This window comes from Miscanthus floridulus, chromosome 19, assembly GCF_019320115.1.
Source record: "Miscanthus floridulus cultivar M001 chromosome 19, ASM1932011v1, whole genome shotgun sequence".
Taxonomy (NCBI): domain Eukaryota; kingdom Viridiplantae; phylum Streptophyta; class Magnoliopsida; order Poales; family Poaceae; genus Miscanthus; species Miscanthus floridulus.
The window spans coordinates 9,018,432-9,161,604 of record NC_089598.1 but is presented as its reverse complement, the minus strand read 5'-3'; the positions used below and the strand labels follow the sequence as shown (position 1 = coordinate 9,161,604).

The 143,173-nt window shown below is 47.0% G+C and overlaps 4 protein-coding genes, 1 long non-coding RNA gene, 1 other non-coding gene and 1 pseudogene across 12 annotated transcripts; 6 read left to right on the top strand and 1 right to left on the bottom strand.

Annotated features, from left to right (window-relative positions):
• Nucleotides 1-47,713: 47,713 nt before the first annotated feature.
• LOC136525255 (uncharacterized) lies at nt 47,714-49,186 on the top strand. The gene is made up of 3 exons (XR_010776459.1): nt 47,714-47,976; nt 48,379-48,830; nt 48,930-49,186. It is a non-coding gene; the product is annotated as an uncharacterized lncRNA (long non-coding RNA).
• A 3,662-nt stretch (nt 49,187-52,848) lies between these two features.
• TRNAD-GUC (transfer RNA aspartic acid (anticodon GUC)) lies at nt 52,849-52,920 on the top strand. Its single transcript has one exon. It is a non-coding gene; the product is annotated as a tRNA-Asp (tRNA).
• Nucleotides 52,921-53,152: 232 nt separating this feature from the next.
• Nucleotides 53,153-58,348, top strand: LOC136526931 (ruBisCO large subunit-binding protein subunit beta, chloroplastic-like). Its single transcript, XM_066519502.1, has 14 exons — nt 53,153-53,277; nt 54,151-54,305; nt 54,406-54,531; nt 54,871-55,008; nt 55,090-55,428; nt 55,529-55,763; nt 55,841-56,010; nt 56,093-56,170; nt 56,287-56,358; nt 56,755-56,859; nt 56,971-57,063; nt 57,150-57,242; nt 57,638-57,761; nt 57,946-58,348. The coding sequence occupies exons 2-14, from the start codon at nt 54,153-54,155 to the stop codon at nt 57,957-57,959; spliced, it is 1,740 nt and encodes a 579-aa protein (XP_066375599.1). The 5' UTR covers nt 53,153-53,277; nt 54,151-54,152; the 3' UTR covers nt 57,960-58,348.
• Nucleotides 58,349-71,678: 13,330 nt separating this feature from the next.
• On the top strand, nt 71,679-79,287 carry LOC136527370 (ASI1-immunoprecipitated protein 2-like). The gene is made up of 13 exons (XM_066520076.1): nt 71,679-71,836; nt 72,945-73,020; nt 73,119-73,660; nt 73,870-73,932; nt 74,079-74,164; nt 74,445-74,926; nt 75,059-75,493; nt 75,591-76,314; nt 76,609-76,839; nt 76,931-77,055; nt 77,140-77,345; nt 77,756-77,882; nt 77,976-79,287. The coding sequence occupies exons 2-13, from the start codon at nt 73,014-73,016 to the stop codon at nt 78,569-78,571; spliced, it is 3,624 nt and encodes a 1,207-aa protein (XP_066376173.1). The 5' UTR covers nt 71,679-71,836; nt 72,945-73,013; the 3' UTR covers nt 78,572-79,287.
• Nucleotides 79,288-91,379: 12,092 nt separating this feature from the next.
• LOC136528157 (putative disease resistance protein RGA4) lies at nt 91,380-96,164 on the top strand. 2 transcript variants are annotated; one of them, XM_066521075.1, is made up of 3 exons: nt 91,380-95,335; nt 95,748-95,824; nt 95,912-96,164. In XM_066521075.1, exons 1-2 carry the CDS (start codon nt 91,534-91,536, stop codon nt 95,804-95,806), a joined length of 3,861 nt encoding a protein of 1,286 aa, XP_066377172.1. In that variant the 5' UTR covers nt 91,380-91,533; the 3' UTR covers nt 95,807-95,824; nt 95,912-96,164. The 2 variants fall into 2 exon arrangements, with proteins under 2 accessions (XP_066377172.1, XP_066377171.1); XM_066521074.1 differs by having other exon boundaries at nt 95,900-96,164.
• An 807-nt stretch (nt 96,165-96,971) lies between these two features.
• On the bottom strand, nt 96,972-102,737 carry LOC136525506 (uncharacterized; annotated as a pseudogene).
• Nucleotides 102,547-109,833, top strand: LOC136527605 (putative disease resistance protein RGA4). 6 transcript variants are annotated; one of them, XR_010776861.1, is made up of 5 exons: nt 102,547-106,419; nt 106,955-107,365; nt 107,903-108,844; nt 109,270-109,386; nt 109,474-109,833. XR_010776861.1 is itself a non-coding variant. In XM_066520389.1 (5 exons), exons 1-4 carry the CDS (start codon nt 102,855-102,857, stop codon nt 109,366-109,368), a joined length of 4,878 nt encoding a protein of 1,625 aa, XP_066376486.1. In that variant the 5' UTR covers nt 102,547-102,854; the 3' UTR covers nt 109,369-109,386; nt 109,462-109,833. The 6 variants fall into 6 exon arrangements, 4 of the variants coding, with proteins under 4 accessions (XP_066376486.1, XP_066376487.1, XP_066376485.1 ...); XR_010776860.1 differs by having other exon boundaries at nt 109,462-109,833; XM_066520389.1 differs by having other exon boundaries at nt 108,026-108,844; nt 109,286-109,386; nt 109,462-109,833.
• The last annotated feature ends 33,340 nt before the right edge of the window (nt 109,834-143,173 follow it).

The following is a 143,173-nucleotide window of genomic DNA, read 5'->3' as shown; positions in this document are numbered from 1 at the left end:
AAAGCAGCGCAGATTCGCTGACTTGATTTGCAGAGAGCGGGTGGGCGGTAGCACGCAGCCAGCGGCGTCGCATGGGCGTCGCCTAGGCAGCCATAGCCGGCCTCCTTCCCTCGCCCCTCTCTGTTTCTTGCACCGACCGAGCAGAGCAGCACAAGCCTGCGTGGCAGCGCCGCCACCCGCGCCCTATAAAACTGCCATGCCCAGGCCCCGGCTCCCCACCGTGTTGCCACGCCATTGCCCACCACCCGCGGCACTCTGCAGTCTGCACACGTCGCCGCCCTCCCTCACGCAGCATCGAGAGCGGAAAACAAAAGGCATCCACCGAGAGCAGGGTTAAAAGTTTAAAGGACTGTACGGACAACCCCTCCGTGCTCCCCGGTCCGTTCCTCTGCTGATCAAAAGTCTGTGTTCAGTGCGTACACAGCAGCTACTTGTCCATGGCCACGAGCTCTCGCCGCCGTCGCCGCCGGCCGCCGTGCGGCCGGGCATGATGGGCTAGCCGTTCTCTCCTACGTCTCCTGTTGCAGGTAACAAGGCACCTCTGCTCTCGGGATGGCTGGATCTATTCATTCTAGGTTGGCGATCCATGGAGGCGTCTCGATTAGCCCACAGACTCTGTTTTCTGTTTTCGCCTAGGATCTTGCTTGCGCCTTTGCAACTTTTCTTGCCAGTGGCAGGCAGCACCTAGTTCATACTGTCACCAGTGATAGACATGTCGGCGTCGATCTTTTGCAGGCGCGGAGGAGCAGTGCAGAGCTTCTCCCACAGCACTGCCGAGTGGGAGCGGGAGGGCCAGGGGAACCGCTCCACGACCATGGTCGCGGCCGACGCGGCCGAAGCACTGCGCGGCGTGGGCGACAGCGACGCCGCCGGCGCCGAGGACGCGTGGGTGCTCGACCAGGAGACAGGCGTCTTCGTCCTTGCCGACGAGACGTCCGGCGACGACGACGGGAAGAACGGGATTAACGGAGCCGACGGCGGGGGTGCGCGCGGGCAGGCCGGGCCGTCGGTGCTGGACCAGGCGGTGTCCGTCCGCGAGGACATGGAGGAGAGTAGTTGTCGGCTAAACAAGCTTTCTAGCTTCCTGAATCCTGATGGATGGAATAAATTAAATTTCGAGGCTTCTCTTTGTGCAAGTGCAGAGCTTCGTGAATTTGTATCACAGCGCACAGGCAGTGTTTTTTTAAACGCTACACGGTAAAGAGTCGGTCACTTACCGTTTAATCATTATTCGGACAAAACGTCCTATTAAACAGACTAAACGGCCAATTAAATAGGATAAACGGGTAATTAAACGGAAACGGCGCACCACCATGTAGCGTTTACACGGTGTTTAAACGGTTGTTTTAGACAAACAGTGCGCAGGGCATCTCTATCTACAGTGTCAAAGCACGCAGCAGTATGTCGGGCAGGGCAGCCGACATAGTCTTGTCGGTCTCTAACGGCCGACAGGGCTCATTTCCGCAACCTAGGGACAGGGTTTATGGACGGGGTTTTGGAAGAGCTTGTCGGCTCGCGAGAGGCCGACAGCGCCTACACGTTTCGGCCAAGTACATCATCGCCGGTCTAGCTGCTTCCTTCGCGATCGCGTATGCTTCCGATGTCCTGGTGGCACAGATCGGTCATCCAAGCTGTACCTCCCATTTTGATGCAGACATGCAGTACACTTTTTTTTTTTCAAAGCTGCCAGCTTGTATAGATAGAGGTGATATGAAAAAGTTTTTTTTTCAAAACTGCCGGTAGAAAAAACTCAAGTTATAAAAGATACTCCCTCCATACATAAAAAAAGTCGTTTATGACATGATTGTATTTACCAAAGAGTGATTAATTAGGGTAGAGTTATGATAGAGTTTTCCCTATTTATCCCTAATAAATACGCCTGTGGCTGCATTCCATAGGAGAAAGTTCCTGAGTTTTACTGGCTAGCGCAGCTAGTCCCGAGTCCGGTGGTGCTGTGTTCGAAACCCCGCGGACTCGAACTTTTTTGCCTATGGCTGCTGCTGCCGAATCTTTTTTGCATGGCACTGTTGGCTCGCGCGCTGCTCGCTGTGGAGTGCTGCTGCTGCATGGCGCGCGCTTGCATGGCATTGTTGGCTCGCGCGCTGCTCGCTGTGGAGTGCTGCTGCTGCATGGCGCGCGCTTGCATGGCACTGTTGGCTCGCGTGCTGCTCGCTGTGGAGTGCTGCTGCTGCATGGCGCGCGCTGCATGCGTTCGTTGCAAAAAAATTTTGAAGCGCGCGCAGTTCGTTTCCAAATTTTTGTTCTTTGCTGTGAAACGTTCGCGTGGCGCGTTTTTTTTGCCGGCGCGCACGACCCGGTTTCATCGCTGCGAAACGTTTGGACTACCTGTCTGCGCCATCTATTTAAAGGCAAGAAACGTTGCTTTCCTTCTTAGCTTCACGTTACCACTGTCCGATGTTCTTCTTAGCTTCTGTTTCCATCTATCAAATGAAATGGCTGATCCAAGGAATGTTGCCTTTGATCTCAACGTCCGCATAGAAGAAGGTGACGGCAATGCTGGTATTGTGCCTGTTGTTACTCAATTTGGATTTTCCTTTTATGATGTTCGTAGCATGCAAATTTCTCATTTTGTTGTTTCCTTATCTTTAGGATTTGATTTGAACCTTCCATTGGATGAATTTGGCGCTGTTGACTTAGGTTACGTTGCAAATGTTGCTGGTAATGCTCTCGGGTTGTTTTTCCTTTCGTTATGCTCTCGGCTAAGTAGATGAATGTTATTCATTTTTTTTTGTTTTACTAGAACATGTTGTTGAGGTACCAATTGAAGGACATGGCCGAACAACAAACAAAACAAGTGTACCAAGCATTGTTAGCTAGGAGTAAAAATGGGAAACTTAGCAAGAAAGATACAAGCATTGTTGCTGATCGTTTTGGACTCCACATTCGAACTGTACAGCGCTTATGGAAGCGAGGTAAAGACCAACTTGCCAATGACATTCCGGTTGTGGTTGCTAGTCAAAAGAGGGGTAGATGTGGTCGCAAGGCAATCCCTCTAGACTTGGAACAATTGCGTAGCATTCCACTCAAACAAAGAATGACCGTAGAAGATGTGTCTAGCAAACTTGGTATAAGCAAGTCTAGGATTCAAAGGTATTTAAAAAAAGGGTTGCTTAGGCGCCACTCTAGTAGCATCAAACCGTACCTCACTGATACAAACAATATGACTAGGTTGAAGTGGTGTGTTGATATGGTTGAGCAAGGTTTGGTTGGTGATCCAAGGTTTAAGGATTTTTTTTGACTACGTGATCATTGATGAAAAATGGTTCTACTTATCTCAAAAACCCGAGAAATATTATTTGCTACCCGAGGAAGATGACCCTCATCGCACTTGTAAGAACAAGAACTACATCCCTAGGCTCATGTTCTTGTGTGTTTGTGCTCGGCCAAGGTTTAGGAATGGAGAGTGTGTTTTTGATGGCAAAATAGGTTGTTTTTCCTTGGTAACTTATGAACCGGCTGTTAGAAGAAGTCAAAACCGTCTTCGTGGAGAACTAATGATCAAGCCAATTACTTCAATCACAAGAGATGTGATTAGGGATTTCATGTTAAACAAAGTGCTGCCCGCCATTAGAGCCAAATGGCCTAGAGAAGATGTGAGCAAACCGATATTCATTCAACAAGATAATGCCCCTTCACATTTAAAATTGGATGATCCTGAGTTTTGTGAGGCTGCTAAGCAAGAAGGCTATGACATAAGACTCATTTGTCAACCACCCAATTCTCCAGATTTTAACATTTTGGACTTGGGTTTTTTCGGGCTATTCAAGCAATTCAATACAAGAAAGATGCAAAAACAATAGAAGATCTAGTTCCAGCCGTCCAACAGGTAAAAAGATCAATTGTTCACATGTTACAATGTTTATTTAACATCAAAATGTACTCATTCATTGATTTTCTTCAACACATGTTACATAGGCATTCATGGAGTACTCCCCATGGAAAGCAAACATGATATTTGTAACACTTCAAAGTGTTTTGAAGGAAGCCATGAAGGTTAAAGGGTGCAACAAATTCAAGATACCTCACATGCACAAGGACAAACTAGAGAGGGAAGATAGGCTGCCACTACAAATTGGATGTGAACTTTCATTGTGTCGGTGTTTCGGACCGGGGGGTCCTCAACCAACCAGTGAATTTGAACTGCGTGCCCCTAATCACGGATGGTGATGCAAAGAGACACAAGGTTTATACTGGTTCAGGCAATCGATGCCCTACGTCCAGTCTGAGAGATCAATCTTGTATTCCTTGCACCGAAGTGCTTGTAGTAGGGGGTTATAAGCTAGGGGAGAGAGGGAGCTAGTCCCAGGTCTCGGCAAGGTGTCATGTGGGCCGCTTGAGACGTTGCTCTCAGGCGGCTGGGATGTGTGCGTGTGTGTGTTACAAGGTGTTCTTCTCTTCTAGTCCTTTTCTAAGTGGCCCAAGTCCTCTCCTTTTATAGTTGAAGGGAGGACAAGGACAGTACATGTGTTAACTATACGGCATCGTGCCAACAGGGGCGGTGTGTCTAAGCCCTGTGGCCTGTTCCTGTGGCGGCGTGGTCGTCGGAGTGGTCCAGTGTGGGCGCTGATCGTGGGCACAGTGTCAGAACATAGTGGCCGGTAATCCCTGTCGTGCCCTATCCCAGCCGGTATGGCGCTGATGCGACCTCGGGTCCCGTCGACCATTCTGTGGCATCGAGCCATCGTCCGGCTGAAATTGTGGGAGTGGTTGAAGTATTAATGAGACATGACGCGCTGTCGGGAGGGTCGGTCGAGGCAGGGTGCGACGGGCTGCGGACGAACCGGCCTCGAGCGACACGGAGGATGAGGCCTCGCGCGAGACGGAGAATGAGGCCTCACGCGAGATGGAGATCGGACTCCTTGCCGAGGCCTTCTGCGAGAGGCTCGCATGAGGCGGAGATTGCGTCAGGACGCCGCGACCTCCTGTGCGAGGTTCGAGGCGAAGCGAAGAGCCTGGCGGGCTCGGACGTGGCGGGTGAGGGGCCCACGGCTTACCTTCTAGCTTTGTTTTTTGATGGGGCTTAAGTGACCCCTTTGATGTTCGCTCGGGGTACCCCGTTCTAAGGTACCCGACAATAGCCCTCAAGCCTCCGAGGGAGTACGTGCACTCTCCCTGAGGGTTTGTCAAGGCTTGGTTTATACCCGCTCCCATAGGAATTGGGTTTTGTTTCTTGAGGTTCCGGTGGGTGCGCGCGAGCGCACCCGCCGGGTGTAGCCCCCGAGGCCCTGGAGGAGTGGAGTTACTCCTCCAGGGGCTTTTTTCATTTTCGCGTTTGAGCGAGTAGTTTTTATCGCATTTGCCGAGCCCATAAGCGCAAGTTTGGGTTACGGGGGTCTCGGCGAGGCTGCAGGAAAAGCCTTCTAGCCTCCGCACGGAGCAAGAGGTTCGTCAGGGGTCCCCCTGACTTTGGATACGACCCTCACGCTTCCTTTTCGCTTGGAAGGAGGGGTGGAGTGTGCCAGGCTACCCTCGATGGGCACGAGCATGGACACTTCCGGTGAGCTGTTATCGGGTGAGTCCGAGTGGAGGCATGTACCCCGTTCGCTAGGGGATGGCTAGTGGTCCAGAGACGTACTCCAAGAGTACTAGAGGGTTTCTCTAGTGGGTGCCGAGGACGTTCGCTGGGCCTCGGTGGCTCGGTGCCTCCCTACGGTGGGATCCCATTCAGAGACTTCCCTGCCGGTCTCGGACACGACTTAGGACGCCCCGAGCGACTGCTCGCTTGGGCCTTGGCCATTCATAGGCTCGCCCCAAAGTCATCCCTGACTCTGTTGCCCTGGGGTGGCTGTCGAAACCTCTTGGAGGCCCAACCTTCGAACCCCTAGACCGTAACGGGCTCGGTGCCCTTTATTGTGTTTGTAACGAAACCTCTAGCGCGGACTTAGACCGTTTGTCTTTGTCTTGGGTGCAGGAGCCCCCGAGCCTCCGCCAGGAGCAGGAGGGCGGTCAGGGGTCCCCTGGCTTTTTCATCCGACCCTCACATATCCTTTTTGTTTGGACGAAGGGTTTGTTTGTCGAGCCCATTCTGGTCTCGGCAAGGTTGCAGGAAGAGCCCCTAGCCTCTGCGTGAGAGGGCCGTTGGGAGTTCCCCTGGCTTTTTATATGCCCCTCGCGCGTGAGGGTTTGTTTGCCGAGGCCCCTTTGGGCATGAGCCCAGGTCGTGGGGTCTCGGCGTATCTGCAGGAAGAGCCCCCTAGCCTCTGCACAGGGTGAGAGGGCCGTCAGGAGCTCCCCTATCTTTTTGTACGACCCTCACGCTTCCTTTTCGCTCGGAAGGAGGGTTTGTTTTGCCGAGCCCCTTTGAGTGCGGGCTGGGGTCGCTGGGTCTCGGCAAGGTTGCAGGAAGAGCCCCTTAGCCTCTGCATAGAGCGAGAAGGCCATCGGGGGTTCCCCTGACTTTTTGTACGACCCTCACGCTTCCTTTTCGCTCGGAAGGAGGGGTGGAATGTGCCTCGCTACCCTCGGTGAGCACGAGCGGTGGCACTTTCGGTGAGCTATTATCGGGTAGTCCGAGTGGAGGCCCAAACCCCGTTCGCTAGGGGACGGCTAGCAGTCCAGAGACACACTCCAAGAGTACCAGAGGATTTCTCTAGTAGGTGCCGAGGCCGTTCGCTGGGCCTCGGTGGCTCGGTGCCTCCCTATGGTGGGATCCCATTCGGAGACCTTCCTGCCGGTCTTAGACACGACTTTAGGCGTCCCAAGCGTTTCACTTGCTTGGGTCTCGGCCCCGTATAGGCTCGCCCACGGTCGTCCCTGACTCTGTTATCCTAGGGCAACTGTCGAAACCTTTTGGGGCCTAGCCTTCGAACCCCTGGACCGTAATAGGCTTAGAGCCTGGTTCCTTCATATGAAAGGAATAGGCCGTGGGGAATATCTCCCCTATTGGCTCAGCAACGGGTGGCACGCCTTTTGGGGCGGTTTCCTGGAGAGGCGAAATGACGCCTGCTGCCGTAGTGGCCGAGCGTGACGTGGTGGATGGGACGTAACTGCTTCCGCATTTAATGATGGAGACGTGGGCGCATGGGCCGGCGAAATCGGCTCGTGGTTAACTGCGCCGGATCGGGGGGGGGGGGACTTCCCCAATTTCGTCGCCCGTTCATTTCACCTCCCTCCCTGCATAAATACCCGAAGAGTCTCACCCCTCCTCGTCTTACCTTGCCTGCATTTGTACTGCCTCCGCCGAGCCGTCGCTAGAGCAGCGGGTGCCAGGAAGAAGAGGAGAGAAGAGCGAGCCTAGGGAGAAAGCGAGAAAAAAGCGAGAGCATGGGAGAGAGAGAAAAACTCATCGCCGCACCCGATTCCTCCATCGCACCCATGGTCGGCGACATCGTTGTTGTCGAGGCGGACCCCTGGGATCCGTCGGACGTCACTGAGGAGATGCTTCAGTCGCTTGTCGATAGTGGACTCCTTCGCCCGGTGACAGACCCCACCAAGCCAGAGTGGATTGCTCTGTACGGTGAGCCAGAGCTGAGGCCTCGCGATGGCTATGTCGTGAGCTTTGTCTCCTTTCACGAGCGCGGCCTCGGCGTCCCGGCGGATCGGTTCATGCGGGCGCTCCCGCACTACTACGGCGTGGAGCTCCACAACTTCAATCCCAACTCCATCGCTCAGGCGGCTATCTTTGTTGCCGTCTGCGAGGGGTATTTGGGGATTGCTCCTCATTGGGAGTTGTGGCTCCACCTATTCCGGGCGGGGCACACTACCAAGCCGACGGGCACGTCGGGTAAGAGGAAGGCGACGAGGGCCGGCGGCTGCACTCTCCAAGTGCGCCAGGACCGCCTGCACCTCTACATCCTAGCCCAACTCGCGTCCTCCAATCGCCAGTGGTACACAAGTTGGTTCTACCTTCGCAACGACGATGGAGGACTTCCCCCCTACACTGGGTGGATTGTGGGGAGTTGCCCGGAGAGAAGGAAGTACGGTGTCCCGAAGGACGACCAGCCCAAGCTGCAACCGCTTCTGGAGGGGCTAGTGAGGCTACGGGGCCACGGTCTCACCATGGCTGTGGTCATGGCCACCTTCCACCGCCAGAGGGTGCTGCCGCTGATGGCTCAGCGGCGGCGGCTGTTCGAGATGAAGCCGGGTGAGCCCATTGAGGGCACCCGGATGTCCTCCTCCGCCCTTTCCGATGAGGAAATTCTTCGTCGGGTGGGGGAGATGGTAGAGGCGAAGCTGAGGGGTGGCAACTTGACCCCTATCGCGATGCGGCCGTCATGGGGGTTCCTTTCGCTGGTAAGTCATGTGCCGCCGTAGCCTCCGAGCCTCCTCAATCTCCCCTTTCCCTTTGTTTCCTCATGCGCGTCCGTCGTTCCTACAGGGGATGAGGGACGTGTGCTCCTCTCCGCCGCCCGTTCCTGAGGATGCGAGGTGGCGGGTGATCAACCACGCGCATGCCGACATGCAGAAAAGCGGAAAGACGCCAAGGCGGCGAAGCGCACGAAGCAAATCCTCACGTGCGAGGAGCTGGATAAGCGCCGCCGTCAACAACGGAAGGATGGTCTCTCGTTGGAGGAATCTCCGTCGATGTCACTGTCGATGGAGGCCTCGGACAGGGATGATGGGGGCGAGGCGAGATGAGATCCCCTGGACCACCTTCCTGACGTAGTGGAGGTGGCGCCCGAGGCATTGGCAAGCGGCCTGGCACTCCCGGGAGGAGGAGGAGAAGCGGACCCGGGGCCGGCAGTTGTCCGCTCTAGGGCCGAGGCCAACACGCCCGAGGCGCGGGCGTTGGGCAAACGCGCCGTCAGCCCGGTGGGCTCGGCGGCCGTGGTGGAGCACGTGGCGGTGGAGATGACGCCACCACCCCCATAGAGGACCGAAGGGGCGCCGGGGTCCATTGAGGACCGACCGGCGCTGATGGATATGGAGGCGACGCCTCTACCGCCGCCTCCGCCGTTGTGGACGAGGTTTGCCGTGGCGAAGCGGTTGCCGCCCCGTTTAAGGTAAGTGTATTTTTGGCAGGGTCATAGTGCCTTCCGTTCGCTTTTTTGGTCTCACGCTGACCCTGTAAGTTATTTTTCCTTAGTCGGAAGCGGCCCGCGGATGAGCTTCCCTTGGCGCCCCTTAAGGCGCTCAAGGCGAGCCCTGGCTCCTCCGCCCACTGGGTGGTGGAGGCCCAAGCCGCTATCCAACGTGGTGCGGCGTCGGCGAGGGTCAACCCGAAGGAGCTGGCCGCCCAAGGAGGGGCTGCCGAGGCGACCCCTACACAGACGACGGAGGGAGCGCTTCCGCCCCATGGGGGCGAGGCTCATGAGTTGGATGGGGCCGACGTGCCCTTAGTTGCCGTGGCCCCCAGGGTCTCCGAGGCTGAGGCGACGGAGGACAGGGTGCCCAAGACCGTCGAGACCGCAGTGGCCGCGGTCAGTGTTTCTGCGTCCTCCGAGGCCACAATGGCGGAGGCTAGAGCCCCCAAGACCATCGAGGCCATCGTACTGGCGGCGAGGCCGTCCGTCCAGGAGGCACAGATGAAGGCGGCGGAGGCCTCGGTGGCACCCTTGGTTCAGGGGCCGCCGTTGTTGCGAGAGAGCACCCGGGAGGCGGAGGTCTATCCGATCTCCTCCGACGATACTTCCCGGGCGCGGGAGGTGGTCGACGCCGAGGATGCCGGTGCCATGGAACAGCCGGCGCCGATCTTGGACGAGGGAAGCTCGGCCCTTGTGCGGGCGCGACCCAAGCCTCGCGGGTGGGATCACCCGTGGGTACTGTGGCGGAGCTGGGATGACCCTGAGGGGGAGCCTCTGTTCGCCCTTGAGGATGCAGCCGAGGGCGGGCGCTGGGGTACCTTCGAGCAATACCACCAGCTGGCGGAGCGGTCGCTACGGATGGCCCTGTCCGTGGTGGCCAACGAACTGCCCGGAGTCGCCCAGGTTCACATTTTCCTTTCTCGTGCGACGTTGTCCTTTTCTGGTTTTGTTGCAATCAATGACCCCTGTTCTGTTTCCCTAGGAGCTCGAGACCCGGTCCCTTGGGAAGTCGGTCTTTCTCTGGCGAGAGAGGGGCGTTTGGGACCAGCTTCAGCGGCAGAAGGGCCTTCTTGCCGGGGCCAACGAGCTCCTGTCGGCGCGGAGCGTGGAGGTAGAGGACCTCCGCCTTCGTTGTGCCGACGCGAAGGTCGAGGCGGTCACGGCCCAAACGCAGCTCACCCCTCTGGCGGCACGGGTGAAGGAGTTGGAGGAGGAGCTCACCCACGCAGTCAGCGATCAGGATGCCTTCAGGGGCCGAGCCGTTGAAGCTACGGCCTCGGCCGCGGCTCTCGTGGGGCAGCTGGGGGCAGAACAGAGGGCGCACTAGCTGACGAAAGGTGCCTTGGATGAGGCCCTTGCTGCAGCTGAGGCCTCACGGACCAAGGCTGTGGTTTGGAGGGGGACGGTCGAGGGTGAGTTTTAGTCCCCTTATTTTGTTTTCTTTTCCTTATGGTCGCTCCCTAACTCTCTTGTGTGACATAGAGCTGGGGAGTGAAGCTTCTAGGGCGGCCAAGGCTTCTCGGGTCAAGGCCCAGTGCTTGAAGGAGGAGGCCGAGGCTTCCAGGGCCAAGGCCCTACGCTGGAAGGAGAAAGCTGAGGCCTGTCAGATCGAGACCCGACACTAGGAGCTGAAGGCCAAGGGTGAGTTCCGTGGGCTTCCTCTCCTAGTTTAGGTTGTTTTTTCCCTCGCTCAACCTTACTCTGTCCTCCGTGGTGCAGAGTCAGAGGCGGAGGTTACTCGGGCAGCCGAGGCTTCCAGCGCGGTGCAGACAGTGCTTGAGACCGAGATCGAGGAGCACGAGGCGCTGAAGCGTGCTGCCCTTTCTGCCCGCGAGGCCTTGGAGGTTGAAGGGGTTCAGTCAGGCAGCTCCCTAGGGAGCCGTTTGATCACGCTGAGCAACCAGATGCACGAGCGGCTCCGAGGAGCGCTGCACACGGGTGTCAAGCACGCGCTGGCCGTCATCTCTTCTCACTACGTCGGCGTCGACCTCCCGGCCATCAGTGATGGGTATGTCCTGCCTGATGAGGAGGAGGAGGCTGACGCAGCGGTCACAAAGCTGATGGAGGCGGCAGAAGGCCCTGGCATGGCGCTGGCGACGCTCTTTGAAGAGGAGGTGGTTCCTCCCCTACCATCTGCCGTTGCTGAAGGCCCTGAGCCTTGATCTGGGCCCTGAGTGCTATGTAAAAATAGAGTAGGAGTTATTTTTGTATCGTGACGCTTGTGGCCATCGAGGCCTTTATTTTTGAAGTATTTGTGTTTCTTAGTTGTTTTTCTCATGTTTTCGAGCCTCTGCCCTCTGTTGCTCCTGATCAGATTTCGTTTGCAAAACACCCCTTGGGGCCTAAGCCGTCCCTTGGGCGAGAGGTAGTGAGGGAGTGCCGTAGCCCAGAGGCGTAGGCCGTCTCGCGACTCTACCGGCCTCTTGCTTAGGAAACAGATCTTGGTCCGAGGGGTTTTTACAACTGATTTGCCAGAGCATGCTAGAGTCTTGGCGTAGGAATTTTTGTGAAAAATGACTGAAGAATGGTGCGTGAGGCAGAGCCGAGTCTCCCTTGCCGTGTTACTGTATTGCCGAGACCTACGATGGGCTCGGGGGGTTTCTCGAAAAATTAGACCAACTAAAAAATGCTTTTAAATTGTATTTCGAGAAACGACATATACAATGCTTGGAAGTTTAGGGATAAAAGCGACGTAGCTGTTCTATGTTCCAAGCATTGGTGAAGACTTCGCCCTTCTCGTTGGCCAGCTTGTAGGTCCCGGGCTTCAGTACTTGGGCGATGATGTATGGTCCTTCCCATAGTGGGGTCAGCTTGTGGCGGCCCTTGTTGCTCTGTGCTAGCCTCAACACCAGGTCGCCTACCTTCAAGTTTCGGCCTCGGACGCGTCAGGCCTGATAGCGCCGTAGGCTCTGCTAGTATTTGGCCGAGTGTAGTAGCGCGATGTCTCGGGCTTCCTCCAGTTGATCAAGGGCGTCCTCTCGGGTGGTGCGGTTACTTTGTTCGTTATAGGCTTGTAGCCTCGAGGAACCATATTCCAAGTCGGTGGGGAGGATGGCCTCGGCCCCATAGACCAGGAAGAAAGGCGTGAACCCCGTGGCTCGGCTTGGAGTGTTCCTCTGGCTCCAGATGACCGACGGGAGTTCGGCGAGCCATTTCTTGCCAAACTTTTTCAACCGGTTGTGAATCCTTGGCTTGATGCCTTGTAGGATCATGCCATTGGCACGCTCTACTTGGCCGTTGGTCCTTGGGTGTCCTACGATCGACCAGGCCACATGGATGTGGTGGTCGTCGCAAAACGTTAGGAACTTTTTGCTGGTGAACTGTGTCCCATTGTTGGTGATGATGGTGTTGGGGACCCCAAATCTGTGGATAATGTCAGTGAAGAACAGCACCGCCTGCTCGGATTTGATTCGATTGATCGGACGAGTCTCGATCCATTTGGAGAACTTGTTGATTGATACTAGTAGATGGGTGTAGCCCTCGGGGGCCTTCTGTAGAGGCCCGACCATGTCGAGCCCCCACACGGCGAACGGCCACGTGATGGGGATGGTTTGCAGGGCCAGGGCCGGGAGATGTGTCTGCCGAGCATAGTACTGGCATCCTTCGTAGGAGCGTACTAGCTTGGTAGCGTCGGCGACCGCCGTTGGCCAGTAGAACCCTTGGTAGAAAGCGTTCCCCACGAGCGTCCGAGGCGCCGCATGGTGCCTGCAGGCGCCTGCGTGCAAGTCCCAAAGCAGGGCTCGGCCCGCCTCGGTAGTGATGCATCGTTGGAGGATACCTGAGGGACTTCGCCTGTACAATTCATCATTGTAGAGGGCGTAGGTCTTGGCTCGGCGCGCAAGCCGTCGTGCTTCGATTCTGTCGCCAGGAAGCTCCCCCCGATCAAGCCAATCGAGGAACAGGATTCGCCAATCCGCATCCTGATCAGTCTGCGGAGGCTCGGTGTTTACTTCCATGACCTCGGGCTCGGTCGAGGGGGTCTCGGCAACAGAGGGGGCGTCGGGCTTTGCCGTGGGTCCCATAGGTGGGCCCACCTCTGTCGTCGAGGTGTAGTCAATGGAAGGTTTATGGAGGTCTCTGGTGGAGACGTTTGGGGGACCGGGGCCCGTGCCGAGGCCATCTTCACTAGCTCATCGGCGGCCTCGTTGTATTTCCGCGCGACGTGGTTTAGTTCGAGGCCATCGAACTTGTCTTCTAGGTGACGTACCAATTTGCAGTAAGCCTCCATTTTGGGGTCGAGGCAATTTGACTCCTTCATCACTTGATCTATGATGAGCCTCGAATCGCCTCGGACGTCGAGGCGCCGTGCCCCAAGTTCGATGGCGACTTGCAAGCCATTGATGAGGGCCTCGTACTCGGCCACGTTGTTGGAGGCGGCGAAGTGGAGCCGCACCATGTAGCGCATGTGTACTCTAAGGTGTGAAATGAAGAGCAGACCCGCGCATGCCCCGATCTTCATCAGGGATCCATCGAAGTATAGGGTCCAGCACTCCGTCTGAATTTGAGTAGGTGGCAGTTGGGTGTCTGTCCACTCAACCACAAAATCGGCCAAGACCTGAGACTTGATCGCTTTTCGAGGCGCAAAAGTCAAGGTTTCCCCTATAAGCTCGACGGCCCACTTGGCTATCCTGCCCGAGGCCTCCCGGTTATGAACTATCTCGCCCAGGGGGAAAGATGATACCACAGTAACTAGGTGCGACTCGAAGTAATGACGCAATTTGCGCTGGGCCAGGACCACGGCGTAGACCAGCTTCTAGATGTGAGGGTAGCGTGCTTTGGTCTCGGAGAGCACCTCGCTGATGAAATAAATAGGACATTGGGTGGGTAGAGCATGCCCTTCTTCCTGCCTCTCTACCACTACGGTAGCGCTGACCACTTGGGTCGTTGCGGCGATGTAGAGTAAGAGGGCCTCATCCCTAGCCAGGGGTACCAGGATGGGAGGATTTGTGAGCAGCCTCTTGAGTCTGTCGAGGGCTTCTTCGGCCTCAAGGGTCCAAGAAAAACGCTCAGATTTTCTCAAGAGTCGGTACAGAGGCAAACCTTTTTCGCCGAGACGCGAGATGAAGCGGCTCAGGGCCGCAAGGCATCCCATGACCCTCTGTACTCCCTTGAGGTCTCTGATTGGTCCCATACTGGTTATGGCTAAGACCTTCTCTGGGTTGGCTTCGATGCCACGTTCCGAGACTATGAACCCCAAGAGCATGCCTCGGGGGACCCCGAACACACACTTCTCGGGATTGAGCTTGATGCCCTTCTCTCTAAGGCATTTGAAGGTTATCCTCAAGTCATCGATGAGATCCTCGGCTTTTCTGGTCTTGACCACGATGTCGTCTACGTAGGCCTCGATGGTCCGCCCAATGTTGTCGCCAAAGACCTGGGTCATGCACCGCTGGTACATGGCACCTGCATTTCTGAGGCCGAAAGGCATAGTCACGTAGCAGTACATGCCGAATGGTGTGATGAAAGAAGTCGCAAGCTGGTCTGATTCTTTCATCTTGATTTGATGGTAAACAGAATACGCATCAAGGAAAGACAAGGTCTCGCACCCTGCAGTGGAATCAATGATTTGATCGATTCGGGGTAATGGAAAGGGGACTTTTGGATAGGCTTTGTTCAAACCAGTGTAGTCTACGCACATTCTCCATTTCCCATTTTTCTTCTTGACTAACACAGGGTTAGCCAACCACTCTGGGTGGGACACTTCTTTGATGAATCCAGCCATCAAGAGTTTCTGTATCTCCTCACCGATGGCCCTACGCTTTTCCTCGTCGAAGCGGCGCAGGCGTTGCCTCGCCGGTCTAGATCCGGCCCGGATGTCCAGGGCGTGCTCGGTGACCTCCCTCGGTATGCCCGGCATGTCCAAGGGACTCCATGCGAATATGTCGGCGTTTGCACAGAGAAAGTCGACAAGCACGGCTTCCTATTTGATGTCGAGGGTGGCGCTGATCCTCAGCGCTCGGTCGTCGGGGCAGGCGGGGTCGACCGGGACGAGTTTGATGGCTTCCACGGGATCGAACGCCCCCACACGACGCTTGGAGTCAGGCGCCTCGCCACTGAGTTGGTCGAGATGGGCGATGAGGGTCTCGGCCTCCGCAAGAGCCTCGGCGTACTCGATGCACTCAACGTCGCAGTCGTATGCATGTTCGTACGTGGACTCAATCGTGATGATATCGCTGGGGCCTGGCATCTTGAGCTTGAGGTAGGTATAGTTGGGGACTGCCATGAACTTGGCGTAGCACGCCCGCCCTAGGATGGCGTGGTAGGCTCCCCCGAACACGACTACCTTAAAGGTAAGGACTTCCTTGCGGTAGTTGGAGGCGGTGCCGAAGCAGATGAGAAGGTCGATGCGCCCGATGGGTCACGTGCGCTTCCCTGGCACGATGCCATGGAAGGGGGCGACGTCGCCTTAGAGCCTCGACCGGTCGATCTCCAAGAGCTCCAGGGTATTGACGTAGAGGATGTTGAGGCCGCTGCCTTTGTCCATCAACACCTTGGAGAGTCGGGTGTTGCCGATGATCGGGTCGACAACCAGTGGGTACTGCCCGGGATTTGGAACATGGTCAGGGTGGTCATCTCGATCGAAGGTGATCGCCTCCCGAGACCAGTCGAGGTACTAGGGGGTGGCCACCTTGATCGAGAAGACTTCTCGGTGTTCCCTCTTGCGCTGTCACGCCGTAAGGCACGCCGAGGGTCCACCGAAGATCATGAAGGCGTTGCGTACCTCGGGGAACCCATCGTCCTTGTCCTCGTCCCGATCACCGGCACCCTTCTACTTGGCGTCGTCGTCGGGGAGCCCAAGCCTGGCGTAGTAACGTCGTAGCATGGAGCAATCCTCGAGGGCGTGCTTGACCGGGCCTTGGTGGTAAGGGCAGGGTTTCTTGAGTATGTCGTCGAAAGGCCTAGGGCCTCTGGGGCCTCGGGGATTCTTGCGTTCTGCGGCCCTGACCAGATCGGCCTCCAGGACCTCCTACTTCCCTAGGCGCCCCTTTTTCTTTCTCTTGGGGAGGTGGGAGGCCGAGGCCTCGGGGACCTCGTCCCTCCGCTTTCCCTTGGTGTCGCTGTCGGGGAAGATGGCTCCGACAGCCTCCTCGCCCGAGGCGAAGTTGGTGGCGATGTCGAGGAGCACAGCAGCGGAGCATGGTACGTTCCGACCTAACTCTCGAACCAGGTCTCAGCAGGTGGTGCTGGAGAGGAAAGCCTGGACGATCTCCGAGTCGCCGACGCTGGGCAACTCGGTGCACTGTTTGGAGAAGCACCGGATGAAGTCTCGGAGAGACTCGTCCGGCTTCTGGCGACAGCTTTTAAGGTCCCAGGAGTTCCCAGGGCGCACGTATGTGCCTTGGAAGTTCCCTACGAAGATCCTAACCAAGTCGCGCCAGTCATGGATTTGTGAGGGAGGAAGGTGCTCGAGCCAGGCTCGCGCTGAGTCTAATAAGAGCAAGGGGAGGCTGCGGATGATGAGCAGGTCATCGTCCGTGCCACCTAGCTGGCAGGCCAGGCGGTAATCGGTAAGCCAGAGTTCGGGGTTGGTCTCGCCGCTATATTTCGCGAGATTGGCTGGTTGCCGAAACTGGGCCGGGAAAAGGGCAGCGCGGATGACCCTGCTGAAGACCCGAGGGCCTGGCGATTCAGGATAAGGACTACGGTCCTCCTCGCTGTCGTAGCGACTGCCTCGGTGTGGGTGGTAGCCCCGAGCGGGCCCCTCGTTGTCGTGGCGTCGTCGCCTGCTGACCACCTCATGGTCTCCCTGCACCTCACGTCGATTGCCGAGGCGGTCCAGAAGCACGGGGATCCTATGGGCTATCGGCGCTCGAGCGGGCTCGGGACGAGCCGGGGCTTCCCTGTCCTGCCGAGGCGGTGTCACGGGCAGGTTCGAGACACCCCCGTGCCGTCGGAAGGCGAAACTCTCGGCCTGCTGAACCGCGGCGGTCTCTAGGAGATCCCGGAGCTCGCCGCAGACCCGCCGCCCCTCCATGGTAGAAGGCTCAGGCATTACGCGGACCAGCATTGCCGCAGCCGCGAAGTTCTGGCTAGCACGATTGAAGACTGGGGGTTGCTCACTCCCTTCATCGTCATGGATGCGGTGATGCACATCGCGGGCCCTCCGTCGGGCTCCTCCGCCTTCACCGCGACCTCGTTGTTCCTGTTCAAGAAAGTCTCGAAGCTGCTGTAGAAGAAGTTGGTCTTGTTCGACCTTGGCCTAGAGCTCACGGAGTTGTTCCAGGTCTAGGCGTTGAGGTCGCGCAAGGGCGGGGATCTCGTTTTGTGCGGCCGGCAGGACAATGCGTGGAGGTGTGGCGGCGCCTGTACCTAGGCGAAGCGGGGAACGGCTACCTGCCCCCTTGTCCTCCTCGCCCGCTCTCGGCATCCCGAGCCCGACATGAAAACACTCGCGAGTAGGGTCGTAGGTGCCTTCGTCGTCGGAGTCGGAGTAGCCTAAGTAGTAGTTGCTTGCGGCCAAGAACTGGCACATAGCCCCAGGGTCGTGGAGTCCGGAGAAATCCACTCCGGGCCATGCCTCGTCCTCCTCCGAGGAGTCGGCGTGGGTGCTTAGGTCGAGAATGAAGCGCTGGCGGCGTTCTGAGGGATCCTTATGAGCGGTAGCGTAAGCGTAGGCATAAGGGGTGGCGGCATTTCTCAACCCAAAGGGGTATGGGGATGGTGCCGTCGCCAGATTATGCTCCGTCGGGGTCGGCTCCTCAGGGAGTGGTGGAGCGGAGCTTGACGACTGGGTATCACCGCGTGCCACCGGCGATTTTCCTTTGTCCAAGCTCAGGCTAGACAGGTCCGCAGCTAGGGACCCTGTGCCAACAGCTGGTCGTAGGATATCAGCGGAGAGCGGCGTGCCGCCCCGGATTTGCGTAGCGTCGGGGTGGTCTTGCTCGCATCGTGCCTAGCGGGTGCGGCGAGAGCGGCCGCCCGGGCGCCGCCTGCGCCTGGGCTGCCGGTGCGTGACTTCATCGTCGGTTGGTGGGGCTCGAGGAGTGAGGAGTACCATGTCGTACTCATGCCCTAGAGACATGAACTCTAGGCTCCCAAACCAAACCACCGTGCCGAGGCGTAATGATCGTACGGGGTCTGCCATCTAGAACTTGCTGGGATGACGAAACTGACACGCAGACGCCCCTACCTGGCGCGCCAACTATCGGTGTTTTGGACCGGGGGGTCCTCAACCAACCAGTGAATTTGAACTGCGTGCCCCTAATCCCGGATGGTGATGCAAAGAGACACAAGGTTTATACTGGTTCAGGCAATCGATGCCCTACGTCCAGTCTGAGAGATCGATCTTGTATTCCTTGCACCGAAGTGCTTGTAGTAGGGGGTTACAAGCTAGGGGAGAGAGGGAGCTAGTCCCAGGTCTCGACAAGGTGTCGTGTGGGCCGCTTGAGACGTTGCTCTCAGGCGGCTGGGATGTGTGCGTGTGTGTGTGTTACAAGGTGTTCTTCTCTTCCAGTCCTTTTCTAAGTGGCCCAAGTCCTCTCCTTTTATAGTTGAAGGGAGGACAAGGACAGTACATGTGTTAACTATACGGCGTCGTGCCAACAGGGGCGATGTGTCCAAGCCCTGTGGCCTGTTCCTGTGGCGGCGTGGTCATCGGAGTGGTCCGCCCTTGGAGCACTAGGGCGGCGTGCTAGTCCCATCCAATCCTGTGCGTCGTGGGAGCCCCGGGACTGCCTCAAAGTGGGTGCGGTGGTGGATGTGCAAGCCGCTGTGGACGGACTGCTCGCGAGGCTGAGTCTTGGTCGGCGCCAAGGCTGCACCGTAGTGGGGGGTCTCGGCGGGCACAGACCCCGAGATAGCCGAGTCCTTGGTGCACAGTGCTGAGGCCCTGAGAGGGCGGCTGATCTGGTGCGCTGGCTTGGAGGCAGTGATGACCCGGGCCAAGTTGTCCGTGCGATGTTGTTTTTGAGGCGGGGATCGCGGGACACAGTCCAGTGTGGGCGCTGATCGTGGGCACAGTGTCAGAACACAGTGGCCGGTAATCCCCGCCGTGCCCTGTCCCAGCCGGTATGGCGCTGATGCGACCTCGGGTCCCGTCGGCCATTCTGTGGCGTCGAGCCATCGTCCGGCTGAAATTGTGGGAGTGGTTGAAGAATTAATGAGACATGACGCGCTATTGGGAGGGTCGGTCGAGGCGGGGGGCGATGGGCTGCGGATGAATCGGCCTCGAGCGACACGGAGGATGAGGCCTCGCGCGAGACGGAGAATGAGGCCTCACGCGAGACGGAGATCGGACTCCTTGCCGAGGCCTTCCGCGAGAGGCTCGCGCGAGGCGGAGATTGCGTCAGGACGCCGAGACCTCCTGCGCGAGGTTCGAGGCGAAGCGGAGAGCCTGGCGGGCTCGGATGTGGCGGGTGAGGGGCCCACGGCTTACCTTCTAGCTTTGTTTTTTATGGGGCTTAAGTGACCCCTTTGATGTTCGCTCGGGGTACCCCGTTCTAAGGTACCCGACACATTACTTGCTGAAGCCATTGCTACTGTCCTTGAAACTTAGAATGATCAAGTTAGTTTATGCAGATTAAAACATTCAAGTATGGATATGCATGTATCTTAGGTTAAATCATTGTACCTTAATGATCTTTGTTTGCCACTGAGTGAATGTGCTCGTCCAACTTCTTGATAACTTCCTCGGGCAAAATAATGGTCTCACCATCCATTTGAAGTTTGTACACGTTAGGAATGTAGATCTCACACTCAAACTTCACCTGGTCATGCAACATCTGTGCCGATAGGTCATAGTCTTCGTGCATGAGTCCACAACGTGCACACCTGCGAGCATTGCGTCGTGCATGGAAGCAAGCTTCTAAGAAGACGCCGCCGGCGTGCAACGTGCCGCAGCGAGCACACTGCCTGCCCTCGACGGAGTCCGGCACCTCCTGCGGCGCCTCGCCGGAAGCCGACACCTCTACGTAGATGGAGTCCTCGACGGCAGGCTGCACCTCCACGATGGAGTCCAGCACATAGACGGAAGCCGGCAGCGCCTCGACAGAGTCCTCGACGGAGAGCAGTGAATCGAAGGAGTCCCGCACCTCGATGTCGTCCATGGCTCGATGGAGTCCTCGACGGAGAGCGGCGAGACGATGCTGTAGATGAAGGCGCGCGGCGAGGCTGCGGTAGATGAAGGGGCGCGGCGTTTAAGGGAGGCGTGCGAACGGGCGTCGAGTGAAACGAAGCGGCCACGATTACTGCCGCTATGCACGCTCGCGGAACGATAAACATGCGCGGAACGACGGACTCCGTGATTAATGCAGGGGCAAACGTGTCCATAACCACGACCGCGCGGCCAAGACGACAAACTTTGCGAAATCGGTGGTGTGAGCTAGGACGACTTCCTTTGTAGGTATGGAGGGAGTATCTCCAAAGCTAAGACGGCAAAAGAAATAATAGTATTTTATTTCGAAACTGCCGGCTTGTATTTATGATAGAGATGATACGAAAACTGGCTTGTATCGATAGAGATGATACGGAAAAGTTTTACAAAAGCAATGAGATGATATGGAAAACTAAAAAAGAAAAGAAAAGAAGACTGTGGCTGCGGGATCCGATGCTGACGCGAACGTGGAGGCGGCGCTGAACCGCAAGAATGTGGAGGCGGTCCATGGGAACCGCTCCGCGACGCTGGTCGCGGCCGACGCGGCTGAAGCGCTGCGCGGCGTGGGCGACAGCGACGCCGCCAGCGCCGAGGACGCGTGGGTGCCCGACCAGGAGACAGGCGTCTTCATCCCGGCCGACGAGACGTCCGGCGACGGCGACGGGAAGAACGGGATTAACGGAGCCGACGGTGGCGGCGCGCGCGGGTAGGCCGGGCCGTCGGTGCTGCACCTAGCGGTGTTCGTCCGCGAGGAGGACATGGAGGACATCGAGAGGCCCGCCGTCGGCACCGTGGACGTGGCCGACGCTGACGCCGGCGCCAAGTGATGAGCTCGGTGGCCGTGTGGCTTGCTGTGTCCTCTGGCCCGCTGCTACGACTGGCAGGGAGAGTAGTTGTAGGCTAAACAAGCTTTCTACCTTCCTGAAACCTGATAGATGGAATAAATTAAATTTCGAGGCTCCTCTTTGTGCAAGTGCAGAGCTCCATGAATTTGCATCACAGCGCACACTAGAAAAAAAAATCATCAATTTTGAAGTTAGTATGAGAGAGAAAGGCTAGTTACAAGTTTTAGCCAGAGATTAAAAAGAGAAATCAGAGTTTTTCAACAATTTTAAATTTTAATTTTAAATAGCATTTTAAGTAGTAAATGATCTTAAATGAAAAAGTTTTCAACTACAAAGTTGCATGACTTTTCGAGATCTACAACTTTTGTTTTGGACGTTTCTCCATCTGAGGCCGTTTGAAAAATTCAAATATTAAATTTTAGAAATCTAACGTAATTTTTGTTAGATAGATTGTTTCAAATGAAAATATTTGGACATCCAAACGATCTCAAATTAAAAAAGTTTGAACTATAAAGTTATAGATCTCGTCGAGTACTACAACTTTGATATAAAGTTCGTCTTCATCGAATATCATATGAGAAACTTATGAAGTTTTTTTTCAGCATATCACTGTCGGTTCAAGCCACGAACCGACAGTGATAGTATCAGTGTCAGTTCTTGGCTAAAACCGGCAGTGATAACCCAATATCACTGTCGGTTCTTGGCTAAAACCGACAGTGATATGAACCAACAGTGAATACCCGAATATCAGTGTTAGTTGGTCCTATCACTGCCGGTTTTAGCAAAAAACCGGTAGTGATGATCTATCACTGCCGTTTTTTTTAAAATTCGGCAATGATAAGGCCGACAGTGATGTCCAATTCTGCAGTAGTGTTTTGAACTACAAAACCTTCCTAGCGTCGGCTGCTTATGTGAGCACCGACGCTTTTGCGCCAAGCGCCTGCCAAAACGTACACGGCGGCAAAATTAGCAGGAATTGCTGTTAAGCGCTGACCCAAGCACCAGCGTTGTATGTGGCCTTAGCCAATTAATTCTATTACGGTAAGCCTAGCGTCCGGACGTCCGGCCCTAGGCCCGCGTCCAGACGCGGCTTCTATATGCCCGCGCCTGCATCCCGCTCCCACCGCGACATACGCTTGAATCAAAATAAAAAAAACGCGGCGCAGCAGCTCCCTCATCCCGCGTCCATCACCCATCCCTCGTCTGTACAGATGCCCTACCAGCTCTGGGAGAGACAATGCAGCAGAAAGTGGGAGGAGCAGAGATGCAACAACCGATCTAATTTTGAAACATCCAAAAACAACGGTTGCAACATACGTCTGAAAGCAGTTGAAACACTTAAAACATACTTATGAAACACTTGAAAAAACACACCTGAAACACACTTGAAAACCACTGCAACCATACGCAACATACGCGTAAAACACATGCAAACATATGTGTGGAACATATGCAACATCCAGATAAATACAATTGTAACATGCGTCCGGAAATTACAGATGAAACATACCGCTGAAACATCTGAAACACTCAAAACAATACTCTTGCAACATGCCTCCGAAACAATTGCAACACGTGCAACATTCCTCGATCTACTTTTACGACATCCATATGATTCAACTGCAACATACCTCTGAAGCATATGAAATAATTAAAACATACGATTGCAACATGGGGGGAGAGCCTGGTGCAGGGAGCGCCATGGTCACCGGTTCTGAGGGCGTTGCGAGCTCCCTGTAGGGGAGGACGCTGGTCTCGGGGGAGGGGAGCCGCCGTGGTGGGCGAGGAGGACGTCGGGGTGGGGGAGGAGGACGCCGGTGTTGAGGAAGGAGCCACCAATGTGTGGGGAGGACAACGCAGCGGTGGGGGGTAGGATGTCGAAGTGGGGGAGGAGGACGCTGCCGCCGTCCAGGGAGGGAGCGGGGTGTGTGGAGAAGACGGGCGGAAGGCGGGAAGGAGAGCGGTCGCCGGCTCATGGCGCTACGGAGTGCAATCGGGGGTGCACGGCACTGCTGGATCCATGGGGGGGAGGAGATCAAGGAGAGGAGAGGAGGATGCCATGGCAGTCGCAGTCGCAGCAGTGAAGAATGGAGATGCAGATGGGGCGCGGTGCGCCGATGCAGGCAGGACCTATTGGGCGACTCAGGTGGCTCGGTCCGTTCGGACGGACGGATGACCGAACAGTATCATTATCAATTCTCTTATTAGCTGATTGAAATCTAGTCATACATATTGCACTAGGGACTGTATGTACAGGATTAAATTTTTCTTGATTTATCAGAATTTCAAAGTCTTTATATTCTTTTTTCTGGTAAAATTCCCTATTTTATTTTCTAGCCATTCTTTAGTTAGTTATCCAAGATCATAGATTTGGTGTTCTGCGTTTTTTTGGGCATCCAAACCAGGACTCCTTCATTATTCAAGCAAGGTGTCAACATGGACAGTTTCAGACGACCTGGAACTACATATGTATTCGATTAAATTAATTCTGCACATACAGACATGGATAGTGTGGGTGGGTGGGTTTGACCCAATCCACGTGTGGTTCATGACGCAGGTGTAGCCAAACGACGCCTAAGGGAGGAAAATACTTACTTGGGGCAGCGTCGTAGCAAATTTGAACCAAATTTTATCTTATTATTACTAATTAGAGCCTCCACATTAATCCTCACGAGACGTGCTAGGAAAAAAGATAATTCCTTAAATTCTCACAAAAAAGAGAAAGATGTGACCATCAATTTGATGGACTATATTCACTATTGATATTAATAGCCATTAGATCCATTATGTTTTCTAAACAAATCCAACTCTGCCACTATGAAAATACCCTAAAGTAACCCCCTAAACATATATATTAATTATATATCCGAATTTGCCATTATAAATCTTAACATTGCTATTATAATAATTAATGAAAACTCACAACACACGCCCAGTAACAACAGATCAAGTTGAAAAGAGAAAGCCCGATTATATTATATTGTTCATGTCATTCTATCTTTCTCTCGTGGTATTGAAAAGAAAATCCCCGCGCCGCTCAAATAGAGTCGCCGAGCTTTTATTGCGTCTATATAGCCTAGGTGGGTTTCTTTGGAGTAGTAAGTAGTCGCTGTCCTTATATTGCCTGATCGATCTCCTATTTAATTTGATCCTGGGCGTACAGGTTTCCTACATCAGCAGGAGCATCATCAGCATGCCAGTTTTTTTTTTTTTTTTTTTTTTTTTTTTTTTTTTGGAAATAACAGGAGGGGGCAAGGAGCCCCTGCTGAAGAAATTTATTGAAAGCCAAGGTCCAAAACAAGAAAAATACAAGCTAGTTCCAAAGAACGAGCTGGTGCTGGATTGGTATGCATGCCCACGACAGCTGAAACCGGGGCGTCCTTTTGCAGATGCAGATGAGGGAGGAGATGATTATCATGCATGCATATGGTCTCAAGCTATAGGCGCAATGCAGGAAGGGCAAGGTTGGTTTTTTTTTAAAGATCCGGAATATCCGGCTTTGATTAATAATAAGAAGGGCAGAAGAACAGCAGTTTACACGCGCGAGGAGCGCTCCTTACCACAGCCTAAGCTACGTAGGGTCGTAATACAAAGTTGATTACTTGCTACTTAGACCCTGTTTATTTTCTTTGTCAAAACTTTTGCCCAGCACTTTTAGCACATGTTTTGGGCAAATGGATCTAAACACCTGGACTAAAAGTGAGCAAAAGAGAAGGGCTAAAGTTTAGTCCATTTGCACCTAAAGGGATGCAAAACTGGGCTAGAGTGTCTTGGGGGTGTGAAGGACACCTCATACCCCCACCCACCCACCCACGCCCCCCACCCCTGACGCTGTCGTTCGACCGCGCGGCTCTCGTAGCGCCGCCCCAACCACGACCTCCTGCGCAAGCACCGCCATGGCCACGCGCGCGAAGCCGGCTGTGGCGGCGCCGCCAGATCTCCGCCCGACATGGCCCCTACCAGCGAGGCTCCGACGCCCGTGTCCGCCTAGCCCTAGTTCGCGAGCTCTGGCAAGGCCACGGGTTCGCCCGCGCCCGCCCAGGAAGAAGATGGGGAGGCTGTCCGCTCCGGCAAGGCTGCGGCAGTGCATCTCGCCACGGGGCTATACGGGGCGTCGTCGTCGAATCTCGTCCTCAACCAAGACGGTGTCATCGCCATCAATGAGGGGCAAATCAGTCATATTTTTATGGAGTACTGTCGACGAAATCTGGTCGGCAGTCTACCGAGGGGTATACCCACGGTAGTAGATAAATCGGTGGAGGTGCGTGTGATACGAACTAGACGGTAATAGAGACACAAGACACAAGATTTATACAGGTTCAGGTCTTCAGCTTGACGTAACACCCTACATCATGTGCTCTGTTATTTTGCATTGATTGTGTATCAAATTTGATATATCGTCTAGGGGACCCCTACCCCTCCTTATATACTCTGGTGGGGTAGGGTTACAAGAAAAATATCCTATTTGGTATTATCACATCTTTATGTGGTCTTGTGGTGCACACCTTGATCTTGTGGGCTGGGCCACCTTTGATGGTGCGGCCCATGTCTTGTCTTATAGATACCGAGGGCCATACCTCCATAGCTAGTCCCCAAGCGCCTTGTATCCTTCGAGCAACGTTGTCTTGAACAAGTCCGAGCAGTTTGACGTGAAGCCGACCAGTTTAACTGGTGATCCGAGCAGTGAAAGTCGAAGCCGACCAGTTTAACTGTGACCTGGGCGGTGAAAATCAAAGCCGACCAGTTTAACTAGTGACCTGGACGGCGAAAGTCAATGCCGACCAGTTTAACTGGTTAGGAGACCTCGGACTTAGTCAAGTAAGGCTTGCCAGAAGGATATAAGGGGCTCAAGATAAAATTTGAAAATTCTTCCCCTTAGGAGAAGTGTAGCCACTTAGACTCCATCAATAAGGAGGATAAATCAAGAAATAAGCACTACATTCACCGTCAGGTGAAGTGTAGCCACTTAGTCCCCGAGCCTGTTGGAAGATGAAGAATGAATCTTGTAGCAGGGTCAAAGAAAAAAGTCTGAAAGCTTGCCAACGTCATCTGACATGCGCGTATCAAGACCCTAGACTTGCTGCCCAAGATCAGCACCCTGATCCAAACAGCATGGAGCAGCTTGATAGCACACCGATGAGACGTAGCAAAATTTGACCACCAAGGGAGTCCCTAGCTTAGCTGGTGACTCTTGCACGAAGAATTTGAACACCGAGGAGTCCCCAGCGTAGCTGGTGATGCTTGCACGAAGAATCCGAACACCGAGGAGTCCCCAGCTTAGCTAGCGATGAAGCCCATGCGATGAGCAGTCCAACCAACTGGTCGGCGGCAAAGTGAATGCCGAGCAGAAGTGAGCGCCGAGCAGGAGTGAGTGCCGAGTAGTCCGACTAATTGGTTGGTGGTGAAGTTCGTCTGATAGGTGGTCCGACCACCCGGACAATGATCATCTTGTCCAGTCACTGAGCGTAAGCTCGTTGACCGAGCCATGCCCCTACGAAACAAATATATAGAACATGTAGTATATGATGTAAAAATAAAATCTATGAACTCAATAGCGATAAAATAGCGTATGCAGCTCGACGATGAGTTGGTGTGAACACTTAGTGTTATTCTGAAGATGTATTTATATATAAACCGTCCGACCAGTTAGTGTGTAGCTGAGTCTCCAGCCCTAGCTAGCCTGTTAACCATAACGCAGAGCGCGGAGCCCGTGTGCGTGTAGGAAGAATAAATCGTTGCTAAGGAGCCGCTGCCGACCACCCCAAACGCAGAGGACAGGCGCTCGTGTACGTGTAGGGAGAAGTCGGAGACATGGCCATCTCTGGGAACATCCGAGCATCAATATGATTGTTTGGGGATTTGCCTTAGGCTTAGTTGTATGTCATCTTTAAGATGGTATACATGAAAAAAAATCGTTTAGAGGGCAAGCATGGAGAAAATAGCTCGGAGAAATATTGTGGCGATATATAGAGGTTGGAGAGTATTTAGAAGAATATTAAAGCGTGACTTAGCTTGTGTGAGGTCAAGCGGAGGCGGTGACCGATCAGCTGCTGGAGAATCGCTCCATGGATGACATACATGTATATGCATGCATTGCTTCAATCTAGTTAGTCTGCCACATGTAGATCGAGTACGCCCCCTTTTTCGTTGCTGGCTTGCGTGGTGACGCACAGTGCCGGCCCTAAGGGTAGGCCACGAAATGCAACGAGGGCCCAAACGGAGGAGGGGTCCAAGCCCAGTTATACAAACTCTCAGGTCCTATAGTCCATTAGGCATTAGCAAACTAATAAGAAGAGAGACATAGAACTGGTTAGGCAGTCTAAAAAGACAACATTGACATTTTTTTACTAGTTTTCTTTCCCCACGGCCCTCGGGTAGAGAGGAAGCGAGGAGTCACGCTGCACACAACACACTCTGATCGTGAGTTCGGGACGTGCGCCTTACACGCGCGGAGCTGGCGAGCCGCGCCGTCGCAAAGAGCTAGACTACCGGAGACACGGACACGGCGCACGAGGACGGCAACCAGGCAGGGCTCCACGACGACGACATCTTGATTCTTTGCTTCTTATAAATTGCGATCACTGATTAGTTGTTTAGGCCCAAGGTATTTTTTTTCTTTTTCTTTTTAATCCAAATTAATTATTTATATAGTATTTCAGACTTCTAGTACTTTGTACCCATATAGTCATATTTTTCTTCTAATTTACATGTTAGAATTTTATAATGTTACCTAAGAAACATTTATCATGGGTGAGAAAAGAAAACGAATATATTATTTTTTTAATCTACATTATTCCTCGATAATTATCATACATCTACAAATATATTCATTAATCTATATTGTTCCTCGATAATTATCAGACATGTTAAATTAAAAATATGTTATTGAATTTGCTTTCGTTTTACAAGTAAAATTAGCGTCTATATATTATAATATTTTATACATGATCAGGAGGGACCGTTACACCGAGATCGCCGGAGGGTCCTTAAAATCATCGGACCGGCACTGGTGACGCAGATCGGACGTGGCCTTGGTCTTCGTGTTGGAAATATAGATGAGCAGCAGCCGATCTAACGCAGCTTGGCGAGTAGACGAGCCGTAGGAAAAATCACTCCGTAGCTGGCTTGTGTCGTTCATGCATGTATATGCATGCTTGCTTGCCTTCAGGGTTTCTGCTAGCAAATCTTGCTGATGTCGTGTGTTTTGTGTGGTCGTGCAGCTCCTCGTTGTCGGTTGATCGACTCCATCCGTGCAGCTCTCGCGGCCGGTTGCTCGACTCCATCGCAAGCCGTCTAAGACTAGACCACGAGATTACGTTACGGTGTCGCCGCAGGATGCGTCGACGTGGAGTCTCATCAGGTTGTCGAAGAACGCGGCCGCATCAGGACGAGTTGCCGCAAAACGACGTTGATTTTGGGATCCCATCTGGTTCGCCGAGGATCGGCACGCACACCCCCTACCTAGCGCGCTACTGTCGACGAAATCTGATCGACAGTTTATCGAGGAGTATACCCACGGTAGTAGATGAATCGGTGGAGGTGCGCGTGATACGAACCAGACGGTAACAGAGACACAAGATTTATACAGGTTCAGGCCGTCAGCTTAACGTAACACCCTACATCCTGTGCTATGTTATTTTGCATTGATTATGTATCATATTCGATATATCGTCTAGGGGACCCCTGCCCCTCCTTATATACTCTGGTGGGGTACGGTTACAAGAAAAATATCATATTTGATATTATCATATCTTCACGTAGTCTTGTGGTGCACGTCTTGATCTTATGGGCTGGGCCACCTTTGATGGTGCGGCCCATATCTTCTTATGGATACCGAGGATTATGCCCCCACAAGTACTAAACTTTTGTCATGGATCTAAACACCCCACTCAGGGCAAAAGTTTAGAGCCTAATGTTTTGCCATGGCAAATACATCTAAACATGGTCTTAATTGTACAACCATTGGTGGCTCAAGTGCCAAGGTTGGGTATTTTGGTTGCCTGTTGCCGCGTCGATCCGCACTTCAGCAGACGAGGGAGAGCACCGGTACTCTTTTTTTTTTTTTTTTTTAGGAAACAGGAGAGGCTCAGGAGCCTCTACTGAAAAATTTATTAAACAGCAACCAAGCCAGCTGCACAGGAGTTCAAAACATGAAAGGAAAGAAGGAAGAAAGCATTACAAACAGCAAGGAGAGGTTCAAGAAACAAAGAAAGAAACAAAGAAAATCAAAGAAACAAAGAAAGAGAGCACCGGTACGTTGTGCAGGCACCTATATATCTATTGTCATTAAAGAAGGGTTACATTCACTGGCGGAGCCAAGGGGGCTGCCCCCCCCCCCCGCCCCCCCCCCCCCCCACCACCCAAAATAGTAATATGACTTAATATTTTTTATTTATATTAAGAGTGAGATTATATACAATTCTTGTCATATATATATACCTATTAATATCTTTTAGATAATATAATCATACAAAACACAACTAGATAATAAAATTATCGTAATGAAAAAGACCGAGCCGACTTCCCCTAAGTATAATTTCTGACGGCCGGCCCTCCCTGAGTATAAATCCTGGCTCTGCCACTGATTACATTACATGTGCAGCAAAAGATAAATGCTGCTGCGTGATAGGAGCTCATGCACCACTGGCCCTAGAAGATTAATGGCAATTTCGGCGGCCTCTCCACCGCACGATCGCATGCCATGCATGCAGGCATCCAGGTCAGAGTTCGTTCGAGTCTCAGCATGCAAAAGTCTCTTTTGACAACCAATTAACCGGCCTCTAGCTTGCTATAATGTGACTATATATGTATGGACACAAATTCATCACTAATAACATTTTTTACATATGCACTCATGCACTATATCCTGCTGACGATCGAAGGCAAATATTTCCCATATGAATAAGTGTATCAGAAGGAAGAGCAAAGAATGCTAATCCCAACATATATATTCCTATATATTGTTGGCACACGTATTTTATTACTTTATAAACAAATTTTCTAATGACTTTCCAACCGATGAGAAATAATAATATTCAAAGAGAGAATTATTTATTTGGCACCGAAACAAATCAGTGTTTCGTATTTGGCACTCGAAAATTTGAACTTTCTTATCTGACATCAAGTTGAAATTTCCTTTCGTAAATGGCACTGCCGTCCATTTAGGACCGTAACGGTGTTAAGTGACTGATAAAAAGACATAAATACCATTGTTTTGCAGCAGAAATCCACGGTGCCAAATAGGGAAGTTCAAGTATTTTAGTATGGACGATATTGCTGGGGCTCTTGCGCAGCCCCGTGCCATCGCCGTGGCGACCCGACGCATAGACCCAGTACCAACGTCCCCGCATCGCCGCCCTACCGACTGAAGGAGGCAGGACGATGGCGTGTCGCTGCCCCCACGGGTGTAACACCCCAGGTGTTTGCCACCAGTTAAGCAATGGGTTTGAGCTAAAACATGGAATATTAAGTGATGATGAAGATGTCAAGGTCAAACCTATAGAAACGAGCCCCAACCTAAACTTGGATATTGCACCTTTGCTCGCCTATAGACCCCTTTTCAAGATATATGCTTGGGTGGTGTTATTGGAATATCTTCATGTGTCTCACATCAATACCCATCTATATGGATCATTGGAAAAGTTTCATGAAGTTTGGAATCAAAAAGTCACATGAAATGATAAGTTATATCCTTATTGGAATGATTTTACTAAGTGCCTGAATTGCACTATAAAGTGAATGGAATTCTTGATCGTCAACCAAATCTTGCAACCTTGCCCAAATGACTCTAGATGAACTCTACAACAAAAGTCATGAAAGGTTCGTGTTGAGGAGAAGTCAAGAAAATGCCTCAATCGGTCAATAACTCTAATTTAAGCTTTATAGTGACGATACTTTGACCTATGTTGACCAACCACTTACAGTGCTTGTATGGAGTTGCACCTTAAATAAAAGTTAAAGATTGGGTAGAGTAGAACAAACTTTGTTTTTGGACTAAGAGCTAGATCAGCTTGGAAGTAAGTCAAATCAAGGTCACAAGATCAAATTTGCTGCTGATTTCAGCACTTAGAAAAATTTCTAAGTCTGGAATCCATTGTCATCACTGTTGGCATTCCGCGTTCTCCGAAATTCATTAAACAACTTGAGTTGGTCCAAAAAGAGAAGTTGAAGGTTATACTATGGAGAAGAGCATGCAAAAAGTTGCACTGAGTTTGACCGAGTTTTGACTTCCGAAAGTGAATTTTCGTGACCGTTATCAAGGCGCTGACACTGACAGTTTGTGGCCTAATTACCCGCTGTTAAAGAACTCTAATGACCTTGGTCTCTAAATGAAAAATGTAGAGCAGCTCGCGGGCTTCAAACTTTGTTTTAGGCCCAGTAACTAATTCGGCCTGTAGCTAGCCAGAACTGACGCCCGCTCTGCCCACTTCTACGCGCACCACGTGTTCGACGATATGCCGCGTGGTCTTCTTGCATGGACGCCGCGCGCCCTCTCCCTTGCCGCGTGCCCTCGCCTCCCTGCGGTCGCTTCGCTGCTTCTCCGCGCGCGCCAGGCCGTTATGGACGACCGGGCTCACTCTCTCCCTTGCACCCTCGCCTCGCTGTTGCTCGCGAACGCGGGCAGCCATGGCCGCCATGGCCGAGCTCGGCCTCGTCGCGTCCCCGCTGCTCAGCCCTTCCTCTTTCCAAGCCGTCAGTTCCATCACCTTCCTCTCACCACGCCGCACCTCTGGACCTCCTTTACCGACGCCTTTGGCCGCTGATGCTCCCCGCCGTCGGAGCAGCTGCCGTCGCCGCCGCGGCTACTGTGGCCGCGCCACCACAGGCCGCGTCGGGCCAAGCTGAGCAGCCTAGCGTGTGCGTAAGGGCCCCCTAGTGCTCCCCCGCCCCTCAGCCGCCGACGACGTGCCTTCTCCGGCCGGATTCCGCGAGCTCCGACGACCTCTCTGTTCAAAATTCGCGTCAGGGACTTCGCGCGACAATTCGACAAAGTGAAGGGGCCTAACTGCATTGTCATTGACTCATGTGAATAGTGCGTGAGGACTGGTTTGTAATTATTTTGCAGGAACTTTGGAAATTCATAGTAAATCGTAGAAAATTCGTAAAATAGTAAATGAGGACTTTTTGGAATCCTTGTGAAATTGTCTATGCAGTGGATCTATAATATGGCATGTTTTAGTTTAAATATTTTGCGGTAAAAATAGATTTGTGCAGTAAGGTTTTAATGCTAGTTGAATTTGTTATTTTTCATAACTATAGATCTAGGGCTCCAAATGAAGTAAAATTTTTGTGGCATGCTACTCATGTGATAGTTGATGTGTGGTAAAAATTTCATGAGTATTGGATGAAGTATGAGTGAGTTATTGGTTTATCTTGCTCTCACATGAATTCTTGCTTTAGCAACTTGTCTTTTTCGTAGAGGTTGCTATACATATCCAAATGGAGTGAAATTTATACAGTAGACTATTAAGAGGATATGTGAGCCACTGTAATTTTTGTAGAAGCTATTGTGCACTTTTGGTATATGTTCATTAAGTCACCTTATTATCTAAAATAAATTAAGAAATGCATTAAAAGAATTTATTTGGTCATGGACACTAGGTTTTCTGGTGTTCTTTAGTCATGTGTGACATGTTGGTAAAGTTGGTTTTGCCTAATTATGTATTTGTAACATAAGTTAATAATTATTTTCTTGCCGATGTGGTTTATGGACAGATCTGGGAACTTAGCAAAGTTCTTCATGATAATGTGCTTTGTTGTGAAACTTGTTTATACAAAAGTTGTAGATAATTCATGTATCTAGCTTCTATTAAAATTTGGTGTCATTTGGCCAAGTAGTTTAAGAGTTATAGCTGTTTAAAGTTGGGTTTCAGAAATGGCTGTTTTCTGTCAATTGTAGACCAGTTTCTGTAAATGAATATATTTGACTTAGTTAACTTGAGAATCATGCTGAGATGATTAAAGATGAAATGTAGATAATTTCCTAAGCTTTCCAGAATGTCTTGTTTCATATCATTTGGATTTATAAAACTCCAGATATGATTGATTTATGAAGCTGCTGTTTGCAAGTCCAGAAATTGGCATATTCCGGTTATAGTTGTTGCTTCACCTTGACTTGCTTTGCATGTTGCTAAGTGTGGTTCACGTCCTTGATAATTAAGTTAAATACACCTGAGATCTTGTGAGACTTATGTGCCATGTATAATATTCTTTGTTATCTTAGCATGATAGATTGTGTGATGTTAAGTTAAGCATCGCAAAGTACTTAAGTGTGTTTAGTGTAAACGATGCTTGTCTTGCTTGCTATTTGTGATGCGTCTCATGGTACTATTCTTCATATTCATGCACTTGCTTCTTGCATCTCATTTAGGTACGCTAGATGAACCATGTGAAGGACGTGATGTTGGAGCCAAACCCGAAGACGGTGTTTGATGGATCTATCCCGAAGATGGAAGGACTAAGCGAGTGCTAGGATCTGAGATGTCACCAGGATGGTGCAAGCTAACTGAACTGACTTGTGTCGGATCCCAGGCAAGCCCCGGAGCATTATAAGCCTCCTAATTTATAAAAGCAATTCTTTCTATATATGAGTTATATATTGTTGCATTAAGTTGTAGGAGTTGGTTGAAACCGTTGATGCATTTATTACTATCCTTGCCTACCTTATTACCTTTTTACCCTGTTAGGTCAGGATCGAATAACTGCTTAGCCTTGCTTAGACCGGTAGCGATCGGTGATATCCGGTCACCTACATTATAGGTGGTTACTGGAAGAATTTAGCTATGGAAAGAATGATATCCTGGAAGTAACCATGGGGTAATGTAAATGGAGACCGGACGGGATGTCGATAGAGAAGCAACAAGACATGGAGGTCTTGGGTGTGGATCTATCCCCGTCTGTGTCGATTAAGGACCGACCGTTGTTGGGCCTCGAGTCATGTTGAACGCATGCCTTACATTTAGCTGGCCGGATAAAGTACCTTCCGACCGCGAAGCTGGGAGATTTTTCGGGCCGAGTAGATTGCCCGCAACGCACTGTGCCGGAGCAGGTGTGGTAGGACACGGGGGCGAGATGATAAGACCAAAGTGCAGTCGGTCGGCCCCCGGGTACATGTGGTTCCTGGCAAACTCGAGATTCCTGGAAAGTTGACTCGGTGATCAATATCTCACTTTAGCGGGTGAGTGAGGTTTGTGTAAGGAATAAATCACCAGCTGGTTAGGAATCGATTCGAATCGCCATCGCTCCTGGATAGTGAGCACTTGACTCGAGTTACTTCATCGTAGTAATTATTATGGAACAATGATGGTTATCTGGATGGTATGGGATATGCTAAATTTAAATTGGTAACTGGATGCTATTGGTTAATCAAGTGATTGCTATAGTACAGGTGCTTACCTAGATGGATAGGTCATAATAAAGATGATGCAAAGTACTTAAATTGGTTTCTTCATGATAGCTTATGCTTTTCGCAAATAAGTCAGCTAGCCCACTAAAGAAAGCCTTGCATGATCCTTGGTGTCATTTGTTTTGGTTTTCGACGGGTAAGTCTGGCTGAGTACATTCAAGTACTCAGGGTTTATCCCACCTTGTTGCAGGTGATGTTCTCGACCTGTTGATGATGGTGGCTAACCACCGGTGGGCTCGGTGATTCTATACTTACTTCTCATCTATATGCTTTTGTCGGATGATGTCACTTATGCTAGCACTATATTTGGAACTTATATTAATGTAATCATTGAAAGCTATGTTGTTTTCACTAAGCGGTTTTGAAACCCAAACTTGTACTATTATTTGTTAACCCCTTTGTAATATTATTTCCGCTGCAACTCGATGTATGTGATGTGTATTTGCTTAATCACGCGATCTTGGTTGTGATGTTGATTTACCGAGGTCTTTCGGGACACTCGGCGGACTACCGGGTTTATATGAGTGAAAGTATGGGTGTGTCAACGTGTTAGCGGGGACAACCGTACTTGATCTTGTATAAATTGGGCGGTTCTGTTACAGCTGGTATCAGAGCGAGATTAAGCATAATACTGTCAGGTACATAGTTTTAAAAGCTAAGTTTTGGTTTTAAAAGGTCTATTTTAACTAAAACTTTAGCTACAGGCAAATTTGTCAAAACTTAATTGCAAAACTATGCTAGCGACATCTTCCTTTATGCCCAGTTAAGGACTATTAGGTGGCTATCTAAGTACTAACTTTAAGGGATGTACTTTATTGCAATTTTTCTTTCGTCGTCCATACGGCGTGCTATTGTATGGATGCCATTCGCTTGAATGGTACTGTATGGATCAATTGCCTCTACGCCCAGGTAAGTGTGAGTTGTGAGAGTATGACCGTCCAACTATCGGTCTAGGGGAGAGTTAGCTGTGGTTACTGGAATATTTACATGTTACACACATGTATATATGAAGGTACTTAATTGTGGGTATATCTGTCGGGTAGCTATGGATATCAAAGTATATACATCTGGGGATGTATATATGGAGAGTATCTTAGTTTACTACTTTCATTGTGTGCTTATTTATCTTTTTGTGGGGATGGGCTGCAATGAATTTGCCTGCAGGTACGCTAACCACGAATGCGTAGATTGAATGTAGCTGACGACTAGCTATATACCGAGAGAGTACGTGTTATGCCACCGACATAAAACGTGATTGTCGCCTTAGGCTGGCAATTTTGTGAGGACGAATAGGACGAGCATGCATCATGATTGTGCTTGTGCATAAATATGCTTTCCCTCACCTTGTTCTAATACTAAGTAACTTGTGATCAATGTGATGTTACTATCTTCTCTGTGTGAAGTTAAACAAGAATGCCTTGTTCCATGTTGCTTGAATAGGAAGTGCTTGAGAAAAGTGTGTGCTTAGCCTTGCTAGAAATAATTGTGGTTACATGCTTAAACCTGTAATGTCCTCTAGTTTAGCCAAGTGGTGGGTATGTATGCTTGTTATTTAGGTAGTGCCGTAGTTGTCACCCTTTTGTCCTCGGTAAGCGTACGAGTGTTGAAGAGCGCTATCCTAGAACCACGTCCAAGTTTTGGTAATCACTTGGTGGACACAAGACGTATATGGAAATTCGGCAAGAAGTCCCCTGCTCAGTTGTCCTTGGAAATTAAGCTATGCTCTCTTGCGTTGTGTTTTGATTTTCGGATCCCCTGCTTGTTGACTCCTAACCTTGTGACTACCTTTGTTTGCTATCCCTCCTTCACATAGTGCTTGCTCCTATGCAACCCAATTTATGCCATGTGAGATTTCTTGTGGGTTGTATGTTCAGTAATGGTGCCACGATTAGCGATCTATGGTGCCGCGACGAAACCGAGAGCCTCCTGTGGGTGCACACACAAGGCTGTGCTGCTCGGCACGCGCTGGTATCGAGGTTTCTAGTCATGATCCATTGCAGAACTACACCAATATGTTATTCTCACTTGAGCTCTTCCTTGGTTATCTCTCCTTATCATGTCAAGAGATCTATATGCAGAACTAGATGCAATAGGACTTCCTTCTGGAGTAGTCCAACGGTTAACCTTTGAAGAACAGGTCACTAACAGGAACATAAATAGACTGCAAGAGGTGGTAGACAAGTGACTCTACTCGACGTGACTGTCCCTATAATGACGTCGATCATCTAGTGAGCAACTTATGTCATTTTCATTGGATCAGAAAGGTGCACCACACTTAAGGTTAAGCAAGTTCTCAGTCAGATGATGAATGGACCGAGATATTATGTGCATGCGGATCGCACAGTCGAGATCAACCATCGCTAGTGTGACCCCTTGCCTGCTGACTTCGATGGCGACCATCAGTTATGCATCAAACACAACTATTGTTGGCAAGAGTGCAGATTTAGAACTTTTAGTGTTGAGAAACAACTGATTTGTTACCAGTAGGAAAGTTAGTCTTTAGTTAGGTAACGACTATTTGGTAACTATGAAGGCCAGATTTCACAGAACAATGTTGATCAAGGAAATAGCAAACCTGGCCCCACGATGCAAGTGCTACTTCTTCTCCAAATGTGCTATCAAGTCAAATCCATCTTGGACAATCACGTAGATAGTACAAGACGTTGTATCGGCTAGGTATGAGCTAGTGAAAGCACGTCCCTGATTTTAGTCAGCATCTTTATGCCCTAAGGTGCCAATTACACATGTGTCCGGACTCTATTGGATGAAGTGCCGAAGGATATATAGGAATGGTTCCTTGTCAATGTAGAAATGCCCTACATGTGGAATAATGTTTTATGCCCTGCGAAAACATCCCACCAGTTAAATGCTTGTGCATAGTCAAGTTGGTGTCTAGAACGATGGTTGAAGTGTTACCAGAGAAGCATGTAAGGAAAACTCTAGCCTCCATCCTCAGCTAGAGAAAGACTGCTGCTGCTATGAGAAAGGTTAGAGAGTGCCAAACACACACCTCAACGTGTGGAGCGAAGAAAAGGGAGGACACGAAATCTGTCCAGATTTTGTGGCACTAAACCGGTTATCTTCAAGCCGGCGGTTAGTGACTCAAACGGAGCTGGATTGACCCCAAACTTGGTGATCTCATTCATTGCTTAGGACCCTTCAATGTCTTAAGTTAGTTTGAGTATTGGTTGAGTAAAACATCGGATTAGAGAGATATCTTGTCGGCTTGGTTTGCTGCCATTTTCAAACACAGCAGTTTTGGTAGATGAATTGTTTGGATGGTCAAACGGTGCCCATTTGAGTTGAATTTTGGTGAGTAGTTAGAAGACCCATGGATCTACATGTCCACAAAAATTTGTGCATATTGGATCAGTAGTTTGTGAGATATGAATAGAAAACAAAAGGGTACAGAATCTGCAATTTCGCTGTGACTGCGATCATCATTTGCATTAAACGGTTGTGTTTGTAATTCATGCCAAGAAATTACAACTTGTAGGTGTATTGCTGATTAGACAACCCTCCATGCCTTTGAGAAGACTAATTGCACCCCTATGTGCCTTGCCTTTGCCCTCTTAGATCAGCAATGCGTGAGCCGTCAAAGTGTTCTAGAAGTCAAAATTGTGCCCTTGCAATTCGAAAGCAATTGGAAAGGTGTCAGACCGCAGATTTTCAGATTATGGTTTTTGAGATATTGATTGGCCTTAGAATGGAAGCTTCGACGACAAATGTAGTAAGAAAGCTGGTTTTGCTACGATGCAAGTCAACCTAACTTGCTGTGCAACTGCACCCCGAAGGCAAATTGTGCTCAACCTGCTTGGTAGTGAACTAGTCCCTAGTTTTGTGATTACTTGCAACTTATGTTGTCCTCCAAGCCTCACTAACATCCTTCTACGTCAATGGTTCTCCAATGCTGACATGCCTTTGGTACCTTATATGTGTTTTTACCCAAGAGGTTGCATTAGATTCCACCTAGATCACTGTTGCAACTTGGATACGAAGGCTCCCTAAGGAATGATCATCGAGAACGACAGAGTCAGCTATTACGTTTACCACTCACTCAGTAGACTCAGACCATACAATATTGTTATCAGAGAAAGAGAACTGCACACATGGAACCATTGCAACGAGTATCCTTCAGAAGATTATCATCTAGTGCAAAGTCCATAAGGTCTGTGCTATATCCACTTGGGAAGTAGATGCTGCAAGTATTTAGTCTACGTTTGTATCGCTCTTCGTACATCAAGGACGAAGTACGTCGGACATTGCTATCTTGGATTCCTCCCAAAATAACAATATTTCATGAAGGCCAAAGAAGGAAATTATTCAGACAACAGCTTACGACGAAGAGCAAGTATCAGAAAGTGTCATGACCAAATTAGCCTCTCTGATGCTCCAAAGTTAAGTAGCCTAATGCTATCACTGATGTTGGAAACTGGATGACATGTTTCTCTTCCCTTAAAAGTCTTTCGCATCGAATCTCGGGACGCGATTCCTTTAAGGGGGGAGGGCTGTAACACCCCAGGTGTTTGCCACCAGTTAAGCAATGGGTTTGAGCTAAAACATGGAATATTAAGTGATGATGAAGATGTCAAGGTCAAACCTATAGAAACGAGCCCCAACCTAAACTTGGATATTGCACCTTTGCTCGCCTATAGACCCCTTTTCAAGATATATGCTTGGGTGGTGTTATTGGAATATCTTCATGTGTCTCACATCAATACCCATCTATATGGATCATTGGAAAAGTTTCATGAAGTTTGGAATCAAAAAGTCACATGAAATGATAAGTTATATCCTTATTGGAATGATTTTACTAAGTGCCTGAATTGCACTATAAAGTGAATGGAATTCTTGATCGTCAACCAAATCTTGCAACCTTGCCCAAATGACTCTAGATGAACTCTACAACAAAAGTCATGAAAGGTTCGTGTTGAGGAGAAGTCAAGAAAATGCCTCAATCGGTCAATAACTCTAATTTAAGCTTTATAGTGACGATACTTTGACCTATGTTGACCAACCACTTACAGTGCTTGTATGGAGTTGCACCTTAAATAAAAGTTAAAGATTGGGTAGAGTAGAACAAACTTTGTTTTTGGACTAAGAGCTAGATCAGCTTGGAAGTAAGTCAAATCAAGGTCACAAGATCAAATTTGCTGCTGATTTCAGCACTTAGAAAAATTTCTAAGTCTGGAATCCATTGTCATCACTGTTGGCATTCCGCGTTCTCCGAAATTCATTAAACAACTTGAGTTGGTCCAAAAAGAGAAGTTGAAGGTTATACTATGGAGAAGAGCATGCAAAAAGTTGCACTGAGTTTGACCGAGTTTTGACTTCCGAAAGTGAATTTTCGTGACCAGTTATCAAGGCGCTGACACTGACAGTTTGTGGCCTAATTACCCGCTGTTAAAGAACTCTAATGACCTTGGTCTCTAAATGAAAAATGTAGAGCAGCTCGCGGGCTTCAAACTTTGTTTTAGGCCCAGTAACTAATTCGGCCTGTAGCTAGCCAGAACTGACGCCCGCTCTGCCCACTTCTACGCGCACCACGTGTTCGACGATATGCCGCGTGGTCTTCTTGCATGGACGCCGCGCGCCCTCTCCCTTGCCGCGTGCCCTCGCCTCCCTGCGGTCGCTTCGCTGCTTCTCCGCGCGCGCCAGGCCGTTATGGACGACCGGGCTCACTCTCTCCCTTGCACCCTCGCCTCGCTGTTGCTCGCGAACGCGGGCAGCCATGGCCGCCATGGCCGAGCTCGGCCTCGTCGCGTCCCCGCTGCTCAGCCCTTCCTCTTTCCAAGCCGTCAGTTCCATCACCTTCCTCTCACCACGCCGCACCTCTGGACCTCCTTTACCGACGCCTTTGGCCGCTGATGCTCCCCGCCGTCGGAGCAGCTGCCGTCGCCGCCGCGGCTACTGTGGCCGCGCCACCACAGGCCGCGTCGGGCCAAGCTGAGCAGCCTAGCGTGTGCGTAAGGGCCCCCTAGTGCTCCCCCGCCCCTCAGCCGCCGACGACGTGCCTTCTCCGGCCGGATTCCGCGAGCTCCGACGACCTCTCTGTTCAAAATTCGCGTCAGGGACTTCGCGCGACAATTCGACAAAGTGAAGGGGCCTAACTGCATTGTCATTGACTCATGTGAATAGTGCGTGAGGACTGGTTTGTAATTATTTTGTAGGAACTTTGGAAATTCATAGTAAATCGTAGAAAATTCGTAAAATAGTAAATGAGGACTTTTTGGAATCCTTGTGAAATTGTCTATGCAGTGGATCTATAATATGGCATGTTTTAGTTTAAATATTTTGCGGTAAAAATAGATTTGTGCAGTAAGGTTTTAATGCTAGTTGAATTTGTTATTTTTCATAACTATAGATCTAGGGCTCCAAATGAAGTAAAATTTTTGTGGCATGCTACTCATGTGATAGTTGATGTGTGGTAAAAATTTCATGAGTATTGGATGAAGTATGAGTGAGTTATTGGTTTATCTTGCTCTCACATGAATTCTTGCTTTAGCAACTTGTCTTTTTCGTAGAGGTTGCTATACATATCCAAATGGAGTGAAATTTATACAGTAGACTATTAAGAGGATATGTGAGCCACTGTAATTTTTGTAGAAGCTATTGTGCACTTTTGGTATATGTTCATTAAGTCACCTTATTATCTAAAATAAATTAAGAAATGCATTAAAAGAATTTATTTGGTCATGGACACTAGGTTTTCTGGTGTTCTTTAGTCATGTGTGACATGTTGGTAAAGTTGGTTTTGCCTAATTATGTATTTGTAACATAAGTTAATAATTATTTTCTTGCCGATGTGGTTTATGGACAGATCTGGGAACTTAGCAAAGTTCTTCATGATAATGTGCTTTGTTGTGAAACTTGTTTATACAAAAGTTGTAGATAATTCATGTATCTAGCTTCTATTAAAATTTGGTGTCATTTGGCCAAGTAGTTTAAGAGTTATAGCTGTTTAAAGTTGGGTTTCAGAAATGGCTGTTTTCTGTCAATTGTAGACCAGTTTCTGTAAATGAATATATTTGACTTAGTTAACTTGAGAATCATGCTGAGATGATTAAAGATGAAATGTAGATAATTTCCTAAGCTTTCCAGAATGTCTTGTTTCATATCATTTGGATTTATAAAACTCCAGATATGATTGATTTATGAAGCTGCTGTTTGCAAGTCCAGAAATTGACATATTCCGGTTATAGTTGTTGCTTCACCTTGACTTGCTTTGCATGTTGCTAAGTGTGGTTCACGTCCTTGATAATTAAGTTAAATACACCTGAGATCTTGTGAGACTTATGTGCCATGTATAATATTCTTTGTTATCTTAGCATGATAGATTGTGTGATGTTAAGTTAAGCATCGCAAAGTACTTAAGTGTGTTTAGTGTAAACGATGCTTGTCTTGCTTGCTATTTGTGATGCGTCTCATGGTACTATTCTTCATATTCATGCACTTGCTTCTTGCATCTCATTTAGGTACGCTAGATGAACCATGTGAAGGACGTGATGTTGGAGCCAAACCCGAAGACGGTGTTTGATGGATCTATCCCGAAGATGGAAGGACTAAGCGAGTGCTAGGATATGAGATGTCACCAGGATGGTGCAAGCTAACTGAACTGACTTGTGTCGGATCTCAGGCAAGCCCCGGAGCATTATAAGCCTCCTAATTTATAAAAGCAATTCTTTCTATATATGAGTTATATATTGTTGCATTAAGTTGTAGGAGTTGGTTGAAACCGTTGATGCATTTATTACTATCCTTGCCTACCTTATTACCTTTTTACCCTGTTAGGTCAGGATCGAATAACTGCTTAGCCTTGCTTAGACCGGTAGCGATCGGTGATATCCGGTCACCTACATTATAGGTGGTTACTGGAAGAATTTAGCTATGGAAAGAATGATATCCTGGAAGTAACCATGGGGTAATGTAAATGGAGACCGGACGGGATGTCGATAGAGAAGCAACAAGACATGGAGGTCTTGGGTGTGGATCTATCCCCGTCTGTGTCGATTAAGGACCGACCGTTGTTGGGCCTCGAGTCATGTTGAACGCATGCCTTACATTTAGCTGGCCGGATAAAGTACCTTCCGACCGCGAAGCTGGGAGATTTTTCGGGCCGAGTAGATTGCCCGCAACGCACTGTGCCGGAGCAGGTGTGGTAGGACACGGGGGCGAGATGATAAGACCAAAGTGCAGTCGGTCGGCCCCCGGGTACATGTGGTTCCTGGCAAACTCGAGATTCCTGGAAAGTTGACTCGGTGATCAATATCTCACTTTAGCGGGTGAGTGAGGTTTGTGTAAGGAATAAATCACCAGCTGGTTAGGAATCGATTCGAATCGCCATCGCTCCTGGACAGTGAGCACTTGACTCGAGTTACTTCATCGTAGTAATTATTATGGAACAATGATGGTTATCTGGATGGTATGGGATATGCTAAATTTAAATTGGTAACTGGATGCTATTGGTTAATCAAGTGATTGCTATAGTACAGGTGCTTACCTAGATGGATAGGTCATAATAAAGATGATGCAAAGTACTTAAATTGGTTTCTTCATGATAGCTTATGCTTTTCGCAAATAAGTCAGCTAGCCCACTAAAGAAAGCCTTGCATGATCCTTGGTGTCATTTGTTTTGGTTTTCGACGGGTAAGTCTGGCTGAGTACATTCAAGTACTCAGGGTTTATCCCACCTTGTTGCAGGTGATGTTCTCGACCTGTTGATGATGGTGGCTAACCACCGGTGGGCTCGGTGATTCTATACTTACTTCTCATCTATATGCTTTTGTCGGATGATGTCACTTATGCTAGCACTATATTTGGAACTTATATTAATGTAATCATTGAAAGCTATGTTGTTTTCACTAAGCGGTTTTGAAACCCAAACTTGTACTATTATTTGTTAACCCCTTTGTAATATTATTTCCGCTGCAACTCGATGTATGTGATGTGTATTTGCTTAATCACGCGATCTTGGTTGTGATGTTGATTTACCGAGGTCTTTCGGGACACTCGGCGGACTACCGGGTTTATATGAGTGAAAGTATGGGTGTGTCAACGTGTTAGCGGGGACAACCGTACTTGATCTTGTATAAATTGGGCGGTTCTGTTACAGCGGGAGCGCCTAGCTCGCTTTGCCGCAACCTCGCTAGTGCTGCGCGCTAGTCATCGCGGTCTCCGCGTGCCGCTCGCCGCTGTCCGCGCGAGATCTGCCGGCACCACAGCGCCTCACCATGCACCGGCGCCGCTGTCGTGGCCCCACACGCGAGCTCCCAGCTCGCTGCCGACGTTACTTTCCAAGTTGCCGGCGAGTCATTCAACGCTCACAGGTTTCTGCTTGCGGCCCGGTCGCGAGTCTTCAAAGCAGAGCTGTGGGGCGCCATGAAGGAGAGCACGGCCACAGGGGACTGCATCCGGATTGATGACATGTTACCTCAGGTGTTCAAGGCCCTGCTCCATTTCATCTACACTGACTCGCTGCCACAGATGGAGGAACAAGAGGAGGCCGCGATGGCCCAGCATCTGCTGGAAGCGGCGGACAGGTATGACATGCAGAGGCTCAAGCTGATTTGTGAGGAGAAGCTATACAGGCACCTAGACGTCGGCACGGCCGCAACCACGTTGGTGTTGGCTGAATAGCACTCCTGCCGTGGTCTCAAGCAGGCTTGCATTGAGTTTCTCAAATCTCCTGATGCACTGGAAGCAGTCATGGAAACTGATGGCTTTGAGCATCTGACTAAAAGCTGCCCTGTTCTCGTGAAGGAGTTGATGTCCGAGCTTTACCTGTCCAAGCAACGCAAGAGAAGGAAATTGAAGACATGAGCCTAAGATTTCATCATTTGGACATGAGCCCGTGGAGGCGCTCGGGACGGGGAAGCGCGCTGCTTGGCACGAGCGGGCTCGCCGCAGGCCGGGGCGCGCCGTCGTCGGGCCGCAGCCAGAGCTTCTTCCTGTCCGACGCGATCTCCTCGTACCTCGCCCAGATGCCGTCGATCTTGCGGCGGAGCCGCCTCGCGATCTCCTCGTACCGCGCCCCCCGCCCCGTGAGATGGGGCCAGCGCCGGCCGGCGAGCCCGCCCCACCGCCGCGTCCCCTGCCAGAAGCTCGGCCCGCCCCGCTGCAGCGACCCCTGCTGGACCCGCTCGTCGATCTGCCACCATGGGGAGACCTCGGCCGAGGGACCGGCGCCTCTAGCTGAAGGAAGGGCGCCGTGATTTGCTGGGCGCCGGCGGCCGACGGCTCCTCCACCCTCATCTCCTCCGGCTTCGGTTTTGTTTTTTTTTTCACAGGATGAGAAGACTGACGGGAAGAAGGGACCGAGCCGGTGTGTGCGACCAAATTAAGAGGGCTATTTTGGTACTTATTAAAAAAACTGACATGGTCAACGAAGTCAACAAACGGTTGGATGGCCAAAATGGACGGAAGTGCCATATACGGAAGGAATTTTCAAGTTGATGCTAGATAAGGAAGTTCAAAATTTCCAGTGTCAAATACGAAAGAGTGATTTGTTTCGATGCCAAATACAGAATTCTCCCATATTCAAATTACCATAGGCAATTTAATGATCCATGTATAATCCGTAGTATAAACATATAGACACACTATTTTATTGGTACAGGAAAAAAAGTAGAACAGTTAAAATTTACAAAAAAATAGTAGTATAGTAATAACCATCTTCTCTACGTACTGATGACAAAAGATCATCTTCGATGCAACGACGAATACAATCTTCAAAAAACAGAACCTACAACGATGTTGCCAAGATCAACAAGGTAATCTATGTACCAATGCTCCTCCTTTCTTCTATAGGTAACTTTTCCATTAATAAATGCTACCATATATATTGTTGATTATTGCATAGATCCAATTATTCTCACATCTATTGATCATATATAGCAAAAGCTCCATCAGAGAACATCACGGCAACCCACGAAGTCATATAAATCAAATCAAATGACCAGGCAGGAAATTAACACATAAATGTTATCATCACCTTTTCAAGTGTGAAATAAATACACAAATAGTTTGAATGATGCAACGGAGATATGTGAGTATATGGAGTGATCTCATTAGTTAATATACATTAGATGGGAATGATTCTATTAATTAAAAAATCTCATGATTCACGGGTTGATGGACTAGTCTGCTGAATTGCTTGTGCACTTTTTCCTTGTTCTTTTTCTGGACTGGAGGCACCATGTTTGTTCTTGCCGATCGAGCCGACGTATGTATATATACGTGTGTTAAACATTGGAAGCAAGGCGTACAGAATATTAATCCTCGATCACGGCTGAATAGAAGCAGCATCATATCGTCCTAGCTAGCTAGCCTTTATCGTAGTATGTACTTGATAAGCTAGAGTGACTAATAATCTGTGCGTGCTCTATCTACTTGATCGATCTACATATCGTGTGCTGTATATTATTTGTTACGTATAAACCGTACCGCTTAAAGAAATTTGCCATACGTACCGTGCCATGCATCTTGATCTCATTCGAACGATCCTACGTACGTGTATTTTATTTGGTGATGATACGTACATTCGAACGAAGCGAAGCCGTGTAGAAACTAGCTAGAAACCTGATTACTACTGCACGACGATGGTAGGTGTACTATCAGGATGCACTACATATACTGCACGACGATGCCTCATTGCATTGCTTCACAGTGGGTCACATAGGATCCTGACGTTGGTGCTCCATGGATAAGAGGTGAAACTAAGCTGCAAGTAATTAAAGGATCGCAGGTAAATGCTGATCGAGAAGGTTGCCAAAAAAAATAGAGAGAGAGAGAGATGATGCTCGGTACGAGCAAGAAAAGCGGAGCATAAGGTACATTCGTATTTGCTGGGCGTAAACATCAGCAATCCTAGGATTAAGGATACAGAACCATAACAATTTAGAAAAGTATCCAGGCGCTAATTGAGATAAAATTCATTGCTTAAGCACTAACCAAACTGGCACGCTGAAACCATGCATTTTACCAACACAGTTCTATTCCCCAAAGACAGCCGGCATCAGACAACCATTAATTTACTGCTATCACTGCTATATATAAGCACTGACCAAACCGGTTTAGAAAGAGTTCTATTGGCTATCAAGGAGAGAGATCAAATAGCTAGCGACTCTCAATTAACTAGTCTAGCACGATCTTCTAGAAACAACTCTCTCACAGCTCACATAACCCTACATTAAAGTGTTCATTTTTATTATTTTTAAGTCCCATCTAGCTAACTATTTACAAATTGCCATTGAGGACGCCCGTAGAACAGTGAGAGTCTTCCTCGATACGATGGCAGCACCCGTCAGGAAAGACAATAAGTGGAAGGCAACACAAAAAAAAAACTAATTAACTCAATGGGTGCTGCCTAAACCATCTTTCCTTTTTTGATGATCTCACTGCAGTTAAGGTATGCAGACTAAAATGCAGATGAAACTGAGCATGATGATTAACTGAATGGGTAGCCTGCATAAACTCTCTCTCTCTCTTTTGATGATCTATCTCGCTGCAGCGCTAAGGGATACAAACTAAAATGTAGATAAAAAAAACTATTGAACGGAGCCTGATGGCATGGGAAGGAGGACGCTGCAGCATATAGCAGCTCGGTGTGGTTCTGTCAATTGCAGCTGGAATCAAATAGATCGTCCTGCTATTGTGTGGAAGCAGCAAAAACATTTGGGCCTTGTTTAGTTTTAAAAACTTTTCCCAAAAAGTGATACAGTAGCCATTACATTGAATCTTGCGATACGTGTATGAAGTATTAAATGTAGACGAAAAAAAAACTAATTGCACAGTTTGGTTGGAAATCGCGAGACGAACGTTTTGAGCCTAATTAGTCCATAATTGAATACTAATTGCTAAATAAAAACGAAAGTGTTACAGTAGCCAAAATCTCAAACTTCACCCAACTAAACAAGGCCTTGGTTGTAAAAAAGCTAGAAAAATGTCACAATGTACTGGCACACACATAATCTTTACATACGAATCCTGCGCCCAAACCGCGGCCAACCAGCGTGCCACGTCACGGGCTTTTCGTGGCCGTTCGATCGGGCGCGCGGACGGCCCAGATCGGGCGAGCGGTGGTTATTTTTCTAAAAACCCCTTCTATTTTTCGGAAATCAACCCACGCTCTAGAGGCCTAAAGTATATTTTACAAAAACACACCTCAAATTATTTTAAAATCAACCCGCAGTGCAGATCGGATGGGCCTCCGACTCGCGGCCATCCGCCTGTCGCGCGCCTCTCCACACCCCCCGCCCCCCCCCCCCCCCCCCCCCATCGCCGAGCCATTTCCTCCAGCCTCCGCATCTCCCGGGCCTCTCCCCTACCGGGAGGAGAAGCAGCGCCCCCCTTGTTCTGCATCGCGATTCGCGCGTCCCCTCGACTCTGCGCGCTCCTCCCCCACGACCTGGTGCCGGGTCGAGAGGGCCACGCGAGCAACACCCCACGCTTGCAGCCGCAAGCGCAGCGGCGTCGTCAGAAAGTGAGCCACATCCGCTCCTGCTTCTCGACGTGAGGCAATCGACGAGCCTGCCTCAGAGTCACAGCAAGAGTAGTACGAAACCACCAAGTGCTCCACCAGTGCTCCGTTGTCACCTTCCCCGGAAACACGCGCACGGCGAGCTCTGCTCTTCTTCAAATTCGTTGCACATGGTAAACCAGAGCCAAATCCCTCCTATATCTAGCTCTTTCAATTCGTTGCACATCCCTTTGAGTGCTTTTAATGTGGATCTATGGCAGGTTTGTTCCTTCCTTCTCTCTATGCGTTCCCTGCTACGGCTAGAAGATGAACAGTAGTACAAGCTAATAAGAACTTGAACATTTGTATTAATCCATGTAGAAACGTGTGAAAACCATAGGAAAATAATTATAGATCTAAATAATGTGAAATTAATTTTGTTAGATTCATAACTTTATACTCTACCTGTGGAAAATATGTTTGCACTATTACTCTAGCCAAAATTTCTTTACTTATTTATTATAATGTTCAGAACTTGATAAATGCAAAATAGATTCTCTAGCATTATTCAACTTTGGGATTTGTTATTTTTTCAGGTGCCTCAAAAATGGCATCTGTTCAAGCAACTGCTATGAGCCATGAGATGAAGATTTAATAGAAAGATGTACTAATCTTGAAGCAAGGTCAAAAGATCAATGTCGTCGTCTGAACCTAGGACTGATTTCAGGCGCTTGACTTTTAGAAAAAATGTTCCACTTTTTGTAGAGGCAAATTTAAGTTGGCAGATGCAAAATGCTCATGGCCACCTTCAAGGTCATGGCGAGCGAGCACAAATTCAAATATGAGTACTGGACAATTAATAGCAAGATGAAATTAAATCTGAATATAAAGAGATAGGTCAGTTTGTTTCATATGCCACCATATATCTAAGACTAGATGTTTTAGAAGCCTAACAACTATTATACCTGTGTAAAAAAACGCATTATTGTACAGATAGAGCCATATAAAACGCCTTCATGAATACTTGGGCCAGAAGATTTAAATCATGGTATTAGCAATCAAAGCATATTTTAGGCATTATATCTTGGCATGCCGTCCTTACATCTCCATCTAACTGAGTATGGATTTTTATCTATCTCAATTGCAGAAGAGAAGATCCTCCACTCCTTCCACCAGTCTGGTAGGATGAAAAAAAAGGAGGCTTGCCTTTAGTACGCCTAAAGTGTCAAAAAAAAATTAGAGAGAGGGAATGGGACAAGCATGATCAAGTGCTCACCATAGCAAGCCTCTGGTATCAAAATTTATAAGATCTGATAACCCTCCTTTGTCAGTGTTATTCTATAACTATAGGCCTCTGTGGTGACCCACACTCAAAGTACAAAACTGCTGGTTCCTTCTGTTAGAGAGTATGACCCTGTTCACTTGTTGGTTTCAGCCAGGCTTATTCAATCAGCCAACAGTGTTTTCCTTTCACAAAAAACCAGCACCAGCCAGCCCAAACCAGCACCAGCACCAACCAGCGAACACACTCTATACTTACTGATGCCCTGTACCAATCTACACGCTTATATGTACAAATAAACAATATATACTTTGTTATCGTTGCCAGCATTATGAATCTTCTCTACCAGGTGTATTGTTGCATATTTAATTGCTGCAAAAAAATAAAATAAAAACAAGGGCTTTACACTTACTGTAGGGTTCTGGCCAACAGTGCTCACTCATAGTGCTTCATACATCAAACCATCGCTCCATCAAACAAATTGAATAACGGGCACAGGGTATATTTATTGTAACAAATTTGTATACATCGACAGGTCCATCAAGGAAGGCGCGGCAAAGCCGCGCCAGTGTTTCTAGTGATGAAGGAGGAGACTTGCCCAAATCGTCATGCGCATCTTATCAGCGCGCCTTTGTCCCTGTCGTCACATTAAAAACTTCAACACGTCCATCAGCCGTCCAGGCGAGCTAGCTGAGGACGACGAGTGCAGGCGGAGTCCAAATTTAGTTTAACCGACGTACGTCTCATGCATGGGTCTATAAATAACACACAGAGGAACCGAGCACGCCGGGGACGAGGACGGGGAGGTAGAGGGAGAGGAGAGGATGGCGGCGGCGGAGCCGGCAGCGATTTAGATGCAACACACTCCCACCTCAGTCGCCACTGTAGACATTGTGATTATCATTGCTGCCGGATTCGCCGCTGTCGCCTCGCAGCAGCTGCCTTGGTGTGCGTTTGCTGACGCCGCCGTGCCATCGTCCCCGGTCGACAACTCCCGCCAGCAGTACTCTATCTAGTTAAATAAATAATAAAGTTAAATATAGTCGGCGACAACAGCAGTACGGCTAAAGGCGGACCCAGTACACAAGGAGTGGGGCACGTGCCCCCACTCAAATTCCAGGTGTGATACATAAATTTTTTAGAAATATTTAAGGATGGTAGAGTGATACATAATTTATGTGACACAAAATTGTTGTTAATAGGCTCGTATTAAGAAAATACTTGCATATGACTATACTTTTGGATCACATATCATGTAAATGAAATATTAATAGACGAATCATATCTATTTGTCCTAACTAAATAAAATACGGCCAGAAAAGAAAAATGGATGCAGAATTTACTACTCATATTAACAAGCTAGGAACACTATATTCTAATTAGCACTAATCAATTTTTTCTTTCCAATTTGCCTCTATTCATAAGTTTGGTATTCCACGACCATGATTTTCTCGAGCACTAAGAGATCTAGCTGGCTGGGGTGATAAATATAGTTGTCGATATAGCGAGTGATCACGTGCAGCACAGTGCATGCTCCTCTATAATAGCACACTGCTTTCTCAGAGCTAAGCTAGGAGGCGAGCACGAGCACACGCCGAGGAGAGAGAGAGGATGAGGGAGATGGAGGCACCGGCGCCGGCAGCATCGATGCATATGCAAGATCAAGATAGTACCAGCGTAGCATTCACGAAGGAAGATAAAGTCGTCGCCATAGTCGGAGCTGCAATCGCCTTCGCCATCGTCGCAACAGTACTGGTGGCATGCTTTTCGGTACTAGCTGGAGGTGGAGCTCGGTGGCCACCGCGCTGCTAGCAGCAGTGGCGATAGTCCGGCCCGCAACAATGACAGTATGCGCACGTTCATCGTGCACTAGCCGAGCGTGGAGTCATCGCCAGCAGCAGGAGGGGGGCATGTGCCCCCACTCAAATTCTAGTTTTTTAAAGAAAGAATATGCCCTCATTCGTGTAGATGTAGGCCCCGTTTGGCTTACCCCATATTCGGCTTGTTCGGCTTCTTTTTCAGCCGGAAGAGTGTTTTTCTCTCACAACAATTCAGCCATAACAGTATTTTTCAACCAGTTTCAGCCAAAATTCTGACAGCCGAACGGGGCCGTAGAGGTCCATCAATAAAAGACTTCATAGGATCCATCCCTCTCCTCCACCTCCTATAGTCCTCCATCCCCATCCGGTGGTGGCGTGTCCCTCAAATCTCCCCAGCTGTCCGGCCTCCGATCCGCCACACATCAGATGAACGGGGGTGCTACTCTTCTGTTTCATCTTCCTGGCTATACGTAATCGTCTCCGGCGAGGTATGTATGTTGCATTGGTGATCCCACTCCAGTCTCCATCAAGTACCGATTGGCCTGTGGTTCCGTCCGTCCGTCTCTTACATGCATTTTACATGCTAGTCTCTCTCTACTTGCGTTGCTCTGCGCTGAACTGCATGCACCGATCTTAATAACTCCGAAGATCATCGCCGGGAATGGAGTCTACTTTTCATTATAACCTAGTTGTTTGTGTCAAATGCCCATATGTCGGGCGTTTATATTTGAGTTCTTGCTCATTTAGAGCGAGGCCCAATTTTGGCTGTGCTTAGCCACGGTTTAGGCGCCACCGTGATTCTTCCTCTCAGACGGCCTTTTAGCCCAAATCTAATTAGCTAGGCTTAGCCTATATGGTTTGCCCATGGTGTCTTCATCTACAAACCTATTTTCAAGGCCAATATATAGTTGTGGTGACACATAGTTGTGGCTTGTCCTAATGGATTTGTAGTTTCAAACTCCAAGTAATAAATATCTATTCAGGCTAGCTAGTAACTGTCACAACAAAATCGAATGTTGATTACAAGTATGTCAGGATATGTTTACTTATATTATATCTTGTCAGTGATTCGTTATAGTGCTTACTACAAAATCGACATCTTTATTGCAAAATGATCCGAGAGTTTAAAACAAAATTGCATAATGTCCTAATAAGGTGCAACTAGTTTCTTGAATTTGTACACATCAAGCTGTTATAGGAGCTTGGACATGAAGTAAGAAAGAATTTGGGAGAAAACTATGTTTAAATTCAGAAGAAAACACGGGCATGGTTGCCTAAATTTCATTGAAATTGGATAAATATAAATACTCTAGGATCACAAATTTTAGTAAAAGTTATTGAGAATTATCGTGAACGAAAAAAACACAAATCCCAAATGTAATACATTTAGATTCTGATATGCTAGTCGACCATCAATGTAGATCTAGTTCTGGTGTCGTCATATCACCAGTTCCAGGTTGTTATAACAGAGCTCACTCTAGTGACGTGCGCGCCACTTCGCCACTCCTACACGCACACGCACACAAACACAAACACTGTCCTCTATGTATATTAAAAAGGTAATGTAAAAACATGTTTGGCACATACTACTCTAGTCATAAATTTTTTGTGCTCTTAAGTCGTTTGAAGTTAGTGGTTTTTAAAACCTAGCTGCTACTTTGACTCTAATATACGTCTATGTATCTATAAAATATAACATAGTCATATTTTTCATAAACTACATTCTCCAAAAACAAATGCACTTGTGTATCGGTTTCAAACAGATTGGAACTTAAACACATAAAAACACAACTTATAGGGCATGCTTGTTTGACTTCCAATTCTTGCCCAACTAAAAATAATAATAATGGCAAGCCCAACTAAAAACAAATGATTTGGGGTAGTCAATGCTAGCTCTCGAGCTGTTGACTTCGCACAATCTCAAACAAAGGAATTATATCAGATATCTACGCATAGACAACCAGGTCGTTGTAGTATAGTGGTGAGTATTCCCGCCTGTCACGCGGGTGACCCGGGTTCGTTCCCCGGCAACGGCGTTTACTTTTTTTTTTCTTTTTTAATTTTATTTTTTGTCGCCGTCTGTAGCTTCTCAGCCCAGGCCCAAGCTTTACTATTATTAGTTAGTGAGCAGGCAGGCCATACCTTCATCTTGGCCCATTCAAGAAAGAAAAACGCATCGCGTGCATTGTGGTGCTGCTTCGCTTCTAGACACTTCCACAGCGGTCGAGGCTGCTGCGCCCCTGCTAAACCCTGGCGCGTTATGTTATTTAACACCGCAAACCCCTCGCAACACGCAGCTGCGACCCCAACCCGACCCTCCCGAGGCCGCCAGCCTTATCCTCTCCTCCGCCTCCGCGATCCCCCGGCTCCAATCCATCCGCAAGCGCGGCAAGGTGAGTCCCCAGCCCGAGCTACTGTGCTCCTTCCCCGCCCCCTCTAATTCGAGGCCCCTCCGCGCTCTCGGCGGGGTTTAGCTGCCGTGGTCTGATGATTCGGTGGAGCTGGAACTGGATTCCCGCGCAGCTCCAGTTCGGTGGGTCATGGGTTTCGTCGCGAGGTGGTTCGTGTTCGTCCGTGTAGATACATAGATTGGATTGGGGGGATGGAGGTGTTGCTGTCTAGAGCTAGTTTCACCCGAATGCTGTGGGCAGTTGGGGGCTTGGGGCTCGTGAATCTCGCGGGGTCTGTACTCGTGCGACGTGCTGCTGTTGTTAGCTTGATGGAATTGGCACATTGGTTTCAATTCTAAAACATGGCGTTTTAGAGGTTTCTACGGCTCATGCTCAATCAGTGGATTGACTGTTGGTGGGGTGGATTGGGATTCACCTGTTCCATTTGTCTGACACTGTATATGTACATGCTTTGTGCATTGCCACTTGGGTAGCGTAAAAACGAAAATTCCAGCAATTGTATGTATGTATGTTAGGCTACCATTAAATTGTTACACAAGTTGGCAAAATTGCTGGAGTGTGTGAATAGCATCTGAATTTGAAGTTCTGTGGTCATGTGCGTCAGTGTGTATGTGTGTGTGTCCTTTCCATTTGCATCAGAGGTAGCGTCTGTCCGCAGCAGTGTGTAATCCACCATGCAATTTGGTTAGGTATTGATACCTCATTACATGCAGTGAAGGCAAAGGATGCTGCGTTCTATTGTTCAGTAAAAAAAAGTGCTTCTGTTAGTTCATGCTTGCGACATGGTCAGGTTATGGATTATATGTTTGCTTCAATTGTTTTCTCATGCTAATGTGACTCCTGCTGCACATGTAGACATGGCTTCGACATTCGGTGCCACTTGTACAGTTGGCCTTATGGCTGCTCCAACAGGGAAGAATGTGCGCCTTCAGAGGAGGACTAACTTCAGAGTAAAAGCAGCCAAGGAGCTGTACTTCAACAAGGATGGCTCAGCTATCAAGAAGCTCCAGGTGAGCTTCACATTTATCATCTGGCGCTCTTTTTATTTATGATATGACAATGTGCTGTTGACCCTTAACCAGGCGCTAATCGGTTTTCTCTATATTTCAGACTGGAGTCAATAAGCTTGCAGACCTAGTTGGAGTTACACTCGGACCAAAGGGAAGGAATGTCGTTTTGGAGAGCAAGTATGGCTCTCCTAAGATTGTTAACGATGGTGTTACAGTTGCAAGAGAGGTACAGCGCAATGCTATCATGGTTGTACCTAGAATTTGCTTGCTAGTTGGTCAATTACATAACGCTGTATTTTTTTTTTTCATTCTTGTCATACATGTTTTGCAGGTCGTATTTTTATGACCCATTTCATGCATAAACTATAGAGGATCAACAGAAGTATATACTTGTTAAATGTTGTATATACAATATTGATGATGCACCATTTAATTTTACCATAATGTCATAATGATTGTTGCAAAATATTGATTTTTGTTAATGAATTGAGTGTGTTCTGAAGGCTTATGGGTTATCATGAAAGTAAGTTCATGTTGCACTTAAGTAATAATTGTTATTCTGTAGGTTGAGCTGGAGGACCCTGTGGAAAACATTGGAGCTAAATTGGTCAGGCAAGCTGCAGCTAAGACCAATGATCTAGCTGGAGATGGGACAACCACCTCCGTTGTCCTTGCTCAGGGACTGATTGCTGAGGGTGTTAAGGTGTGCCACTAGCTGCAATTTGTTGCTACTTGTATTGAATGTTGAATTATTGTTTTCGAAGCTAAATACTCTCTTTTCCAGGTTGTGGCAGCTGGTGCTAATCCTGTTCAGATTACTCGTGGTATCGAGAAAACAGCGAAAGCACTAGTTGAAGAACTACGTAAGTTGTCTAAGGATGTTGAAGATAGCGAGCTTGCAGATGTTGCTGCAGTTAGTGCTGGCAACAACTATGAAATCGGTAACATGATAGCAGAGGCCATGAGCAAGGTTGGTCGGAAGGGTGTGGTTACCCTTGAAGAGGGGAGGAGTTCTGAGAACTTTCTCTATGTTGTGGAGGGAATGCAGTTTGACCGTGGTTATATCTCTCCGTACTTTGTAACAGACAGTGAGAAAATGTCTGTCGAGTACGAGAACTGCAAGGTAACATGGGAAATCTGAGATATCAATTTGATTTTTTTGCCGTTTATTGCTTTCCTGTTTCAGACTATTAACGCTACTGTCTTTCATCTTCACTGTTCAGCTGCTTTTGGTTGACAAGAAGATCACCAACGCAAGGGATCTTATCAACGTTTTGGAAGAAGCCATCAGAGGTGCATACCCAATCCTGATAATTGCTGAGGATATTGAGCAGGAGGCTCTTGCTACCCTTGTTGTCAACAAGCTTAGAGGATCATTGAAGATTGCTGCCATCAAAGCCCCTGGTTTTGGAGAGCGCAAGACTCAGTACTTGGATGATATTGCCATCCTTACTGGAGGTCAGCTAAACTTCTGTTCTAGAGCATCCTTATGATCATCTATGCTCCTTATTTATAAGCATTCTCCGTGTCTGCAGCAACTGTAATCAGAGATGAAGTTGGGCTGTCACTTGACAAGGCTGACAAATCAGTCCTTGGAACAGCTGCAAAGGTTGTTCTTACCAAAGAGTCGACAACAATTGTTGGTGACGGCAGCACCCAGGAAGAAGTGACTAAAAGGGTTGCGCAGATTAAAAATCTGATTGAGGTCTGACCTTTTCCTGTTCTCGTTGCTCATTTGCTGCTCAGGTGAAAGTCTGAAAATCTGTTTTTATCAACCTAATTTGCAGGCAGCAGAACAAGAATACGAAAAGGAAAAACTTAATGAGAGGATAGCAAAGCTTGCTGGTGGTGTTGCTGTCATTCAGGTATTATCAAGTACATGGATCGCAAAGTTTGTGTTATTTGTTCAACGTTATTATCATCGATTCAGTGTTGTAAGTATGGTGGATAGCTGTAATTCATGTCTGGTGTTGGCTGACAGGTAGGAGCACAAACAGAAACTGAACTAAAAGAGAAGAAGTTGAGAGTTGAGGATGCGCTAAATGCAACTAAGGTAAGTTGTCAGAGTTATTAACCATTTTGTGCTGCCAGATTTGTATTTGTTTCATGAGGAATACTTCCTCTGATCTAGGTTTGTTCTAAGTCCAACCTTTCTAACATTGACAGGCAAAATGTATAATAATATATAATCTTGAATTGAAAAAAAACATACATTGAAAAAGTAGTTTTCACGATAGACGAATTTTGTTGTCAATCTATGTAAATTTTTTGATATTATATGTACCATAGTTAATGTTTAGATAGTTTACTTACAAAAGACCTAGATGGGCTTATATTTGTGATTGGAGGAAGTAAGAATTATTCCATATTCTTTCCTGAATCATTCTGCATTTTCTGCCTATTTTTCTTTTGGTTACATATCACTAAAATTGCTTCTTTCTCTTCACAGGCTGCTGTCGAGGAAGGTATTGTTGTTGGTGGAGGGTGCACTCTTTTGCGACTTGCAGCTAAAGTCGATGCCATCAAGGATACACTGGAGAACGATGAGCAGAAGGTGAAAACATAATCAGTAATCCCTTAGTTCATTTGGAGGAGGCTACAGAGGACAGCCTTGCTATACTTGAACCATTGGGCATTCTGAACTGACATGCTTAACTGTCATTAGGTTGGAGCTGAAATAGTAAGGAGGGCCCTGAGCTACCCACTTAAATTGATTGCTAAAAACGCTGGTGTCAATGGCAGCGTTGTCACTGAGAAGGTACAGTTTGTTTACCGAAAATCTCACTCATGTACCACAGTTCACGGCATGGATCTGAATCTTGTGTAAAATGTTTGCTGCACCAGGTCCTTTCTATCGATAACTTCAAGTATGGTTACAATGCTGCTACTGGACAGTACGAGGACTTGATGGCTGCTGGTATCATTGACCCCACCAAGGTTTGTGGCCCTAGCCCTATGGCTTTCCTATCCGTCTGCTTGAATACTAGTAGTTAGTTGATCTTGCAACTTCAGTCATCAATGCTTGTTCCCTACCATTGGGCTTCATTGCCATAACCAATCTGTCGAGTTCATTACCTTTAGCTCATAGCGCAATTCTTTAATGTAACCTACCTCATATGGATCTAAAAGAACTTGGGAACTGCCAAAGGTAAAGCAGCAGCAATAGCCGGTAAAACTGAAAACAGCAGTCCTTGCACATTGTTGGCGCTATGATTGTTACATCTCTTTTCCCAACTGGTCTTTGGTAACTTCTTTTAGAGGAACAATTCCTGACTGGTGTTTGATATTTCTTTTCCTGGAACAAAACCTCAAACCGCCATGAACTGTCACAGGTGGTGAGATGCTGCTTGGAGCACGCTGCGTCGGTAGCCAAGACCTTCCTGACATCAGATGTTGTGGTCGTCGATATCAAGGAGCCGGAGGCCACGCCCCTTGCTAACCCGATGGACAACTCTGGTAACTGACACTGCCATTGATGCTAGTTCTTTCGACATCCTGTGCATGTTCTAACCGCTGACACTGCCATTGATGCTTTCTTTCGCCGTCCTGTGCATGTTCTAACCGCTGACACTGCCATTGATGCTAGTTCTTTCGACGTCCTGTGCATGTTCTAACCGTTTGCTGTGTCTGCCATGCCCAGGCTATGGATACTGATGAGATGATATGGCCAAGCCGCAGTTGCCCCATGGGAAGGTGATCACCATATTATTTTTTTGGTAGGCGAGAAGTTGGGTCGAGGTAGTTTTCAGATAAAAAAAAAGTGAGTTTGTTGTACGACTAAAAGGCGAAAATAAGTGGAGGAACTGTAGCCCAAATTTGTGATGTAAACTGGATGTTAGAGCTTCTTTAGGGCCCAGCCCAAGAAAGTCCTTTATTTGTTGCTAGGGTGGTCCGGCCCAGTGGCCCACGTCAATAACTAGCCCAAATAATCCTACTGCCTTGTGTTACTAATTATTCTTTCTTCCTCCCCTCAAAAAAAAAACTAATTATTCTTTCTATCTTCGAATACATGATGATGAGGTTTCTCACTGCACTCTTTACCATATTAACACAACTTTATGAGTAATATCGTCAACCTTTATTCTATTTTCAGACATTGGGATGTTTCCATAGTGGATGTGACCCAAATAAATGTTCCAAATTTTTAAAAAAGTTAAGAGTGTAACTTTATGAAAACACCGGTTGAGGTGCTAGTCATCAGTCATTAAAAGTACGGTAAATCACCTTTTGATTTTATAAAAAAACATGGAGAAAATGGGGTTTTGCAATATGCCTTTTCCACTGGTCGGCCTGCACGACCTGTGAATTGTGATAGCTTAGTCGGCTGTTGAATTTGGGACTGAGGATTCTTACTAGAATTTGGAATCATCGTGCTCACATAGCTCACACAATAGCCGTCTGTTGCAAATAGAAATAGCATGGGTGCCGCCCATACATTTCGTTCTCTATATGCATAGCAACATTATCGCCTGCTTTAACAGTATATGTATACAAAAAACCTTCTCATGTTCTGCACTCTGCACTCTTCTTTTGTTGGTGATTACTGTGTCTCCACCTCTTTCTTTTTCAAGTATGGTTTGTTATGGATTACAGTCGTAATTGGAACATCTTGTGCTGGAATGTTAGAGGTCTTAATGAAGCGGACAAGCGGGATCGTATTCGTAATAAATTAGAAGAAAGTGTTTGCTCTTTATTTTGTTTCCAGGAAACAAAAAAGGAAGAAATTGATGCTGTTTTTATGCGTAAATTTGCACTAGACGTTTTGATTATTTTGAGTACTGCTCGTCAGAAAGTGCTTCCGGTGGAATCTTAGTGGCACGGAGCTCTCGTGTTTTTTCAGTGGTCACTATTGACAGTGAGGTTTTTGCCTTGAGATTGCAAGTAACTTCTGTGCATAATCTAGCAATCTGGAATCTTATCTCAGTATATGGTCCAACGCGTGAACCATCACGAACAAATTTTGTTTCCTGGTTATATAGTCTTGATATAGCTACTGATGATCAGTATCTCATCTTGGGCGATTTCAACTTCTATAGATCAAGCTCTAACAGAAATCAACCAGGTGGCAACACGAATGACATGTTAATTTTCAATGTTATAATACATCATCTAGGACTTATAGAGCTGCCACTCAAAGGAAGGAGTTATACTTGGAGCAATATGCAGGATCAGCCACTTATGCAGCAATTGGATTGGTTCTTTACTTCACCAGCATGGACATTGTCATACCCAAACACTGTTGTATTGCCTTTAGCTAAAAGTGTGTCCGATCACACTCCATGCAAAGTACAAATTGGAACACACATACCCAAAGCAACTCTCTTTCGGTTTGAAAACTATTGGACATTGATACCTGGTTTCATGGACACAGTCTCCAAGGCTTGGTTTTCTTGCTCACATCATGATGGTGCTACAAATATATCTACAAAGCTTAAAGCTTTAAGGGCTGCTCTTAAGTCTTGGAATGGTACTAAGTCAAATCTGAGAATTCTAATAAATCATTGCAGTATTGTTATAGCTTTTTTGGATGACTTGGAAAAGATCAGACCACTGCATGTGCCAGAAAGAAACTTCAGGATTATCATCCAATCCCACCTGCAAAAGTTACTGCATTGTCAGCACATATATTGGAAGCAACGCTATACAGAAAAGCTTGTGAAATGGGGGGATGAAAATACAAAAAATTTCCATGCAAGGGCCACAGAGAGGTTCAGATTTAATGTGATTGCTCAGATTTCAGCTGAAGATAGGAGATTAGTTTCTGAACATGCAGAAAAAGCAGCTTTATTTTGGCAAGAATTCAAGACCAGAATGTGTGTTTCAGTTAACCCACAAATGCTCTTTGATCTTGATCACCTTATAATACAACATGACCTTCATGAATTAGTAGCACATTTTACAATAGAAGACTTGGATGTAGTAGCCAAGGACTTGCCCAATGATAAGGCACCTGGACCTGATGTTTTCAATGGGCATTTTTTCAAGAAAAGTTGGAGTCTGATCAAATATGATGTCTATAGGCTATGCAGAGATTTCTATGATCACATGGCTGATCTAAAGAGTATAAATTACTATAACTCTTGTGCCCAAGAAAACAAATCCAGAAAAGGTCACAGATTTTAGGCCAATCTCTCCATTAAATTCCACCATGAAATTTCTCACGAAAATTCTCTCAAATAGATTACAGAAAGTGATCTTAAAGGTTGTTCATAGACATCAGTATGGATTCATATAGGGGAGGACAATTCAGGATTGTTTAGGGTGGGCATTTGAATATTTGTATCAATGTCATGCATCCAAGAAAGAGATTATTATTCTTAAATTGGATTTTGAGAAAGCTTGTGACATGGTAGAGCACAAATCTATTATGAATATCTTGCAGGCCAAAGACTTCCCAACCAAGTGGTGCACTTGGATCTCTCACATTCCAAGCTCAGGAACATCCTCGGTGCTGCTTAATGGTGTGCCTGGGAAAGATTTCCACTGCAGGAGAGGTGTAAGACAGGGAGATCCACTCTCCCCTTTACTATTTGTCATGGTATCAGATCTTCCCCAAAGCATAGTTAATAGAGCTTATCAGCAGGGGCTCTTCAATCTTCCAATTCCAAATAGAGACATTGATCACTTCCCAATTATACAGTATGTTGATGATACCTTGCTCATAATGCAAGCAGATGCTAGGCAACTTTTCTGTCTAAAAGCCTTGCTGCAAAGCTTTGCAACTTCCACAGGACTCAAAGTCAATTTTCATAAATCCTGCTTGATTCCTATCAATGTTCCAAGTCATAAAGTGCCATTGCTCACTGGGGTGTTTGGCTGTGTTGAGGGACAGCTGCCATTCACTTACTTGGGAATTCCACTTGGGACTACAAAGCCCTTAGTCAAAGATTATGCTCCCCTAATTTGCAGAGTTGAGAGAAAGCTTTCTGCTAGTTCTGTATTTCTATCATATTCAGGCAGGTTACAGCTTATTAATTCTGTTGTCTCCTCCTTCCCTACTTACTTCATGTGCACACTGAGTTTGCCTAAAACAGTGATAGTAATGATTGATAAATTTAGAAAAAACTGTCTTTGGAGAGGTTGTGACATTAATGCTAAAGGCTATAATCTAGCTGCCTGGGAAATGGTGACGGTGCCAAAGGATAAAGGTGGGCTGGGGATAAAAGATTTGTATGTACAGAATGATGCCCTATTGTTGAACCATTTACAGAAATTTTATAATAAAGTTGATGTGCCATGGGTACAGTTGATCTAGACTACTTATTACCAACATAAAGTTCCTTACCTGGCCCCTGCAAAAGGATCTTTCTGGTGGAAAGATATACTCAAGTTGAGTGTGCAATTTAGAAGCATTGCTCATTGTCTGTCAGGCATGGGTGACACAATTGGTCTTTGGGAGGATAATATTCAACAGCAGACCTTTTCAATCATGTATCCCAACCTGTATGCCTATGTTATCAACTGTTGGCCCACAGGATCACCGGCTCAGGTGAGTGAACCACTCACCAGTCTTGCCAAGCACCCGCTAGTGTTGCCGAGCACCCACTAGCCGTGCCGACCACGAACAAGCGTTGTCCGTCCCCACACACTATGGCTGGAGCTAGAAGATGAAGGGAGAACAGAGCAAGCACACACAATACAAGACACCAGCGTTGGCCGAAGCCCTGTTCGTGAGATGGCAAATCTGAACTCTCTTTATTGAGTTGCCGTGTATGTCTATTTATATAACTCTATCTATTTGGTCCTAGTACAGTGTACATGCTGTAACAGTAATTAGATAACACTGACAGGGCTGACTCTGCGCCGGCCACTGCATGTTCCTACAGTGCTGTAGGTGAGCCGTGCGGCGCCTGCACCTGCAGCGGTTACAGTATCACAGCAGGGGGCTTTTCGGCGCCGCCTTCCCTTGCTGTGTTCACACAAGGTAGCAGTAGATTAGCTAACATCAACAAGAATATGTCAGTTAAGTCTGGTTTAGCTGTATCTGATCTGCTAGAAATTTTCAGGCTGCCAATGTCTAGAATGGCTTACAATGAGTTCCTTGTCTTCGAGGAAGAACTGGAATCACTCAAGGCTGACAATGATCAGACTGATGTTTGGATCTGCAACTGGAATGGTGGCCTCTATAGTTCGAGACAATTTTTACAAACATCACTTTGTGCAGATCACACCGCCTCCTCCTTTCTGCTGGATTTGGAAAGCAAAGTGCATGCCAAAAATAAATTTTTTTGCTTGGCTGTTGTTGGCAGATAGACTTAACACAAGAGACATACTTAGAAGAAGGCACAAACATCTTGAAGAGGGGTACCATTGTGTCTTATGTCTTGATCAGGTTGATGAGACCTCACTGCACTTGTTTTTTGAATGTTCCTCAAGTGCCAGTAGATGGTTTGCTATTGGCATACAGTGGGAGTAGCGAGGGAGTATATTTGAAATGCTGTTGCATCAACGTGACAATTTTGGTGGCCCCTACTTCATGGATTTATTTATGATCAGTGCTTGGTGCATCTGGAAAGAGAGGAATGATTTCATTTTTAATCATAAAGTACCCTCACTGCAAAACTGGAAGCAACTTTTCAAGAATGAAGTTAAGCTTCATCTCTTCAGGTTACCTATTGCCAAACGTGTTTTAGTGATGAATTGGATCAACTCGATTTAAATTTCTTTGCTCTCTTTGCCCTGGTGGCCTCTGTCTTGTGTCTCTGCTAGTTTGTACTAGGTGAGTCCTAGGTAAGTTCTTTGCTTTCCCTTTTTGTTAGCAGCCAGCTAACACAGTTGTAACTCTCTTTCTTTGGTTTTAATATATTGCACTGGGGAGCAAGGCTCCACAGTTTTTCCTCAAAAATAACCTTCTTATGTTTTTTTGGTAGGCAGTGCTGAAACAAGCAACAGTGTTTGGTTTGTAGTGTTGAGATGTTAGAGCGAACCAAATCCATTTGGTCAAGATTTCATTCTATACCGGCGAGGAATTAGGAAACCAACACCACTTGGCCCCAATGTGACAGGCGAGGAATTAGGAGACCACCTCCACTTGGTGCCCATGTGGCAGTAACATTGTTTGTGGGATGGTGTTTCTGTTTTTTTTTTGTATGTAAAGGGATTGTAGTTTCAACACTGTGCATAATACTGCTAGTGTTGAGCTAAGATATTAACAAACAAACAATGTGTGTTATTTTTTTCATTGTTACAATTGAATGTTTTTAGCTCCTGTAGTCGCTCTTATTATCAACTACTCAACATTCACATTATAATATTCTCTCTACCCTAAAAGAGTGACCGGTAGCCCTCGAACTTGATAGGTTATGTTGTCTAGGTCCTTGGACTCCAAAAATGTACATCTAGCTACAGAACGTACATCACAGGTCCAAATGGGTCTTGGCAACACCCGCTTGTAGACATGGCAACTGGTGACTGGCGCGCGAGGTAGCAAGGGAAGGGGATGCTAGAGAACAACCTCAAGGTGCTCTGCGAATTGCCTAAGTAAGCGTTGCTGCATGCTCTCGTCTGCCGCCGTCAAGGTCATCCACCGTCACAATCTTGCCCCCTGCCTTAACATCGTGGCCGAAGACCTCCCCTACTGCTCTGCCGTAGAACATCATGGCGCCCTCCGCCACCATGTGGTCCAGCACACGGATGTGCCAGGTCGCTGTACATCTTGCCATCTGCACACCTAACGAGGTGAGCAAGGCAGCTAGGTATGGTGGCAGGACGAGGCAAGCATTCTTTCAGCTGCCCTCGCTAGAAGAGGAGGAGCGTGTGTGGCGCATGACACGGTGCAGTGTCCTAGCACGGCGCATGTGTCGGCTAGCGCGGCCACCTACCTCATGGCAGTGCGGCTGGAGAGCACGGGAGATGAGGACGAGCACACTGGTGACTGGGATGCATGGCGAGGCTCAGGGTGTGCTGCGGAGGAGCTTAAGCCTGAGCCTTGGATAGCGTTGGCAACAAGGCACGTGTGGCCCATGGATGAGGAAGGACACAACATAGGCAAGTAGCATGGGCTACCCATCGTGGTGCTAACGTTGACTGCCACGTCAGCAAGCAGGTTTGGCCAAGACCCGTTTAGACACGTGACCTATCGTGAGCCAAGTTTCTATAGCAAGATGTGTATTTTGGGAGCTTAGAACCTATAGATGACATACGCGCCACAAGTTTAAGAGCCGTAACTGCATTTTGCTCACCTTAAAGTATAATGCATCTTGACTTTCTTATTTACGATGATAAGATCACACTTTGACTGCTAATATCCCTTATGATATATTTTTTGAGGCAAAGAAAGTTTGATCTTTTAGAAAATACTAGATATATGGCCGTGCATTGCACGGGAGTCATAAATATTTGGCCACGCTTATTTATTTTCAAAAAACAATAAAAGTTAATAAATGATTTTGCATTAGAATTCTTAAACTTCTTTGTGTATGAATAAAAGCTCCCGTGTGTAAACTAAATTAGGGTTTCATTTAGTTTTTCTTCGGCAAATAAACTCTTGTTAATCATCAATCTATACATAAATATTTTATTCATGGTAATCATGTACTTGCTTCCTTAGGTATGATGAAAAGACATAATCATGAGAGAATTGCATTTTTAGCATGTTTGATACATATACATGAGAAGCAGTTTTGGATGTAACGTGTAGCTGTTTGTCCTTGAGACGTATTAAAAAAAAAGAATTTTGAACTAAAAAAATACATGAAAAGTGCTGATTTGTCTTGCATGCGGGGCTGACCGCCGGAGAGTGTGGGATTGGAGCGCTGCACGTAGACGTCACGGGCGAAATTAAATTGGTTTGCATGTGGAGCCGAGGCCGATCCGTATTTGTTTTGATGAGCCAGAGACCGATCCGTATTTTTCAATCGGAGCGCACACATGAATCGTAGGACGGGCTCATTATTTGGGTCTGCCTGTGGACGCGCGGAGGCGTGCGTACTTTGGATTTCTGGTGAGGTTGAACGGTGTCCGGATAGTATACGTATTTGGTAGCCTTTGTGACCGAATAGTATACGTTTTTTTGTATCACCGGGTAGATGATTACTTTAGAGTCATTTTAGGTGTAATGGATTTCCTTATAATAAAAAGTTGTCAATAATGAGATTTGACATATGAAAATACCTTTGAGTTCTTGACGTGGCAAAAGGTAATATGGAATTATCCTAAAAAATGATCTTTCTCGGAGGAGCTGGGATGCGAATTAAACTCGTTGTTTGTGTTATCAATAAGAAACAATTCAATATCTTTTTTTTACGATCTTTATGCTAAATTTCTGTGGCGTGTTCTACGTTATGTACTTATGTGTTCAATATTGCACCACCCAGGGATATAAATGACTTGTCCAATGTAACCTCTTTATGGACAAACTTTTTGTATAACTAAACCAATTATTTTAATTATTGATCAAGCTTGAATCTTGAAATATGTGTACATATTATATTTTGAGATAGAAGGGGTAGCTCTGATCCTAAAGTTCAGTCTTACAAAAACAGAGGACGGGTGATGCCGTGTGAACAGAGTGGCTGGCACAGCAATGTGAGCGTGGCATATGTGATTACTGGACGCGGGGTACTGGGTGCATCTTGTGGCTAATAAAAAGGTGTTCGGTCAAATTGGCACTCTAATTTGCATTGCTTGAAAGTTGAAACCGTCCGAAGTTGTGGTGAGACCAGATCCGCTGGTCGGCCTGCACGACCTGTGCTAGCTAGTCGTGTGTTGAAGGATTCTTACTAGAATTTGGGAATCATCGTGCTCACACAGCTCACATGAATAGTCTGTTGCAAATTGAAATAGCATGCGTGCCCATACATTTCGTTCTCTATGCATAATCGACATTGATCGCCTGCTGTAACCGTATATATACAGATAGATATCTGTTACCTTCACATGATTCCGGTAGGCAGTGCTGAAACAAGCAGCAGTGTTTGATTTGCAGTGTTGAGATATTAGAGTGAACCAAATCCATAGAGTCAAGGTTTCAATCTATACCGCCAAGGAAGAAAGAGACCACCACCATATCACGAACATGCCAGTGTATATCAGTTTTATGATGATGACGACGCAATAAGGCTTCATCCTTGCTTTTATGATCTCGATCTAGTGATAGCAAGGCATGCGTGGTGTTGAGCGTGTGTAGTCTTCAGTGTGCTAGAGAGCCCGTTTCATTTCTCTCCATCGGTCGTGGCTCATTCAACCAGGTACGATAGCGTTGAGCTAAGATATTAACAAACAAACAGAGTGCATTGGGTTCCTTTTCATTGTTACATTTGAATATTTTTAGCTCATGTGGTAGCTCTTAACTATTTAGTATTCACATTATAATAAATAATATTCTTTCTATACTACAAGAGTAAAATGCACTTGCAGACTTCGAACTTGATAGGGTGTGTCGTCTAGGTTCTTTGGACTCCAAAAATGTATATCTAGCTACAGAAACTTGGCTCATGGTGTATCACATGTCTAAACGGGTCTTGGCTAGACTCGGCTCGCTGTGCATCACGGGTCCAAACAGGTCTTCAGCCTGTTCGGTTGGCTGGTTCGTATTGTTGCTGGTTCGTTTATGTGAGAGAGAAGTACTGTTGGCTAGTTCATGTAAATAGTATCCATGTGAGGGGGCTGGCCAGCCAGCCCAGCCGATCGGGCCCCTTAGCTAGACCCGCTCGCAGACATGGGCAAAGTCCTCCCCTATAGCTCCACCGTAAAACACTGTGGTGCCCTCGTACACCACGTGCTCCAACTCGCAGATGCGCCAGGTTACCACACATCTCACGCCATCTGCAGCACCCTCCAATCCGGCTTGACGAGATGAGCAAGGCAGCCGAGTATAGGGCCCGTGGGTGAGGTGGTTGGACGAGGCAAGCACGACGTCCTCTTCCAGCCGCTCTTGCTAAAAGAGAGGCACGTGTGGCGCATGATACGATGCAATGTCCTAGCATCGGCGCACACATCAGTTAGCACGGCCACATACCTCATGATCACGTGCGAGCACACCAGCAAACAAGGATGCATGGCTAGGCTTAGGGTGTGTCGTGGGAGGAGAGTAAGCACGAGCCACGAGGCACACAAGTGCAGTGGATGGGCACGACTATGGCGACGAGGCAGCCTAGCTAGTACGGGGTCGTGGTCCAAGGCGACAATAGTGGAGTTCTGTGGCGCCGTGCACAGTCAGACGAGGCAACATGGGGCACAATGATCATGGGGCTGGCACGGTGGGGGACTTGACCAGCGGCCTTGCGGGCGTGGTATAGGGACTTGGCCGGCGTGGGCACAGGGCACATGTGGCCCGCGGATGAGGCAGGGCACGATATCGGCAAGCAGCGCAGTCTACATGCTAGCATGGACTGCCACGGCAACAAATGGGTTTGGCCAAGACCCGTTTGGACCTGTAATTTTTGTACCTAGATGTGTATTTCGAGAGTTCATAAACCTAAATGATACGTTCTATTAAGTTCAAGGACCGTTAGTTCGTTATGCTCATTCTAAAACATAAGGCATCTTGACTTTCTTATTTTTAAAACCATATTTTGACTGCTAATGTCTCTTATAATATATTTTTCCGTAATGCTCCCGGACGGACCCCGCCTGAGTCACCCGCACGTAGAATGGACCCCGCCCGTGCCGCCCTCGTCTGCATCGCCCCGCTCGCTCTGCGGCATTTGCACGCTACGCGCCCCCTGCTCGCATGATGCATCCCGCCCTCCCCCACGCCGTGGGCCCTCGCTGCGCACCCCTACGCGTGGGATGGATCTCATCCTCCCCTGTGCCAGCCCCGCCCATACTCGCGTGCTCCCGCTGCGGCCGCGCTCCATTTGCCTGCCGCCTGCCCCTGCCGAGATCCGTGCCGCCGACGAGCTCCACACAGGAGACCTCTGCGCCACTTCGAGCTCCATGCCGGCGCCGAGCTCCGCGTCGACGAGCTTCCATTTTCGTTAAGCAGCAAGTATATGTTACGCTTTGAAAGCACATGTTGCAAACATCTTTTTTCAAGTATTTTATATGTTTCAGAGGTATGTTGCAAGTGTTCCATATGGATGTTGCAAAAGTAGATCGAGATGTTGCATATGTTGCGATGGTTGTACACGTATGTTGCAAGCTTTTGTTCCCAATGTTTCATTTGTTTATTCAGAGGTATGTTGCAAGTGTTTTTATATGGATGTTGCAAAAGTAGATCGAGATGTTGCATATGTTGCGATGGTTGTACACGTATGTTGCAAGCTTTTGTTCCCAATGTTTCATTTGTTTATTCAGAGGTATGTTGCAAGTGTTTTCATATGGATGTTGCAAAAGTAGATCGAGATGTTGCATATGTTGCAATGGTTGTACACGTATGTTGAAGCTTTGTTCCCAATGTTTCATCTGTTTATTCAGGCGTATGTTGCAAGTGGTTTATATGGATATTGCATATATTTCACACATATGTTTGCATGTGTTTTATGTGGATGTTGCGTATGTTTTTGCAATGGTTTCAAGTGTTTTGAGGTGTTATTATAAGTGTTTCATATGCATGTTTCACCTGCCTTCATATGAATGTTGCAAGTATTGCATTTGAATATTTCAAAAAGTAAATCGGGGTGTTGTATCTTCCTCCTCGCTTTCTAATGCCTCGCCTCGGTGTCTCCTCCTCCTCGCGACGCTGGTTGGGCGTCTGGCCGCTTCCTCCCTCTCTTCTCCATGCTCATGACATTCAAGGCGCGCGTGGGCCTCACGTGGGCGTGCGGAACGGCACAGAAAAATGACTGTGGGTGCGGGCGTCCGAACGCCCCGTCGACATCCGAGCGCTAGCGAGCTCGTATATTTTTTTGAGGCAGTGGAAGTTTGATCATTATAAAATACTTCCTTATAACAAAAATTTATCTATAATGAGATTTGAAAATACCGTTGAGCTGTTAATGTGGCTAAAAATAATATACGAGGGATAAAGTAGACAACTGCTAGTAGTTAGGATGATGTAGACTTTTTTTCTATCAATATTAGAGGCAACAAACGTTTAATCACTAAAAATATTTCTTACCAATATTTGAAAAGGTCCAACTTATATATAAGAGGAAATTCCTATTTTACGCTAAAAAAACTTATGCTTTCTTATTTAACACATAAACTTAAAATATTTTCTATTTGTCACCCCTTTCATTTTTTCTTTCCTATTTGTTACTTTCGATACTTCGGAGTGGTAGCAGTGTTAAGTCCCAGATGAAAAGGCCATTTTGCGCCTATGGTACTTTTTCAGCAAAAGGGACCACTATTGTATTTAATAATATTTCATTATTAGAAAAAAATATATTTAACCTCTAACTGTTGGAGGCTGGCTACTTCAACTCTTAAACTACTTAAAAGCGTCTAAATAATCGGTTGAGGCAGTTTTGAAGTCAGTTAGCTAACGTGGCATATTACATTGGTGCTGATATTGACATGTATACCTTGTTTTCTTTGGCGGTTTTTCATGTGGGCTTATAGCCACTATGTGCCTCAACTTTCTTTCGTGCCTTGCGGATGATAAACACATCACCTAGCTGAATTTGTTCAAGGCTAACAAAGTGTGACTACTTTAACACATAAAAGTATTTGCAACCTCAGCTTTAACCCTACTGTAGCATATTTTTTTAGAAAGTAAATTTGTAGAATGCAAAGAGAGTGATAGAAAGATTTTTCACGAGATATAAAGTGTCGGTACACCTTTATTAGTTTTCGCTCGAGCACGGAAAACATTTTTATTTAATCAGTCCATATATATATTTTTATTGAGATAGCATTGTCCTGGTCCAGGGAACATTGTTCCATGTTTATTTAGCACAAAAATATTTCATGTTCAATTGGGAAATTGTCACAAAAGAAAATTGTTCTTATTTAGAAAAAATGTTGTTTTAGCATTACACAAAAAAGTATTGTTGGTTTTTGAAAATATATATGTTCATGTGAAAATGGCTTCTAGTTCAATAAAAAATATTCAAAAATGATAATGATAACACCAATTGATTTGTGTCCCGATGCGCTCTCAAATAAAAGAAAAAAAATTCCCACCCGCGGCACCTCCACCCCCGCACCATCCCAATGCCGCCGCCAGAGGCTGCGCCCCGCCGATGTGCCCCTTCTTCTTGTCCCCAGCCCGGCCAAAGCTCCCAGCCGGCACCTTCTTCCTGCCCCCCAAGGCCAAAGCTCGTCGGCAGCCGCCTGCGCCTGTGGCCGGCCCCTTCCTCCTGGCTAGAGAATGGTGGCAGCCTGTGCCCCGTTGCAGGCCTGTCCCCGCCTCCCTCTCTGCCGGCTTGCGATGACTACAGCCCGCAGCGCGACCAAAGCTCGCCGGTAACCTGTCCCTACCCCCCCTCTCTGCTCGCCTCTAGAAGGGGCCGCGACGGGCGCTGCCCTCTGCCTACCCATCTCCTCTCGCTCTGCGCTGCGTTGTAGGAAAGAAGAAGGGTGAAAAACGCCTGTTGCAAGCGTATATTTCAAGTGTCTCACATGTTTCAGAGGTATGTTGGAAGTGTTTTCATGAGGATGTTGCAAAAGTAGATCGAGATGTTGCATAAATTTCAATGGTGTTATACGTCTATTGCAAGTTTCTGTTGAAAATGTTTCATTTGTTTTTTCGGACGTATGTTGCAAGTGTGTTTATTAGGATGTTGCATATGTTTCACACATATGTTACAAGTGTTTTATCTGGATGTTGTGTATGTTTTACAATAGGTTTCAAGTGTTTTGCATGTGTTTTTGTAAGTGTTTCAGATGCATGTCAATTGTTTCATCTGTCTTTAGACGTATGGTGTAATTGGCACATCTTGATATTTCAAAAATAGGTCGGTGTTGCATCTCCCTCTTCATTTTCTGCTGCCTCGCGGTGTCTTCTCTCGGCGCCAGTTGGGCATTCGCCGCCCCTCCCTCTTCTTGGTGACGTTCGGGGCGGCGTTGACCCCACGTGGGCACGCGAAAACGGTGCAAGAAACAGACGGTAGATGCGGGCATCCGAACGTTCGGGCGCTACCAAGCCTGATTTACAAAGTGATATGTACTCATAAATTTGTTGTTATTCACCCTGTTCGCTGATGCTGAAATTTGGCTTATGCTAAGATATTGTGAGAAAAATACTGTTATATTGCTAAAAAGTAGTTCGGAATAAGCTCAAACCAACGGGCCAATTATTTATGTAACCATTGTTGTGCTAGCCATTGATCCGCCATGAAGAGATAGATATGAGGTAATAATACTAGCCATGGATCCCATGAAGAGGATAGATATGAAATCAAGAATCGAGAAGAAACAAAAAAAAAGGAGAAAAATAAAAAAAAGGAATTTTCCAAAGAAAATATGTGAGAAAAAAACCGGCCCAGGAGATGGCCCGTGCGCTGACGCTGATCCCCCCTTCCGACACGACAACCCCTTCCGCTGAATCCTCCTGCCGTCCGCTGCATTCCTCCGCTCCTCGTGCATTCTTGTCTGTCTCGCTCGCCCCCCTCTCGCTCTCCGACGACTGGTGGGCAGCCGCCGCCGCCCTAAGCCAGGCGCTGAGGCTTCGGTTGGTCTCTCCGCCGGCCACGAGCACGCACCAGGTACTCCCACCCTTCCTCTTCCCTTCACGCTGCGCGAAGCTGAGCGCCGAAACCCTAACCTCAAGCTATTTAGCTATTTGATTGACAAGCCTCCGAGCTTCGAAGTTTTTGCAAAAATTATTGGGTGCCTTTACTAGATCCGCCCCTGGCTCCGTGGTTATCTTTGAATTGCTGCTGTTGTTAGCTTGATTGCGTAGTATTTGTTTTTCATACTAATCTGAAGGACTTGGAACAGGCCTGTAGAGGGCAAACTGGACTGACTTTATCCTGTGTTAATCTTTCAATAGATAGAGGAGCTATTTTGTTCTGGGAGCCACCGGAAAGCGGCCTTGGTTACAATCTATTTTATCTGTAACAACTAACAGATAGCATTTCACGACATTCACATGGCACTGATCCATTTCTGTCTGTATTGATTTTTGTAGCACTGAATGTAATGATTTGTATTTTTCTCTTCTGAATGCAATGAAACCACTGTTATAGTGTCAGAGTCCTCTGTACCTTTTTTCTGGAAGTAGTTTGATCTAAAATGTAGGATATCTTCAATTGTGTCTAGTTGGAAAGTATGCTTAAAACGAAATAACAAAAATCTGATATATTAATTATGTGTGTGCATAACAAAACTTGATGCAGCTAATGTGTAGTATAATTAAGATCTAGATTACTCATCATTGTTGAATTTCTATGTTTGCATCAGACCGGTGTCTGAATTTACCCATGATTTGTTTAGTATATATATATATGTTACTACCCCCATCCCGAAAAGAACATCACTCTACCTTCGTCTTAAGTCAAACTTATTTTAAGTTTGAGCAAGCTTATAGAGAAGATTATCAACATTTATGATACCGAATAGGTACATCATGAAACTATATTTCGTGATGAATCTAATGATGCTTGTTTAGTGATATAAATATTGATATTCTTTTATATAAATTGTCCAACCTGAGATTGTTTGACTTAGGACAAAACTAGAATGTCATTCTCTTTGGGACGGAGGGAGTACTAATTTATTGCACCTAACATTCTGTGTATATGTTTACGTGTTTGTGTACGGACTGGCAAGTATTTCTTATTTACCTGTTGTTTAATGTGTTGATTTTTTAAGGCAATTTTCCTTGCTGGAAAGGAAGGACAATCAGAGCCAGAACTTTCTTCATAAACCTGAATAAAGGACATGCGATGTATGTTACCCCTCCTCATCTTATTTGCATCTTAGGTATTTATATCACTTCACAAACCATAATACACGATGTCATTAATAATGCTTATATATGTGCAGTAAGGAATACAGACAGGGCACCACGTAGCTCAGGTCGTCTCAATAATGTTGCTTCATGGATCTCTGAAATTAAAGACACATCTAATGTGGCCGTAAGAAAGAAAAGGGGGAGAAGAGCACCTCCATCTGCTAAAAGATTGCGTGATAAAAGGGTGGATAAGGCGATTGAAAGTGATGGTGCTGTTGACAGTGACAGCGATGATACAGATGGACAGGTTGGCAAGGGTCAGCCTAGTGCACACATTGAGGAACATGTTGATGGGAGAACTGGTGATGACTTAGCAAAAGCAGGCCACTCAGGTAATTCTTCCGATGGTCCATCCTCAGCTTCAGAAGAACAGGACCATTCAACAAACTCTAAAGACAAGCTCCAAAAAGCTAGCTCTCAAAACACAAAGAAGGTTTTTGGAAACTCAACAAACAGCAAGCAAGGTGCATCTCATTTGGAACAGGAAGGTGCAAATGAAGATGGGTCTCATGTGCAAGTCACTGCTGTGTACAAGGATATTGATAAAGAAAGTTCTCAAAAGATTAGGGATGATGTGAGTTTCTTGCTCTTTGTTCTGGTGTTTTTCGTTTTATATATGATTACATATATTGCCTGTATGAAGAATGCCAATCTTTATTATTGAGAAGTTAATATGCATCTTGAAGTGATTTATTTGCATTTATGTGAACATATGATGCATCAGAATGAACCCTCAGTTTGTATTAACCACTGAGTTTGTTGTAAATGGTCTGTATCGAGCAGGCATCCGATGCACAAGTGGATACAACTTCATCTGACGATAAAAGTTCAGAAGAAGTTGAAGATGTGAGTGAGAACCTTAAATTTCTGTTTTTTATGGTTTGCTTGACCTCAATTGGTTGCATTTCGATTGGGTTGCCTTTTTCTTCTTGCATTGGATAATGCCCTTAGTTTTGAATCGCCTGAACTGTGTAACCTGTTTCAAAACATAGGTGAAGGTGTGTGACATATGTGGAGATATTGGTGAGGAGGAGAAGCTCGCTGTCTGTAGCAGATGCAATGACGGCGCAGAGCACACGTAAGGACTCTTTGCTGCATTACTTTCTTTTTTCTGTACTAATGTTCAGTTGCATTTGATGGATTGCATACGCTAAAGTTGCCCATTTACTGTTTTATGGTTTTTAATTGCTGACTGTAAGCTGATGGCACAATTAGCATACCAGAACACTAATATGTCTACACATATATTATCTTTGTCTATACACCTGTCAGGGAACTCTTTTGAGCACTTGTTTTCATTATGTCTTCTCAGATATTGCATGTGGGAATGAGTATGTTTTAATATCTCTTTGCTTCAGGTATTGCATGATGGTAATGATGGAAGAAGTTCCAGATGGTGACTGGTTGTGCGAAGACTGCCAAACTGCGGTAGAATCTGAAAAGGAGAATAGACTAGAAAAATCTCAGGTGAAGGTTGACACTTCAAAAGAGCTGTCCTTTGAAGGGGAGATTAACAAACCTGCCATTGCTGCAAAGAGCAGAAGTTCTTCTGACTGTGAACTGAAGGCTGAGAATATAGAAAACAAAGAGTCAGATACCACAAATGAGGGAAATGATACGGTCAAAACCAGGACGGAAGAAGATGCTGCTATGACATCCTCAATTAGAGATACTATTCCTGAAACTGGTGGCTTGTACATGGGGGCTGACTCCAGAAAGAGACTGCAACCATCACGCGAGATATTCGTGTCTGATGCTGACAAAGGAAAGCAACCTAGCCATCAAGTGGCAACTTCATTGGCGGTTAATGCTCTGAAGAATCAGGCACCACAGTCTCGTGGTAAATTGTTAATCTATTTTTCAGATTTGAACTCTCTACACAAAATCCTCAATGTTCAATTTATGGTACTTTTAGGGCTTGCCCTAGTGGCATGCAATAAAATGAAACTGTACTAAGCAAGGTTTAATGCAGGTCAACTTTCCAAATCCACTTCTTTCAACAACTCAAAGGTTCCAAAAGTGAAACAGCTATTGAATGAAGTTCCTCAGAAGCCGAAAATTTGGAAGGAGTCTTGGTCTTCTCTTATCAGTAAAAAGGAAGGGCCAATCAGCATGACTACTAAGTCAGCGACCTTCAAAAAGCCTAAGCCTTGTGAGCCAGCAAACAAGGCAAAGTCTTCCATCTTGTCACCTGCCGAGGAGCCAAGGGCGACGAATCAGTTGGTGAGCCAAAATGTAACAAATGGTCAGTGTTCTTCTATATTGGGGCCTCCCTCTGCCACAGCATCAATGGTTGCCCCTGTTCTAAAAACTGATACCACAGCTCAGCTCCTCTCTACAAGAAATAACACGGCTGACTCAAATAATTTAGGTGCTGTTCATGTACAGGGTGGTAAAAATTCTCTTGGTAAATTTCCTTTCCCCCCCTTCCCCTTGCATGTCATTTTCCTTATGACACAGTTGATATATTTTCCTTATTGAGTAACTCTAATTTGTTTGTTCAGGAAACAGTGAGCTAAAGAAGCCTCCTTTAGCAAAAGTGCCCGGAAGTATGATGCTATCTAATGCTGAAAAATCCTCAGGTGGGATTCTTGGTTCCGGTGCTCATAGAAAAGTGATTCAAAATTCAGATCCTTCACACAGGGATACTAAAATAAAGGACCAAACTGGCTTCAGACAGGGTGCTGCTAGCAGCAATCGGACAATCCGTTGCCAAAGATGTAATGAAGCGGGCCATTCTGCACAATCTTGTGGATTTGAAAAACTTCACTTGTCTTCAGTAAAACCTTTGAGTGAGCAAAACTTGAAAGATGCATCTGCCAAAAGAAATAAGACATCCGAAACTAGTACACTGGCATTTAGTGAAAAAGCTTCTTCCAGAGAAGAGAATCAATCAGAGCATATCGTAAAATGTGGTACTTACCAGAATCTGATAAATGGGCCTAAAGATGTGTTACCTGCCCCATTCAGCCATGTGAAGAAGCCCTCATTATCACCTCGAGCTAATGTGCAGGATATGGGATATATTTTGTCCATCCCTGGGAGTGGAGTAGATTATAGCAAGCTGAAGTTCAAAGATAATCATCCATCTCTATCTGCCACAGTAGGAACCTCTGCTGATAATGGTTGCATTATGCCAAATGATCATAGGAATGAACCTGCTCAAGGTTTTTCAGCTGGTGATGAACCAATGACTTCAACTGTCCCTGAGCTGGACTGGATATGGCAGTATGAGTATTCTTTCCTTTCCATCGCATAGTGAAATTATTAATTTACTTTACATTTTAAATGACTTCACAAGTTACTAGACATTCCATTGCCAGTCTGCCATCAATTATGAAGCTACTTTATCGATAATGCTTTTGCATGTTTTGTGTTTTGTGATGTTATGTGTGCTTTGTGGTTCATCCCAGTTTTTCTGGACCTGATTATCACTCAGCCTGTATTATTTGGTAGCAATTATAATATTTCCTCGATGTGTTTATTATATATGCATTTTAAACTTTTGTTTTATTTCAACAGAGGTGGTTTTGAGCTGCAGAGGACCGGAAGATCACCGGAGCTGTGTGATGGTTTCCAAGCCCACTTATCATGTTCTGCTTCGCAGTTAGTGCTGGATGTGGTTAAGAAATTCCCTTCTAAAGTCCAGCTTGAGGAAGTTCCTCGGCAGAATTCATGGCCGACACAATTTCAGGAAAATGGTCCAACTTATGACAACATAGGTCTTTTTTTCTTTGCTAGAGATGTTCAGAGGTGCGTTGTTTGCAGTTTTTCCCCTGATTCATATTTGCTTCATTCATATGTTGTTTTTAATTTGAAATTCTAACACTTCTATCTTTTGCAGCTATGAAAATCACTACAGTAAATTAGTTGAAAATATGCTGAAGAATGATTTAGTTCTCAGAGGAAGTGTTGGTACTGTTGAGTTGCTTATATTCCCTTCCAATATCCTGTCAAAGAACTTCCAAAGTAAGAACCCTTCAGCTAGTTGAAGTGTCATATTATCTCATGCTAGGTTTTAATTTGATTCACCGTATTCTTATTCTGTCTCAGGGTGGAATATGTTCTACTTTCTATGGGGTCTATTCAGAGATAGCAAAAAAGATTCCTCTAACCTCCCATCTTATGTATCCACAAGAAGACTAGAACCAAATTTTAATGATGATTCCCGGCCCATGGATTGGAGTACATCTGCTTTGTCATCTACTCACTCATTCTCACAAAACAGGAGTGGTTTTGCCGAACTGGGCCCCAATTTGGTAAAGCGCTTGCTTTTTAAACATTTTCTCTACATTAGTTGTGTTTAAGTTACCATTTTTTCCCCTCACATAGAGTATGTAGGAGAGCTGTGTATCAGTGCATTACGAGAAAAACGTAGAATAACGCATGCTACACTACCTTACACCTTTAGTAAGTTATACATACGTGGCACTCAAACATTAAGTTGACCATAGATCCTAAAGTTTATGTTACTATGAGCTTTCTAGAAAATTCCCTAGTCACTGATTCAGCCTATGGGCGACCTGCCAATATGCAAAATTTCCCTACACAACTTGAGAGTTTCGGATGCCAGCTTGACAACTGGCATTCTGTCACCTTGTTTTACAGCATCATTTAGAAGATGCCGCGTATCAGTATCTGAATGTAACGTTTTGTTATGGATATGCAGAAACCTGATTATCCAGAACACCAAGATAAAATGAGGGACACTTTTGGTGGTAATGTTAGTGAAAGAGATTTTGATGTGAACATGGTGCCAGTTACTTGTTCTGTCTCCTTAACCCATCTTCAGGAAGGTAACTAACATTGTTCCCAATCATGTTAGTAAGTAGGAGTTAATTTATTTATCACCCATGTTTTTTCTAATTTTTTTACTTGTTTGGTTAAAGAATCTGGCAAGGTGAGCACAACCATCAACCTTAATGACGCAGACAACCTTATGGATATAGACCATGTAAATACCTGTGAGGTTAGCACAGGTGCACTGGATCGTTCACATGCATCAGGTGGTGCAAGTAAAAGAAGTTTTGAGATGGCCAAAGCAGCTGATGAAGTCGATGAAGAACCTGAGCATAAGAAAATTAAATTGGATAATGTAGTGTCTATGAACTCTGGTTCATGCGAGAATGCCTACAATGGAAGGTTATCATCTAAGGTGCATCCCCTTTCAGCTTCCTCTTTGAATGATGGCACTAGCAATAAACTGATGGCTGGAAGCTCAAGCAGTGATGGAAAGTGCGTGTTTCCACTTGATCTAAATGCAGTGGATGATGAGAACATCATAAATATTCCGTCTTCAGATGATGAAGAGTTACCAGACCCTGTTCCATTACAGGTTGGAAAGCAGACCAAGGGAGATTTATCCCTCTCGCTTGCATTTCCGTCAGGGAAGGAACTAGGTAGCAAACCACAATTCGAGCCACAGAGACACTTGCCTGAGAGGAGCAATAGGAATAATACATCATCCATTTGGGGCCAACAGTGATGGCAAGTTGCCCTTGCATTCCTGATGTCTTTTGCTCGGAGACAAATCGTTGAGGCCCCTGTCCACCACAAAATGAACCACCCAGAGGATCATTGTCCTGAAACAGATGCACTTGCAATTTTGCCTTGTCTGCAGTGTTAACCATAAATGGTTGGCGTCACATCCATCCGGATTCAAAGCTGCAACGAGCTCCAATGCTCGGACCGTGGGGATTTGGTTCAGAATGAGCGAGCTGGTCCTCCAGAATTTAGAGCCTGATATTAGTGGTTAAAAACATAAAAAAAGAAATCTGCATTGTAAATCGCATGTGCATTTTTGCCCTTTGCTTAGGTCCGACAATTAGATGGTACCAAGCTCGAGAGAATTGCTGGTGTTCGATTGATATTGATAAGACTGTTGGTCGTTTTTGTTCATTTATTTCTTTATAATCCATGAATTTTCTGTAAAATTTGCACTAACCCGTCTAGCACTACACTGGATTAGCCAAATACCCTAACTCCGCATTTCACTATCCATGGCTGTTCATCAACAAATTAAGGAACTTGTAATGGGTATATCTCTGAAGGAGCTCTGCTTAGCAATGTAGTGGTAGGCTGATCTGTGCATTTCTATCTAGATTTTGTCGATTGATTTCACGTCTGTCTGTGCTGCAGCGGAGTGTTACACAATTCCCCCATCCGTTAGATCGAACCTATGGCTTGTATTAAAAAGGGGATTTTTAACTTTTTGTCATTTTTATCTATGGTACTCCTCCGTTTGCCATCTTTATACGCGTCTCTACACATTTGCCATTGTAAACAGTAATTATTTTACGTTTTTGTCATTTTTGCTGAAGTGGCATGCCAGATGGGCACACCATGGGCACGCCAGCGTGGCAGGGAGCCTGGCAAGGTCTACAAAGCATGCAAAATGACTTATGTACCTGGCTGTTTCTCTCCCTCCAATCGTTGACGCGTGGGCTTCATATGTCAGCTTCGTCTTCAACCCTCCACCATCACCCGCTCAGCATCGGCGGCGGCACGTACAGCGCCATCCCGTCCTCGACGGTGGCCCCACCGGGCACCGCGCAGCTGGCCACGTCCGTCTCCATCATCAGGCGGTGCCGGCACCACCGGCTGTAGGTGCTGCGCCGGAGCCTTGCCCGTCAGCGCCTCCAGGACAAGCACGCCGAAGCTGTACACGTCGGCCTCCTGCGACAGCCGCTTGTTGTCCGCCTGCTCCGGAGGAGGACGCCGCCGGGTTGGTTGGCACCACGGACGGAGATGAAGACGAAGACGAAGCAGGCGGCGTCAGGGCGGGCTCCCGCGGCAGGAACGAGCAGGGCGGCAGCGGCGGCCGCCGCCACGTCGACGACAACACCTGATGACGGAGACGGACGTGGCCAGCTGCGCGGTGCCCGGTGGGGCCGCCGTCGAGGACGGGATGGCGCTGTACGTGCCGCCGCCGATGCTGAGCGGGTGATGGCGGGGGTTAACGACGAAGCTGACACATGGGCCCACGCGTCAGCAATTGGAGGGAGAGAAGCAGCGGGTGATGGCATGCTTTGTAGGCCTTCCCAGGCTCCCTGCCACGCTGGCGTGCCCATCTGACGTGCCACCTCAGCAAAAATGACAAAAACATAGAAGAATTACTGTTTACGATGGCAAATGTGTAGGAGCACGTATAAAAATAACAAACGGAGGAGTGCCATCAATAAAGATGGCAAAAAGTAAAAAATCTCATTAAAAAAAGTTCTCAATGTGACGGATAGCCTCGTGAAGCTTTCCTTCTTATGCCTAAGATTTGTTATTAGTATAATACTCATGTTCTAAATTATAAAGACGTTTTAGCTTTTTTAAATATATATACTCTACTCGTCCATAAAAGAATGTAATTTTCGCTTTTCGAGAAGTCAAACAGTTTAGACTTTTTGATTAAATTTATATAAAAAATGCAAACATTTATGATACAAATTAAGTATCATTAGATTTGTTATAGGATATATTTTTATAATAAATTTATTTGGAAGCATAAATGCTAATAATATTTGCTATAAACTTGGTTAAATTTAAGATTTTTTTGACCGCCACGTATCCCATAATTGCATTCGGATGAAGGTAGTACTTTTTACTATACACTTAGATATGCACTATGTCTAGATATATAATAGAATAATATATCTAGAAAAACCAAAATGTCTTGTAATTTGAAACAGAGAGAGTATTTTTGACACACTGAGTCTGGAGGGTTTCAGATAGTCCAATTGGTTCCTCGTATTAATATTGTATTGCATGAAAGGTTATGCTGGATATGTTATAAGTGTAATTGGTTCCCAACAAGTGGATAGGCTGAGCCATGGATTGCAGAGTAGGTGCAAAATTCGGACTGAGCCATGGGTTGCAAAGTGATTGCAGGAGGGAGGGTGCACAATGAAGACGCTGTAGAGTGGTGCAAGAGGGAAGGTGCATAGTGAATATGCAGAATTTAGCTGGGACGGTGCTAGTCTGTATATGAGCTTGTGTAGGTAGCTAAACAAGGGTGAATTGCATTATAGGGGCCTAAATTTTGTGTAGACAACCAATTAGACCATAAATAGATACTCTATATTGAATCTGGACATTCGGTATTTGTAGTGTACCTATATCTTATCTGAGTACTCAAAGTTCAATATATGATGTCGTTGTGAATTATTTTTTTACTAGAAAATATGTCCGCGTGTTGCATTAGAAAAATCCCATTTTGTATCCGTTCATGTTGGGAGAGAAAATAAATAATTTTATTTATACATAGCCAGAAACCCGCCAGCGATCTCACATGATATATTTTTCTAAAAAAAAAGATAAGATAGATCTCTGACATAATATATTTTTCCGAAAAAGACAAGATTCTTTTTTTTTTGAATCAAAGACTCGCAATACATGCCATACAAAAACACTGGGCATATTTGCTTCTACTAAGGCAAGGATTGCCTTGCTTCGCTGGCAAGGGCGCCGCTAGCCTCACCTTAACTTGCTGGCTAGAGCCAGCCAAATTGGCTTTCCCGTGGCAATAAGGTATTTCTTGCCAACACAAGTCCCAGGATAAGTTAGTTTTTTTTCATCGGGTATATTAATTACGCTACTGCTACTGCTAAGATGTTCAGAAGGCCGCCATTCACTGTCGCATGCGCCATTCATCTAAAAAAACAAAATCAACTCCAGCATGCCTCGCTTCGCTCCCGCCCTTACCCCTTCTGCGCTCCTCATTCCCTGTAGTAGCGCAGCAACGCCTGGCTTCCTCCCCCACCAGGAGCCCCCAACGTCCGCAGATCCGGCGCCCCTCTCCCTCACCTCGGGCGAGATCCATGGAACAGGAGCGAGACCCACTCGCCTCCGACGAGATTCATGGAGGTGGCACGATGGTGTTGCAGGGGAGTGGGTGGCTCTCCTCCACCCCGGCACGGCGCCCTTCCCACCCCGGCGGCGCCCTCTTTCACCCCGGCGACCGAGCTCCCTACCCCGGTGGCCATGGCGCTCCTCGTCCCCATCCCCTCACCATTGCCACCGAGATAAGCCCGGTACTGGTGGCGGTGGTGCTCGTGTGCACCGCCGCTCACCGCCGGCTCTGACCCTGACGGCTGGAATCGACCAGCCCAGGCTTCCCCTCTCCTATGTTGCTAATGTATGTTTCATGTGTTTCAGTCATTTCAAAGTTATGTTGCAGTTTTTTTTATGAATGTTGCAAAAGTAGATCAGGGATGTTGCACATGTTGCACGTGTTTTAGAAGCATGTTGCAAGCGTTTGTTCAAGATGTTTCATTTGTTTCCAGACATATATCGCAATCATTTTTTATCTGGATGTTGCATATGTTTTCACACATATGTTGCAACAGTATGTTCCAAATGTTTCAGCCGTTTCAGTCTTATGCTACAGTAAGTGTTTTTTCATGTTGCAATTTTTTTATCTAGATGTTGCATATATTTCACACACATGTTGCAAGTGTATGTCCTAAATATTTTATCTGTTTCAAATGTATGTTGCATTCGAGTGTTTCATGTTGCAAGTGCAGACCGCCGACGTTGGTGTCTATGAGGGTGGGCAGGGCCAAGCCGCGGCCACCGACGCGTGGAGGAGGCGCAGGCTGCTGCCGGCGGTGTGGGGCGGAGGCATAGGCCATGCGGTGCTGTTGTGAAAGAGGCGGGGGCGAGTCTTCCGGGCGGCCTAAAAGAAACGGGCGCCACGCCTGTGTGAAAGAGGCGGGGGCAAATCATCCGAGCAGCGTGGACAACGGATCTAAAGTGAGCGGTTCTGATGCGAGCACGGGAAACAGAGCTGATGCGTGAATCCGAGCGGACGGGGTGGAGCAGCCGCAGGCGTCTGGACGGACACATGCGTCCAGACGTCCGGGCGCTAGTGCTACCGTACACTAACATCTTAAAAAACGATGTAAGAAGGATTACAAGTCCTCGAAAAGCTCGACAACGACAGCGCCAAGATCAAGGAGAAACTCAGGTGACGACCCAGGTTGCTCGGAAACCTGCGAGACGCTGGTTGCGGAAGGGCCTCGCTGCCTTGAGCTAGTGAGATTTGGGTGGGCTTCCAACTCCTGTATGAAAAAGTATCTCCGACGACCAAAGATGTGGAGTCCCGTGGTTGACGACCGAGCGTTGCTTAGCCAAAGACGATGTTTGCGACGAAAAACTGAAAAAGGACCTACACCAAATAAACTCAGCACGGTCCTTGGATCTCTGTGATGCTCATTTGGGCATGAGAGTTGAAACTTCTTGCAGGAGGCATCTATGCTTGTATTACAAGGTGACGTGGGCCCTTGCATGTGGATTCCCTGACTGCATGCAACACCAGCATGGCGGGCACGCAAGCAAGACACTAGAGGACGTGAAATTTCCGAGCCTGGAGTCCACAACACGTTAGCCTTCCTGCACCGGCCCTGAAAATTAGCCCTGAGAGTGTCACTACTACCGTGAAGATTTTCAAGAGGTGACTTTGGATTGTCGAAGGTGGTTACGGCGTCCATTTGCACCCACAGCCCACTATATACATCCGCCCCTGTATCCCACGCTGCTCGCTCGCTCCTCTATCCCGCGCCGTCACGCGCCCCACCTGCGCCGCTCGCTCCTCTCCCCACCCACCGCGCGCCCCAATCGCGCCTCGCTTCGGCCGTGCGCCCCGCCGTTCGCTTCCTCTCGTAGCGCGCGCCGCCTACCAGGCTGAGCCAAGGCCGGTGCTGGATGGTGCTGGTGCTCACGCGCCGCCGCTCGTCGTCGGATCCCACCCCAATGATTGGAATCGACCGGCTCCAGCCTTCCCCTCCCCTACGTTGCAAATGTATGTTTGAAGTGTTTTAAATGTTTCAGAGGTATGTTGTAATTATTACATATGGATGTTGCACAGGTAGATCGGGATGTTGCACATGTTGCATATTTTTGCAAGTGTTTTTAGTCTTATGTTGCAAGCGTTTTGAAAAAATGTTTTCAGACGTATGTTGCAACAAATGTTTTATCTGGATATTTCATATGTTTCACACACATCTTGTAACTGTTTTACCTGGATGTTGTATATGTTTCACACACATGTCGCAAGTGTTTTATTTAGATGTTGCATATGTTTCACACATATGTTGCAACCGTTTTCAAATGTTTCATTTGTGTCTGACGTATGTTGCATCCAAGTGTTTCATGCTGCAAGTGTTTCACGGGGGCACAGTGAGTGATGGGTGCACGGCCCAGGCACCGGGGCATGGGGCATGGAAGAGCTGGGGGCCGGCGGATGCGACGCTGCGAGTTAGGGGTCGGCTCGCGAGTCCCGCCCACGCGAAGAGAGAGAGGAGGGCGTCTGAGGGAAGGAAGGAGCCGGGTGCAGCGACGAGGCATGGTGCGTGTCCGAGGCGAGGTGGATGGGAGCGGGCTGTGCGGCCGTCCATCCGGACGCGAGGAGTGGCGGGCGCAGGTCGCCAGCAGTCCCAATGGGCGTGGGCCCCCAGTGGGTGCGTGAAAAGTAGGCACGGGTGACGGGTGGGGGGCCGGAGTGCAGGCGCGCCCCGGGGAAACAAATCGGCCTGGTACCTTATGGTCCGGATCAATATCCGATGAGACGTCCGGGCGCCAGCAGTTTCGTAAACATTAATAGAGGTAAGCACTTCTCTCTGCGTGCCCTCCTCAATTAAAGGAGGCGCGCAGGGCACTATTGCTTCAGTCTCCGTTAATGTAGGTGTCTGTCTTCCAAAATCTTTTTAGTATTAGTGTACGCCGCTAGTCTTGGGACTTCTCTCCTTCGAATTCATGTCCATGGACTCCAATGAGATAATGATGGCGAGCACGACTAAACCCTAGGGCCTAGAGGCCGTGAAGATGCACAACAAAACTGTGCAAGCTGGTAGCCGCAGCCCGAACATATGCCGGATCACCACCCACACGATTGGAAAGTCCATACGTGTCTTCGATGGTCTTCTCTCGTCCCATTAAGACCTTGTTGTTGCATCATGCTCGTGCCGTGCCGTTTCCTTCGTACGTTGAAAACATCATATGCATGACGTCCACATGCAAAAGATGTGGATTCGTATCTTACATTAATTTAGGAATCCATTTTAGTTGGTAGCTGGAATTTATTTTTTTAATAATGCAGCTTCAGTTTTTTTTTTAAAAAAAAAGATGAGGACAGGCCCACACTAATCAACTGTCGTTGGAAGTGAAATTCACATGCGGCCCATGCATTTCGTTTCAGACACATGGAAACATCACTGTTTGCAGTGGCTCTATATATCACACTGCAGATAGGTTCCCATGACAGGAGCGAGTGAAAGCAGCTATAAAATCAAACCGAACAATTTTTCTAATTTTACATGCGGCAGGGGCAGGCGCCAAAAAGCTCCCTTGCTGCTGTACTGTAGCAGCGGTAGGTGTAGGCACCGAAAGGCTCCCATGCCACACTGTAACCACAAACAGGGGCAGACACCAAAGTCAGTCTGCTGTCACATCTAGTCACTGTAGCGGCCTAGTAGCCTGGCATATCTGTGTACTATGATTAGATGAGTAGAGTTATATATATAGCTTCCCACCGCAACTCAGTATAGAGAGAGAGTTCAGTTTTGCCATCTCCTCTGCAGAGCTCCGGCCAACGCTGGTGCTTGTGCTGTGTGTGCTCTCTGTTCTCTCTTCCTCTTCTACCTCAAGCTGCAGTGTATGTGCAAGAACGCCGGTGAGCGGTCGGCTCACTCGAACGGGAGATCCAAGGCCAAAAAGTGGTATCAGAACCGTACAAGCGTCGTCGCTAGACTAACCGCGGCGCTGTTGTGGGTGCCTAGCTATGACAGGAGGTTGTCGTGCGCACGGTGAGGGAGATCAGCGGCACCAGTTGGCCGACGCTAACTCGCACCAACTATGGCGAGTGGGCGGTGACTATGAAGGTCAAGCTCAGAGCCCGACGGCTCTGGAATGCCATTGACAAGGGCATCGACAACGAAGAAGACAACATGTCAGCGTTGAAAGCTATCCTCACTGCTGTGCCAGCGAAATACAGGGAGTCGTTGGGGGCGAAGAACTCTGCTAAGGAGACGTAGGAGGCCATTGCAGCAATGTGCGTTGGCTCCGACCGTGCAAAGAAGGTGACGACCAGCTGCTGAAGCAGGAGTACGCCAACCTCAAGTTTAAGGATGGTGAGTCGGTGGAGGACTTCTCCCTCCGCCTGCAGTCGCTCATCAGCAAGCTGAGGAGCCATGACATCACCATCGACGAAGAAGAGGCGGTCTCTAAGTACCTCCACTCCGTGCCGGTGAAGTACATCAAGATCGCTCTGTCCATATAGACGATGCTGGACTTGTCCACCCTCACCATTGAGGATGTGACAGGCCGTCTGTGGGCGGTGGATGAGCGCATGGAGCAGGCCTTAGCAACGATGGACAGCGGCAAGCTACTGCTGACAGAGGAGGAGTGGGCTGCCTGGATGAAGCAGAAGAAGTCCGGGGAAGCCTCCTCCAGCCGCGGTGGCGATGGCAAGCGCCGCGGCATGGCTTCTTCGGAGAAGAAGAAGAAGGTTGACCCCAACGCCTGCCGGCACTGCGGGAAGACGGGTAATTGGGCAAAGGAGTGCTCAAATCACAAGCAGGAGAAGAAGGCTAAGGCTCATTTAGCGTAGGCTGACGAGGATGATGAGGCCACTCTCCTGATGACGACGTTCTGTGCACTGCACGACGTTGAGGCCAAGGAGAAGGGAGAGGTGATGACGGTGGAAGGGCAGGGCACGGCTCTGAAGGCTGTCAACCTCCACGAAAACTGCGCGCCCAAGTCCACCTTGGACGTGTGGACGGTGAGCAGGAGCAGCGGTGGTACCTGGACTCCGGCGCCAGCAACCACATGACGGGCTCATAGGAAGCCTTCTCTGAGCTCGACGGCAATGTGACCGGCACGGTGAAGTTCGGTGACGGCTCAAGAGTGGCGATCCGAGGGCGCGACACCATCATCTTCAGATTCCAGAACGGCGAGCACCGCGTGCTGACGGATGTATATTCATCCCGCAGCTGCATTCAAGCATCATTAGCATTGGCCAGCTGGATGAGCACGGCAGCGAGGTACTGATCAAGGATGGCGTCCTCAGGATCAGGGACCAGGAGCATGGCTTCTTGCCAAGGTGAAGAGGTCCCGGAACCGATTATACCTGCTCAACTTGAAGGTGGAGTAGCCGGTGTGCCTGGCAGCACGGCACACCGAGGAGCCGTGGCTGTGGCATGCCCGATTCGGCCATCTCAGCTTCGACGCGCTCGATCGGCTGGAGAAGATGGTCCGAGGGCTGCCCCATATCAAGCACGCAGGCGAGCTGTGTGACAGCTGCCTGGCCAGGAAGCAGAGGAGGCTGCCGTTCCCAAAGACGACCAAGTATCGCACGGCGGACGCCCTCGAGCTCGTCCACGACGATCTCCACGGGCCAATCACGTCAACCACAAACAGTGTGGTCGGTGGTACTTTCTTCTGCTTGTGGATGATTGCAGTCACTATATGTGGTTGCAACTCCTGACGAGGAAGGATGAGGTGGCTGAGGCGATCAAGAGGTTCCAGGCGCGGGTGGAGGTAGAGTCCGGAAAGAAGCTGCGCATGCTGCGGACTAATCGAGGCGACGAATTGACTTCGGTGCAGTTTGTTGCGTACTGCGCAGATCAGGGTGTGGTGCGACACCACACCGCGCCATACTTGTCACAACTGAATGGCGTGGTGGAGCGGTGGAACTAGACGGTGGTCGGCATGGCTTGATCCATGATAAATGCCAAAAGCATGTCGGAAAAGTTATAGGATAAAGCGGTGACCACTGCGGTGGACTTGTGTTGTATCTCATTCATTCATACAGAGCAAGTGGAGCTCGATTCCAAACCAGAGTCAATGTCCGATGGAGCATCTACATCTGTAGTACTGAAGCAGTCATCATCAACCGGCAGTAACCATTGCTTCTTTCCATGCCTAGAATCTCTAGAGATATATCATTGCGGTGGCTTGACAGAGGTTGCCGTGTCAGGAGAGGTCCCATCACTGGAAAAACTCGAAATTTGGTCTTGCGAGAGCCTGAAATCTTGGTTAAGTTGGCGAATTTTTTTTTTGAGAAAGGGTACTGTAACACTTTCGTTGTTATTTGGCAATTAGTGTCCAATCATAGTTTAATTAGGCTTAAAAGATTCGTCTCGTGAATTTCGTCTAAACTGTGTAATTAGTTTTATTTTTTATTTATATTTAATGTTTCATGCATGCGTCCAAAGATTCGATGTGATGGAGAATCTTGAAAAATTTTGGAAACTAAACATGCACTTGCCGAATGGGCCTGCTCATCAAGCATACTCATCTCTTAGAGTTCTTAAGATTAAACGCTGTAGTGGTATAAAGCAGCTTCCACCGAGCCTACAGCAACGTACGTCTGGATCACCTCGAGGAGAAAACTCTAGACCCCCATCTTCTTCAAGGTAATCTCTACTTAATTTCTTGGTTTCATTTTAACTAATTTAATATAAATGGCCAGGAGCTCGATTGTTATTATTCTAGTATTAGTTATCACAAGACGTGACGGGATTTACAGATAAATAAAAACCTTAAAATAATGAAGTGTGCAGAACATCTATTCAACCATGTACAGAAGATCTAGTGAGCCATGAAGTGCACGCATTGATACACAGATGGGTAAATACGTACGTACATGCAAAGTTTAAGAATCAACACGCCGGCCACATTAATATTTATATAGATATCTTTGGAGTTAAATGCACCAGCAGCCCTCGAATTTGTAAGTGTGTGCCACTTAGATTTATGAACTTTGAAAATGCATTTCTGAATTCCTAAACTTGTTATGTGATGCGCCACATGCCCATGTCAGTCATGTAGACATTTTTTTTTTTTTGCTGATGTTGCATGCTAGCTTGGCATATATTTTTTCATTTAAACCCTCGCTTTTATTTTTCTCAAAAAATAGACCCTTTTCTACTCTCTCATCCCCACGGCAGTGGCATGTCGATGCACACCGACGGCTGCCGAGCCGTCTCGCCGGCCTCTACGTCCTCCGGCATACACGCCGCATCAATGAGGCCACATGCCGCACGAGGCGCATGCGGCTGGCGTCGCCACCGTCGTGGGCAGCGCAGGAGCCGCCGCTCAATCTGCCGCGCACTATGAGAGACGCAGCCAGCGGGGCTGAACACTATACCACTGCGACTGCGCCGTCGAGGGCGCAGGCCTTGACAATACTGACTCTAGATCGTTAACTGGTGCTAACGAGGCCGGACGGCAGCGGAAGAGGCTAATGGTGCGAGTAGCTAGGACGAAGGAGTCGCGCCACGTACGACCACACACCCTATCCTCGTGAGCTCCATCTCTGGTAAATATAATGCCACTCTCGGCGCCACTGCTAGTGGCCGCATGCATGCATGCCGCGGAGCGCGGCGTGACTCGCGTGAACCCCGGTGGCCTGCGCGGCGTATGTGCCGGCCAGCCGGGCGGGCGGCCGGGCGTCTGCAGTGTGCAGTGCAGGCACAGAGTGTACCGTATGCGTTGCGTGCCGCAGCAAGCTAAGCAGCCAGACGGGAACAGCGTTCTTGCGGCCCGGCCCTTTTCATTCTCGTCCCCGGGTTTTGTTTCGCTGACGACTATGGCTACAGCTACTACCAGTACGTACGTTACAGTTCCAACTTCAAACCTGGAACTGGAAGGATTGACTGCATGCAGGCGTTCCCGCACATGGAACGGCTCGTCGTCAAGGCCTGCGCCCTCGCCCGCGCGGTGGTGGTGTTCAGTCCCGCTGGCTGTGTCTCCCGGCGGTCAGCGGCATTTGGAGCGGCTCCGTGCGCTGCCCACGACGGTGGTGACGCCGCCAAACACATGTGCCCGCACGGTGTATGGCCTCGTTGACGCGGTGTGTATGACTGGAGGACGTAGGGGCCGGCGAGAGGGTGCGGGCGTTGCCGGCGTGTCCGCGTGTGGGCACCTGTTCCCCGCGGAGCGCACAGACATGGCGCTGCCGTGGGAGATAAGAGAGAGGAGGTAGGGTCTATTTTTTATGAGAAAAATAAAAGCAAGGGGCTAAATGAAAAAATACATGCCATGATAGCATGACACATCAGCAAAAAGTGACCACATGGCTGACATGAGCTTGCGGTGCATCACCAAACAAGTTTAGAGATCCAGAAATACATTTTCAAAGTTCATGGACCTACGTGGCACATGCTTACAAGTTCGAGGGCGCATAATGCATTTAACTCATATCTTTGTATATATATCATTTTTTGGTCCCTACATATACGAATTTAGGAGACTATAATAATAGTAATAATACTTGGACGGTGGACCATGGCACTTCACCAGCAATGTCTCTAATTCCACCTTCATTTACATGCATAAATAAATTCTAACATCATCTATGATCAGGGCTTACTGGGAGAATCGCATCATTAATGAATAAGCTGGGGTGCTTCATATCGAGGAGTCAGGACTAGATGAAAGTTGTAACCAAGGTTCGTACGTAATATCAGTATGCTTGATGACTGCCCTTATTCTTCTTGGAAGTTCCAGTGATGCTAGCTCTTAAAGCTGACTTCCTCGTAGGATTGTTTGCAGACTCTGTAAATGATTGGTCGTTCTTGCGGCAACCTTCCTGAAGCTAATTAATCTCCAGTGAAGTCGTCTGATTAAAGAATAAATTGCATAACCTTTCTTAGCGAGTAAAGTCGTCTGATTGAAGAATGTATTCTCCAGTAAAGCTAGTCTTGCAATAAAGTGCTCAAAGGTGAGAGGGCTAGTACTGCAAGGAAGGAGCTGATCTCACCTGTACATTAGGCAAGTAATTAAGCTAATACATGCTAATTCGTGAGGTTGAGTTAACGGACAGCCTTTGTGGGTTTGCAGCTGGCCATATATAACGCGCCTCACCTGCAAGCCTAGAATTAGCTCTCTTTTTTTATGCTGCGTGGTGGTCTCTGGTCTGGTACAGAAATATTAGATCTATCATTACGAAAAGGAAGTACACAGTAAAAAAACATCAGATGGAAGTGATGCATATATAACAGAATTATACTGCTTTTTTTTTGTCAAATTACATTACGATAGTGTGCATTCGATTATTTAAACCTCGCAAATTGTAATATGAAAGAACCAAGATCGATGCTCCCATCTGTCCTCGAGATGCGGTGTGCTACTACTCATTTAGCATGCCGACGCGTTGAAATTGCAGAGTTCACGTGCTCCCACATGGTTAGTCCCGTTGGTCAAGGGAGCTGTTTTAAGTGACCTAGCCATTTGTACAAGCAAACCATACTTCTATATCATATTGTTCTGGTCGATGCAACTAACCAAGCAGAGCCACTTGGCTGATACCAACTTAATAGAAAATCAGCGCACGCGTTACTGGTTACATCTTCCTCCAAAGCAGCTCCTCATCAGATCCACATCCACTCCCTTCACCACCCAGCAGCTGTGCTTCCTTGCACCCTGCACCCGTGTTCTGATCGAGCTCCAGGAGTTCCGATGGCGGAGGTACTGGCCACCATGGTGGTCGGGCCGCTGGTGTCCATGGTGAAGGAGAAGGCCTCCAGCTACCTCCTGGACCAGTACAAGGTCATGGAGGGCATGGAGGAGCAGCACAAGCTCCTCAAGCGCAAGCTGCCCGCCGTCCTGGACGTCATCACTGACGCCGAGGAGCAGGCAGCGAAAAACAGAGAGGGGGCGAAAGCTTGGCTTGAGGAACTCCGGACCGTGGCCTACAAGGCGAATGATGTCCTTGACGAGTTCAAGTACGAGGCACTCCGCCGCAAGGCAAAGGCAGAGGGGCACTACAAGGAGTTCGGTATGGATGTCATAAAGCTCTTCCCTTCTTACAATCGGTTTGACTTCCGTCGTAGGATGGCAAACAAGCTCCGTATGATTTTGCAAGAAATTGATGTCCTCATAGCAGAGATGAATACCTTTAGGTTCAAATTCAAACCACAGCCACCAATGTCCATGAAGTGGAGGCAGACAGATCCTAACATGCCAGACAATTATGTGAACATTGCAAGTGACTCAAGAGCAAAAGAGAAGAAGGAGATTGTTGATGCATTGCTTGGCCAAGGGGACAATGTGGGTCTCACGGTCCTTCCTGTAGTAGGAATGGGTGGGATGGGCAAGACCACATTAGCGCAGCTTGTTTACCATGACTCCGCCATTCAGAAGCACTTCCAGGTTCAGATCTGGGTGTGTGTGTCAGAAAACTTTGATGTGGATTCCTTGTTTGAAACAATAGTGAAAGAAGCTGAAAAGAATGGTTGTCAAATGACTGGTGGTTCAACAATGGAAAAGTTTAAAAGTGCAGTGAGTGGGAAGAAATATCTCCTTGTACTAGATGATGTATGGAACCGTGAGGGCAAGAAGTGGGATAAGTTGAGGTCCAACCTTCATCATGGTGCCCCCGGTAGCTCAGTTTTGACAACAACTCGTGATGAAAATATTGCTCGGTTCATGGGGACAATCGAAGCCCATAAGATCAAGCACTTGGAACAAAGCTACATAGAAAAAATTATCAAGAAAGAAGCATTTAGTGTGCAAGCACAAAAGCCTGATGATCAGCTACTCAATATGGTTGGTGATGTTGCGAAGAGATGTTCCGGTTCTCCTTTAGCTGCTACAGCATTGGGCTCTGTACTTCGTACTAAGAATACCGTGCAAGAATGGGAGGCGGTATTAAACCGAAGCACAGTTTGTGATGACGAAAATGGAATCTTACCAGTACTCAAGCTCAGTTACAATTGCTTGCCACCACATATGCGACAGTGCTTTGCCTTTTGTGCAATGTTTCCTAAGGATCATGTGATTGATGTGGAAATGCTGATCCAACTATGGATGGCTAATAGTTTTATCCCAGAGCAAAAAAGAGTGTGTCCCGAAGACATTGGTAAACAAATTTTCAATGAGCTAGCTCAAAGGTCATTTTTTCAGGAGGTGCAGCAAGACAAATTTAACAGACAAATTACTTGTAAAATCCATGACCTTATGCATGATGTTGCACAGGATTCAATGGGAAAAGAATGTGCTGCAATAGATACAAAACTGAGCCAAAGTGAGGATTTTCCATACTCCGCTCGCCATTTATTTCTATCAGTTGACATTGAAGAAAATGTTTTGAATGCTTCCATAGAGAAAGGGTCTCCAGCTATCCAGACACTAATATGTGATAGATCCGAAATAGCCGATGTGCAGAAATTATCAAAATATTTGAGGCCTATCCGAGCCTTAAAGGCACGGCAAGGTCCCTATCTAAAGCCGAAATATCTTCATCACCTAAGGTATCTTGATCTCTCAACAAGTGATATTGTAGCACTTCCTGAAGACATTACCATCCTGTATCATCTGCAAACATTGAACCTATCTTATTGTACACGTCTTGAACAACTTCCAAAGGCAATGAAGTATATGGCTGCCCTCCGTCACCTCTACACTCACGGATGTTATATGTTAACGAGCATGCCTGCAAACCTCGGACACCTCACTTGCCTGCAGACGCTTACATGCTTTGTATTAGGTACTGGCTCGGGTTGCAGTAACATGGAAGCGCTGAAGAACTTGGACCTTGGTGGCCAGCTGGAGCTAAGGAAGCTTGAAAATGCGACAGGAGCAGATGCAAAAGCAGCAAAACTTTGGGACAAGAAAAGGCTGGAAGAACTAACATTAAGATGGTCTGACGATAGTGAAAATGAGGCACATAAGGAGGTGCTGGAAGGCCTCCGACCTCATGATGGGCTAAAGGCTCTGAGGATGTATTGCTGCAGTAGCAGTGGTATTCCAACATGGATGCTTGAGCTGCAAGGCATGGTGGAGCTCGAGTTAGAACATTGCCAAAATCTCGAGAAGCTTCCTGCACTATGGCGGTTACCGTCCCTCCAGTTTCTTCACCTGAGAAACCTACAAAATTTACATTGCTTGTTCAGCGGTGGTGCCCCGTCCAAGTTTCACAAACTGAGGATGATGGCCTTGGAGAATATGCCAAAATTTACGATGTGGTGGGATAGGAATGAGGTGCAAGGAGAGGAGCAGATATTATTTCCTGAGGTTGAGAATCTAAGGATCGTGCGTTGTCGAAAGCTCTTAGCATTACCAAAAGCGTCGGTCATTAAAAAATCATCCGGTAGAGATGGCGCTGAGTGCCGCTCCCCGTTTCCAGCATTGAAGGGAATGTGGTTAACTCGTCTGAAGAAGTTTCACAGATGGGAGGCAACATTTCCTTCGCTTGAGCAACTAGAAGTTTTTGGTTGCCCAGAGTTGACTACTTTTCCTGAAGCACCGAAGCTAAGAAAAGTAATACTATCCCGCTGTAGAGAGCAAGCATGCCTACAGGCTGGTAGCAGATATATTACTTCATTGTCCAGTCTGGATGTATGGGAACCAAATAAAGAAGAAAATTCTGCCGAACTGGTGGTAGTACATGAGCATAAATCCCCCCTGGGAGATCTGTGCTTAAGAGGGTGTGACCTTTTCTTCTCTGGCTCGAGTGCACTGGCGCTATGGAAATGTTTTGGACAGCTAGAAACTTTGAAAATTGCTGAGTGCGATGCTCTAGTCTACTGGCCAGAGAAATTGTTCCAGGGCCTAGTATCCTTGAGGACGTTAGAGATTTGCAGGTGCAACAAACTGACAGGACTCACGGAAGATGAAGCTTCTCATGAGCAATCTGCTCTCGTACAACGGAGTGGAACCCTCGTGCCACATCTGGAGTCCCTAGCGATACGTGGCTGCGAATCTTTGGTACAGGTCCGAAACCTTTCGACATCTCTCAAGACGTTAATTATTCAGGGCTGCAACAGTCTCAAATCCATTGCATTCGGTGAGCAGCAGGACACGACGGGGCTGGAAACGTCATCATCATTGATTGCTGCAGGGTCGTCCTCGTCCAGCAATGAGGATGAATCCACGGTGTCTACAGCTGTAGTACTGAAGCCGGTGTCATCATCATCAGCCAGCAGTAATCATTGCTTCTTTCCACGCCTACAATCTCTAGTCATAATTGACTGCAGTGGCTTGACAGAGGTTGCCAACCTTCCTCCGTCCATCAAGACCTTGTATATTTCCGAATGCGGCAGTCTTGTTTCCGTGTCAGGAGAGGTCACGTCGCTGGAAGAACTCCAGATTCTTGACTGTGGATGCCTGCAATCCTTACCGAATGGACCTCATCAAGTATACTCATCTCTCAGAGTTCTTAGGATTACTCCATGTCCTGGTATAAAGCAGCTTCCACCGAGCCTACAGCAACGTCTGGATCACCTCGAGGAGAAAACTCTAGACCCCCATCTTCTTCGAGGTAATCTCTACTTAATTTCTTGGTTTCATTTTAGCTAATTTAATATAAATGGCCAGGAGCTCGATTGTTATTATTCTAGTATTAGTTATCACAAGACGTGACGTGATTTATAGATAAATAAAAAACCTTTAAATAATGAAGTGTGCAGAACATCTATTCAACCATGTACAGAAGATCTAGTGAGCCATGAAGTGCACGTATGGATACACAGATGGGTAAATACGTACGTACATGCAAAGTTTAAGAATCAACACGCCGGCCACATTAATATTTACATAGATATCTTTGTATATATGTCATTTTTTGGTCCCTACATATACGAATTTAGGAGACTATAATAATAGTAATAATACTTGGACGGTGGACCATGGCACTTCACCAGCAATGTCTCTAATTCCACATTCATTTACAGGGAGAATTGCAGCATTAATGAGTAAGCTGGAGTGCTTCAGATTGAGAAGTGAGGACTAGATGAAAGTTGCAACCAAGGTTCGTTATATCAACATGCTTAATGAATTCTCTTTTTTACTTTTGGAAATTCCAATGATGCTGACTTCCTCGTAGTATCGTTTCCAGAATCTGCAAATGATTGGTCGTTCTTGCGGCACCCTTTCTGAAGCAAATTAATCTCCGGTGAAGTCGTCTGATTGATGAATGTATTGCATAAACCTTTCTTAGTGAGTAAATAAAGTCGTCTGATTGGAGAATGTATTCTCCAGTAAAGCTAATCTTCCAATAAATAAAGTGCTCAAAGGTGAGAGGGCTACTACTGCAAGGAAGGAGCTGATCGCAGGCCCTGATCGAGTTTGAGCAGAGAGCAAGTCCTATAGACTGCAGGCTGAAGGCTAGCTCTCCACCATTTCTTGGACCTTCTGTTTTCCTGTTGAAATGAAATGTGTTTTCCTATAGACTGCAAGCTAATCTTCTAGCACAGTAGAAAAAAAACACAGGTAGCAGTTCAGTGATGTACTACTTTCCCTACATGACTACGTGACGAGGATAACTCCCAGGCAAGCTGCGAGTGCACTGTTTCAGTTCAGGGCAGCATCACAAATTAAAATCCAACTAACTACTGGACCTGGACTTGGGCTGCACACGCCCGCTTGAGGTCAATAACTAGGTGGTTCATTGTAGGATTGTTACCAGACTGCACATGATTGGTTGTTCTTGTGACTCACGGGAAAATGTATTGCATACCCTTTCTGAAGCTAATCTCCATAATTTCTTCTGATGCAAGAATGTATTGCATGCCCTTAGTTTCTTCTAAAGGTAATTTAGTTAGCACACAGAGCTCCAGGCTAGCTCTCCATTTCTTGGTCCTATTGTTTTCCTTTTGAAGTGTACTGCGTAATTTCTGAATAAGATAGCAGTCCCATCCCATAATGTATTATTTTCCTACATTGACTGCAGTGAGGTGTGTGTGTTGGGGGGGGGGGGGGGGGGGGGGGGGGGTGTTCAACAGCATATATAAAATCGTTGTCGTCCAGCAGACAACTATTTTAAGCTGAACTTGGTGTGCACTGACAAGTTCAGTTGAACATGATACTATTAGATTTGTAATTAAATCTAATATCAAATAATCAAAAGTTTAAATAAATAATCAGAGTAATTTAGAAAACATGACATGTCAGAAAGATGCCTTATAAACTAGACCGGATGGAGTATATATCTAGAAAGACCTGCAAGCCGAGCAACATCAGTGCTCAAATGTTCAACGCAGAAAAAACTAGGACTATGGCTAGGCTTAGAATTTGCACTGGATTATAGTACATTTAACTTGTTTGAACACGAGAACATGGCATGCCAAGTCAAGAAAATATTACATCAAAATGACTTTGATAAAACTCCAGGAAAACCAAAGATGCTCACAGCACAACATCATAAACCAAACTAGGAAACACCCAAAGGTTATCTGGTCGACCGGGATTGCCATAGGGATAAGCATCAGGATACACAACGGGCCTCCAATTTCTACTAGACACTGCCTGACCAAGCTCGACCACAGTCCAAGGTTTATCATCCTTCTTAGACTGGGTGGCAACTTAGATACAGTTACTCTTTCCTCTCCATCTTTCAGGGTCCGTGCAGCAAAATGCCAGGTTCCTTTGATCAAAGCTTACAAAGATGGCATGGTTTCCCAAATTCTCCACCTTCACCCACTTAGGTGGTACGATGGAGAAATCAAGCCTGAAAACTCTAAAGAAGACAGTAGGCCTATCAGTGCTCATTGAGAGGTCAACCATGAGAAACATGTCACCACATACCACCAGCCAATACATCACAGTGCGGCCCACAACACTATCTTCTCTCCAGTACTCTGTCCAGTCAATATCTACTTCATGTATGCTTAGTTGAGGTGCCAAGCAAATGGTGTGGAGCCCATCCAATTGATCCCTGGCAAACATCTCACCTTTAAAAAACACGATTCGAAAGATGCTTGGGATATCCAGAGGATGCTCCAACAAAGAGTTAGACCCAACTTGCCACTGGAAAATGGATGACCCTGAGCAAAGGAAGAGATGCGAGTTGGGTGACTCGAGGGAACCATCAAGGATTCCGTAGTAGATCTCATGCTTGCCTGTCGATTTCAATTTGGGAGGCCTCACGGTAGTAAAACCAAAAACATCTACAAGGAGGCACTGATTCGAGTTGGAGAATATAAGATTACCATATGAGCAACCCAAATAGTGCATGCGGTTTGGATGGTTGTGGGGTGGCGACAAGCGACAGGAGGAGGATAGGTGAGCTGCCACTCACAATTGTATAGAGGACTGTACTTGATGCGGCTGTGGCCACGATGAGGATAATGGATGTGAGATTGCAGGCAGAGAGGTGGGACATTGCAGCTCAATGTAGATGGGAAGGATGTGAATGCAGCGCGCCAAGAGCGGCAGGTTGCAGGAAAATCAATGATGTCATTGGATGAGCTAAGGAGAGCAATAATTTGGTGAAGCAGACAGTCCAGGAGATCTGCCCAAACATTGGGGCTGGATACGACAGAGGATGTACAGCTCTTACTCGAGGCATGGTAGGGCTTCTTAGATGGCCTTTTTGCAACATCATTTTTCCTGTCAAACACAAGGAATTCAATACATGTTGATCAGAAGAAAGAAAGCAGAGAGCACTGTGATAAACTGTTAGAAATGTAACAAGATCTTTCTATACACTAAGGAAAACAATGATTTCCTTCCATTTTGTTGAACTACCAGCATAATAGGACGCATATCAACACACTAAACTTAAATTAGTAATATTTTTAGAATCACAACAAAGGGGTATTTAAATTTGCTTCATATGTAAGTCCTCAAGATGAATAGCATGAAGCAACAGAACATAAAAGGTTTTCATAACACACCAAGTGCAGGATTCAGAGCAAGCCCAATCACAATGTAGTGCAGAAATTAATCGATCTCCCACTATTCGGTAGATCCCAAAATACCATAACAAACAACTACATAAGCAACCTGCAGTGCCAAAATTAACCCCATATGTCCTATGTGCGATGTATCAGAGGTTTAACATCTGCACTCTATTACTAGACCGAGAGCACAATGGCAGGCTCGACTTTTTTTCTCTGACAGGTTATAATCTTGAGTTTAGTGATGACCATGTCCTAACTAACAGCAGATCACTACTAGTACTCGCGAGACCCACAAGGATCACTCCAGGTGGTATTTGATCGAGGAGCAGCTACAACTGAAACGCTCTGCACTCCAGGTGGTATTTGAAATACTCTAGAAGGGTGTCTCTAGTGCCCTTCTTGCCTTCAGCACCTACATTTGTGTTTCTGACCTGAAGTGTAAAACGATACTGAATAGTGCTTATTAGAAACTGAATGCCATGATGGATCGAGGATGACCCTTAAAAACCAACTAACAGCGGATCACAGCATCTAACAGGAGGCCATGCATGAGAGTCCATTGCCTCATACACGTGACATGCATGGGTTCTCCATTTGCTCCGATTCGGCTCCATATCCATCCAACCAAAGACAGACAAACAATGTATCGAGGGTTTGGGAAATGGAGGGAGTACGGGCCCGAGATCGGCGGGATCCTGCAGTGCGGGTTCGTCTGTCGATGGGGCCGGCGCCCGACGTGCTCCTCGGCTGCTGCGGCGGCGGCCGGCCATGGGCTCCGTCGCGTGGTCGCGCGAGCCGGCAGCGAGGAGACGAGAGGAGCGGAACACTCGAAGTCTGAATTCTGAATGGGCACGAGCTAATAGTACACTATGCTAACATAGCATCATGAAGAGGATGAATGCAAGATTACCACCTCTGGCTTGAGTAGGGATGTTTCCCAAAGCATTATAATCATCCTTCTCATTCCACCAAGGACCTGCAGGAACATTATTCAGGAATTTCACATGATAAGTTAATATATGCTCTAGAAGACTAGAAAAGCAACAGAACTATCCACAGACAATTGATAGCATAGCAGTATATCATACCATATCCACAGTTATGTTTCCAAGCTGGACCTTTCCATGCTCTGAGTTAAGCTTCTTCAAGCGATCCTGTAACAACACAGACTAACATCTGAGAACAGCAAGGCCAGATGAACAGGTGTTCATATGTCACGAAGACAAGTGGTCAGATAACCCAGGTGTGAAGTTGATGATGAGGTACCTCATCATTCCTATGCCAAAAGCATTAATAGGAATGATGAGGTACACATCAAACATGACTCACAAGCTCTGGAGATTAGGAGGAAGATTATAAGAAATGCCACTGCCTTCAAGATTATTGTTGCCCATATCCCTGCAGAACACAAAAGTACGATTAAGACAAGAAAATGACATGTCTGTAAACATCCGAGCATTGACATTTAAGAGAGCATGTGAGATCTAAATTACAACTAAACTAGTACAGTGAGCTGGTTCATATCTTACTCTAGACATATCTGCCGGCGATGTCCAATTTAGATTCCTAGCAAGCAATCCATCATATATCTCATACTGTAAGAAACCAAACGAGTAAAATGTATTGATGCATGTGTAGAAATTGAACTGAAAGTGCTAAGGGGAGAAGTAACAAAAGAAAGAGTTGTGTCCATTGTTTCAGTAATCATAATGTATCCTAATGTTTCTATTATATATAAGATCAGTTTTTTCTTATTGTATCCCATTCAGCAGGCCAATACAGGAAGATTACTTTTCACATTCAGTTACTACTTATTTGTTCAGACTCTAACCCTACAAGCCAACAACTGAACAAATAATTCTAAGTTTTACAATCCTGCTCCAAATATCCAAAAGTCTACTTTTAAACTCTAACCCTACAAACTGAGCAGACAATTGGAGCAAGCACTTCAGCAGCAGCAGGGTGCAGAATAGAACATTTAATTTGGTACATTACGAGTTATTTTGAGTTGTCTAGAAATGAAGCAAAGCATTGATGCTAATTTCAGCAAAAACAAGTGCAAATTACAACTCGCTCTCATCACTCATCAACGTACGTTGCATAAAAACAATGCCTTCATCCTTCTACAACAAAGCTGCAAAAAAGCAGCCTTTTCAATCTGGTCAGTCTATGGTGCAAAGCAAGGGAAATTAGAAATAGTGCAGTTCAGGGCACTAGCACACCACCAATTAGGCCTAACAAGATCAATTAAACCATACAGGTTTAGAACATTCAGGCATTAGCAACATACCTAGCACACACCAATTAGGCCTAACAAGATCAGAAATCTGAAGAGGCATTAGCAGCAGTCTATCATAACCTGAATGACTAATCTGTGACGGCCAACTTGAAACAAATGCACTAGTCCACTTGCACCTCTAAAAATCTATTATTCAGTTTACATCAAGATGCACCACCCACAGGTAAGGAAACCTAATGCAAATCGGACTACTAGTCCATTAATGCTAGCTCTCCTCTTTGCTTCACGGCTCATTCTACTTCAGTTGACTGATTGGACAATCATCAGAACATTCTATCGATGAGCAGTGGTGGGTTGCTTTACCTCGAAGTGAATGGAGATATCATCCGTGGTGGAGCAGGGAGGGGGCCACTCGTTGTAGGATTCGATGTAGTCACCCGACATCTGCTGCTACGCCTTGCTGGCGTCCTTCGCCGTCCAGCTGCTGTGCGAGCTGAGATCTGAGGACGGTGGTGGTGGTGGTGCCCGGACCTGAGGCCTGAGGGAGGGTGGTCACACGATGTAGCCGGCCAGGGACGGCACAGCCACCGCTCCCCAACCCACCGCGCTGCCACAGCCTCGTTGCCCATCTCCCTCCCTCTAGACCTCACCCCTCTGGCCGTCTCTCGATCGCGCGCCAGACACGCTTCGCACTTCGCCTCACCGCCGCACTCTCCTCGCTCACAGCCGCCGCGCCCGCTAGCAACGCCGCCGCCTCCCCGCTCTCCCTCCACGTTGCGCTCAGCCTGCTCGTCGCCGGCACGGGCGGCGCCAGCGAGACCAGCTCGCCGCCGCACTCGGCGGAGGCGATGGGCCGGCTGCGGCCCAGAGCCTGCACATGCTCGCGGAGCAGGTTCCGCAACTCGTCCTCGCCGCCGTGTATGAAGTCGACTTGGTTGGGGCAGGGGGAGAGGTGGTGGCGGCGGAGGATGGAAAGGGGATGGAGGGGATGAGAGAGAGACGGGACGGGGGAGGAGAGAGAGAGAGAGAGAGGGGAAGGGAAGGGGGAGGGGAGGGGAGGCTGAGGGGGTTCCGGACTTGAGTCCGGACTTAACTGTTTTCCATCTTTTTTTCGGGTCCGATTAAGGTGTCTCTTAGTGCTGTTTTGGCATAGTGTTGTTTTGCTCAGCCGTGTAAGCTGGAGTCCCAGGCATTGTACCGAACAATTTGCTTTCTTTAAAAGCAGAGAGTATATATTCTCCTTAAAAAAAAAAGACGTCACAAATCTCAGGCATCTGATGGTGGAGGTTGTTTTCACTAAACATGGGCCATCTTGGGTGGAGTGGAGGAAGATGCTCCAGACTCCAGAGTGCAGGAAGAGCAAGCAGCGAATCGAAATTCATGTGCGCCTGGTAACTAGTAAGCAAGCTCATGTTCACACACATCATCAATATCAGATACGCTAGTACGTAAGCAAGCTACCTCCTGTTCACACACACATCGACCGTCTAAATACGTCACAAATCTCAGGTTATTTTCACTAAACTCGGCCATTGTATCAACGTATGCCTTTAGTAGGTGCATATTTGGTGAAGGCAATTATCGTTACCGAATCCTAAAAAAGCCAGCATGGGACCAATCTGCCCAGCCTTTAACATATGCGTTTTTTATGGTACGCTTTACAATCCAAAAGTTGAGTCGATTGCCCAAAGCTAAGGCTGCAATGCAATTTTGATGCTGAGCTTTTCTTTCCATATACCAAAGTAGGTGACGAATAGACGCCTTGTTTCTATGTCCAGCGCACACACTTTCCTCTCTTCCATATGCGTTACCCTCACAAGAGGGTTGCCCAGGACTATTCCCTTCTCCACACAACCCTGCCTGCAGCTGTGCTATCTTGCTTGTGTCCTGCGTGTGTGTTGTGAGCTCCGGGCGTTCCGATGGCGGAGGTACTGGCCACCATAGTGGTCGGGCCGCTGGTGTCCATGGTGAAGGAGAAGGCCTCCAGCCACCTCCTGGACCAGTACAAGGTCATGGAGGGCATGGAGGAGCAGCACAAGCTCCTCAAGCGCAAGCTGCCCGCCGTCCTGGACGTCATCACTGACGCCGAGGAGCAGGCAGCGAAAAACAGAGAGGGGGCGAAAGCTTGGCTTGAGGAGCTCCGGACCGTGGCCTACAAGGCGAACGATGTCCTTGACGAGTTCAAGTACGAGGCACTCCGCCGCAAGGCAAAGGCAGAGGGGCACTACAAGGAGTTCGGTATGGATGTCATAAAGCTCTTCCCTTCTCACAACCGGTTTGTGTTCCGTTATAGGATGGCAAACAAGCTCCGTATGATTTTGCAAGAAATTGATGTCCTCATAGCAGAGATGAATACCTTTAGGTTCAAATTCAAACCACAGCCACCAATGTCCATGAAGTGGAGGCAGACAGATCCTAACATGCCAGACAATTATGTGAACATTGCAAGTGACTCAAGAGCAAAAGAGAAGAAGGAGATTGTTGATGCATTGCTTGGCCAAGGGGACAATGTGGGTCTCACAGTCCTACCTATAGTAGGAATGGGTGGGATGGGCAAGACCACATTAGCGCAGCTTGTTTACAATGACTCCGCCATTCAGAAGCACTTCCAGGTTCAGATCTGGGTGTGTGTGTCGGAAAACTTTGATGTGGATTCCCTGTTTGAAACAATAGTGAAAGAGGTTGAAAAGAATGGTTGTCAAATGACTGGTGATTCAACAATGGAAAAGTTTAAAAGTGCAGTGAGTGGGAAGAAGTATCTCCTTGTACTAGATGATGTATGGAACCGCAAGACCAGCAAGTGGGATAAGTTGAGGTCCTACCTTCATCATGGTGCCCCCGGTAGTTCAGTGATGACAACAACTCGTGATGAAAATGTTGCCCAATTGATGGGGACAATTAAAGACCATAAGATCAAAGGCTTAAATTTAAACATCATAGAACAAATTATCAAGCAAGGAGCATTCGGCTCACAAGCAGAAGTGCCTACAGAATTTAAAATTTTGGTTGGTGATATTGCGAAGAGATGTTCCGGTTCTCCTTTAGCTGCTACAGCATTGGGCTCTGTACTTCGTACTAAGAATACCGTGGAAGAATGGAAGGCGGTATTAAACCAAAGCACAATTTGTGATGACGAAAATGGAATCTTACCAGTACTCAAGCTCAGTTACAATTGCTTGCCACCACATATGCGACAGTGCTTTGCCTTTTGTGCTATGTTTCCTAAGGATCATGAGATTGATGTGGAAATGCTGATCCGACTATGGATGGCTAATAGTTTTATCTGGGAGCAAAAAAGAGTGTGTCCTGAAGACATTGGTAAACAAATTTTCAATGAGCTAGCTCAAAGGTCATTTTTTCAGGAGGTGCAGCAAGACAAATTTAACAGACAAATTACTTGTAAAATCCATGACCTTATGCATGATGTTGCACATGATTCCATGGGAAAAGAATGTGCTGCAATAGATACAGAACTGAGCCAAAGTGAGGATTTTCCATACTCCGCTCGCCATTTATTTCTATCCGTTGATATTGAAGAAAATGTTTTGAATGCTTCCATAGAGAAAGGGTCTCCAGCTATCCAGACACTAATATGTGATAGATCCGAAATAGCAGATGTGCAGAAATTATCAAAATATTTGAGGCCTGTCCGAGCCTTAAAGACACGGCAAGGTCCATTTCTAAAGCCGAAATATCTTCATCACCTAAGATATCTTGATCTCTCAAGAAGTGATATTGTAGCACTTCCTGAAGACATTACCATCCTGTATCATCTGCAAACATTGAACCTATCCTATTGTCAAAGTCTTGAACAACTTCCAAAGGCAATGAAGTATATGACTGCCCTCCGTCACCTCTACACTCACGGATGTTGGAAGTTAACGAGCATGCCTCCAAACCTCGGACAGCTCACTTCCCTGCAGACGCTTACATGCTTTGTATTAGGTACTGGCTCGGGTTGCAGTAACATGGAAGCGCTGAAGAACTTGGACCTTGGTGGCCAGCTGGAGCTAAGCAAGCTTGAAAATGCGACAGCAGCAGATGCAAAAGCAGCAAAACTTTGGGACAAGAAAAGGCTGGAAGAACTAACATTAATATGGTCTGACGATAATGAAAAGGAGGCACATAAGGAGGTGCTGGAAGGCCTCCGACCTCATGATGGGCTAAAGGCTCTGAGGATGTATGGCTGCAGTAGCAGTGGTATTCCAACATGGATGCTTGAGCTGCAAGGCATGGTGGAGCTCGAGTTAGAAGATTGCCAAAATCTCGAGAAGCTTCCTGCACTCTGGCAGTTACCGTCCCTCCAGTTTCTTTTCTTACGCAACCTACGAAATTTACATTGCTTGTTCAGCGGTGGTGCCCCGTCCAAGTTTCAGAAACTGAAGATGATGTCGTTGAAGAATATGCCAAATTTTGAGATGTGGTGGGATAGGAATGAGGTGCAAGGAGAGGAGCAGATATTATTTCCTGACGTTGAGAATCTACGGATCGAGTTTTGTGAAAAGCTGATAGCATTACCAAAAGCGTTTCCAGCATTACCAAAAGCTGATAGCATTCCTGAGGTGCAAGGAGATGGCGCTGAGTGCCGCTCCCCGTTTCCAGCATTGAAGAGAATGCGGTTAAGTGGTCTGGACAAGTTTCACAGATGGGAGGCGGTCCGAGGATCTTTAGGAGAACAAGTAACATTTCCTTCGCTTGAGCAACTAGAAGTTTTTGGTTGCCCAGAGTTGACTACTTTTCCTGAAGCACCGAAGCTAAGAAAAGTAGAGTTTCACCGACAGGAAGCATTCCTACAGTTAAGAGGGGGAGATCTGTACTTAAGAGGCAGCGGGTGTGACCTTTTCTTCTCTGGCTCGAGTGCACTGGCGCTATGGAAATGTTTTGGACAGCTAGCAACATTGTTCATTGCTGAGTGCGATGCTCTAGTCTACTGGCCAGAGAAATTGTTCCAGGGCCTAGTATCCTTGAGGACGTTAGAGATTCGCAAGTGCAACAAACTGACAGGACTCACGGAAGATGAAGCTTCTCATGAGCAATCTGCTCTCGTACAACGGAGTGGAACCCTCCTGCCACGTCTGGAGTCCCTATTGATACGTGGCTGCGAATCTTTGGTACAGGTCCCAAACCTATCTACATCATCAGCCAGCAGTAATCATTGCTTCTTTCCATGCCTTGAATCTCTAGAGATATATCGTTGCGGTCGCTTGACAGAGGTTGCCAACCTTCCTCCGTCCATCAAGACCTTGAAGATTTGGTATTGTGGCAGTCTTGTATCCCTGTCAGGAGTGGTCACGTCGCTGGAACAACTCCAGATTATTGACTGTGGATGCCTGCAATCCTTACCGAATGGACCTCATCAAGTATACTCATCTCTCAGAGTTCTTTGCATTGAATTCTGTCATAGTATAAAGCAGCTTCTATCGAGCCTACAGCAATGTTTGGGTCACCTTGAGAAGAAAAATCTAGACCCCCATCTTCTTCAAGGTAATCTCTACTTAATTTCTTGGTTTCATTTTAACTAATTTAATATAAATGAACAGAGAGAGGATCTCGATTGTTGTTGCCTAAAACGCTACTCTTTGTTTAATCATCATTTTATCAATTATCCCAACATGTGGCACGATTAGTGATAATAAAAGCTTAAAATAATAATGAAGGGTACACAACATCTAGTCAACCTTGCATGCATACAGATATATATGCTTTGCTGTAGTAGAGTACGCCACTGATACCTCTAGCTACTTGTGCACTTGTGCCACCTAAATTTTTTAAACTTTTGGGATTACACATTTCGTGCACGTACAAATTATATTAACACCAGGAACAATTGATACCTCCACTTGTGCAATCCGACACCGGAATCACAAACTTTTTTTTCCCTTATTTACAATTATCTCGCCAGGCCGTTTTGCTTGCCAAATTACCTGTTCTATAATGTACAAATTAGTTTTGGCATGTCACACTACCATGAAAACATTGTTTATTTTACACTTGTGTTGTATCTCATTCATTCATACAGAGCAAGTGGAGCTTGATTCCAAACCAGAGTCCATGTCCGATGGAGCATCTACATCTGTAGTACCGAAGCAGTCATCATCAACCGGCAGTAACCATTGCTTCTTTCCATGCCTAGAATCTCTAGAGATAAAATGGTGTGATGGCTTGACAGAGGTTGCCAACCTTCCTCCGTCCATCAAGACCTTGAACATTCGGGGTTGCGGCAGTCTTGTTTCCGTGTCAGGAGAGGTCACGTCGCTGGAAGAACTCCAGATTCGTGACTGTGGATGCCTGCAATCCTTACCGAATGGACCTCATCAAGTATACTCATCTCTCAGAGTTCTTAGGATTGAATTCTGTGTTGGTATAAAGAGCCTACAGCAATGTTTGGGTCACCTCGAGAAGAAAAATCTCGACCCCCATCTTCTTCAAGGTAATCTCTACTTAATTTCTTGGTTTCATTTTAACTAATTTAATATAAATGAACAGAGAGAGGATCTCGATTGTTGTTGCCTAAAACGCTACTCTTGGTTTAATCATCATTTTATCAATTATCCCAACATGTGGTACGATTAGTGATAATAAAAGCTTAAAATAATAATGAAGTGTACACAACATCTAGTCAACCATGCATCCATACAGATATATATGCTTCGCTGTAGTAGAGTACGCCACTGATACCTCTAGCTACTTGTGCACTTGTGCCACCTAAATTTTTTAAACTTTTGGGATTACACATTTCATGCTCGTACAAATTATATTAACACTAGGAACAATTGATGCCTCCACTTGTGCAATCCGACACCGGAATCACAAACTTTTTTTTCTCTCTTATTTACAATTATCTCGCCAGGCCGTTTTGCTTGCCAAATTACCTGTTCTATAATGTACAAATTAGTTTTGGCATGTCACACTACCATGAAAACATTGTTTATTTTACACTTGTGTTGTATCTCATTCATTCATACAGAGCAAGTGGAGCTTGATTCCAAACCAGAGTCCATGTCCGATGGAGCATCTACATCTGTAGTACTGAATCAGTCATCATCAACCGGCAGTAACCATTGCTTCTTTCCATGCCTTGAATCTCTAGAGATACATCGTTGCGGTGGCTTGACAGAGGTTGCCAACCTTCCTCCGTCCATCAAGACCTTGAAGATTTCCGAATGCGGTGAGTGCGATGCTCTAGTCTACTGGCCAGAGAAATTGTTCCAGGGCCTAGTATCCTTGAGGACGTTAGAGATTCGCATGTGCAACAAACTGACAGGACTCACGGAAGATGAAGCTTCTCATGAGCAATCTGCTCTCGTACTCCTGCCACGTCTGGAGTCCCTAGTGATACGTGGCTGCGAATCTTTGGTACAGGTCCCAAACCTATCGACGTCTCTCAAGACGTTATTTATTGGGGAGTGCAAGAGTCTCAAATCCATTGCATTCGGTGAGCAGCAGGACACGACGGGGCTGGAAACGTCATCATCATTGATTGCTGCAGGGTCGTCCTCGTCCAGCAATGAGGATGAATCCACGGTGTCTACAGCTGTAGTACTGAAGCCGGTGTCATCATCATCAGCCAGCAGTAATCATTGCTTCTTTCCACGCCTACAATCTCTAGTCATAATTGACTGCAGTGGCTTGACAGAGGTTGCCAACCTTCCTCCGTCCATCAAGACCTTGTATATTTCCGAATGCGGCAGTCTTGTTTCCGTGTCAGGAGAGGTCACGTCGCTGGAAGAACTCCAGATTCTTGACTGTGGATGCCTGCAATCCTTACCGAATGGACCTCATCAAGTATACTCATCTCTCAGAGTTCTTATCATTACTCAATGTCCTGGTATAAAGCAGCTTCCACCGAGCCTACAGCAACGTCTGGATCACCTCGAGGAGAAAACTCTAGACCCCCATCTTCTTCAAGGTAATCTCTACTTAATTTCTTGGTTTCGTTTTAACTAATTTAATATAAATGGCCAGGAGCTCGATTGTTATTATTCTAGTATTAGTTATCACAAGACGTGACGCGATTTACAGATAAATAAAAAACCTTAAAATAATGAAGTGTGCAGAACATCTATTCAACCATGTACAGAAGATCTAGTGAGCCATGAAGCGCACGCATTGATACACAGATGGGTAAATACGTACGTACATGCAAAGTTTAAGAATCAACATGCCGGCCACATTAATATTTACATAGATATCTTTGTATATATGTCATTTTTTGATCCCTACATATACGAATTTAGGAGACTATAATAATAGTAATAATACTTGGACGGTGGACCATGGCACTTCACCAGCAATGTCTCTAATTCCACATTCATTTACATGCATAAATTATAGCATCATCTATGATCAGGGCCTGCAGAGCCGGTGCCTACAGGGAGAATTGCAGCATTAATGAGTAAGCTGGAGTGCTTCAGACTGAGAAGTGAGGACTAGATGAAAGTTGCAACCAAGGTTCGTTATATCAACATACTTAATGAATTCTCTTTTTTACTTTTGGAAATTCCAATGATGCTGACTTCCTCGTAGTATCGTTTCCAGAATCTGCAAATGATTGGTCGTTCTTGCGGCACCCTTTCTGAAGCAAATTAATCTCCGGTGAAGTCGTCTGATTGACGAATGTATTGCATAAACCTTTCTTAGTGAGTAAATAAAGTCGTCTGATTGGAGAATGTATTCTCCAGTAAAGCTAATCTTCCAATAAATAAAGTGCTCAAAGGTGAGAGGGCTACTACTGCAAGGAAGGAGCTGATCGCAGGCCCTGATCGAGTTTGAGCAGAGAGCAAGTCCTATAGACTGCAAGCTGAAGAATTTATTTAGCAGACAGAGCTCCAGGCTAGCTCTCCACCATTTCTTGGACCTTCTGTTTTCCTGTTGAAATGAAATGTGTTTGAGTTTGCATTGTGCTCTAGCACAGTAGAAAAAAAACACAGGTAGCAGTTCAGTGATGTACTATTTTCCCTACATGACTACGTGGCGAGGATAACTGCCAGGCAAGCTGCGAGTGCGCTGTTTCAGTTCAGGGCAGCATCACAAATTAAAATCCAACTAACTACTGGACCTGGACTTGGGCGGCACACGCCAGCTTGAGGACAATAACTAGGTGGTTCATTGTAGGATTGTTACCAGACTGCACATGCACCGTGTTGGGTTGGCATGAAACGGCTTGCGGGGCTGGATGTGCTTGGGCTTATCAGCCTAGCCGTTCGATAGCCCAGCCCTAGCTTAACGGCTAGACAAAAAGCGACGCCAAGCACTGCGTGCCACTCCCTCCCTCCTCTTTTTCCCTTCGCTTTGCGCGGCTAGGGTTCCGCCGCTCGCCCGCGTCTCTGCGTGCGAGTCATGGCGGTCGTGACCGCCGCGTCGCCAGGCCCCGTCGTTGGTCAGCGGATCGGTCCCCGCCCGCCTCTGTATGCTGTGACGCCGAGTCTCTCCGTCGATAGCCTCGGTGACATTGAGCTCCGCCTCCCTCCCCGAACCCGCCTCCATCGACGCCGGCTGCCTCCAGCAAGGTGATAGTCACTGAGAAACAGTGACCGAACGCTGGTCAAGCAGTGACCGGACTCTAACCCTGCGTTCGGTCAGTGGTGCGCAGTGAAGGCCGCCCTCGGTCTCTTGACCGGACGCTGAAGAGAGTGAGGGACCAGACGCGTAGGGGGTGCATCCGGTCACCTAGTGACGTACGCTGACGCAAGCAATAGAGAAAGGCTGTGTTGATCGGATGCTGGCCTAGGTCCAGTCACGAGTCACCGGACGCATCCGGTCGTGAATGGAACCTTACCGGAAACGACCGGACGCCAGTGATGGGGCGTCCGGTCACTTTGAGCAACGCGTCCGGTCACAACTTAAGTGCACTGATGACCGTTGACGTCGGACGATCAGCATTTGAAGTCGGGGACACATGGTGAAAATCTATGGACCGGATGCTGGGGTCCTTCGTCCGGTCGCCCTGATTTTTCAGTGAATAGAGAGCCAACGGCTCTATTCGTGGGGGCTCTCTATTTAAGCCCCATTGCCAGCTCTAGCTCACTCTCTTGGCCATTTGCATTGACATAGCAACCTTGTGAGCTTAGCCAAAGCCCTCCCACTCATCTCCATCATTGATTCATCATCTTTGTGAGATTGAGAGAGAATCCAAGTGCATTGCTTGAGTGATTGCATCTAGAGGCACTTGGTGTTTGTGTTTCACTGCCGGATTCACTTGTTACTCTTGGTGGTTGCCGCTACCTAGACAGCTTGGAGCAGCGGAGGAGGATTGGCACGAGTTGGTGATTGTTCGTGGCCATCTCCGGTAATTATGAGGGGACTTGTGCCTTCCCCGGCGGAGCGCCAAAAGGTAACCCTAATGGATTGCTCGTGTCATTGAGTTACCTCACTTGTGGGTAGATTCTTGCAGTGTCCAATTGTATGGACGAGGTTCGTGCAACACCTCTTAGCCACCGAACCACTAAGTGTTGGTCGACACAACGAGGACGTAGCGTGTTGGCAAGCATGTGAACCTCGAGAGAAAATAAGTTGTCTTTTGCCCTTTGGTATTCTCCCGGTGATTGAGTTAGTATTCATCTTGTGATTGGTTCACTCCTCTACACGGCGGTATAATCACCTTACTTACTCATTTACATACCCGCAAACTAGTTGTAGTAAGCTCTTTAGTGTAGCTAGAATTGAGAGCTTGCTTTGTAGCTTAAGTTCATCCAATGGAGCTCTTTAGTGTAGCAAGTGTGAGAGCTCTTAGTGAGTAGTGACTTAGTAAATTGTGTGTCTAGTGATCATAGTAACTAGAATTGTTGGATAGGTGGCTTGCAACCCTTGTAGAGCTAGAGCAAGTTTGTTTTTCGCTATTTGTCATACTAATTAAATTGCTCTAGTTGGTTTATAGATTTTTAAATAGGCTATTCACCCCCCTCTAGCCATATTAGGACCTTTCAAGTGGTACCAAGGCCGTGGTCACCATTTGATTGAAGGCTTAACAACCTCGGTGTCAAATTATGGCTCAAGTTGTGTTCAATCATGGGGGGGGGAACCACCATTCTTTGATGGCACATGCTATGATTATTGGAAGAGAAAGATGAAGATGTATCTTGGTTCAATCAATGATCAAGTATGGGATGTGATCGAGAATGACTATGCTATCATTGATCCCGATAATCTCACCAACCAAGACAAGACCAACAAGCAATGCAATACAATGGCTCTCAACACCATATATGATGCCATTGATTTCAAGGTGTTTGAGAAAATCAAGGATTGTGATAGAGCTAATGAGGTGTGGAAGAGATTGGAGGAAACATATGAGGGCACACCGGTGGTGAAGAGTGCCAAGTTGTATATTATCAAGGACAAGTTGACAAGCTTCAAGATGAAGGAAGATGAGAGCATTCCGGAGATGTTCCATCGATTGCAAGTGATTGTCAATGATTTGAAGGCATTAGGAGAGAAGATCAATGATGATGATGTCTCTTATCGGTTCTTGATGTGCCTACCTCCAAGATTTGAGATGTTGAGATTGCTTATCATAAGAGGAGGATTGAAGGAGATTACCCCTATTTACACCAAAATTTGGGAGAAGAGCGCGGGAACTCGTAGGCTTCTAGGATCGTGCCAAACAAGGAATCGATTGCATGAGGATCGATATCAGCTGATTCCGATACGGCTCTGGAATCGGATCTCTTGGGGTGACGTCAGCAGATAGAGATAATCAACTACGGTTGACGCTAGGAAATTACATATCGGACTCTACAAAAGGGGAAAGATTATAGTCCAAGTTATCTTAAATTAGGAATGTTTTCCTTTATACCAAAGATTGTAACGAATTGTGATCAAGTAGGATTCATGTTTAGACTCCGGGTATAAATACCGAACCCCGGCTATTGTAAGAGACACAATCAATCCAATATACAAGTCATTTACTTTTTCGGCTCTGGCCACCCCTTAGGAGTAGGAGTAGAGTAGATCTCGGCGAGTTCTTTAGCAAGTACAACTGCATCGATTCGGTCGACCTCGACTGTTTGTTGTAAGTACCATCATGGCTTATACCTCTGTTCGTACGGCTGCATCGATCCGGTCAACCTCCACTGCGACTCTAGTATAAGTTAGTTATCGATTCTTGTCTAGTTCAAGTATGGATGCACCGATCCGGTCGATCCCCACTGCATGAACTAGATCAAGGTCAAGTTATCGGCTCTACCTTAGAATGGCAGTCTTTGGTAGATTCATTAAGTTACCGATATTGCTTATTGCTTTCATTATTTATCTAAATTACAGCAATATCACTCTGCCCGATTGGGATTGATATAGATCGGCCTTATATCTTGTTTAGCCCATCGTTTGTTAATCTAAAACTGATCTAATCTACACGATAAATGATGAGTTATGTTTTATCGGCTGTTTTACGTCAATCTAGATCATGCATAGCGTGCGGTTAAAGCATGTCACGTCTTGAGTAGATTTATTGGCTAGCGAGAATCGTTCCATGGTCCATTTTCATGGCCTGTGTGATTCTGCCTCACACCCCAGTGTTAGCACCGTGGAGTGGGGATCGTTATTTGGTATATCTATTCCTGATAAGGCATGACTTTAACTGTGCGCTATGCCTGAATCGGCTGTTTTAGCCGATATCGAGTGCTTCCACGAATAATTCGCATCACGAGACTGTTGAAGTAAAGTTAGGTTGAAAGATGTGTTAGCCCCATGATCTTATTATTGTATTACGGCCTGCATGATTCTGCCTCGTGCCCCACTGATATTAGTAATGAGTTAGGGTCGTTAAGTCTATTGTTATTTCTACGGCCTGCATGATTCTGCCTCATGCCCCACTGGTTATAGCGATAGATGAGATCTAACATGTTCATTAGATTTATCTTTATTAAACGGTTAAATGGTGTTGAATTGTTTCTTTATATAGAAAGGGGTTCGATTACTTGTAATCATTGGCTTAGCATAAACTAATTATTGTTGACATCTTATTGCCATTGATTAATATTTGTTCAAATAATGACATTTACCCTGAATGATAACCGATTCTTCTTATACAACCCAATGAGCTTTAACCGATTTATTCTCATAAATATGCTAGAATCAACTATTTAGTCGATCTCCTTTCATATCGGCCCTTAGAGCCGCACTTTTGGGACTGTCTAGCAACACCGGCAAGTTTCGCCCTTAATTACTGATAAACTTTCTCTCCTTGTTAATTACAGGGTCAAATTGACTGGCACGTCTCGAGAGAAGTGTACAGGATCGACCATCCCTGCGCTGAAGATAGGCGGATCTACAGCTCCATCGAGCAGACCCTTCCAGCTTGCTGCGTGTGTCCTTAGCACGAGACAAAAATTCTGTGTCGACACACGTTTCTGGCGCGCCCGGTGGGACCCCACAATCGTCATGGCGGTTCACAACAACAACGACATCCTTATGCTATATTATGAAGATCTACCTGATGGGGATAAGGGTATCATCAGCAATGCTATAGAAGTGTTTCAGAACAAATGTTTGTTGTCCTACATCAAAACACGTGACAACACAATTGTTCAGAAATTTCCACTACCAAGAGTTCTACTACATGGGTAGACAGATACAACTGAAGATGAAGATAGGCGTTTCTTTAAGGAAGTTGTAGACAAATCTGTTCGTGATGTCATATCAAGCCATAACGAAGCTTTTGTGGACATATTCCACAACGCGATGACAGAGGCGATTCATGTGTTTCTAGTTGGTCAAGGTGGGCTGGCTTATTACAACATTCTAGATCCGTCAACCCAAGGGACTAATCAAGTCGGTACCAGCTATCAAGAAGCAGCACCAGCTGGTAATGGTGATGTCTAGGCAGTTCAAGGTTCATCTGAACAAACTCAAGGGACTACTGCAAATCAAATACAGTACAATCGTGGACCATCAGTACAGTATGTGCAACAACCGAAAGGGCAAAGTCAGAACCAGGTAATCAATTTTGGCACATCAGGCCACATACCGTCGTCAGCTCAAAAAATAGCACCATCAATTCAAAGGATCCATAGAGATATAGATTCTTATGTCTACAATCAGAGACTTCAAGCAGCAAGCCAGCAAAGGGCCCAGCAGATTGAGATTCCACAAGGGTATCACTATAGCACAGATTATAACACCCTCCACATGATGCCAAATCCAGGATATCAAGGCACGTGGGATTTCAATCCACAGATGGGTCAGTAGGTGCCGAGGAATCCAAATTCGCAAGCTGATGAATTATTGCTGAGGGTGACCGAGATGATGAAGAATCAGTTCGGTCTGAAGACAAAAGGGCTGTCCTTTTCGTACAAATGCCCATATCCAGAATGGTATGATTTGGTCGCTCTTCCCACAAATTACAGGCTCCTAGAATTCGCTAAGTTCACCGACCAAGACAGTACAAGCATGATAGAACATATCAGTCGGGGTCTTACACAATTGGTCGAAGCATCAGTTGAGGATGCTCATCGAGTTCATTTCTTCTCCTTGTCCTTATCAGGGCCAGCCTTCACTTGGTTTTTATCACTACTAGTCAATTCCATTGCCAATTGGGCTAACCTAGAGAAGAAGTTTCATATATATTTTTACACTAGGACTGGAGAAAAGAAGATACCAATCTGACAACTATAAGACAGAAGACTAATGAATTGGGCATTGAATTTCTTTAGAGGTTCCGAGAAACCAGGAACTTGTGCTTTTCCTTAAATTTGGCTGATGATCAACTAGCTACTTTAGCTGTTCAAGGAATGCTGCCAATATGAAAAGAAAAGCTGCTGGGATAAGAATTTGACAACTTGGGTCAATTGGCTCAGCGAGTAGCAGCGCTCAATAGCCAATTCCAGAGTATGCACAGAGATACCCGGTTCCAGAAGAGTACCACAGTAGCCAAAGCTTATGATCCATACTCAGTCGATGACGGCTATGAAGATGAAGAAGAAGAGGTTGCTGCGGCTGAATAGAATTGGGGCAAGAAGACAATGATGGTGCCAAATCCTTGGGGAAGAGGAATCAAGAAGGGCTATGACTTTGATGTCACCAAATCAGATAAGCTCTTCGATTTCTTGCTTGAGAAAGGGCAGATCAAGTTGCCCGATGGTCATGTCATGTTGCCCCCAGATCAGTTGAAGAATAGGAAGTTCTGCAAGTTCCATAATGCTACTTCTCATTCCACTAATGAATGCAGAATCTTCAGGCAGCATATACAAAGGGCTATTCAGCAGGGGAGGCTCAAATTTGATATGCCTCGGAAAATGAAAGTTGATGATAATCCTTTCCCAGGAGATGTTGGTAGACGGAGGTGCTTCTATCAATCTAATGCCCTACACCACTTTTTGTAAGCTTGGCAATGGACCAGGAGATCTGATGGAGACTGACATGATGCTTAAGGATTTTGGAGGTAATGCATCTAAGACTCGGGGGGCAATAAATGTCGAACTGACAATCGGGAGTAAGACTCTGCTCACTACATTCTTCGTCATTGATGGAAAAGGGTCATACAGTTTGCTCCTTTGTCATGATTGGATTCATGTGAACTACTGTATACCATAGACCATGCATCATTGTTTGATTCAATGGCATGGAGATGATGTTGAACTGGTTCGTGCTGATGAGTCCATGAGCATCGCAACAGCCGATCCAGTCTTTTGGGAACTAGGAGACTTCGAATGTTTTTCTGGCAAGTCATGGGATGAAGGCTTTATTAAGACTAGCAATGAAAGCCAACAGCCGATGCAAGCGATCGACTTTGAGAGTTTGTTTTAGTAGAAAAGTCACGGCTTCACGTCGGCCGTTGGATTAAAGGAAAAATAAGCATTGAGTCTTGGAGATGGGTTTAGGCCGACGTATGTGAATGCTGAGTCAAAGTGTAATCACGATTTAGAGTTAATGGATTTCTTAAAGAAGTTCTATTTCGCTTAATAGGATGCTTGACCTAGGTTGATTAATCGTTTGACCTTTGATATAAAAAGTTCTGCGGGGTGTTATCCTAACATCTGATCAACACTTGATAGCCGATTCGTTCTCAGCTCTAATAGCCGGTACCAGAAAGGTATTGCCTTTAGTTCAAAAAACAAAGAATAAAACATTCATGACACATATCAGGACATCACACTGAGACACATGCATAAAAGAATAGAAGGTTTCATTCAGTTTGCCCTAAGTACAATCTAATTGAAGACCTTGTTCACCACATCTTGAGCGGATGTGATGTCCACTATGGCCTCCGCTGCCATGACGAATTCTTCAAGTAGGTCCTCATGCCCATCAGGGCCATCGCCCATTGGGAAACCAATCTTCATGGCATGGAGCTCATACCCAGTCTGGACCTGCGCTGTGGTCAGCGCCACCACCACACCATGACGAACGCCGTGGAGGGTGATCTCCTAAACATGGGCCAGAGCGTCATAAAGACAACCATCAATGAGGGAGCCGCGAGCATTAACGACATCCGTAGCCATGTTCGCCTCTAGTTGGAGAGACTCCAACTGCACCGTCAGGGCTAACAGTCCAAGGAGCAAAGGACTATCAAGATAAAGATAATGGAAATCGGAATGAGGCGTTCCTGGAATTTATCTTACCCGCCACCATGGCGTTAGACTCGGTCAGCCGTGCTCGAATAGTGCTGGCCTCCTCCTCAACCACATGAAGAGCGGCCTGAGAAACCCCAAAGCGGATCTCGAGCTGGCCATTATCTCGAGTCACCTCGGAGTAGCGGTTCTGAGCCGCCCTCCACTCTTGAAGGAAGCACCTAGCATCGTCACCGTTGTACAAGTCGGAGGAGTCCGATGACAAGGCCAGAGCAGAAGATACAGCGTTAGAGGGCTCGCTGGTCCTGGGAAGAGGACGAAGGCTGTCGTTCACGATGAACCTAGGAACAAAGTAGAAGAGTTCATCGCTATGAACAGGAGATTTGCATATCGTCGCCATGAACAAAAGAGCCATCAATCTCACCTCATGCGTCGGTGGCACTGGCTTACTGGCATGTTCTCCTCCAGGGTCTCCTCCGCTGCGTGCTTGCCATGACTATCCTCGCCGGCCATGAGATTGATTGGATCTACAAGAAGGGAGGAAAACCACTAAAGGATTTTGGAAGGCAGAGAAATGCAAAGGAACAGTCATGAGTGAAGATGTGTTCAAGGCCAAAACCATCGACTGGTATTTGAAGCCATAGAGCGAAGAGGTGGATGCCTCGGGAAGTGCAAAAGGCAACTGCAATTAATAGAAGGTGAAGTGCCGCCTCACTGATGCCGAAGAAAATACGGCATTAGGTGACTGAGAGCAGAGATACCTAAAGGTCCTCTTGTTAAAGCTCGGTTTTCAAATTTAATCGGATTGAAATTGGAAGTATGGAGTTGGCTATTTTTAAATCGGCTCTTCAGCCATAACGAGAGATACAACGAGGCAACGAAGTTATGGTTATGACTGATCCCACACAAGACACATGTCAGCATACAAGTTACAAGTTTAGGACATCCTGGATGACTTTCAAGACTTCTAGCTGGATAGCATCAGCTTCTGCAATCTTTTGCTAGTATTCTTTGGCTGTTCTAGGGGTGTTCTCTAGGCTGCTTTGGATAGCTCTACTTTCTTTCACTTTGGCAACAGTTCTTGTTTCTTCTGTTTGATGGCATCAGGTATCTGAGCCAGAGTGGACTTGCGATGATCAATGGCAGCCTTCACATTTTCCAACTCTTGCTCAAGTTCAGCGCGCCTGATTTCCAATTGGGATAGCTCTGGATCGGTCCTGAGGGAAGAATTTTTCAAATCATCAATCAGCCGCATCAACTCTTTAGCCTCTTGCCTGTTGGAGTTATCCTTGGCCAGCAAAGCTTCATGATTGGACAAGGTCGTCTAAGTCTTTTTCACCTTCAGGGCCTGATCTTCAAAATTAGACAAAAATGACAAGACTCTGGAGAGAGCTGGAGATGGATCACCCTTTATGGCCAAGAAGACTCTCTGCATTGAATCAGTATCTTAGACCAAATTGGCTATGTTCCTCTCAAACATTGGCAATATATTTCTTAGCCAATTTCTAGTCTCCTCCGACAGAGCTTCACTAGAGGAAGCGACTGACGACCTGATCTTATCTTCATCAAAATATTCCTCAAGATTGAAAGAGCAGCTCCGGGTTGGAAGATTGAGTGCCTGTGTGTAAGGGAAATCTTGATTAGGAGGTTTGAGTCAGTGGATGGCAAAGAGGATACAATACCTTCTCTGTATTAGCCTCTATCTGAAGAGAAGGGACAGCTGATGGTGCACCAATAACATCTGGTTGAATCGGCTCCGAGCTTCTAGTGTTGGTATCTGCAATGGCAAGGAAAATTTTTAGTTCATGGTTATTACAATAAAAGAGACATGTGACTTCCTTACCGTCAGGTGTATGCCGAATTGGGGAATCGGAGTATGAGGATCGATCGCAAGATTATTCCCAATGTCAGTAGGATCATTGTCAATAGGTGAACTACCAGACTCCTATTCTTGCACGGGTGTTTCCTCGAAGAGTGCCTGGCATGATAAATAGCCAAATAAAGAGTTGGAATAATGGTGAACCAAGGGGTTAAAGAAAAATACTCCAACAAGTATCAAGAATGGAACTCACATTTTCTGCTATTGTGGAAGTTTTGGTTATTTCAACCGAGATTGGCTCTGTTCGTGGACCAGCTGATAGAGGTGCAGTTGGTGCTGAATCAAGCGCCTAGGATAGCAGTTCCACGCCCAAAGCAGACTGGGATGCAATGCTTGATAGCTGTGAAAGAACGGGATTAGAAAATTGAACATTAGTTCGAGGAAAAGATAAATTGATTACCTAAATAGCTGATGGTCTCGTTCTACGGAGTCTCTTCCTAGTAGTGGTTTTCTGGGTCACCCCTTGAACCGCCTTGCGCTTTGAAGATTGATATGTCACAATTATGGGGATAGCAGGAGTTTTCATCAATTTCTTCAATGGAGGGGCGGTTGATCCTATTCTTGCAATTGGGCATGGTGGCCGATAGTCTATGGGATGCCCCTTCCTATCCAAGCTTGGAGGATCGAATTTGGTGTCCTAAAAAGGTCAATTAGAATAGTTGATAAAAGAATTCACCAAGCAATCTCTCTAGGAAGGGAATGAAAGATTACCTTGCCATCAGAAGCAAATTCCCCATCCAGAGCTATACACAAAGGGTGGACCAAGCCACAGAAAAGATGGGAGTGCCATTCTTGCCACCAGGAGTCGAAGAGAGTGGAAGAGAAACTGACTTTGGTCTAGTCATGCAAGAAAAGGAAAGGGAGATCTGATCCCAACTGAAAAACTCTAGAGGTTTCCAATACTTCACTAATATTCTCTCTTGGCCTCAGTATATCCTGGAAGAAAAGTTGGGGGGGGGCAATTGGCCAAGACCAAACTGACAAGTTACAAACGAAGGATTATAAAACTCATAAGTTGGAGGGCTGCCTCGAATGAAGGAACCTATAACCATTTTGCCGCGACCATGATGAAATTTGGTTGGAAGAACGCAGGGCTTGATGAAGGAATTAAAAACCGTAGCCGTTGCCTCGTCTAAACAGCCGGATTCAAACCAAAATTTGAATGGGAAAGTCAGTTCATCATTCTCATCCTCATTATAAGGTAGCCAAGTCAGGACGCCTGCATCAAACCCTCTGTAAAACATTTTGAAGAGATGGACAACATCGAAGTCAATCGTTATGGCCGTTGCAGCATCACCGTAGCTCGTGCACTGGCAGGTTCTTTCTCCTTCGCCCTTGTATTCCTCATCAAAATTAGAGGAAGGAAAGCTCAGGTCTCTGAGATTAGGACTTACAAGCTTGTGCTTGTACAAATTGAGCCACAGTTGTATAAGCCACTAGGGACCACTAATGGTGTGCATTGCTTCATTCTTCAGTAATTGGGCAGCCACCTGGTACATCAGATGATAAGCAGCTCCTAGCAGATACCTTCCATGAGGAATATCCTTACCTAATGCTAGGTGCTCCGCCATGAGTTTGTGATTGTAGGTTGGACCACAAGATGACCCGCAGAAAATGAACCTTTCCAGCCACATGTTCATGAAGACCACATATTCTCTTTCACTGACAACCGATCCATCTCCAACATGGTTCAGAATGTAATTGGCCCATCCTGTACAGTCTGCTATTTTGGCTAATCGCTTGGATCCAGCATTCAAGTACTCATAAGGCTACACTGATCTGGTGATTCTAAGGCCGGTCAACATGTAAATATCGGCCAGGGTGATGGTCATTGGGCCGTGACCAAAAATAAAAGCATTCAGAGCATTGGACCAGAAATAAGAAGCAGAGATCAGGAGTGAATCATTCCTCTCCATTTCAAACAACGAGAGTATCAAGCATTGATTCAGATCATAAAGCTCCCAATCTCTGCCCTTTTTCTCAGATATCCTACGAAACCAATTTCTCCATCCCTTGGGCGCTTTAGGCTAATTTCTGAAGGGAGTTTTATTCTAGGAAGATGAATCCACTGTAGACTGTTTGAAGGGGATCTGGTTGGTTTCTTGGCAGATGAAATCAGATGGATCAGGGTCACCCATAGGCTTGAGGAAATAGACATTAGGAACAACAGCTAATGGGATCAAGATTTCGTTCCTCATTTCCTAGGAATCGAATGAAATAAGTTCAAGAAGAGACGAAATATGGGGTAGTGGCCGATGCTTAGAGGATGGAAACTTGGAAACATACCTCAAGAACGTGGTCGTTGGTCGCTATTGTAGCCAGAGTAGGTTTGGATCTGACGAAGATAGCTTGAATGATGGCTCGATGGAACAACAGATTTGCTAGGGTTTGAGGCCTTGGTAATGACGGCGTCAGTTGTTGAAATTGGCTTAAGAAAGAAGGAAAAAGCAAAAAGGCCGAATGGGTCAGAAGAGATACTATTGGGGTGGTATATAAGACTCGAGCTGGGAAGTCAAGAAGTTATGCGTATGTCTCGGGATAAAACGGTTGCGGCGTGGTAAACCAATAAACTAGAATTTTGGAATAAAACCATTTTTATCCTAAAATTGGGGGGCATGTGTTTACACCAAAATTTGGGAGAAGAGCGCGAGAACTCACAGGCTTCTAGGATCATGCCAAACAAGGAATCGATTGCATGAGGATCGATATCAGCTAATTTAGATACGGCTCTAGAATCGGATCTCTTGGGGTGACGTCAGTAGATAGCGATAATGAACTACGGTTGACGCTAGGAAATTACATATTGGACTCTGCAAAAGGGGAAAGATTAGAATCCAAGCTATCTTAAATTCAGAATGTTTTCCTTTATACCAAAGATTGTAACGAATCGTGATCAAGTAGGATTCATGTTTAGACTCTGGGTATAAATAAAGAACCCCGGCTATTGTACGAGACACAATCAATCCAATATACAAGCCATTTACTTTTTTGGCCCTGACCACCCCTTAGGAGTAGGAGTAGAGTAGATCTTGGTGAGTTCTTCAGCAAGTATGGCTGCATCGATTCGATCAACCTCCATTGCTTGTTGTAAGTATCATCATGGCTTATACCTCTGTTCGTTCGGCTGCATCGATCTGGTCGACCTCCACAGCGACTTTGGTATAAGTTAGTTATCGATTCTTGCCTAGTTCAAGTATGGCTGCATCGATCCGGTTGACCCCCACTGCATGAACTAGATCAAGGTCAAGTTATCGGCTCTACCTTAGAATGACAATCTTTGGTAGATTTATTAAGTTACCGATATTGCTTATTGCTTTCATTATTTATCTAAATTGCAGCAATATCACTCTGTCCGATCGAGATTAATCTAGATCGGCCTTATATCTTGTTTAGCCCATCGTTTGTTAATCTAAAACTGATCTAATCTACATGTTAAATGATGAGTTACGTTTTATCGTCTGTTTTATGTCAATCTTGATCATGCATAGCGTGCAGTTAAAGCATGTCGCGTCTTGAGTAGATTTATTGGCTAGCGAGAACCGTTTCATGGCACGTTTTCATGACCTGTGTGATTCTACCTCACACCCCATTGTTAGCACCGTGGAGTGGGGATCGTTATTTGGTAGATCTATTCCTGATAAGCCATGACTTTAAGTGTGCGTTATGCCTAAATCGGCTGTTTTAGCCGATATCAAGTGCTTCCACGAACAGTTCGCATCACAAGACCATTGAAGTAAAGATAGTTTGAAAGATGTGTTAGCCCCATGATCTTATTATTGTATTATGGCCTGCATGATTCTGCCTCATGCCCCACTGATATTAGTAATGAGTTAGGGTCATCGAGTCTATTGTTATTTCTACGACCTGCATGATTCTGCCTTATGCTCCACTGGTCATAGCGATAGATGAGATCTAACATGTTCATTAGATTTATCTTTATTAAATGGTTAAATGGTGTTGAATTGTTTCTTTATATAGAAAGGGGTTCGGTTACTTGTAATCATCGGCTTAGCATAAACCAATCATTGTTGACATCTTATTGCCATTGATTAATATTTGTTCAAATAATGACATTTACCCTAAATGGTAACCGATTCTTCTTATACAACCCAATGAGCTTTAACCGATTTATTCTCATGAATATGCTGGAATCGATTATTTAGTCGATCTCCTTTCATATCGGCCCTCAGAGCTGCACATTCGGGACTGTCTGGCAACATCGGCAAGTTCCGCCCTTAATTATTGATAAACTTTCTCTCCTTGTCAATTACAGGGTCAAATTGACTGGCATGTCTCGGGAGGAGTGCGCAGGATCGACCATCCCTGCGCTAAAGCTAGGCAGATCTACAGCTCAATCGAGCAGACCCTTCTGGCTTGCTGCGTGTGTCCTCGGCATGGGACAAAAATTATGTGTCGACAACCCCTAACCAAGTACTAGGTGATGTCATGACACAAGAGACATACCATGTGGAAAGGGAAGGGGTTGACAAGGATGACAAGAAGGAAGATGAAGACAAGAAGAAGAAGAGTGTAGCATTCAAGGATAGCTCATCATCCAAGAACAAGGGCAAGTCCAAGAAAGAATCAAGTGATGATGAGGATCTTAGTGACATTGATGATGAGGCCATGGCTCTATTTGTGCGCAAGATGGGAAATTCAGGAAGAAGGGCTATGGTGCAAGAAAGAGAAGAGATCACACCAAAAGCAAAGAATATGTGAGAAGATGCTACAATTGCAAGAGCCCTGATGAGGTTGTAGCGGATTGTCCCTACAATAGTGACAATGATGAGGACAAGAAGAAGCACAAGAATGAGAAGAAGGAGAAGAAGATGACCTTCCAAAGGAAGAAGAAGGGTGGAGGCTATGTGGTCACTTGGGACAGTGATGGCTCTTCAGATAGTGATGGCTCTAGTGATGATGGCAAAAAATCTATCAAGAAAGCACTTGCAAGCATCGCCGTCAACAACAAGCCCTCCATCTTCGACACTCCATCAACATGCCTCATGGCAAAGCCTACGAAGGTAAAATATGATGAGAGTGATGATGATGAATGTGAAAGCGACTCTTGTAGGAATGATAATGATGATGATGATGATGATGATGAGGAGTACTCCAAGGAGGAGCTCTTGGACATGTGTGAGCGACTCCAAGGAGGAGCTCCAAGAAAGTCAAATTTCTTAAGCAATCTCTTGATGAGCTCAAGGCCACTCATGAGAGGCAATTAGAAGCCCATGAGAAGCTTGGCAAAGCTTACTCTAAGCTTGAAAAGGCTCATTCCTCTCTCATTGAACAAGTCAAAATGGAGGAAGCCAAGAAGGAGCAAGTGATTGTGTCTTGTGATGTGGGACTAACATGTGATATTATTGATGAATCTTTTTATAAGCCCATTATTGTTGCTCCCACTAACCTTTTCTTGTAGCACTTTACTTCAACTTCACCTTTGAGTGATGGTTCCACTTGTGATGCCTCACTAATGGTGAAAAATGAGACCCTCAAGAAGGAGGTGAATGAGCTCACTCGTGCCTTAGGCAATGCCTATGGTGGAGATGCCTGCTTGCTAAAGTGCTTGGGTAGCCAAAGGTTTTCTCTCAATAAGGAGGGATTGGGCTATACCCCCAAGAAAGGCAAGGCGGTCTTTGTCACTCCCAAAGTTAGCTTTGTGAAGGGCAATGGTTGGTTTTGCAATAGATGCAAGCAAGTTGGGCATATAGAGCAATATTGCAAGACTAACAAGAACAAGCAACCTAATGTATCCTCAATTAGATTTGATTCTTATTACATGCTTGTTAAGGGTGCCAATGGTGTGAAGGCTAAGCTCATTGGTACACCAATTGTGGGTCCAAAGAAGAAGGCCATTTGGGTACCAAAGACCTTGGTAACTAACCTTCGAGGACCCAAACAAGTTTGGGTACCTAAAAGGAATTGATCTTCTTTTGTAGGTCAATTATAAAGTTGGAGGAAGGCATTGGGTGCTTGATAGTGGGTGCACACAACACATGACCAGTGATCCAAGAATATTCAATTCAATCAATGAAAATAAGAGCAATGGGATTGATAGTATCACATTTGGTGACAATGGCAAAGGCAAGGTCAAAGGTCTTGGTAAGATTGCAATATCCAATGACTTGAGCATTTCCAATGTGCTACTAGTAGAGAGCTTGAACTTCAACCTATTATCGGTAGCTCAATTGTGTGATCTTGGTTTCAAGTGCATATTTGGTGTGGACGATGTAGAGATCATAAGTGTAGATGGCTCTAACTTGATATTCAAAGGATTTAGATATGAGAATCTATGCTTGGTTGATTTTAATGCTAGAGAAGCTCAATCATGTTTGATCACTAAGTCTAGCATGGGTTGGTTATGGCATAGAAGGCTTGGTCATGTTGGATTGAAACAATTGAACAAGTTGATCAAGCATGACTTAGTTAGAGGCTTGAAAGATGTCACATTTGAGAAGGATAAGCTATGTAGTGCATGTCAAGCCGGAAAGCAAGTTGGCAACACACATCCTAAGAAGAGCATGATGAGCACATCTAAGGCATTTGAGTTGATGCACATAGACTTGTTTGGACCAACCACCTACACTAGCATTGGTGGAAACAAATACGGATTTGTGATTGTGGATGATTTCACTAGATACACATGGGTGGTCCTTCTAGTGGACAAAAGTGATGTGTTTGCAACATTCAAATCATTTGTCAAGGGCATTCACAACGAGTTTGAAACAACCATCAAGAGAGTTAGAAGTGATAATGGTAGTGAGTTCAAGAACACTAAAATTGATGAGTTGTGTGATGAATTTGGAATTAGACATCAATTCTCAGCCAAGTATACTCCACAATCAAATAGCCTTGTTGAGAGGAAGAATAGAACACTCATTGACATGGCAAGATCAATGTTGAGTGAGTACAATGTGTGTCATTTATTTTGGGCCGAAGCAATCAACACGGCTTGCTATTATAGCAACCGACTCTATTGTCACCCCATGATAGAGAAGACACCTTATGAGCTATTGAATGGAAGAAAGCCCAACATAGCATACTTTTGGGTTTTTGGTTAGAAATGCTACATATTGAAGAAAGGTACTAGATAGAGCAAGTTTGAAAAGAAATGTGATGAAGGTTTCTTGCTTGGTTACTCCACTATTAGCAAGGCATATAGAGTTTGGAATTTGGCTAGTGGTACTCTTGAGGAGGTTCATGATGTAGAATTTGATGAAACAAATGGTTCCCAAGAGGGAGATGAGAATCTAGATGATGTGAAAGGCACTCAATTAGTCAATGCAATGAAAAACATGGACATTGGTGATATAAGACCTAGATAAGTGATTGATGTTGAAGATGACAAGAATCAAGTGCTCTCTAACTCAAATGAACAAGCTAGTGGTTCCTAAGATCAAAGTCAAACAAGTGCTAGTGTTGACAAAGTGCAAGATCAACAACAATTGGCTAGTTCATCATCTCAATCAAATACAAGCAATCAAATGCAAGTGCTCCAACCAACCAATGTCGTAAGAGATCATCCTGTGGACTCTATAATTGGTGATATTTCTAGAGGTGTACAAATAAGATCCAGATTGGTATCATTTTGTGAACACTTCTCATTTTTGTCATCCATTGAACCTAAGAAGATAGATAAAGCTTTGAAGGATGTTGATTGGGCCAATGCTATGCATGAAGAGCTAAACAACTTCAAGAGAAATCAAGTATGGGAGTTAGTTGAGAGGCCTATGGATAAAAATATAATTAGAACCAAGTGGGTCTTTCGGAACAAGCAAGATCAAGATGGCATAGTAATAAGGAACAAAGCAAAATTAGTGGCTCAAGGTTACACTCAAGTTGAAGGTCTTGACTTTGGAGAAACATATGCCCCGGTTGCAAGATTGGAAGCAATTAGGATCTTGTTAGCCTATGCTTGTGCCCACAACATCAAGTTGTACCAAATGGATGTGAAGAGTGCATTTCTCAATGAGTACATCACTGAGCTTGTGTATGTTGAGCAACCTCCCAGTTTTGAAGATGAAAAGAAACCCAACCATGTTTACATGTTGAGAAAGGCTTTGTATGGATTGAAACAAGCACCAAGAGCAAGGTATGAGAGATTGAGGGATTTCCTACTCTCTAAGTGTCGGTACAGAAAGTGACCAACTAGTAAATATTTGTAGTTTTGCCATACGTTGTGATCGGAGGTGGCCTAACACTCAATGACATAGGGTTTATACTGGTTCAGGCAACGTGCCCTATGTCCAGTTTGGGTCGGTCAGTGACTTTATTCCTGAGCCCAGGTGCTCAAAGTTTGCAGTGGGGTTACAAACGAGAAGGAGAAAGATGGGGTGTACAAGAGGTCCGGTCGGCTCTAGTCGGAAGGGCCGAGAGCGACAGGAGCTACGCTATGAGCTAAGTGTTCAAGCGTGTGCTTGAGGTCCAAACCCGGTGGTTCTGTGGTTGTGAGCTAGTGAACTTGATCGATGTCGATTCACTAAAAAAGACTCTCTTCTCCATTGGAGGGAGCGCATCCCCTTTTATAGATAAAGGGGATGGCTTTACAAGTGAGAGGGTGAGGGTATGTATGCTACTAGGCTTTGTTTGCCCATGTCAACGGGTACAAGATAATGGTAGGCACCCATAACACTGTTGATGTCACTATAGAATGTCAGATGCATGTGGGAGGTTGCGTTGCCTTCTTCAGGAATGGCAGATGTTGATACCTACAAATACTGCTGATGCCTAGAAGCATGTGAGAAGTTTCACCACGTTCACCCAGTAAGGTAAATCCTGGCACCCACAACACTATCGATGCCCAAAGGCATGTGGGGGGCCTTACCATCTGGGAGTTAATGGCACCCATAATACTGTAGAGGGAAATGTCGGCGCCTACAATACTATTTGTGTCAGGGCGGTTGCAGAGTACTGTTCCTGTAGGCGTACAGGGTTTGGTCCCTGGTATCATGGTTTGACTTGTGCGCCCTGGCTTGCTTTCTCCGCTTGTCCCCTGGTCCTTTTCGAGCGGGCGTCCCCGGTCGGATGGCCCTAGTTGGCTCTGGTTGCGCCAGTCGGAGAAGAGCGACGAGCAGGGATTCTGCGAACCCCGGTCAAAGATGCGGGGTCGGAGTCAGAAGTAGTGCTTGGGCCAGGCCTTCCGATCGGAGAGGCTGTCCAGAGGTGGCTGGAGTCCGAAGTGAGCGCTTCGGTTGGAGAGGTGGGCCGAAGTAGTCGATGAGCGGGTGCTGCTCCTCTTCGGCTAGACCTTCTGGTTGTTGACTGGACCGTCCTTTTGGCATGTTGTTCTAGACTCTTGGGCCAGCCCATGAGTTGCATGCTGTCTATTTGGGCTGAGCCTTGGCATGGAAGCCGGTCCCCGAGGGACCCCGGGTTTATGAACCCGACAGGAGCCCTCGAGCCCTCGGGCGATTCGAGTAGAATTGTCCAAGGGATTTTATCTTAACGGCGGGTGCGCATGAGCGCACCTGCGGGTGTAGCCCCCGAGCCCTCGGGCGGTTCGGGCAGAACCATTTGGGGGGTTTTCTGTGTTTGTCAATGGGGGAGTTTTTCCGTTTCATCGTCGGGTGCGCGTGAGCGCACCCATGGGCGTAGCCCCCGAGCCCCCAGGTGGTTCAGGCGGAACCGTCTAGAGGATCGGTAGTGGGCGTGTGTGCGTGTTTTTAGTTTGGGATGGAGTTTTGTCAACCAAGGCATCATTGCGCAGCCATGGCATTTAGTCATTTTGAGAGATTGGGTGAGATGGAGCTTGTGGATCCTGGTGTCGATGCGTGCCGTGGGATCGGGTGAGGCAGTTAGTCTAGTTAGTTTGGGATCGAGTGAGGCAACAAGGCGGTGCTCGCGGATCCTAATGGGGCATGACTAGGGTCGCAGACCTAGGTGTTTGGAGTGCAGTTGGAAGGGGTGAGTTCGGGGTCGCAGACCCAGGCTTTTTGTGTCTTGAGCCCCTAAGCCCGGTTGGGCTTTAGTAGGGGTCGGTGTGAGTGGTGTGTGTTACCTCATCCTCGGTTCCTCATAACCTGAGGGGCTGAGTTTTGTCACTTGTCTCGATCACTCGGGCTCGAGTGACGCGCTCGGAGAGTTCGCTAACGGGTATGATTGAGTGGAATCTGGGTCCATCATTCGTGACGGGGTCGGCATAGCCCTCTTGTGACATTCCACTACTCCTTTACCTGCAGCCCTATAGATGCTTGGGTCGTTCCGGAGACCGACTCGGGTGGCCTAATGGCCTCCCCTCGATGGAGGTTCTATGGGCTTGGCGAGAGGTTCAGGATTGAACGAGAAGGTTGAGCTGACCCGGTCTGCCAGACTAGGCGAGGGCCACATGGGGCTCATCTATATTTTTCTCCCCTGGCTCTTTTGGTTGCTCATGTCAAATGAGGCAACCACCGCTTCGTGACGCAACACGCAGCATTGTGATGCATTTCGCTGCACGTGCGATGCTTTGTTCCCGAGCCCCCGGGCGGTTCAGGGCCTGAATCGTCCGGGGGGCACGGGCGTATGGAATGAATGTGTGTATGGATGTATGAAATGATTATAAAGAAATAGAGGGGGTTGATAGTTTTTACCTCGACGACTCGAGTGACGGGGTTTGGAGAACTCCAGTCAGAAACATCCGACCAGGACCCGTGCTCGTCGTTTGTGACGGAGTTGGCATGGCCTACATGGGGCATCCCTTTGCTCCTTACCTGTCTCTCAGTGTCTATCTTGAGTGATTCGGTCGACTCAGGGGGCCCGAGGCTCTCTCCCAGCGGAGATTTCATTTAGGGTTTTTCCAGGTTTGGCCTAGGAAGCGGGGAGCCACCCGTGTGTGGTGGTGCTTTGGTTCTTATGCCCGGCGTGTGGTAGTGGTTGGCCGTGTGGTAGAGGTGGGCCATGCCCAGGCCACGTCCCATCCGATCAAGAGCTGTTCCATCGGGTAGGGCACGTCTCGTCGGTCAGGGCGTGTCTCATCGGTCAGGGTGCGTCTCATCTACATTAAATGGGAAAAAGCGAGAGTTTCTCGCTCTATCGTTTTGCCTTCCCCTATCGGCACGCCCTTCCCTAACTGCTGTTCCCTTTTCCTTAAGTAGGAGAAGGGAGAGGGTTTTTTGCCCTGTTCTTTTGCCTGTTCCTCATCTACCGCGCCTTTCCTCTTCCTTCTTTCCATGAGCGTTCCTGAGAGTCACAGTGGTTTCTAGGAAAGAAAGGGGATAGAGCAAGGGAGAAGAGAAGAACTCACCAATCCTTTTGTGATCCCAGAGCAAAATGTCGGACTGGAGGTCGTCCACCATGAGGGAGTCAGTGTTGAAGGCCTTCATTGGGAAGGGGCTCCTGCCACCAAAGGGCATGGCGCACTGGAGGGTTCTCGGGAGGGAGGAGTTCCCACAACCTCCGCCCAACGAGGTGGTTTCCTTTCTCATCTTCCACGAGCATGGATTAGGATACCCCACGCACTGGTTCCTACGCAAGCTCCTCAATGAGTGGGGTCTGGAGCTACTGCACCTTAATCCGATGGGGGTGCTGCACATCGCCGGTTTCATCACCGTCTGCGAGGCCTTCCTTGGGATGGAGCTGCACGCGGATTTCTTCCGGCGGCTCTTCTTCGGGAGAGCCTTGATGGTGGGGAACCTAGCCGAGATCGCGTCGGTGGGGGGTTTCACCCTGTAGAGGAAACCGAGCGCGGGAGGCTCATATCCCGCGTACCTCCCCTATGACTCCAACCGGGGTGGCATGGGGAGTGGTTTTACATCAGGAATCCGACGGCAGCGCCGTTCCTAGCGTTCATCGACGGGAGGCTGGAGAAGCAGGATAGTTGGTCATGGGGTTGCACCCATAAGGAGAAGCATAAGGTGGGGGTCATCGAGGAGGAGCTTCGGAAGCTCATAAAGTGGGGCCTTGATGGGGTGCGGGTGTTCCACACCCTCTACCATCGTTGGGTCGTGCCATTGGTGGAGAGGACATGGTCGATGTGGTTGTACAGCAGCCCATCGGACCCAGACCGCATGTCGCCGAAGGATCTACCAGATGATGAGGTCTAGAGTCACCTTGGCCGGGTGCTGCAGCTAAAGCCCAAAGAGAGGGTCAAATGGAATCCTGTTCCTTTCAACTCCTCGATCATGTCTAGACTGGTATGCTCCCTTCTCTTCAGTCCGCACTTCTTCCTCTGCTTTTCCTATTTTTTGATTGGAAGCCACACGTTCCGCTGGGGCTTGGAAATTACAAGTCCTGGCCACACCTTCCCAAGGGTCCAAAGGGCGTGGCCTAGCAGGCCGCTCAAAAGGAGGTGGCAGACGCTAGGTAGAAGAAGAAGGTTGAGCTAGCCCACCGGAAGTACAAGAAGGAGAAGGAGGTTGCCCGGCGCGTGAAGGCCAAGGAGAGAAAGAGCGACATCGAGTCCAAGCTCAAGTCGAAGGATCCCACGGATGTGGACGACATGGTTTTCTCTAAGGAGGAGGAAAGTCGGGAGGTCGTTGTGACCTCGGTGGAGCGTTGTGACCCTGCGGCGACATCCGCTGGTGATGAGCAGGAGGCCGCGTGGTGCGCGGTGGCTTCCACGCCAAGGAAGCGTGCAGCGAGTGCGGATGTCATCGGTGAACGGGCGGCAAAGCGGACACGGTCACTGCATCCTTTGGTGGCATTGTCGGCCCCATCACCGCCTATGGCGGATGTGACCGAGCAAGTTGGGCAGTCCGAGGAGCGGACTGGCACTTGTGCAGTGCTGAGACCGGGGCCAACATGTGACTCATAGTCAGGGAAGGCCCCGCCTACCGCGGATGTGGTTGAGCAAGCCGGGTGGTATGAGGAGGAGATTGCCGCCCGTGCGTCGCGCGACTCATAGCCGGAGGATGCCCCGCCCCCTGCTCCATTCGAGGAGTCCCGAGCCGAGGGACACGGCAACCCGTAGGCCGGGCAGGAGCCAGTTGGGATGACTTTGCCCCCAGCCAAAGTGAGGGGGCACAGGTCGTAGCCTGGGGGCAGCCCATGCCCCACAGGCCCGTTGACATCAGGACTTACCTTTAGAGTCATACCGCTCTCCTCCCGGTATGTTTTTCCTTTGTTTCTTTCCAATCTTTTGTTGTTGAGTCTTTTTGGAGTGTGACTTACCTGCGCCCTCTATTAGTGGCTGGGCGATGATGGGGTTGAGCATCACCCAAACTCACGTGCAGGAGGCATGGAGGCCCACCCTGCAGTGTGTCGCGGCGAGCGGCGGGGGGGATAGGGTGGCGGCAGCGAGCCCTTCCCTTCCGAGGGCTGTTGCTGCTACAGTGACAGTGGCTGCGTCGGCATTGGCGGTGATTCTGGTGTCGACGGCGAAGGTTGCGTCGAAAGTAACCCTCGTGGCCCTTCCTCCACCGGCCATGGCGGAAGAGGAGAGGGAGACCAAGCTCCCTGCCTTGCCGGGCGGAGGGCTGCATGGCTCACCCTCATGGTCAGAGCCGAAGGCGCTGGGGGATGCGCGGCCAGGATAGAGTCAGAACGCCCGGTGGCGGTCCATGCAATTGAGGTGGTGGACATCCCATCTGATGATGAGGTGGATGATATGGCAGAGCCACCGGTGTCATCGTGGGAGCTGGCGGTGGTCCAGTCGGAGGCTGGGCCCTCCGGTGGGCTACCGGAGGGTGACTTGGAGTCGCCCTGCCTTGAGGACCTAATGAAGGTGCGGTTTATCCTTTGGGATTCCCAGGAGTGTCAGGTCTAGGACATCCTTGGGGAGCAAGGGCACGCCGTGGTGTCTGAACTCGCCAACCTATCCGCGAAGCTCGGAGATGCCCAGGAGCAGGTTAAGTTGGCTCAGTAGTTAGTTGAGGTCGACCTGCAGCTCACCATGGAGGTGAGTTTCGTGTACTTGTCCTTGACCTCTAAATCTTTTGTTGGTTACCTTAACATGCTTGTTTTTCGTAGAGTTTGAAGGGGATGTCATCCTGTAAGTCCTGCTTCCTCCAAATGGAGCACGCCCGGATGGCTGAGCTTGAGCGTCTGTTAGCGTCCGCTCATCATGAGTCCTAGGACTAGGCGGTCGAGGCGACTATGGTGCAGGCAGAAGGGTAGCGTGTAGCCGAGCAGGTGACTACCGCCGAGCAAGGGCTCGAGGTGGTGAAGGCCCGCTAGGCAGAGACCGAGGTGGGGTTGCAGACATCCCTGGCGGAGACAGAGGTGGTGCTCTAGGAATCCTTGGAAACCCTTGATTCAAAGTAGAGGATCTTGGCATTGGAGTGGACCGCCCTGGAGTCGGCATAGAAGGCCCTGGAGGCGAAGCAGAGAGCCCTGGAGGTGGAGCGGAAGGCCCAGTCAGAGGCGGACTAGGAGGTGCTCGCGCTCTGGGGTTGGGTGATGGGGACGGAGGACACGAGCGCTCGGCTATGCGAGCAGGTGGCCCGACAGGCAGAGGATCTCTCCACCCTTGAGAACTTTCACATCGGTATGTACCTTTTCTGTTTCTTGTTGTGTTGGTTTTTCCTTTAGCCTGTTTCTGAGCTTTTCGCTCTTCTTTCAGAGCTAGGTGGAAAGGTGAAGATGCTGGAGTGGGACCTAGAGACAATCAAGGCGACCTTCAGCCAGAATGCGGAGGAGCTAGCCAAGTCCCATGAAGAGCGACATGCTCTCGAGGGGGATCTTGACCAGATCCGCAACGTTGCCCAGCTCGTTGTCTCGAAAGTCTTCGAGTCGGCGCCAAGCACTAGCGCGCCTACCATCTGGCTGGCGGAGGTCCCAGATGTGGTCTGGGACCTTATCAGGAGCGGGCTGTTCTACGGAGCATCGAGGGTACTGACTTCGGTGGCAACGGACCACCCGAACCTGGACTTCGTTGCTATCTATAGTGGGTGTGCCGAAGGCTTGAGCATGGAGGACATCCAATCGATCGGGGAGAGCTTGCTGCCGCATGCAAGGTCGGTGGCAGAGCATGTCTCTGCCCAGTGGGTGATGGACATCCATCATGAAGACATGGCTAGAAGCATGCGTGGGGAGGATGTTGCCTAGCCTGCGGACGGCGTGGAGCCTGGGTTAGAGGTGAATGTCGCCCTGGCTTCGACCAAGCCAAATGTTATGCCGCCGGGGAGTGAGCAGCCCGCGCCCTCCCCGGTCGCACTAACAGCAGATGCCGTCGGGCCGGTGCAATAGCTTGTAAAATATAAGTAGTTTAGTGAGCGTAAAAAGTTTAAGTTCATGGGGGAGCCCCCATGTAAACGTTCCTATGTGCTTAATGACTACGGTCCATTTCGTTTTCTATAATGGAGTTACTCCATTTGGGGAAGCTTGTTCCCCTTTTGTTCCTTAGATTTTCCTTAGCATAATTTTGTTTTTATTCTTTCTTTCTCATACCTGCCTGTTTGTCCCGTAGGCTACGACCTTGGGATCCTAGGGCGTGGCCCACGAGGCTCGATTGCTTGTAACCGTAGGGAAGGGCGGGGTGCAATCGGTCGGAATGTTTTTAAAGCAAAGCTACATAAGGCAAATTAAAGGAACAAACTATCCTTTTGGTTGGGTAGGAAGGAATTTCACCATATGAAAGTAAACAAAATGGAGAGTAGTAGTGTACCCTAGTAGAGCCCCCGAGCGCCCCGAGCCGAAAAAGTGTTTAGGTCGAGGTGTTTTTATAGGAGCATACGTTAAGTAAACAATGGTAAGACTGAAACATAGGGAAAAAACAACATAGTTTTTCCAAGCGTTCGAAGAGAAGGGCGTCGTTGTCATCCTTCGGTCGGTAGGTGTCCGGTCAGATCACTTCATCCTTCAGTCGTCCGGATCCTTGCCCGCTACGCCCCCTTTCTCGGTCGCTGCTTCTTTGCCTTTTTCTTCCTTTGGCCTGCCAGCTTGCCGCAGAAGGCGCTTGAGGAGCTGGTAGTCCTTGTAGAGGTGTTTTACAGGGTTGTCGTGGTTGGTGCACGGGCTCTCCATGAGCTCATGGAAGTGGCCCAGAGGGTCCTGCTGGGGCTGCGTGCCCGCATGATCAGCCATGGCAACCAACGCAGAGTTGGCCGGTCGGTGGTGATTCTTTCTGTTCTTTTTCCCCCTCTACGTGGAGGGGCCCTCATCTTGTTCCTGGCGCTTGCCCTTGCCCTTGCCCCGGCCTTCGTCGGAGCATGGTAGGAGCGGCCTTTGTTGGAGGTTTTGGACAAAGGTCCATGGTCCTGGGCCATCAGGGCTTGGACTTCGGTTGCTACTGCGTGTGTCTCGGTTTGATCTGAGCCATTCGCATACAGGCGGTCACTGCGGAGCGCTCATCAAGTCAAGATGAGGTGCCAATGCGGCCTCCTATGTCACGCTCGGCGATTGTAGTAGCGATCAGGTGGAGCAGCCCATCTGCTGCGTCCCCGTTCACCTGATGGGGAGCAAGGCCATGAGTCGGTGTCGCGATACGGAGCACTCCGCTTGTTGAACGGTAGCGGTCTCCACTAGTGCCCGGATATTCTGGTGGATCGCTTGTTCATGAGGGTCGTTCGGCTTGGATAGGCCACGCAGAAGCATTGCCACGGTGGCGATGTTCTGATTGGCCCAAGCGAACTACGAGGGATTGTTCCCCCTGTCTACGCTCATGGGGCGCAACATGGTGCGCCGAGTGCGCTGGCGCACTCAGTGGCTGATGCAGCAACCATTGTCGTAGTTCCTTGTGCTCACGTGTGAGCTCAGGGGTCTCCGCATGAGGGTCCGGAGGGGAGGAGTCTGCAAGGACTTCGTTACCCTAGGCGGCTGTCCCAGAGCATCCGCCATAGCGCACTCCAGGGACGGATGGTGGCTAGGTGCCACGTCGTCGATGCTGGAGCTGTCACTCCCGACGTCGCCATCCATGAGGTCGAGGAAATAGGTGGGAGCGTAGCTCACCATCCCCACGAATTCAAACATGAGAGGGGGTGGTGCCGGCATCTTTTGGAGCCCCCGAGCGTCCGTGTCCACGGGGGACACAAGGCCATAGGGGAACCGGCTGTATGGCAGCTGCGACCGGGACAACAGCATTCCTCCGAGTAATTGGTGGAAGATAGAAAATAGCAAGTAAATAACAGCATGTACATTACTCACATCGGGGTTTGAGCAGAGAGTTTGCTCAGAAAGAAGCATAGATGTCGCTTCGTCGAAGTCGTGCGTCTCGGAGTTGATGGAGGGCGCCCCTCCGATGGGTACAGGGACATGAGCCTCCTCGTGAAGGTGTAGTACGTCGAGCTGGTTGGCGATGAAGTCTAGGCTTTCAAAGAGGATGGCCTGGGATGGCTCAAAGATGGGGGGAGCCCACATCCCAACAGGTGAGAGTGTGGGAAACTCCAGCGAGCCAAAGCGAATCGTATCGCTCGAGCCCGCCACGGCAAGGGTGGCGGAAAAGTGGGCCATCCGATGACCAAAAAGTGTTGAACGTACAACGCCTTCCCCATGGACGGCGCCAACTGTTAGTACAGAAAGTGACCAATAAATATTTGTAGTTTTGCCATACGTTGTGATCGGAGGTGGCCTAGCACTCAATGACATAGGGTTTATACTAGTTCAGGCAACGTGCCCTTCGTCCAGTTTGGGTTGGTCAGTGACTTTATTCCTGAGCCTAGGTGCTTGAAGTTTGCAGTGGGGTTACAAACGAGAAGGAGAAAGATGGGGTGTATAAGAGGTCCAGTCGGCTCTGGTCAGAAGGGCCGAGAGCGATAGGAGCTATGCTATGAGTTAAGTGTTCAAGCGTGTGCTTGAGGTCCGAACCCGATGGTTCTATGGTTGGGAGCTAGTGACCTTGATCGATGTCGATTCACTCAAAAAGACTCTCTTCTCTGTTGGAGGGAGCGCATCCCCTTTTATAGATAAAGGGGATGGCTTTACAAGTGAGAGGGTGAGGTTACGTGGGGGGGGGGCTTACCTGCAAATACTGCTAATGCCTAGAGGCATGTGAGAAGTTTCACCACGTTCACCCGATACGGTAAATCCTAGCGCCCACAACACTATCGATGCCTAGAGGCATGTGGGGGCCTTACCGTCTGGGAGTTAATGGCGCCCACAATACTATAGAGGGAAATGTCGGCGCCTACAATACTATTTGTGTCAGGGCGGTTGCAGAGTACTGTTTCTATAGGCGTACAGGGTATGGTCCCTAGTATCGTGGTTTGACTTGTGCGCCCTGGCTTGCTTTCTCCGCTTGTCCCCTGGTCCTTTCCGAGTGGGCATCCCTGGTCGGATGGCCCCAGTCGGCTCTGGTTGCGCCAGTCGGAGAAGAGCGGTGAGTAGGGTTTTTGTGAACCCCAGTCGGAGATGCGGGGTCGGAGTCGGAAGTAGTGCTTGGGCCAGGCCTTCCGATCGGAGAGGCCGTCTGGAGGCGACTGGAGTCCGAAGTGAGCACTCTGGTTGGAGAGGTGGGCCAAAGTAGTCGATGAGCGGGTGTTGCTCCTCTTTGGCCAGACCTTCCGGTCAGTGACTGGACCGCACTTTCGACCTGTTGTTTTAGGCTCTTGGGCCGGCCCATGAGTTACGTGCTGTCTGTTTGGGCCGAGCCTTGGCGTGGAAGCCGGTCCCCGAGGGACCTCAGGTTTTTGAACCCAACACTAAGGGATTCAAGATGGAAAAGGTTGACACCACTCTCTTCACCAAGAAGCTTGGAAATGACTTGTTTGTTTTGCAAATCTATGTTGATGATATCATATTTGGGTCAACAAATCAAGATTTTTGTGAGGAGTTTGGCAAGATGATGGCAAGTGAGTTTGAGATGTCCATGATTGGAGAGCTTAGTTACTTCCTTTGTCTTCAAATCAAGCAAATAAAGAATGGCACATTTGTGAGTCAAGGCAAGTACATCAAAGACATGCTCAAGAAGTTTAGAATGGATGATGTTAAAGTTGTTAGTACACCAATGGGGACAAATGGAAGCTTGGATAGTGATGCTAATGGCAACATGGTGGATCAAAAAATATATCGGTCTATGATTGGAAGCCTACTCTATGTGACCGCATCAAGGCCGGATGTGATGCTAAGTGTATGCATGTGTGCAAGATTTCAAGCCTCACCAAGAGAAAGTCATTTGAAGGCTACAAAAAGAATATTGAGGTACTTGAAGCATACACAAAATGTTGGTTTGTGGGTTTGTGGTATCCCAAAGGAACAAAGTTTGAGCTAGTTGGTTACTCCGACTCAGATTATGTGGGATGCAAGGTTGAAAGGAAAAGCAGCTCGGGCATATGTCAACTATTGGGAAGATCACTTGTGTCTTGGTCATCAAAGAAGCAAAATAGTGTAGCACTTTCAACTGCCGAAGCGGAGTACATTTTCGCCGGTAGTTGTTGTGCTCAATTACTTTGGATGAAGGCTACGTTGAGTGACTTTGGAATTAAGTTCAAGAAAGTGCCATTGCTATGTGACAATGAGAGTGCAATCAAGTTAACCAACAACCTAGTTCAACACGCAAGAACAAAGCACATTGATGTCCGCCACCATTTCATAAGAGATCATCAATAAAAAGGGGACATTTGCATGAGAGTGTGGGCACCGAAGATCAACTTGCCGATATATTCACCAAGCCATTAGATGAGAAAAGGTTTTTCAAGCTAAGGAATGAGTTAAACATATTGGATTTCTCAAATATGTGTTGATGCACCCCCACTTATATGACATGCCTCTCCTTCGAGCAATCCAAGGTAAAAGTTGATTGGCATGGCATATACCCTTGCTAAGGAAATGTTTAGTGCATCTAGACATCTTTCACATTTAATAGGCTCATTCATGAAAGTCAAATTATTTTGATGTTTGTATGGTACCACTATTGCTTCTATGCTTAATTTGGTCTAGTGGTAGCATATGACATAGTGTGGGCTTGTAAACCTAGTGTTTGATCTAGAAAATGAGCTCTAAGTGTTTAACTCAACATGGTACAAGATAACCCTTATTTGGAGGTGTGAAGAAGCTTGTCCTTGGATCAAACCGAGTTAAATATCTTTTGCAAGTGATCTAGATTGAACCAAATTAGGAAAATGATCCTCACTTCACATGGTTTCACCCCAACCTATCTAAAATTTGAGCTCACCTTTTGTGCTAATTGTTGACAAAGGGGGAGAGAAATTCACAAAGATAGTAAGATAGGGGGAGCAAACAAATGAAATGACATTGTAAGGGGATCAATCAAAATTGTACACAAGTAGGGGGAGCAAGCTCATAAACTTGTATGTTGCATTTGAATGTGCATTTTATATATTTGCTTGCATGGCACAAGTTTTAAATTTCAATATCCATGCTTGTGTGGTGTATGCTAGTTGTAGGATTGAATGATGAAATGAAAAACTAGCATGCTTAGGTTAAGTAACTAGACTCATGCTCACATTATAAAAACTAGACCCTTACTTTTAATATTGATCTCATGGGGTATTCTAGTTTTTGTGTATGTCTAGTTACTAATGGTGCTAAGGATGGTATATTGGTGCACTCCGATTGGTATCATGCTTCAAAGGTCCATCTCTTATACCTTAGTATCATTTGGTAGACACTGTCTACTATATTTCCTATCTAAGCATATGTGCAATCCACAATCCAAACTCTTAGCACATATGCAGGGGGAGCAATTGCTACCATTTGGGGTTCATAAAACTTGTCTATATCCTTTTACACATGGTAAATTTGCTTGGGCAAGCAACATGGATTCAATTAAATTTCAATTCATATCTTTGTGAAAGGGTTGTCATCAATTACCAAAAAGGGGGAGATTGAAAGCTCTAGTTTGGTTTTGGTGAATTGATGAAACCCTAAGTGCAAACCTAGTTTATCAAAGTGATTATGAGATAGGTGGCACACTCCAAGTGGTGAAGCAAATGAAGATCATGACATGAGGATGGTGATGCCATGGTGATGATAAAATGCTTGGACTTGGAAAAGAAGAAAGAAAAACAAAAAGATCAAGGCGAAGGTGAAATTGATAGGAGCTTTTTGGTTTAGTGATCGAGAAACTTAGAGAGTGTGATCACATTTAGGATCGATAGCCATACTATTAAGAGGGGTGAAACTCGTATCGAAATGTGGTTATCAAAGTGCCATCCCTGGATCACGTGCAGGAAAGTAGCCAAACCGCTCGTGAGAGGTTCAGACGTCCACAATGCTGTGAGCAACTGATCTTGATTTTGGGACGCACCCCACGTGACAGGGGCGAGTTGGTATCTATAGGGGGACATCAACCTAACCGTGCACCCAGTAGTGCAAGCCCTCGGACTCCTCAAGCCTTGTCTGACGAGCCCGTACAACCACGTAGTGTTGGTCAGTCCTCCAATAGAGTCATTAGGGACCATTCTGTTAACAGTCCTCGTAGTAAGAAGAGTAGCAGGACTTCAACCCTTGATGACTGCCTTGATGACCTAAGTGACATTATCAGGGATACTAGGGCGCATAAGGCCCATCAAGCCACTGATGCCGAGGAGATGGCCCAAGTTAATCAGATTCTAAAGCAAGATGGTTATAGCGAGAGTGATGTAGTCTTTGCCCAAGCCCTTAATCTTTGCAACAACAGGCTCTGTCGTCGGGCTTTTATTGATTTGGAAACAAAAGAGGGCCGGCTGAACTGGGTGAATGTCTCGTGGGACTTCGTTTTCTCCAAGTCCAAGTGATCAGCAACATACTTCCTCCTGTGGCTTCTTTAGTTGTTTTAGTTTTCCAGCATGAGCATGTTTAGTTGTTTATGTACCTTGTCAGTGTTATGTTCTTTTTGTTCGTTGTAATAAAGACTGTTGTCGAGAACTATGTTCACTTGGATGTGTGGCGTACTGTGAGCATTCTAGTTGAAGCGCCATTTGCATTCAATTTGATGTCAATTTCTGATTTGAGCATGTTTAGTAAACTTTGGCAGCAGGAGATGGTGGGTCACAGAAATTACATTAATTGACTGGTCGTGCTTTGTAATGATTATCATATCATGCTTTGCAATGGATAATTATTTGTGGCTATGTAAGTATGGACCTAATGCACTGTCGTATGAGCTGTCGGAGTGGGTGGATCTAAATCGTGGAACACAAACAACTGCAGTAAGGGAGTTGATATCAACTGTTGTCTGGACTGGAATATGATTGAGGAAAGGTGATGTAAGGAAGCTACTTGAGTACTTCAATTTAAGTTAGGTATTTACTGAATGCATTATGTGTGACAATTGGTACTGATCGCAGGAGTAGGATGAAGGCGGGCAATGTATGTGCAGCTGTAGATTGCACGTATGTGTGCAGTTTGGTTAGTGGCTTCATGAAGTCCAAAATTTTTGTATATGTTGCATATATGCCTAATTTGTTAACCCTAGTGTATGTTGTATTCTTTTGTTGTATGGATTGGACAAATGGACTGTCATTTGTAGGTTGTATGTAAGGACCAGTGAAGGTTGATGAACTGTTAGGTATGAACTAGAAGTGGACTGTTTATGAATGGCCATTGTTGTTGGCGCCCTTTTGTATTCGAATTTGAAATGGCTATTCAGCCGATTTGAAATGGCTGGGGGTTGGCTAGATGCTGGATGCTACTGCTTGGCTGGCTGGTTCAGCACCAGCTCCAGCCAACCAATTCATGCCTACCGAACAGGCTGATGATTGGTCGTTCTTGCGACTCACGTGAAAATGTATTGCATACCCTTTTTGAAGCTAGTCTCCATAATTTCTTCTGATGCAAGAATGTATTGCATACCCTTAGTTTCTTCTGAAGGTAATTTAGTTAGCACACAGAGCTCCAGGCTAGCTCTCCATTTCTTGGTCCTATTGTTTTCCTTTTCAAATGTACTGCATAATTTCTGAATAAGATAGCAGTCCCATCCCATGATGTATTATTTTCCTACATTGACTGCGGTGGTGTGTGTGTGTGTGTTGAGGGGGGGGGGCAACATCATATATCGTTGTCGTCCAGCAGACAACTATTTTAAGCTGAACTTGGTGTGCATTGACAAGTTCAGTTTAATATCAGGTAGCATCACCAAGCTGAACTTGGTCTGCATCAACAACATATATAATATCGTCGTCGTCCGGCAAGCTATTTAAAGCTGAACTTGGTGTGGACTGACACTGACAGGTTCAGTTTAATTTCATCTTACAAGACATTTCAGTTCACTAGTATATCCACTAGTACGCATGACATTTCAGGTAGGTCAAACGTCAAACTTTATAATTGTGACCAATAATTTGGCTAACAACTTTTAACTATTGTAATACAAGCTTGATACTGTTAGATTTGTAATTAAATCTAATATCAAATAATCAAATGTTTAAATAAATAATCAGATTAATTTAGGAGACATGACATGTCAGAAAGATGCCTTATAAACTAGACCGGATGGAGTATATATCTAGAAAGACCTGCAAGCTGAGCAACATCAGTGCTCAAATGTTCAACGCAGAAAAAACTAGGACTATGGCTAGGCTTACAATTTGCTCTGGATTATAGTACATTTAACTTGTTTGAACATGAGAACATGGCATGCCAAGTCAAGAAAATATTACATCAAAATGACTTAGCCAAAACTCTAGGAAAACCAAAGATGCTCACAGCCCAACATCACAAACCAAACTAGGAAACACCCAAAGGTTATCTGGTCGACCGGGATTGCCATAGGGATAAGCATCAGGATACACAATGGGCCTCCAATTTCTACTAGACACTGCCTAACCAAGCTCGACCACAGTCCAAGGTTTATCATTCTTCTTAGACTGGGTGGCAACATAGATATAGTTTTACTCTTTCCTCTCCATCTTTCAGGGTCCGTGTAGCAAAATGCCAGGTTCCTTTGATCAAAGCTTACAAAGATGGCATGGTTTCCCCAATTCTCCACCATCAACCACTTAGGTGGTACGATGGAGAAATCAAGCCTGAAAACTCTAAATAAGACAGAAGGCCTATCAGTGCTCATTGAGAGGTCAACCATGAGAAACATGTCACCACATACCACTAGCCAATACATCAT

Bases quoted from the DNA above. Each gene is read 5' to 3' on its own strand.
- LOC136526931 (XM_066519502.1), top strand. From the start codon at position 54,153: ATGGCTTCGACATTCGGTGCCACTTGTACAGTTGGCCTTATGGCTGCT. The intron at 55,764-55,840 runs GTCAGCTAAACT...CCGTGTCTGCAG, and splicing joins TATTGCCATCCTTACTGGAG to CAACTGTAATCAGAGATGAA. The intron at 57,064-57,149 runs GTACAGTTTGTT...TTGCTGCACCAG, and splicing joins GCAGCGTTGTCACTGAGAAG to GTCCTTTCTATCGATAACTT.
- LOC136527370 (XM_066520076.1), top strand. The intron at 74,927-75,058 runs GTAAATTGTTAA...GGTTTAATGCAG, and splicing joins TCAGGCACCACAGTCTCGTG to GTCAACTTTCCAAATCCACT. The intron at 75,494-75,590 runs GTAAATTTCCTT...TTGTTTGTTCAG, and splicing joins GGGTGGTAAAAATTCTCTTG to GAAACAGTGAGCTAAAGAAG.
- LOC136528157 (XM_066521075.1), top strand. From the start codon at position 91,534: ATGGCGGAGGTACTGGCCACCATGGTGGTCGGGCCGCTGGTGTCCATG. The intron at 95,336-95,747 runs GTAATCTCTACT...ATTCATTTACAG, and splicing joins AGACCCCCATCTTCTTCGAG to GGAGAATTGCAGCATTAATG.
- LOC136527605 (XM_066520388.1), top strand. From the start codon at position 102,855: ATGGCGGAGGTACTGGCCACCATAGTGGTCGGGCCGCTGGTGTCCATG. The intron at 106,420-106,954 runs GTAATCTCTACT...TCATTCATACAG, and splicing joins AGACCCCCATCTTCTTCAAG to AGCAAGTGGAGCTTGATTCC. The intron at 108,845-109,285 runs GTAATCTCTACT...ATCTATGATCAG, and splicing joins AGACCCCCATCTTCTTCAAG to GGCCTGCAGAGCCGGTGCCT.